The sequence below is a fragment of the Lontra canadensis genome, unplaced genomic scaffold (genome assembly GCF_010015895.1).
Source record: "Lontra canadensis isolate GAN:19392208 unplaced genomic scaffold, GSC_riverotter_1.0 scaffold14, whole genome shotgun sequence".
NCBI classification, from domain to species: domain Eukaryota; kingdom Metazoa; phylum Chordata; class Mammalia; order Carnivora; family Mustelidae; genus Lontra; species Lontra canadensis.
This window is the reverse complement of record NW_022631008.1, coordinates 21284796-21428974: the sequence shown is the minus strand read 5'-3', so window position 1 is coordinate 21428974 and position 144179 is coordinate 21284796.

Here is a 144179-nt window from a genome sequence, read left to right as displayed (position 1 = left end):
GACAAGATTGCTAGCATCGCAAATGCCAATATGGTTTAGAAGGAAAGGCACCACAAAATAAGTGCTCCAAAGTGTCCTAAAATGTATTTGGTGCTTTTCAGCTTTATTAAAATGAGTATAATATACTTTCTATTTTATTATTCATTCTCACAGATAAGTAGATAGTAGCGTGTGACTCGGAGCCGTTTTGTTGAGGAGAATTCCAGATGAATCACAATATCCACTTGTGATGGGACTCTTCATTCCTTGGACAAGCTGAGTCACTAATGCATGGCTGTTTCTTTTCATTGTCCTTAGGCCATCTGCAGTGCCATGCATGGCTTCTGCCATCTCTGTCAAATGCCATTGCAAGTGTTTGTTCTTGTTGCTGTTTGGCTTTTTTTTTTCCCCTCCCACAAGAAACAAGCAGAAATGAAGCTGATGGAGCTAGTAGAGGTTTGGGATTAGTGATTTTTTTAAAAGAAAGTCATGGGTTAGTCTCACTGAAGTTAATAATGTCTGTTGAAGTAAATGTTCTGAGACCTCAGCAGGGGCATTCAAGCTGTCTTTGATTTTAGCATTATTTGACTTTTTTTAGTTTAAATTGATAGTGAAGAAGGTCCCTGGATCATCACAGGTGTTTTGACATCTTTGTTAACAAAGATGTTTATTATCACCTGAAGTGATCTTCCATCATATCTGTATGCAACAAATTGTGAAAGAGATGGATGTGCTGTGTTGACTATATAGGTGGATGTTGGAAGGCAGAGGAACACAGAGGCTCTTCAAGGGAGGACAGAAAGTGACTTTGGACAGGTGAGTGAAAAATTATGCAATAGAGACCAAAGAAGTTAGGGTTAGGTTAGGGTCCTTCCCCCTTAACCATATGAAACTAGGACCTTGCCTATTCATTGGTGAGTCATTTGTCTCAGGAGGAGAGGAGACTCACTTATCAATATCATCAGCTGTGGGGATGGGGCACTGTTTTCTTAGAAAGCAGAAATGAACCAATCCAAAGCAATCAGAAGTTTTGGGGAGCAGGGGTGCCTGGGTGGTCCCATCTGTTGAGCGGCCAACTCTTGTTTCTTCTTGGATCATGATCTTGGGGTTATTGGATCAAACCCCATGTTGTGCTCAGTGCTCAGCGGGGAGTCTTTTATGGATTCTCTCTCTCTCCCCCTCTCTTTGCCCCCTCTTGCCGCCAATGCTCTCTCCCTCTCTCTCTCTAAAATAAATAAATAAATAAATAAATAAATAAATAATTTTTTTTTTTTAAAGGAGTTTTGGGAAGCAGGTAGCTGGAAAGGGGGATTGTGCCCTATGAACCTTAGTTGAAAGAAGGAATAAAAGCATGAGCATTTGAGTTGAATGAATTTTCTGGCTAAATTCTTTCATTATTTGCAGATATGATCTGTTCTCTTACTGTTGGGTGTAAGTGCTGTGTAACATTTTCTATTGATTGGATGACTCACTTAATAATGTACAAGAGACCTTGTCCATCATCTCTGACATGATATGGATATGATATGGATATGATCACCTGGCAATATTCTAGGAGTTTCTTGGAGGAGATTCAGGACATGAAACTTCTTATATAGATTATGTATGTATAGGTTCATTTTATTTCTAAATTAGAATTTATTTTCTTTGAGTACTTCTATCCCAGACATGCCAAGTGACAACGTTATCATTTGATTTTCTTTCTTTTGGGGAAGAGAATTAAATGTGTAACTTAAACACCAGAAACTTATCTAAAAAAGCTTTGCAAATATATTCCTGTCTATGCTGACAACTATGGAAAAGTGTTGTAAATTGCTACACTGTATTAATATGAGGAGACAAAGTGAGGTCAAAACATGCAAGGGTGACTCCATTGAAGAAAAAAGCTTGATCAAAATTCAACTGTACTAGGAATAGCCTGCTTGTTCCTTGAGAACTATTTGAATCATTTCTCCACTACCAGATTTGGAAATTGAAATTTTAGACAGCCAGGGCATGGAATAACACAACATCTAACTCCCCCTGTCCCTTAACCCTGTTCCCGACTGAGGTCTCTTCCCTTCCATTACTATGGATTGTCTTTCGATCCCTTCACATATTATTTATACTTCTCTGGTAATGAAATAAAGAGAAAAGTAATGAAAGTGAAAATGTATATTGGTCTGTTTGAATACAAAGGGGCTTTAAACAACATAGATTGTAATGTATCCATTTTTTTTTTTTTTTTTTTGTCTCAAGTAGTAATGAAGTTCTAATAGTGCACAGTTGGGCTCAAGTTATAAGATTATTCCCCCAGTTAATACAAAATCATCATGTTATATTCTGCTTCCATTTTTCTAAGGGGAAACAGTTAGGAAACACTGGATATATCAGAAATTCCAAAATCTAAATATTTTGCAGTTGTTATGAATCATTTGCTCATGTTGTGTTTTTTCTTCATCTATTATTATATTCTGTAGGATGAAGTTTCATGTTTAAATGTGCTCCAATGGCCGGCCTTCATCTACAAGATGAAGTAGACCCTGATCTTGGGCTGATAAAGCCCATCTCTCCCTGCTCCTGCTGCCTCTGCAGGCCTAGGGCTCACCATTGCCTATCTTGCATCTTGTTGATATGAAAGTCTTGTCTTTCTGCACATTTCATGCTCTTTAATGACTGGCTTTGCTTATGTTGTTCCCTCTTTCTGGAATTCTCTGTTTCTCTTCTTCAAGTGACTCACTCTTATCTGTTGTTTAGGACTCTGCTAAGACCTCATGTCCTACAGGCTGCTTTCTCCCAGGCTTGTCTCACACCAGTTAGCACACCATATTAAAATGAGCTGTTCATCCTCCGGGTGGGAACATCCTAAAAAGCAGAAAGCACACATTATTATCTTGGATTTCTCAGTTTCCCAGCATTGTTCCTGGCCAAAGGAAGACAAACAAATGATGTTTGTTGAACTGAGATGAACTGAGTGGTCCCAGGGTCTTTGGGGGGAGCAATAATAGTAAAGTGGATCAGCATATTCATCAGGGTGCTAGGGAAATACAACTGTTGAGGCAGTGTGGGTCACGTACTGGCCACACATACACTCATATACTCACATATTCTCACTCATGGAGGGGTAATGTATAAGGACCAGCCAGTTGGATGGTGGGTGAGAAAATGTTAACTTTGGTTAAAAAAAAAAAAAAAAATCCCTCCCTAGCTGATCTGTGCCTATCCCCGTAAGAGTTTAGGAAAGGTGAATATAGGACCAGAAAACTCCCTGGTTAAGTATTTTCTTGAGTGCTGCTGCCATGTGACTTTCAGTGGCATCCAGAGGGAGCATTTTTAATTTTTAACCCCTTCCTTGGGGCAACTGGCCAAGGACCCCTCAGGGCATTACTATGGGACTTTCCAGGTTGCTGGTATCTGTTAATTCTCTTGTCCTCTCTCACCATCTGCTTTTTGGATAAAGCCCTGAGAATGCCCAGAAGATGCCCTTGGGAAATGCTCAGATGTGGGGTTGGTAAGTAGGCTTCACCCCACATGCCAGTCCCCACTGAATGGTAGTAACACTAGTGAAACACAGTGAACCCAAATCCCTGTCCACAAGGAGACATACAAACAAGCAGTTATGTTGTAGAGCACAAGTGCCAAGACAAGACAGGGAAGAAGGAAGACTCACAGTTCAATCCAAATTCTAGAGCAGCTACTCAGTGGTTTCTGACAATAAGGAATTTGCTATAACATAAATCAGTGTAATGAAGTTCTAGAACCTAGGTGAGGTTTGGTGGGCTGAGGTCCGGAGCTGGTAACCAAGAAAGAATTCTTGAGACATTTTTGGTGCAAAATGGTGGTTTATTAAAGCATGGGGACAGGACCTGTGGGCAGGAAGAGCTGCTGCCCGGGGTTGTGAGAGATGGCAGGTTATGTACCTTGCGGTTGGGGGAAGGTGAGGGGAAGGGAGGTTTCAACGGAACTTTCATATGCTAAATAGGGCCTACAAGGTGCCGGGATACCACAGGCCTTGCGGCTTGATCAATGTTGTCTTTTGGCAAGCCATTCACATTTCTGCTATCAAGTGTCTTTGTTAGTGAGATTTGGGTTTAGAAGAAATTTAACTTTATTCAGGGCTTGAGGAACTGAGTTATTGGCCTCTGGAAATTGTGCTATTGACAAGGTAACTTCTTTGTTTGTATATCTCTAGGACATTTGTAAACCAAGGGAGACTCTGTATTGCAGGATGTGATCTCTGCAAGTTAACTATTTGCTTCTCATTTATGGCAGTCAGGGGTGCCTGAGGAATGTCACACACATTACCGAGGGGAGCCGATGGATAGGGGGTGCAAGATGCCGCTTTTGCTTTGTCTTCAGCCAGCCTCCTGGTCCCTCATCAAGTGCACTGTTTCCTCTGTCTACGAAGTCTTGCCACAGAAAGTGTCAGTGGACTTCAGCAGTGTGTATAGTGATGTAGCCATTTACGTTCAGGTGCAAGCTCCATTACTCCGAGTACGTGGGTAATAAGCAGTTTACTGACAGGAAATACAGTGATAGTGTTCTAGAAAACCCTTTAAGATAAACAAGGGGGGAAATTGAGATTTTGTTAGAAATACAGCCTTTGCCAGCAGAGAGACCCAGGTTTGTAGCCTTGAGAAAGTTACTTATTCTCCAAGTCTCATAAGTGGGATCATAGTGTTTACTTTATAAATTTATGTGAGGATTATGTGAGAAAATATTTGTAGACCTCTTGTAAGGACCTATTTTATATTTTTATATTTTAGTAAGAGGCTTTCATTGAGGTTAAACAAAAACCTTGTTGTTTAACCCTTAAACTGTCCCTGCTCCCCTTCCCCCAGGGGATTCACTTAAAAACAAGTCCAGGAAACCAGCTCCAGGTAACAAAGCCCCCAGGTAACAAAGCCCAGATACAAGGGTGGGTCAGGCTAGGTGGAGACATCCAATCAGTGGGGGGTTGCATACTGTCTCCCTAGCTACCCCGCCCTTTGGTAGCCTTTTTAGTGCCAATCCTAATCAAGGTGTAATAGGCTGGGTCAAATGTCTACTGGGGTAAATTGTAACTCAGTTGGTCACCTAGCATCACTGTGGAGTTTCCTGTGTGTGTTACAATCTCATTGGTGACCTGTGTGTGGCCAGGCCCAGCCGCATGGCCTTTGCCCTTAAAAGCTAGTCTGTGAAACAGAGAAGGGTCACCCTCTCTTGTAAGAGGTGCGTCCCCGAATGTTCGGTTAGATTCTTGATGCTTGGCGCGAAATAAAGCTTTGCTTGACCTTCGCTTTCTATCAGTCTTGCTCCTTTAATCACGGACCCATTATTGGGACATAACACTCTAAGCCCAGTACTGGCCAAGAGCGCTCATCTAGGGTGTGTGTGTTTTATTCCCCCCCTGTGGAGTCAAGGTATGATTGTGCCTGCCTCTCCCTTAAGTTTGGAGTTAGCTTCATATGTATCGCATGCCAACACTTGAGTCCAAACACTGCCAACCGAAATAGACCCCAAAGGGTACAACTTGCCAGATGTGGGTGCACACTCATTTCTCTTAGACCCTCAGCCTGAATCTGTTTTCTATGGCTGGTATATAATGGTTTCAAACTCAAAATTCAGACATGTCTGTTCCCTAAAAAGAGTTTCTCTAATAATATTCATTCTTAGATTCACAACCCTGGGAAAATTAGCTTAAGCCCAATAAAATATTTTATTTTCTTAGCAGAATTTTAGTCCTATTTGCATGTACAATAAGTTCCTTCAACAAAATAGTCTGCCTTATTTCTAAGGTAAATTGTAATCCATAACTTAATAAAGTAAATGTAAGATGCAAAATAGTTCTACCTACATGTAATACGTACGTTTGAAGTGAAATAACCAAAGCTGGCTCAAAAGTAGTTAGTTATTATTAATTGTCTTTTGTATATATTAACTGAAGAAAATGTTGTCGTGTTTGTTTCTATAGAACAGGGAAGGGAAAGGAGTACAATAAAGAAAAAGGCAATAACATTTATTGGATGCCTACTATTTTCCAGAAAAATTCATATATGCCATCTTGTTTTTTCTTTACAACCACCCTAGGAGGTTGGTGGAGTCTTCTTGCTTTAAAAATGAGGAAATCCAGAGTCAATTAATTTACATAACAAGGTTGTTAACTAGCCAGATACAAGAAGGCAGAGCCATTGTTTATTGGCTAGATAAAGAAACAGGAACTTTTTAGAATGCTATGCTGAATTCATTGAAGCGCTATTGAGTGCCTCTTGCAAGGGAGGCACCAAACCAGACACTTTCTTTGACTGACTTATTTTGCTTAGCATAATACCCTCTAGTTCCACCCACGTCATTGCAAATGACAAGATTTCATTCCTTTTGATGGCTGAGAAACAGTCCATTGTATATATTTATATACCACATCTTTATCTATTCATCTGTTTATGGACATCTGGTCTCTTTCCATATTTTGGCTATTGAGGACACTGCTGCTATAAACATTCAGGTGCTTGTGCTACTTCAAATCACTATTTTTGCATCCTTTAAATAAAAACCTAGTAGTGCAATTGCTGGGTTATAGGATAGTTCTATTTTTAACTTTTTATGGAACCTTCATACTGTTTTCTAGAGCGGCTTCTCCAGTTTGCATTCTGCCCAACAGTGTAAGAGGATTACCCTTTCTCTGCATCCTTGCCAACATCTGTTGTTTCCTAAGTTGTTAATTTTAGCCATTCTGACAGGTGTGCGGTGGTATCTCAATGTGGTTTTGATTTGTATTTCCTTGATGATGAGTGATGTTGAGCATCACTCATGTGTCTATTAGCCATTCATATGTCTTCTTTGGAGAAACGTCCCATTTCTTCACTGGATTTTTTGTTTTTTGGGTGTTGAGTTTGATAAATTCTTTATAGATTTTGGATACTAGCCCTTCATCTGATATATCATTTGCAAATATCTTCTCCTATTCCATAGTTTGCTTTTTAATCTTGTTGATTGTTTACTTTTCTGTGCAAAAGCTTTTTATCTTTATGAGGTCCCAATTGTCCATTTTTGCTTTCGTTTCCCTAGCCTCTGGAGATATGTCTAGTAAGAAGTTACTATAGCCAAGGTCAAAGAGGTTGCTGCCTCTGTTCCACCCCAGGATTTTGATAGTTTCCTGTCTCACATTTAGTGCTTTGATCCATTTCGAATTTATTTTTGTGTGTGGTATAAGAAAGTGGTCCACTTTTATTCTTCTGTATGCGGCTGTCCAGTTTTCCCAACATCATTTGTTGAAGAGACTGTCTTTTTTGATTGGCTATTCTTTCCTGCTTTGTCAAAGATTTGTTGACTATATAGTTGAGGGTCCATTTCTGGGTTCCCTATTCTGTTCTATTGATCTATGTGTCTGTTTTTGTGCCAATACTGTAGTGTCTTGGTGATTACAGCTTTGTAATAGAGCTTGAAGTCTAGAGTTGTGATGCTTCCAACTTTGGTTTTCTTTTTCAACAATCCTTTGGCTATTTGGGGTCTTTTCTGGTTGCATACAAATTTAGTATTATTTGTTCCAACTCTGTGAAAGATGCTGGTATTATTTTGATAGGGGTTGCATTGAATGTGTAGATTGCTTTGGGTAGCATAGACATTTTAACAATATTTGTTCTTCCAATCCATGGGCATGGAATGTTTTTCCATTTCTTTGGGTCTCAATTTCTTTTGTAAGTGTTCTATAGTTTTCAGAGTACAGATCTTTTACCTCTCTGGTAGGTTTATTCCTAGGTATCTTATGGTTTTTGGTGCCACTGTAAATGGTATTGATTCCTTGATTTCTCTTTCTGATGCTTCATTATTGGTGTATAGAAATACAACAGACTTCAGTGTGTTGATTTTATATCTTGTGACTTTTCTGAATTCCTGTATCACTTCTAGAATTTTTTGGTGGAGTCTTTTGGATTTTCTACATAGAATATCATGTCATCTCTGAAGAGTGAAAGTTTGACTTCTTCCTTGCCTATCTTGATGAATTTTATTTCTTTTTGTTGCCTGATTTCTGAGTCTAGGACTTCCAGTATTGTGTTGAACAACAGTGGTAAGAGTGGACATTCCTGTCATGCTACTAACATTTAGGGAAAAGCTCTCAGTTCTTCCCCATTGAGGATGATATTAGCTGTGGATATATATATATATATATATATATATATATATATATTGCCTTTATGATGTTGAGGTATGTTTCCTCTATCCCTACTTTGCAGAAAGGTTTTTATTAAGAAAGGGAGCTGTATTTTGTCAAAGGCTTTTTCTGCATCTATTGAGTGGATCTTATAGTTTTTATCCTTTTATTAATGTGGTGTATCACGTTGATTGATTTATAAATGTTGAATCACCTTTGCAGCCTAGGAATAAATCCTACGTGGTAGTGATGAATAATCCTTTTAATGTATGTTGGATCCTATTGGCTCATATTTTGGCAAGAATTTTCCATGTTCATCAGGGATATTCATCTGTAATTTTCCTTTTTAATGGAGTCTTTGGTTTTAGGATCAAGGTAATGCTGGCTTCATAGAATGAATTTGGAAGTTTTCCTTCCATTTCTAAACTTTGGAACAGTTTCAGCAGTTTCAGAAGAATAGGTATTAATTCTTCTTTAAATGTTTGGTAGAATTTCCATGGGAAGCCATCCAGTCCTGGACTCATGGGAGATTTTTCATTACTGATTTAATTTCTTTGCTGGTTATGGCTCTGTTCAGATTTTCTATTTCTTCCTTTTTCAGTTTTGGTAGTTTATATGTTTCTAGGAATTCATCCATTTCTTCCAGATTGCCTAAATTGTTGGCATACAATTCTCATAATATCTTCTTATAATTATTTGTATTTCTGTGGTGTTGATTGGATTGCTCCTCTTTCATTCATGATTTTGTTTACTTGGATCCTTTCTCTTTTCTATTTTGATAAGTCTGGCTCGGGCTTTATCAATCTTCTTAATTCTTCCAAAGAATCAGCTCCTAGTTTTGTTGATTTGTTCTACTGTTCCTTTGGTTGCTGTTTCATTGATTTCTGCTCCGCTCTTTATCATTTCCTTTCTCCTGCTGGATTTAGGCTTTATTTGGTGTTCTTTTTCCAACTCCTTTAGGTGTAAGGTTAAGTTGTGTATTTGAGACTTTTCTTGTTTCTTGAGGAGGGCCTGTATTGCTATATACTTACCTTTAGGACCACCTTTATTGCATCCCAAAGGTTTTGTACTGTTGTGTTTTCATTTTCATTTGCTTCCATGTACATTTTTATTTCTTCTTTAATTTCTTGGTAGGTCCATTCTTTTTTTTTTTTTTTCATTTTTGTTTATTTACTTGATAGAGAGAGAAAGAGCGTAGTAGCAGGGAGAGTGCCAGGCGGTGGGGGGGAAGCAGGCTCCCCACTGAGCAGGGAGCCTGACGTAGGGCTTGATCTCAGGACACTGGAATCATGACCTGAGCTGAAGCAGACACAACTGACTGAGCCACCCAGGCACCCCAACCATTTCATTCTTTAGTAGGATGTTCTTTAACCTCCATGTATTTGTGGTTCTTCCAATTTTTTGCTTGTGGTTGACTTCAAGTTTCATAGCATTGTGGTCTGAAAGTATGCATGGTATGATCTCAGTGTTTTTGTATCAGGTAAGACCTGATTTGTGACCCAGTATGTGATTTGTTCTGGAGAATGTTCCATGTGCACTTTAAAAGAATGTGTATTCTGCTGCTTTCAGATGAAATGCTCTGAATATATCTGTTAAGTCCATCTGGTCCAGCAAGTCATTTAAAGCCCGTGTTTCCTTGTTGATCTTCTGCTTGGAAGGTTTGTCCATTGTTGTGAGTGGGGTGTTAAATTCCCCTACTTCTCTTATATTATTATCACTGAGTTTCTTTAGTTTGTTCTTGATTTATGTATTTGGCTGCTCCCAAGTTAGGGGCATAAATATTTATAATTGTTATATCTTATAGAATAGACTCCTTTATTATGATATAGTGGCCTTCTTCATCTCTTATTACAGTCTTTGGTTTTAAATCTAGTTTATCTGATGTAAGGATGGCTACTCTAGCTTTCTTTTGATGTCCGTTAGCATGATAACTGCTTCTTTGCCCCCTCACTTTCAATCTGGAGGTGTTTTGGGGTCTAAAATTAGTCTCTTGTAAGCAGCATTGCTTGGAGCATAGAGTCCACTTACATTCAGAGTAATTATTGAAAGATATGGATTTAGTGCTATTTTATTACCTATGAAGTCATTATTCCTGTAGATTGTCTCTGTTTTTATTTATTTATTTATTTATTCATTCTAGTTTTTATTACTTTTAGTCTCTCTTTCCCACTTGAAGGGTCCCCTTTAATATTTTGTCCAGAGTTTGCTTAGTGGTCATGAACTCCTTTAGTTTTAGTTTGTCCTGGAAACTCTTTATCTCTCCTTCTATTATGAATGACCACCTTGCTGGATAGAGTATACTTGGCTGCATATTTTTCCCGTTTAGCTTGTTGAATTATCATGCCACTCCTTTCAGGCCTGCAGGGTCTCTGTGAACAGGTCTGCTGCCAGCCTTATGTGTCTATCCTTGTATGTTAAGGACCTTTTTTTCCCTAGTTGCTTTCAGAATTCTCTCTTTATCTTTGTTTTTAGGAAGTTTCATTATGATATGTTGTTGTTTTGACCTTTTTTTTTTGTTGATTTTGAAGGGAGTTCTGTGTCTCTTGCACTTGAATGCCTGTTTACTTCCCCAGGTCAGGGATGTTCTCAGCTGTAATTTGTTCAAATAAACCTTCTGCCCCTCTCTCCCTCTCTCCTTTTTTTGGGATTCCTGTGATATGGATAATATTGTGCTTTATGGAATCTCTTGAGTTTCTATGTCTGGCTTCATGATCTAGTAGTTTTCTTTCTCTCTTCTTTTCAGCTTCTTTAATGTTCATAATTTTATTTCTTATATCACCTAGGCTCTTCTCTGCTTCTTCAGTCCTCATTGTGATTATATCCAGTTTGTTTTACATCTCAGTTATAGCATTTTTTTTTCAGCCTGACTAGTCTTTAGGTCTTTTAGATCTGTACCAGGGTTTCTTTCCTATACTTTTTTCAAATCCAACCAGTATTCTTATGACTATTCCAAATTGTTGTTCAGATATATTGCTTATATCTGTTTTGAGCAAATCCCTGGCTATGGTACCTGCCTTACCTTTCTTTAGGGGAGATTCCTCCATCTTGTCATTTGGGCTAAGTTTCTATCTTTTGCATGTTATGATAGCTTGTTATGTTTCCTGCACCTCAGAGTAATGTTATATTAAAAAGAGGCCATACACTCTTGAGGGCCTGACACTTTATGAAGTGTTTCTGGTGTATGCTTTGTACTCTCTGCTATTGCATTTTGGCTGCTCTTTCCCACTGCTCAATCCTCTGCAGAGTTCCTCCTTGCTTGCAGTGGGGAGTACTTGGATCTTTATCTTGGTGTGCTTTGATTTGTTTGTTGAAAGCAGCCTGGTAGAAAAGGAGAGAAAGAAAAAGAAAAAGGATAGGGGGAGGGAAAGCATGCTTAAAAATAGAGAGAGAGAGAGAGAGAGAGAAAGGGAATGAAAAATCCCAAACAATCAAAAAAACTATAAGCCTGATTCCAATGAAAAAGAAAGGAAAAACAAATAAAGATAAAGAAAAGACAAAAAGAAGGCTGAAACCTCCCTTGCCAGAGAAAGAGAGAGAGAGAGAGAGAGAGAGAGAAAAGGAAATGAAAATACAAACTAACAAACAAAAAAACTATAAACCTGATTCTGAAAGAAAAGTAACCAAAAATAAAGAATAAGAAAAAAAATACAGCCTGGTCCTATTTCCACCAGAACTGAAGGGGATTTTGAAGTTCTATATTATTAGTAGACATGGTGTTTGCGGTGTACTGCCTGCTTTGCTCTTCTGTGGGAGAGGCCTGCTGTGCTGTCTCAGAGTGAATTTTACCCTTGTCATAAAAACACTTGCCAAGACTTCTAACACTGTGTTGAACAAGAGTGGGGAGAGTGGGCATCCTTGTCGTGTTCCTGATCTCAAAGGGAAGGCTGTCAGCTTTTCCCTATTGAGGATGATATTCGTTGTGGGTTTTTCATAGATAGATTTTATGAAGCTGAGGAATGTTCACTCTATCCCTATACTTTGAAGTGTTTTAATGAGGAATGGATGCTGTATCTTGTCAAATACTCTTTCTGCATCAATTGAGAGGACCATGTGGTTCTTCTCTCTTCTCTTATTGATTTGTTCTATCATATTGATTGATTTGTGAATGTTGAAGCACCATTGCAATCCAGGGATAAATCCCACCTGGTTATGGTGGGTAATCTTTTTAATGTACTGTTGGATCCTATTAGCTAGGATCTTGTTGATAATGCCCTTCAATGGACGAATGGATAAAGAAGATATGGTCTATATGTACTATGGAGTATTATGCCTCCATCAGAAAGGATGAATACCCAACTTTTGTATCAACATGGACGGGTCTGAAAGAGATTATGCCGAGTGAAATAAGTCAAGTGAAGAGAGTCAGTTATCATATGGTTTCACTTATTTGTGGAGCATAAGGAATAACATGGAGGACATGGGGAGATGGAGAGGAGAAGGGAGTTGGGGGAAGTTGGAGGGGGAGACAAACCATGAGAGACTGTGGACTCTGAGGAACTAACTGAGGGTTTTGGAGGGAAGAGGGGTAGGATATTGGGTGAGTCTGGTGGTGGGTATTGTGGAGGGCACATATTGCATGGAGCACTGGGTGTGGTGTATATACAATGAACTCTGGAACACTGAAAAGAAATAAAAAAATAATAAAAATTAAAACTTAAAAAAAAAAAAAAGCACTTGCCAAGTATAAGGGGGCCAGATTTGTTGTAAGTGGCCCTTATATTCACTGGGGACTGCTGTGTTGCTTTTTGATGTCCAGCTGTGGTGTTGGTGGTGTGGTGGCAGTGGTAGGGTGTGGGAGTGGTGGGTGGTGGTAAAATGGTGTCACCCCACTCTCTCTCTGGGGACAGGGGATCTCACATCCCCACTGTTTAGGAAGTCCTCACAGAAACGCAAAGGCCCTCAGCACACCTGGTACTCAACTCTCCTACATTTTATTTTTGGCACAGCTACGATTCAAAACTCCAAATCTTAAAGGAGCCAAACTGCTCGCATATGTTACTCAGTCTCCCTCCAACCATGGAAATCCTTCTTCCAGTTCTCAGGTCTATTTTCTGAGTGTTCCTAGTTATCTGACCTCAATAGAGCTGAGTTCAAGGGACAAGAAAAGCCCAGGGTCCCCCTACCTTTCTGCTATCTTAACTCCTTGATGATGCATATATTTAAATAGAGCTGCAGCGTCTGCCTTTTTTTGCATGTACTGAATTATTTTACACAACAGATTTTAGATATAATAATATTTTGTGTGTGATAGAGCATATTACCTACAAATAAAGCTAGCATACTGTTATCTGAATAATCCTCATTTAACCAAGTCTGATCTTGTTCTTTGGAAAGGAAAACTGAGACTTAGATTTCTTTCACAGTCCTCCTGGAGTTTCTTTGACTTTTCTTACTTCAGAATAGCATTAGCTGTATAAAATTATATAGCTGTGCTTTGTAGGTTGATATTTTTAATATGCTAAAGACCTAAATCCTTATTCTTTATAATATTGGTGTTTGCATACTTATTATTTTTTCTTTATAGCCAACATTTGTTGAATCATTATTATATGCTAAGTGCTAAAGCAGGTACATAAATTAGCTCATCATGCCAACATTAATGCAGAGAAACATGTACTTTCATTATTTCTACTCTACTGATGAAAGAACTGAAGATTAGGGAGGTTATGTTGTTAGGGAGGGGGAGAGCTAAGACCAGATCCCCATGTATACGAATCTAGAGCATGGGGTCTTAATTTCTAGATTGTACTGTATACTGTGAATGAATTCTGGTAGTTATAATGTAAACACAAGAGAGGATTCTAATATCTTGACATAAAATTACATGGATAATTAAAATGATTAAACTTAATAAAAAAGTCAGGGTGCAAGATCATTCTAGTTGTCCAATTCAGTTTATACTTTGGCTTAATTATTTATTTATTTTACATTTGTATGGGTCCTTTTCTTCTGGAAATACAGTGTTTTTGGGAGCTACTGAGCAAAGAACCTTGGCTGCTATATCAGATGAGATGCATTCAACTGCAGATAACATATTTGTTGTAACAAAATGGCTTAAAGAATAAAGATATGTATTATTTTCCATAAGTGGAAGCCCTGAGGTAAAGTGATTCTAATGTTGGATGACTATATGGTTCATTCAATAATGTCATCAACAATTCAGATTTTTCCATCTTTCTGCTCTGTCATTCTCAGTGTGTTGGCGCTTGTCCTCAGATGACCCTCATTGTTTCAAGATGGTGGCAGCAGCTCCGGGTGTCACTACAAACTCCAAGGCAGAAAGAATAATTGTTTTCTCTGATACAACTTGTTTTTAATGAAAAAAATTTCCCCTAAGTCCCCCAGCATATCCTCTTCATGTGACTTTTGCTAGACTTTTAATGGACTTAAAACTGACCATTGAAAGTTGGTCACTAGCAGGGAGAAAGGCATGATCATGACTGCTTTATAGTAATTAAGATTTATTTTCCTATCCCCCCACCCCGCCACCAAGCCCCCAGGGCTGGAAGTGGGTCTTTGCTCTCCTAAGGCATATGACTACCAGAAAGTGAAAAAAAAAAAAAAAAATCAGGGTTCTTGATAAAGAAGAATTTTGTGTATCTGTGTGTGTGTATGTATGTGTATGTGTGTATTGGAGGTTGGGTGTGTATAGCTCTTGGATAGCAACAAATAATGCGTAAAATAATTTTCTCTGAGCAGGAGAAATCAAATGAAAATTTTATTCTAAGAGAAAATTGTCATATACACTGAAGCCTAATACCCAGTCTGGGGCAATCATATTAATATCGCTGTAAGGTTCTAAATAGCTAATAGTGGAAATTTGGTTACAATGAGAACCAGAATAAGGATGATCAAAGATTCTATTTTCAGCACTTGACAGTGCCTGATGCATTTTAAACAAAGCCCTTTGCTTTCACTTTTCATTTCTGGCAAGTAGCTTGTCATTGGAGTCTCTATGCATAATCTTCTTCACACTACCTGCAGATCATGGGGAAAAATGATGAGAGGGGGTCTTTGTCATTGTCATTCATCTCTCCATTTATGAAATCAGTGAATAAGGAGGGTACTAATAGTTCCATCTAGTTCAACTTAATATTTTGTAAGTTTTGGAATCTTTGCAAGTTTTGTCCTCTGTTACCACCAATATTGTGAGGTTGGTGTGATAGATTGAAAACCTCAAGAAAAATCTGGCAAGCAGTGTGGATGTGGATTTAGTATGTTATTTTTCATCCCACGGATACCTGTCATTAAACTTTGCAGATAATAATACCTGTCATTAAACTTTGCAGATAATATTATCAGTTGCATGCAGAAAGGAATATTGAATAGGAGAAAAAGTAGTTTTTGCTTCAGAAACTTATTATTGTCAGCAATAATTAATTACTTTTACAAACAAACTTATAGAATTAAGGCAGGATGATGTACTCCAGTCACTACAGGGTAGTCTGATAGAATTTTAAACATGCTTCTGGTTTAAATTATGTATTAATTGGTTCAGGCACCAAGTTGAAAGGCCTGGCACTAATGATAAACCCAGGTAAGCAGACTGATTAATGAAAGGAGCTGGGAAGAATTTGCTACGGGAGCTGAAGCACTTTGTCTAGTAGCACTAATCATTGTAATTTATTATGGAAAGCTTCTTCCATGGCCCTGAGTCATAGCTGTTGTTTCTTCTGTAAGAATGTATTGACTCACAAGTTTAAAAAGATTGCCCAGAGAGGGGGAAGACTGTTTATTTTAAAATGAAGAAAAGAAAATATTATTCTCCTTTTATTATGAAAACCAAGGATAGGAAAAATAAAATGGGTTACATAGTGGTATGTGTATCCATATTTGATAACTTGGTACCAATTAGAACAATTGATGCTGCATTGGGTTACCATTGCGTATAATATTAAAACGTTGGAAAACATTTCACGCTTCTTACAACAATAGTAAGTCATTATTATTCTTATATTGTGAATGAGATCATGATGAGAATGAAGAAACTAAAGGGTGTTTAAAAGGATCTTGTAGAAGACAGAACTGGAAGGAAAAGATGGACATCGAGGTTGTTATTGTGAAGATAAATAGAGTTTGCAATGTAAACATTTTAAATATATCTTTCTGGCCCCAGAAATTATTTGTTATTTTTTCTATGTCATCTGATATAGAGATATACTTCAGCCGTATCTATAAAATAAAAATTTACAGTTGTGTTGATAACATTTTCCAATGTATTTCATGTTTGGGCTCAAGTGGAAGAGTTGGTTGAGAAAGTAGAAGATGGTTTGTCTGATGGTACCTTTGTAGTTATCCTAACAACAGAGTTAGATGCTTTTACACCCCTCTTGCGCTGCATGCTGTTTTTCATGCATGCAGAAAATGTTGCCAGAGTTCTGAAAGTTTCTATCCTGTTTTCTTGACATCCAGTGGGAATCAATTCCCTGGGCTTTGCCTTCACTGGGGACAGAGTTGCTTTAGGGGGCACTGCTAAGTTGCATTTAGTTGTCAGCCTACATCATTCATTTACAGTGAGGTCTTTTAGGGAAAATGTATAAGAATTCATAATAGTGAGGGAACTGTATTTGGGAAAATTCCATTTGAATGGAATGTGAGTCTTAAAGGCATGGATTAGAAGTCATGTAAAAAAGACATAGCTAAGATGCTTTGAGTTAGCAAGAATACACATTTTGGTGATGGTACAGCTATTGGTGGTGAGGATGGGCAAATAAAAAAGAGGGAGACAGATGAAAAGGAAGCAGTAGTCAAGCAATTTTAAAAAATGACCACATGACCTCAATAATAGGTGCATCTAATATTCCATTTGAATTTTTTTCCACTGCTGTGATGTCAACCTATCAGCAGAAGATCAAAAATATCCTAGATGACATCTGAGTGACATGCTTATTAAATATGTATTTGAGGAACATCTACAGTATGCCTAGTGGTGCTGGTAGTCATTATAGGGCAACCAAGCAACACAAGAGGGCACCCAAGCAACACAGAGGAGGAGCCCTTAAGAGGGCAGTGGGAACTCAGGTAGTGTGGCTGGAATAGGGAATGCCTGAAGTAAGGTGTTGTTGAAGAATGAGTATGAATTAGCCAGTGAAAAAGGAGAAGGATGTTCTCACTGAGGCATGGAAGTAAGAGAAAGTAGATTGTTCCATACAGCAGGAGGGTGGGGTGTACTGAATCAGTCATGGTCCTGATTGCATTAGCCCAGGCTGGTGGATATGTCCTTGAGTGGCCTTTCCTCTGTGTGTACCTCATTTAACCTTAACTACCTTCTAGAAGGCCTATCTCCAGATGTAACCACATTGGGGTTAAGGGCCTCATTGGCCTCTTGGGGGGATAGAACTCAGTTCATAGCAATGATCACATTGGATTTGACATACTTTGCCAAGGATTTTGAACTTGAAGCAAGAGCGACCTATTTTTAAGGGAGTTAAATAACGATAATAATGATAACAGCAACATCATAATTATAATTATAATAAATAATAATAGCTATGCTTTTTTGAATTCTTCCACATGTGGACTCTGTTTTAAATGGTTTACATGTATTAGTTCTGTTTTGTGAATCCTCCTAATAACTTTTGGGGTAAATAGTATCGCAATCTTTTTATAGATAATGAAACTAAGCCACGGAACTTTGCCTGAGAACCTTGCCCAAGAACCGGCTTTGAATCCAAAAAAGGCCTATTGATACTGACATTCATTTATACATTGAGTCCACATTATTTCCAGCTTTGTGACATTGCTGAGTTACGGATAGGCCCTCATGGAATTTAAGACCAGATACCAGAGGTAGAGGTAAGTAGAGAAGTAAGGAAAAATACATGTTTATAATTTGTGATGACAAATGCAAAATGTGTAGAATTCACTGGAAAGAGGAGAGACCAGAGCCAGGGAGACCAGTTACAAGACTATAGCAGAAGTATAGGTGACACAGTCAGATGACCAGCATTTAGGTCAGAGTACAAGCTAGTAGAGGGGATCTGGGGAGCAGGGAAGGTTTGATACAGATTTGAGAAATAAAATTTGCTAATGTCATTAGGTTCTCTCTGTGTGGTCCTCTGGAATCCTGGGGGTGAGAATGGGGAGAAAGATAAGACAGAGCCTTGTCTGATTCATAATTTTATGCAACTATCATGTCAGCTGTCATGGGAGAAAGGTTTTATCTCTTGTCTAGCTCAAATGGATTATATTTTGATCAAGGCTTAACCATATCTCCTATTTTAATATTAAAAATATCATCCAGGTTTTATTACTTTGTATATGGCTTCTCTTACTCCGTTTGTTTCACATACTCTTCCCATCATTAGAATAACCTGTATCGGTGGTAGGTGGTCTTTATCATAAAGCAGGGAGGGCACCTCTGTGTTCTAATTTCATTTTTGGATGTCTCATTTTCCTTTCAGCTCTCAGCATATAATGTTACAGATTTCTCCACATATAGCCAGACTTTATTCAATATCTTGACTCTAACAGTATTATTTGGGTCCTCACACATGTCTGCCATCAAGAGACCAAGCATGTAAATCCTACATTTTACTAGTAAAAATGAGGAAACAAAATATTCTGAAACAATAGGGAGCTCTGCTTATTTCTATGTTTAATGCATATGGGAGGCCAAGAAGACACAAAGCTATAACAGGATATCCTCCTGGAGAACAAAAGAGAAGAAATACAGTATGTCCTTAGTTCTAAGTAGTCATGTCCTCTCTGCAGCTGGGTATTTCTGAGTGGACATTGGGCATGGATATGACATTTGCTTGCATCATAGAACTGAAAAAGGCAGCCCCAGCAGTTTGGCTCCGATTCTTACCACTTCAATGATGAATCCAGAGTAACAGCTCCTCTATTTACAATTAAATCCTTCTCATCAGAAGTAATGACATGGTAACTGACTAAGTATGTTGTGTGTGTGTATGAGAGAGGGGGAGAGAGAGAGAGAGATGGAGGGTGACATATTTCTGGCTACACTGTGCTGCTGGTATTGCCACTCACCAAGATGAGCTCTTCTGGAGAGGTCTTAGATGTGTGGGGCAACTGGGAAGTCCAGTTTTAGGTCACTCTGGAGGGTTAGCTTCCTATAGAGCAGAGGAAACAACTGGATGTGTAGGTCCATAGCCCAGGAGAGGAGCTGGGGACAGAGACAGATTTGGGCATTTTCAGCATGTTAGGGAATAGAGCTACACTTTGGTCTCAGGGTATGGGGACTTTTGGAGCAGTGTGAGGAGTGCTGGGACACATATTATGAAGGGGTGATTGCTGATTTTCCCTTGTGATCATCCTCCTCGGTGCATGAAAATGTAGAGAATTGTGGGAAGTGAAGGCATAGGAGGTGCATGACACGAAGTCACACTGATTTAGGGTTTATTTTTATGGTTGATTAACTTTAACCCCAGGCACTGATTATGTTCGCCAGAGTTTGAAGACCCCTACTTTGCAAAGCCCTGGAGTATCTAGTACCTGGAGTATTAGCCAGTATGTGGTGCTTCGTAACTAATTGTTGGATAAATGTTAAAGGAGAAACAGCACCAGAAAGTTAAATTGCACAACTTTTATGTTGATGTTAAAAAATCATTACAAAGAAGAACATTGTAAATAATTAATATAAATACGATTCCCATGAGCCTTAGTTAATTAGTCAGTGCTAAGTGTGGGTTCTTTTCTTTAATGCAATTCATGTTGTATATAAACAAATATGTAATCAGCATGTCAAAACATTTTAAACATGAAATAGTCCTTAAAAATTCGGTTTGAATGTAATTTGGAAAAACATTTTTTATAACTCACTTGTGATATTAAAAAAACATCAAACAAGGTATAGTATATTTGGTACCGCTTATTAATTTTGTGTGCTGATGCCTTTTTAGATTCAGTGTTGTCTGATGTATCACAAGGTTTTAGAAGTGAATGAAAACTTGCCAAAGGACTAACACGCTATCTCTGTGTCCTGACCACCACCTTTGCCTCGAAGTGAATTCTAAACCAGTAGAACCATGGCCCTTCTATGAGGATACTGGCAATCAGGAGGAACCCCCTTGGACCTTTGCTTTTGGTTGGTAATACTTCCTCTGGCAAAGAGAAATAACTCATAGTATAATCTACTAAGTCCCACAATTTCTTGAGTATTTCAGGCTGTCCTTTCCAAAGTATAAGGTCAGGGAATAAATCTCCACCATAGAATGTCATGAGCGACATCAGCCAGAGCCTTTGTGAAAAAGAATTTGGCATCACACAGATATACAAAGGCAGACATAAACCCTAGATATAGCCATATATAACAATCATGTCAGTCAGGAAAACTCAAAGTACTCATGAAATAAAAGCATTTGCTTTGTAGTGACCTTAATATTAACCTCTTCTTTGTGGGTGAATGTTGTGAGCATAAATTGAAATCTCTTTGCAAAAGTAGCATATTTAAATTTTTTAAGGAATGCGATGATATGGAAACTTTGGGTCTTTATGGCTCTTATCCTCTTAATTCCTTGCTCAGAGAGCTTTGGGGTTTATCCATTTTCAGTTTTAGTGAAAATTTCCCATTCTACAAGTTCTGGCCCTGTTCCTTGGTTGGGAATTTGCACTTTTTTTTTTTTTTTTTTTTTGTAAGAAACATTCCTGTTAACCAGTGAATTCTGACCTTGACTTAGTATTGCCTGAAGAACTGTAGTGTCACATAGTTCTTCTAACTTTTTGATAAGTGAAAACAAATGAGAAAAGCTTGCAATACAACTTGCTTTGAATGGCCATATATTTTGAAACTTGCTAAGGCTGGTATAAAGAAGACAGAGAGCTAAATCAGCCCAGCTCAGTGTGACACTTATGAAGAAAGACTACTTGTACCAGAAATAAAGCTAAATTTACTTATGCCAGAAAAGCCTACCTTGGGAGCAGAGTCATAAGGGCAAAACTATTTCAGAACAGGGATGGACTATTTCCAGTATCAAAGGAACTCTCTGATGTTCTTCTTCCTTTACAACTTAGTTCCTCTTACAATCTTACTCAGAATAAGGTTTGCAGTTTAAGGCAAGAAAAATGGTTGTTTGAAATGCATTATTTTTTTTAAGCTAAACTCTTCCATGAATTTAACTGGTGTGTGTGTATATATATATATGTGTGTATGTCTGTCTTTAATCAAGAGAGAATGATTTGTTAAACCATTAATTAGGTTGGGTTTTGTTTTGGTTAATAACAGTTAATTTCAAATATAATGGATTTATCAGACCAACAATTTTTATGTCATTTTGATTTTTGTTAATGCATACATCAGCTAGAGTACTGGAATGGCAAGCACTGGTTCATTCACAAAGAAAAGTGCAGCTTTTATATAAGATGGCTTCATAATGGATGAAAGTAGAACCTGTTGAAATTCTGCTCTCTCTATATAGTATTAGAAAAAACAAGCTTTTCTTTTAATTATGTAGCTTCTCGGATAGCTCTGGGATATAAAATACTTGGAGCTTAAGAGAACACACAGCAGCTCGAGTCAGTATTGTCAAATGAATGTACAAATGAATAACAATAAAACCCCATAATGAAAAGTTTTTCTCTTCATTTAATTCTAATATGCTATAACACAAGTGTGTTACTGGGATCTTTCCACATGTAATTAAACTATTGAGAGACAAAAATTTTGAGTAAACTGAAGGCCAAGGAAGGACAGATAAAAGAATGCTAAATCCCACAGAGCATTTTATCAGCTTATTACCATTCGCTCTGTAGTCTGATAATAAGATGAAAAAAATCTAGTACTTAAAGGTCTGGTGAAAGACTGCATATAACTGTATAAACATCTTATTAATTATGGAAATAGCATTTTTATTTTCAAAATGTAGTTCGTGCTCTTAAAGATGCACCAATAATTTCTAACACTTGGAAGACAGCCACTTGCAGCCTTTCTAGGGGTTTTCAACCTGACCTACATTGTTAAGTGATGCCACTCTTTCTAACAGGGTGGATATCACATCAGTTTCCTTTTTCTCTTTGCTGAATCTTTTCACGAAGTTATTTAAAGATATGTCTGTGCCACCTCCAAAGTGCCAAACTGTTCCATGAATGACAGTCCTCTGCCATTAGGAGAATTGTCTTATATAATGTAATTACATGTAGCAAGATATCTTGCAAGGTTAATCTGTGTGCTTTCTTGTATATGACCCTTTCCTTACTCTGTTGTAGGTATTCCCATTACTCTAAGGAGAGAGGGTTTTATTGCAGAGACACAAAGAGGATATTTTTAACAGGAATAATATTTTTAATAGCCAAATCTTTGTTGGGAAAAGAAAAGGATCTTGAAAATTAAAAATTCTGAAACACAATTGATCGTTTCCAGTGCCCTGAGATTCACTGAGCTCTGTATGAGATGCTCTTGTAAGTTACCTCTTTATTAATGTCCCTAGAGCCTCAGAAGAACCCTGACACAGAGAGTGAGTTCCTTGGCCCCCACCAGCACAGCAATGGTCATGGCACAGAAAATCTTTAGCACTCATTCTTGGGAAGGAATTGAATACAGAGAAAACTTACTCCCTTTATTTAAGTATTAACACCAGCCTTTTCCTTAACTTTGTGAGTGTATGGCAAACCAAACCAAACCAAAACAAAACAAAAACAGTCAATCAATCAATCAATTCCAAGAATATCTCTCACTTTCACTGATAAAGCAGATACCATAATGATAAAAACAACCCATTTAGGAGAACAGCCGTCCACTGTAAATGAACTGCCCACCTTAGATTATGATGAACATCACTAAGGGCCAAAGAGAAGTCATATTAGAATCATAGACCTACAAAAGACGTCCAACTTCACTTACTTCCACATTCTACCCCACATTAGAATCTTGGCTGTCCCCCAGCTGACATATGTCACTTATTCTTTCTTGGAATAGCTTCCCCCCTGGAGAACTCCTCATTCATATGCCAGTCTTTATCCTTGTTGACACCTCTGGTGGCTAAGGAGATTGTCATTCTATTAAAGTTTCACTACCAGTTTTACATCCTGTGTATCTTCTGTATGGAATAAAATATAATGCATTATTGAATTGAAAACCCTGTTTGTTAACCATCCAGAGAAGAGAAGTATTTTGGGGGGGGGGTGGTTTGGGCATCTTGTTAGAATTCATTGCATTTTCAATATGCTGCCTTATTAACACTAAAGATTGACCTGAAAAAGAAGCAAAAATTATTAGTGCCTTTTCAATTAATATAGAAACTGAAGCAGGAAGAAGTTAAGTAACTTTCTCAGTATTACACAATCAATGGCACAGTTGGGAGAAGGTGGCAGAGAACATTTTCAGTAGAGTGGGAGTTAAGAAGGGAGATTAAGGAAGTATGTCTTTGAGAATCTGGTTAAGCAAGTCACAGTGTGGCTGCGTTTTGGTAATGTGGAATGTGTTTACTTGAAACATCAGGAAAAGTACCTCATTAAGAAAGGCTCTTTGAATAATTAATCTTGCATCATGGGCTCCTAAAAAAGAAGAGGGTACGAGGTAGTTGGAACTCCTTTGAGGACAGGGGCCTTGTCCCTGTGGTGCAGAGAGGTTTCTGAGGGTGTGGTTGGCAAAGTGAACCCACCAATAGGAAAACTACAGATGAAGGCTGGACAGAGGCCCGCAGAGCAGAGGACAAAACAGGTTGAGTGTTTGGATGTTTGGGAGAAGAGAGAAGCAGGACTCTCTCTGAAGGTCCTGCTTTAGGTCCTTGCACAGGCAAGAGGGGAAGTGTTGTCTCATTGCCGCATCTTCCTAGCAGATGGTATAGGAAAAGGAAGAACAATATTGTCAGCCTCTGGGGTTTTCAGGAACAAAGATAGAATAGCTTTATTTCTTCAGTTGGCTCTTGGTGATTCCCAGTTTTGGGAAGGGGTCTGAGTACTGGGTTTCTGGGGTTTCAGGTTTGGGGCTCAGGAGACAGTGCTGTACAGTAGGAGAAATGGATGGATCTTGGGTGTAGAGCTTTGGGGGGAGGAAAGATAGAGTCTGAGGCCCAGAGGAGGTGTTGATCCAGAGCTTGCCCACAGTGCAGTAGATCTTAGATAAAGGTAAAACTAGGGGCAAAGAATGGCTTGAAATGCTAAGGCCAAAGCATTAGGCAGAGAGCAAACTGAGATCAGAGTGAAGACAAATTGAGGTCGAGGTTAAAAGAAAAGAGAGATGCCCATGCGGTCAAGTTCCAGAGGCATAAGAAAGGTGTCAGGAAAATTAGGGTGTTGTTTCAGCTGATCAGGTGGTCATGAAAAGTGTTCCTAAAGCAAGGGCTCTCAACTGGGGCCGTTTGCCTCCAGGGACGTTTGGCAGTGCTGGGAGACACTTCCGTTGTCACAGCTGAGGTGGGGAGTGCAACCGGGATCTAGCGGGTGAAGGCCAGGAATGCTGCTGAATACCCTACAGCCCCACCGTTGGGTCACTTTCTGACCCAAAGTATCAGTCCCAAGCTGAGAATCCCTGTCTTTAAAGACTCAGTGTGCAGTCCTGCTTTTCTTTTGAGGTGGGTAGAATGTACTTTTTGACACTTCATTACTTTGAAGCCATTTGCTGATCATTCCTTTCTGAGCTGAACTGCTAGGACCAGCTCAACATTGTTGCAAGACATTGGTGCGAGTGTCGTGCTGAGCAGAGACAGTCTTCACTATCATCCCTACTTGAGGTGATTTGGGGACTACCTCAGTTTACCTTCTGGTTTACCTGTTATGTCTGACTGGTCCAGCCCTCATCTGTGGGCCACCCACTCTCCTCCTGGCCACATTTATAACCTTCTAGCCTTTGCTTTACCTGTTTCTGAGATGACCATCTACTGGAGAACTTTGGTGCTGATGCTGTTCTGGTCTAGCCCCCTCAAAAGATGTAGAAATTGAGGCCCCTCTGCAGTGTACTTGCCCAAAGTTGAATCATTTTTCCTGTCATGTGATTCAGTTATTTCAGAATTGGGCTCTGAATTTCATGTTTCCTCCGTATCTTCTCTCTCTCCTCCACATGGATAACTGCTAAGTAAGTTTTACTGCTGATTTCTTCTTGCTGTAAACTCTCAAAACTTTATTTGCCCAACCTCAGATGAAATGCTTGTATTTGGACTGTGCTGTGAAAATAGATGCATATTTTAAAAGCCTTATTGAGAAATCACTGTGGAAGATCAAACTTTCCTGTGGAGAGACGACAGTTCTATTTCCATGAGCAAGGAAGGAAGCATCATGCAGAGTGGGTAGCAAGGCATCTGGGGTTATTGATGTGCTGTCACGTGTGGTTTATGAAGTGTGGGAATAGCGCTCCTCACCACTCAGGGAAGGGCCCCTCAATCCATAGCAATCTCCTGTGCATTTGGTCAAAATATCACTGAGTTTTCTGATCTAGTTCTTTTCTTGGAAAGAAGGAGGGGTACAAAGCTGCTCAGTGCTCTTAGATGAAGAAGGGGGTTTTAGGGAAGGTTAAGGTAGAAACAAAAGGTATCAGGTTTGTCATCCATGCGCAAACCCATGGGCAGATTTAGAGTAAAATCTGTTTTTGTGTTTTGGACATTTTTCCCCACAGAGAGAGAGAGAGAGAGAGAGACAGAGAGAGAGGAGAATGAGACGGAGAAAAAAGGGAGAGAAAGTGTTACCTATGGAAAAATAGTACACAAGGCTAAGTTCCCTGTGCTAAGTACACAGGGAAGGATTTTCTTTTTACACCAAGGTCAAAATGCTAGGATGCCAGAGGGCACCAAAGGGCGGGGCTGGGCATGGTGGCAGGCCCTCTTTGGGATCCCGGCAAAGAAGGGGACTTGATTCTGTGTGGACACTTAAATGACCATTTCCACATTTTATCTATTCCCCAAATTTGAGGAATTTCAGCTGGGCCTCCTACTAATCTCTATAAGCACAAATGGATTTTTTTTTTGATGGGGGCGGGTAGATTTGACAATGTAGGGGAAGTCAGTTTTTCCAAGCTTTACTCCGTATCTCTGCATGGGCCTATTCTGTGTATACAGAATGCTCTGGCTTAAAAATAGATTGTGTTCCAGAAGTTCCTTTAGGTCAGAATTTCTTAACTGGACCAGCATGTGAATGGGCTTCAAGGGGCCGAAGTCCCTTGAGTATGAGCAAAATTTTGCATGCATGTGCAGATCACATATTTCCTGGCTGGGAAGTCTACTGTGCATGGGGTTCTGAAAGGATGTTTTGACTCTCTGATATTAGAAACACTGTTTGGTAATCAGCTGTTTGGAGCTTTTAATGCATAAGTCAGAAATGGATTCTGCCTCAAGAAGCTTAAAGCCTAGCAAGGGAGATGAGACATGCATATATAAATATCTGTAAAGGTTTGACAGAATGTTCTTGTCAGTCTCAGGAAAGGAGATGAGTTTGGGCCATGGGCATCAAACGGCTTAATGTTTTTTTCAGATCATATCAGAGCTATATAGAAGAGCCAATGAAGAGAGCGACTTTAAGAGAGTTAAGGAAAGGGACTCATTTATATGTGAGCAGTTTCCAAGCTAGGTATTTGTAAATCTTTTCCGTAATGATACTAAGATAGCCAAATTGTATTTATGGCTGCAAATACCATTCCTTCATCAAATATGAAAAACTATATGAAAAATGAAACAAGATAGAGAGCTCTACTATTATTGTTCTCTCCATGGACCACATCCGTATAGAATACATTAAAAATCAGACGATGGGGGTGCCTGGGTGGCTCAGTGGGTTAGGCCTCTGCCTTCAGCTCAGGTCATGATCTCAGGGTCCTCAGATCGAGCCCCGCATCGGGCTCTCTGCTCAGCGGGGAGCCTGTTTCCCCTCCCATCTCTGCCTGCCTCTCTGCCTACTTGTGATCCCTCTCTCTCTATCAAATAAATAAATTTTAAAGAAAAAAAAAAAAAAGCAGACGTTGTACCTCATAGTGCTATGACTGGATATGCTCTCACCGTCATGTTTAGACGATAAGAGGTACTGGTTTTTGTCACAGTGCACCCGGAAATTGAACCGGAAAGCAGAACGTCCTGCCCCTTTTTCAGCCCTTCCCACACTTTATTGCTTGCCCAGTCTAGCCCGAGGTGACATTCTCTGACCACTAGATGGCACTCCTGCATAGAAGAGCCGAACCCAGATTTTCCCCGGGATTTTCCTCGGGGCGGGCTGGGCTAAACTGATCTTCCACAACCCCAGCAAGTGAGGGCTGTATCTGATAAATGAGCTGATGAAGGAGGCAGAAAGTCAAATACTGTTGTGTAAAAGAGACTCTCAAGAAATCAAATCGATGATAGTTGACGTGACAAAAAGCAGGAACTGCCTGTCTGCTTTTCACATTTACATTTTTTAAAAATGTGAGGTGCCTCAGGCATGACTGTCACTGAGCCATAGGTATGGTAGATAAATTAATATGCATAAAACTGAATTTTTAGCTTCCCTTCAAACTGGCTCTTCTTCCACATTTTTGTTTCTCTTCCAGCGAACCCGTTTTTCCCAGGCTCCCAGGCTAAGTGATCTCTGACTTATATCTTCCTTCCTTACCCCTATTCTATGATTAAGTCCTAGATGTTTCTTCAGAGGGTCCTCTGGATTCCCTATGTCTCATTTCCTTTTCTCTGCTGTCACCTCTGCATCGTTTAAATGGTAATTACATAAATTCCTCAGATATTATTCTAGCCGCTATTTTAGATTAGAAAGGATTCCTCAAACACCTGTGAATGTGGGTTCCTACCCTTAAGGATGGCAGACAAGAGCTGATAAGCCTGTAGATCTCTGAGGACGGAACTGGGAAGAGGACTCACTTCCTATGTGGAGAACTGAGTTGAACTGACTGAAATTTTGATAATAGTTGTTGAGTTGGTCTTTCTATATTTGTGATTAGCAAATTGATTTCCTGTAACACAATTTGCTTCCCCAATAGTGTACTCATAATAGGTACACAGTAAATATTTGTCAAATGAATGAATTAATAAAAATATATGACTTCAAACTCTTCCATAATATTCACCACCATAATCCCAAATAGTCCAATAATATAGAAATCCTGCAAATCAATAGTCTTTAAGTATTTGTTGAAATTTCCTTGGATGGTTCTGAGTGTTCCCAAGCAAAAAAATGATTAATGTAACAAACACCTAAGTACCCTGCTTTTTCAAATTATACCATTTTGGCTTATTTGCTTCAGACCTATTTTTTTGTGTGTTTCTACTGTTTTATTTTTTCCATTTTATTTTATTTTATTTCTTTTCAGATATATTTAAACAATTCATGGTATTTTAATCAAATTCTTTGTGTAAAGAAAGAGTAAAATTGTTAAAAGAAATAGTTGGCATAAAAAACGGTACCACTCCACCTTCTTTTTCATAATTTCTTGTTCTCCAGAGGCAACCACTTTTAAATATTTTAGTACTTACTTATTTGGATTATCATGCTGTGCACTCATTTTTCAGTTTTGACTTTCAGTTGTAGAAGATGAGGATATAGAGGTTTTTCACTTCTTCAACCCCTATCCATACAATTTTGGGGACATATTCACACAAAAAATTATTACCTGAAATAATTTATCTGAAATAAATCTGAAATTTATCTGAAACTAGGTATCTTGTACCTGCATTTTTATTTGCTAAATATTGCAACCTTAACTTCCTAACACACATGAACCCTTCTTGCCCCAAGTTCTAAATGTGGTTACATCTTAATTTTAGTTTGTTGATTTTTTAATGTTTACATTCTGAGAGGTATGCAAATACTAATCAAAGCTGAGCTAGAGAGCATATAAAATATCATTCATTTTCCTTATTTTTTATTTCCTTGTATTTGAAAATTGGTTTTATGTTTGCTTAATTTTTTTTCATATCTCCCACAATTTACCCTCAAACTTCCCCAAGTTGTATATTTTTTCATCTGAATATGTTCAATTAATTTTACTTCTTAAGGAAATTTCTCCTGGTGACTTCTTTTCTAGTTTCAGCCGATTATTCTCCAGACTTGCTGAAGAGGGGCATGCTGGGGAACCTTTGTCATGGGGACCCTTGCCACTACCTTCCTGGGAGGGATCTTCTGTTTTTGGGCCCCTAATCTATCTTCGTTTATTCCTCCATTTGGGTGGGAACTCCATGAGAAAGTTTGCCTGGGAGATAAATAGAGTGAGAATTTGCACATGTGCAAATCCGTTTATTCTATACTCTTACTTTTTTTTTTCTTTTTAAAGATTTTATTCATTTATATGAGAGAGACATAGGGAGAGAGGGAACACAAGCAGGGGCAGCAGGAGAGGGAGAAAGCAGACCTCCCGCCAGGCAGGGAACCTGATACCGGGCTTGATTCCAGGATCCTGAAATCATGATGGGAGCTGAAGGCAGACACTTAAAGACTGAGCTACCCAGGCACCATATACTCATACCTTTTGGCCAACTATAGGATCCTGTGCTGGGAATTATTTTGTTAGTATTGTTATATTACTTTCTGGTGATGTTGCTGTTGAGACCTAACTTTTATCTTGAAACCCGCTTCTTTCTGCCTGCCCCAGTTATTCCAAAGTTTTACATGATGTGTGTGCCCTTGTATGAGTCTGTGTTCAGTGGTCCTGGATTCTTGGTGGGTATCTCAGCCTCCAGACAAAGTTAGGAAAAGAAGTTCAAACTTTGTTAACCGGGAAATAACATTCAGAACCACTTTACTCTAGGAATGCTAATTTTTCTTCTGTTACCTTTAAATTACCAAATTACATATTTTTCTTACTATTTGACATTATGTGGAAAACTTCACTTAAAGAATATAGTGCTGAAATCATCCTTAATAAAAATCCAGAATAGTTTTGGGACATATGCTACATTGTTGCCTAACCATGCACACACTATCCCCCCTTTGAAATTTCAACACAATTTAAATTTAAAATCAAAAGTTCTAAAAATTGAACTAATTTTTAGGTGCTTGGGTGACTTAGTAGGTTAAGCATATGACTCTTGATTTTGGCTCAGGCCATGATCTCAGGGTCCTGGGTTGGAGCTCCAAGTAATGCTTTAGGCTCTGCAGGGAATCTGCTTGAGATTCTCCCTCTCCCTCTTTCCCTGCCCCTGCTCAGGATCTCTCTCTTTCAAATAAATAAAATCTTTAAAAAATATATAAAAAAATAAAAATTAAACTAAAGTTGTGTTGCCTGGTGTTAACTTTTGTTAAAAGCCGAAAAAAACAATACAGCCAAGTATTAGTTATGACCACCTATATTTAAAATACCCAAATCAACACAATTTTCCTGTTTTAAAAGTTCTGAAATTGGTCAGATTTAATTTTGTAGAGAGGAAGTGCCGAAAGCCACATAGACTTCGGGGCCTGGCATGATTTAATTTTTGGTTCACCCACTAATCATTGCAAGCTTAGAAAACAGACTTAACCTCATTGAGTGTCACCCCTTAAATGGTTTCTCTTGGGAATAGCAAATAAAAAAATCACAATTTCCAAAGTGCCTTGTGCCTGCCACCTAGGACACACTTGTGAAGGACAACCGGGGCCAGGTCTTCTAGGCACGTGCTTTGAGTGAGGTTGTGGTGGGACGATGAGGACCAGGAAATGACAGCAGGGAAGACACTCCAACAGCTTGTCCTTTCTCTTCTGTGAGAAAAATCTGAAGAGCTTCAGAGAAATCGTGTACATCTTATAGCTGTCAAATATCTCATTACAACTTTTGGGCATGATGAATATTTAAATATTAAAAAGAACAATTTGGGAAAATCAATCATACATTATTATTATTTTTTAAAAATATTTTATTTATTTATTTGACAGAGAGAGAGAGATCACAGGCAGGCAGGCAAAGAGAGGGGGAAGCAGGCTCCCTGATGAGCAGAGAACCTGATGTGGGGCTCCATCCCAGGACCATGAGACCATGACCTGAGCCTAAGGCAGAGGCTTAACCCCTGAGCCACCCAGGCGCCCCAATCATACATTATTTTTGAGAAAATGGTTTTAGTGGCACCAAGTTGATCAAAAGAAACATTTTTTTCTAAAGATTCATAGATTTTTAAATTATTGGTGAATACCATCTCCCAAAGAAAGTGAATAAACATCTATGTTCTTAGCTATAGTGCTTTTCATAGTGTTATAAATTAGAGATTAGTAATAGTTAATACTCGCATGAATAATCTCTGTTGCTGAAAGTACCGTAGTATTTCACATATAATACATGTCCTCTTAAAAGTATATCTTACGGTTTGCAAAGAAAGAGTTAAAAAATTTCTCACTGCTGTACATCTGAGCTTAATCAAGAAATATCTGGCAACACAATATCTTGACTCACGATATGGAAAAATTTTATTTAACAAACATCTATCAAAAGATAGGTCTATTATCAAATGAGATTTTATTTTGATATGAAATGATTCTTCTTTCTTTTTCTCCATCTATCATAATTCTTTGAAATATCCACTGGCATTTAACATTTGTTTAGGGATTTTAGAGAGCCTGTTTTTAATTGGATTATCAAAGGAAAATATTAAAAATATGAATGATATGGGGGCACCTGGGCAGCTCAGGTCACAATATCAGGGTCCTGGGTTCGAGCCCCACATTGGGCTCTTTGCTCTGTGGGGCGCCTATCTTTCCCTCTGCCTCTCCCCCTGTTGGTGCTCTCTCTCTCTCTCTTTCTCAAATAAATAAATTCTAAACAAAAATGAACGATATGAAAAATTATAAGTATCATATTTTTCATTTGTGTGATAAAAATGAAGAGGATCTACTAGGTTTTCCATAGTAAGAAGCCACTGTTTGTTCTTGAGGAGATTTTAGCCGATGCCTTTTTTTTTTTAAACTTAGGTTTTAGTTGGGGGTTTAGCTTTGCTTTTTATTTTTTAAAGGCAACTGAAATTCCAAGTAGAATTGCTGTAGTGGGCCTGTGTTTCTTTCACATCATGGCACAGAATATTTTCCATGCCACTAATCCCCAGTGGGTGCATTTCACCCACCTTAAATGGGATATTTCTAAACATTACCATTTCAACCAAAGTTATTTGATAGATCACTATTATTTATTGATACTGTTATAAGTCTTGCTGCCAACATAATCTTAATAAGTCATTTACAAGTCCACTGGGTAAGCTCTTTTTCCATTTCTTAAGCTTTAGTGCCTGTGCTGTATGGATTTGGCATTTAATAAATCACTGGAGGGCCAGCAAACACATTATATTCCTGTAGTTGAGACTGTCTAGACAAAAGTGCATGGAGAGATCTTTCCACTCTAAGTAGCGGGAGAGCATTTGTTTGCCACAAATTGGTTCTGAATCAATTGCTCAGAAACTTGGCATATCCAGGCTTACTTGGATACAGGAGGAGGGCTAGACTAAGTGCTGCATGGGGTGCTTTTCTGCCTTCTAGTTTAATTGAATAACCGAGAAGCAATGCCTAAGAAACAACACTCCTGTGGGAAAATAGCCTAGAATTTTACCCTTTTCAGATTTAAGAGTTATTATACCAGTCTTTCTGCTATATGACCTTCGTTTACAAAATGTATGAAAGGTATCTTAAAGCAATTATGCAAGTGATACTATTAAGAGTGTATAGCAAGGGCAAAAAAAAAAAAAAGAAAATGTGATTTCTTTTCTGGTGAACATATTATGTATGTATGTGTATTGGTATTTGTTTTCCCCATATGTTTTTAGTGTGTGTGTGTGTGTGTGTGTGTGTGTGAGAAAGAGAGAGAGAGAGAGATCTTCAGTGAACCTTAATGATCTGGGATTATGTGATTATGTTAGGGCTCAGTTTTGCCCTTTGAACTAGACCACTAGTGATCTCGTAACTATTGCTATTCTTGGAAGTCCAATCAGAACATGGGGAATTTCAGAATAATAGGAGTTTCAGTGTAGCTCTTGGACTGACCAAGACATTTCCATTGCTGTTACTTCTTCTATCTTAGTTATCTTTACTTCACTATTCTTTTCTGCTGGTTGTGTAGCACCTAAAATTTCCATTTAGAGTTTCCTCCTTGATTGATTTTCTTATAGATAAGGTGTTTTCAGTAGAGAAAAAGAATTATGAAAATAACTGTAGGATCATTCAGGCCTCAGTGACTATGGTGACATTCAGGCCTCAGGCCTATGTGACACCAATAACATAGAATTTGTATTCAGAAACATTTGGATTACATATCCTAACCATACATTGCCGTAATAGATGGCCCCTTACATGGATTTAAAACTATCTGTTTTTATCTTTTTCAGCAGTGATTGTAGAATCTCTCCTGACTTCTGTAAATAGGCTTAAATTCCAGTGTTTCTTAATGTGATTCTGTATAGCTCTTGTGGTTGTGTCCTTTAGGTCTTTGACTTTAGAATGCTACCCAATCCAAATTCACAAATCCTCACATCATCTTCTAAAATTGTGATTATGCTTGTAATTGGGTACCTTTATGATGTGATCCAATGGAACTGGGACTGCCTGTCAGAGTATTTGTGTTCATGGAGTTATTAGCATCATCTGAAGACAGATTGTATGGTTACAGATATGGAGAGGTAGGACAGATATCCAGAGAGCTCTTCTTATATCCTACTGACTACTTGACACATCTTTTTCCAAAAATATTTCTCTTGCATAAGGGTTCTAGACCTCCTCCTTGAGAGAAGTTTGGCAGACTTCATTGCTATAATATATTCAGAGATGGGCCAGGAGGAAATATCTGAGCCTTTGGTAAGCAGAATGGGGAAAGGAGAAAAAAGTATTTCTGAAAGTGTTAGTTGGATAGAGAAAGAGAAATTGAGGAAGTTAAAGGTCTTAGGGGAAATTTTCTCTTACCCTGTAGCATTACCTATGGCCAGTTATTCTTATTTAAAACAACATTTCTTGACTTGTCCTGTTTTTCTATTTAGAATCCATGTTCTCCAAGGACAGAGACTTAATATTTAAGTACATACGTCAAAGAAAGAAATATTGAGTTTTTATTCTTCGTAGTCAATAGTAAAAATCAACCTCTTTTACCAATGTCAACAGGGCAAAAATTCCATAAATTAATTTTTTTATTTCAGTCAAGAGGAGAAAATATTGAGTAACATCCTATAACAAGAAAATATTTCTTTTAGAAATAAAATTTAAGAATCTTTTGGAACAATGTTCCTTTTTTCCTCCCTTCCATATGTTTTGAGCATGTGGATGCCTGGAATAAATTCAGTTTAGAGGCCATTCTGAAAAGGCAGAAAAACTAACTAATTCTTATGTATGATTGGCAAATCTTAAGAGTGCTAATTTAGAAGAATGTTAATAAATCAGGATGCTTGTGAGTTTGGAATGCCTATCTAAAGCTTTCAGCTGCCATCTGAAGAACAGTGGAACCCTGTGAGGAACACTTTGGCCAAGTGTTGTTGGTGTATATCATCCCTCCTTCTTTGTCCCACTGTATTAGTGCTGAGAACATGGGGGGTGATTAGGTATTTGATGAATCTGGATCATGTGTAGAGACTCAGTTTGGAGAAATGGAAGTACCTCATAATCTAATAATTTGAAGATCCCACAGAACTTTATCAACATTAACTGTCCTGAAAGAGATACTGCGTGAGGTAGGTGTTGAGAATTATGAAACTACATCTCAGAAACAGTATTCTGAACTTTTTGGCTGTAATAATAATATGGTAATAATGGCTGACTTTTTATATATATTGCATCATTGATATGTATTGACTCATTAAATCCTCATAACACTCAATGAGATTATTATCCCTATTTTATACTGGAAGCCCAGAAAAGTGGTTTGCCCAAAGTTGCATATAACTATGTGGTCATGCTTATTACCAGTTAGTTTGGCTCTAAAATCTATGCATAACCACCATCTGTATTACTGTAATCTACTCAAAGAGAAAGCAGCCCAAATGAAGAGAGCCATAGAAAGTATATGTTATGGGGTATCTCTCAGTATTGCTAAAAGGCATCTTTCAGTAATGAATACTGGCTTTGGGGCTAGAGCTAGAGCTGGAGCTGGTAAGGGAACATCTTCAAGGACCAAGGTGGCCACACCTCATTCATCCCTCTGACTCTCTCATGGTCTTATGTCTGTTATCTCTCACTATGTCTGCTTTACATGCCAAGCTTTTTCTCTGTGGCACATATAGATAAAGATGGTTGCCTCCACCCAATCTCCACACTAGAATTCAAGAATTCTCCACTATCTAAGTGCTGCTTCTGGGCTCATCCCTGGTCCAGTCATCTGAAAATAAGATGCAAGATGAAAATAAGATGGAAGGTCAGAGAGGATGCAGTTCTTAAAGAATGTGCTATAATAGGGAGGCAACAGAAACCCTAAAGCAGAGGGGTATGTTTAAGTTTTCAGGGTAGCAGTCTTTCCTTAAGACCCTTCTTGAATGTGTGGACAGTGATATTACTCTTTCTCAAGTAAGCTCATTTCTATACCTCAGAACTCATTCCACAGGAGGATGATAAATGCCTGCCCTATTGAACTCAGGGTCATGTGACTTGCTTTGGTCAATGAACTGTCAGGAATGCCATGTGTCACTTCTGAACAGAAAATTTAAGAGCCAGCCTGTGTTATCCTTGCCTTTCCTTCCTCTGCCATGATACTTGATTGGTAAAGTTCCAGACAGAAGTAGTAAATATGCAGTGAAGAAGAGCTGCATGTATCCATGGTACATGGTATCACGGCCAGGTAGGCTTAAGGAAAAAATGAACTTTTGCTATTTTAAGCCACTGAGATTTTAGAGTAGTTTGCTTTTATAATTCATCTGAAATGAATATATTACAGCTTAAATCATTAATATCATTTAAACACCAGGCAGAAATGGGGAAAAATATACTCTTACTTGATAACCCCACTGAAGTAGAACTTTTAGTGACCATGTAGTCTAATTACACCACATTGGAATATCTAGTTGGTACCTACTCCCAAATCCTGGTTTAGGCAAAATGATGAAAATTTTTTTACTTCCTATTTGTCTTCCTTCCCCAAATTCTGTGCTTCCCCACTCCCCCACCATGGGGACCTCTACCATTTGAGAGGACATATCCAGACTGCCCTTGGCCTCTGGGCCTCACCTTTCCTTGCTCCCAGAATGCTATCTCATGTTCACCTCTCCACCTTTCCTCTTATGTACTTTCTTCTGTCAGGCTCAGGTTCAAGATACTATAAATGTATTAGGGTTCTCCAGAGAAACAGAACCAAAAAGATAGATATAGAAGAAATTTATTATAAGAGCTGAGTTATGTGGTTGTGGATGCCTAAGAGTCACAATCCGCTATCTGCAAACTGGAGAGCTGGGAAGGCCAGTGGCAGGATTCAGTTCAAAGTCAAAGTCTTTGAGAACCAGGAATTCTGATGTCCAAGGGCAGGAAAACATGGATGTCCCAGTTCAAGAAGAGATAGAGAATTCACCTTTCCTTCACCTTTTTTTTTCCATTTGAGTCCTCAGTGGATTAGATGGTGACTAAGGTGCATGTGGATCTACTTTATGCAGTCTACTGAATCAAACATGAATATCTTCTAGAAATATCCTTACATATGCATCCAGAAATAATATTTTACCAGCTATCTGGGTCTTCATTGGCCTGGTCAAGTTGACACATAAATTGACCATCACAAAAGGCAGTAGTTCACTCATATTCTATTATAGCATTGTCCCATAGAAATATAATGCTTGCCACATTATGTTGTTCAGATTTTTATATTTAAAAAAGCCACAGTGAAAGAGTAACAGGATACAGGTGAAATGAACTTTAATAATATATTTTGTTGAACAAAACATATCTAAAATATCATTTTGGTATGTAATCAATATATATGTCATTGAGATTTTTTTCCACTTTTTTTCCATAGTAAGTCTTCGAAATCTGGTGTGTTTTTACACTTACACTGTGTCTCAATTCAGACCAGCCACATTTTAACTACTTAATAACCATATGTGCCCAGTGGCCACAGTATTGGAAAGCACAGCTCTTTAACATCCAGTCCACTCATAGGTGGTTAACAGGATGCCATTCTTACCCTTCCAAGTAATATAAGATTATTTTGTAGCATTCTCCTGGAGGCAAGGGGTGTGCTTCTGTTTTTTAACCAAAAGAAGTGGCTACTGGTGAAAGGCTTCCTGACAGACAGGATTCCAGAGGAGAAGAATCTCTGCTGTAGCTATGTATCTATTGAACATCTGGTCATGTGGGTTTTAGACCTTCCTGAGGGTGGATCTCACCCTCCACTCCTTGTGGTCTAATACTAAGACCCAGGCTTCTCTTGGTAAATTAAAAGCAGATTGTCAGGCTTTCCTCTGGTGCATAATATATAGATTTCTAAACTTCGGATGTTGTTGAGGCTACAATTTTATAAACATTCCAATTGATTCTTGATCCTGCTTGAACAGCCAGAACTTAGAAGGTGGAATGGTCCAGGTCCAGGAGGGAAGTGGTTTCACAGGGGTGAAGATATTATAGCTCAAGTTTTCAGGGGAAGTAGATGGAAGAGTGCTATTTCTACCCTCTTTCGTTTCCCTAACTTCCATCGTTTTAGCTTGGAAGGTGTGTTTCGTTGCATTCTAGTAAAGTAAAATGGGAAGTACAATTAAGAGTAATAACCTTGAGAGGGGAAAAAAAATCCAATGCAAAAAGTGAGACAATATCATGAAAAACAAAACAAAACAGTGCTAAAGTAATTCTCTAATGGTTTCTCCAAAGCCCATTTAAAACTTTATGCAAAGGAGTAATTTAAATGATTCATAGTAAAAGTCGAGCAAATTTATCCAATCATCAGTCAGTATGCCAAATGATGGTGTTAGAAGAATTGCACATCAACAGGGAAAATCAAGTTATTTCACATAGCAACTGGGTTGTTATCCAAATCAAATAAGCAAAATGAGAAAAAGTTATGTCCTCCATGGCTATAAATCAACGATAGTGGGCTCTACTGCATTTTTAATTGGCAGCATCTTTCCCTTTATACATCCAAATATGGATTCAGGAAGTATCTCTTTAGCTGCTTGGGCATTTTTATAATGCTCATCACTATAAAACTGTAGAATCAAGGGAGGTAAAAATGGGACCACATGAGACAAGAGCTTTTGTGAGGATTGTAAATTACAAGCTTTAATGTCATTAAGCCATTAAAAAAATTCAATTTCTATGTGGTTTTAAAGACAATTTTTAAAGTCAACTACCTACCAATTAATGCAAAAATAAATGGGGCTGTTATGAGAATTAGTCTTTAGCTTTGAAGAAGGTTTGTTTCAAATGTCAAGGATTTGTCCTAATGAATACTGGAATCAGTGAATGTTTCCCAGCAGAAAAGAAAATTTCCAAAGACGAGAAAAATCATGTTGTGTTATTTTTTAAAGGCAGTTGTGTGTGATAGAGTTAGAATCACTTAATATTTTCAATATTTGCTTTGAAAATTGGATGCGTTCCATACCACTGATAAAACAATCTTTTTCTAGAAGCATTGGGTAATGCCCCACAGAGACCCAGGTGCTTCCTTACAGTAGAAAGCTAAGACCCTGCCAATCCAGAGCACGCATCTTGGTAGTATAGAGTAGAGCTTCTCACTGCTGCCTGAGGCATGGTGCTAGGACAGTGGTCCCCTACACACATGTCTAGGTGGCTGGAGAGGACCTTCTGTTTGGGGAAAGAAGTAAAACTGGAAAATTCCTTTATTTACCTGAGCTTATGTATACCAACCAGCAAGTCTCTGAACCAAGGATTCCATCTTAGGAACTGCCTTAGTGTAAAGGAAAAAAGGAGGTTATCCTGATTTGAAAATATAACACATTTTAAATGAGTAGCACATGAAATGGGATATTTTCCTGCAATGTGCTCAAATGCAGACCCATATCGAGGTGGAGAGAATTAGAGAAGGTGGGTATATATAAGTCCCCAGAAGAAGTGATGGGGCTGCCCAGAGAGCCTCTGTCTGTGGGGCATTCATTGCCCAGGTGAAGTCGAGTGTGGCACTGCAGGAACTTTTTAGAGATATCAGAATTCCAGATGTTTATGTGAAATTGCCCAATTCTTAAGTGTTGGCAACAAATTCATATAAGAAAAAAAAAACCCAAAATGAAATAAAAAATCCTTTGCCTGTATTAAACAAATCCAGCCTGTGAGGCAGGTGCAACTAGCAAGGCTTCAAATTGCAATCTCTGTTTTAGTGCATTGAAAAATTCCTATATTTAAATAGAAGGAAAAGCTCCATGATCATAATTTTCTTTTCGAAAAGAGTTTATTGTCTTAAAGTAGGCCTTAATTACTCATCTGTTCTTATTTTACACAAGACCTGTTCTGGGTCCATTTTACTTTGGATTGAATATTTTCTGAGCTGTGAAATACTCTCAGAATCCTCAGTCACTTAAGTTCTGCCCTGAATGTAGATTTTATCATAAAGCTATCTTAAATCCCTTTTCCCTTAAGCCATCTCCCACGTAGTTTTTAAAGCTCATCAATATAAATGTTTGTGTCTGTCTTATTTGTTTCTCATGTTTGGAAGGGGAAAAGGAGATTGATTACAAGGGTCATAAAAGTAATGGTGCATTTAATGAAAGCATGTATTTTATAGATAAAATAAACTTTAAAAAATAACTTAAAGCTGATATCCAAATTAATGGAATGAAATGACCTTCAGAAGGCAATTTCTTTATACTCAGGTCATTTGAGCCCTTTTCCTGTTTTTATTTATTTTTAATTTGATTTTACATTTTGACTTTGACAACTTTATCCTACTTCCTTTGGATCCTCTATAAAACTCAAAAAGTTTCTGATGAGCCTTCCAAATTTCTAAGTTTTATCATAGTTACAATGTTTTTTAACTGTATAGAGTCCAAATGGCTTGTTGCTAAGAATAAAGACATCAACATTTCCTTCATAAAATATACATTTATTGAGTCCCCAGTATAGTTGGGTCAGTGTTCTGGGCACCAAATTCTCTGCTTTCATGTAGATTACATTTCAGTGATGGAAAACCAGTAATAAGTAAATAGAATTGGTTTCAGTTGCAGTCCAGCCTGGAAAATGGAAACAAGTCTGGGATTTTTGAATGTGGGGAATTTAACATTGGAAGATTGTTGTATTGCTGCTAGAATAACTGAGAAGCCAAGCAGGATGTTGAGAAATCCCAAAGATTGCAACGGTAAGAAGCTCTTACCATCCCAAAGCCTGGATGTGGAGGATGTGGAGCTTCCATTGCTGGAAGAGATGTCCTCCAGGGGCGGCTGCCTTTTCATCTTCTAGTGCTTCTATTGTTAAATCCTACTCTGGAGCCAAAGCATAAGAGAGCCCAAGACATATCGGAAACTGTAGGAGTATCTGGATGAGAGATGGTAGCTTCACTAGCAATTTAGCATGTAATTCGGAAACAGAAAAATCAGGATTTACTAATTTACTAGATGTGGAGTACAAGGGAAAAAGTGGAATCAAAACGGACTCCTGGGTTTGGGGCCTGACTCCTAGGTTTTGGGTGGATGGCGTTGCCATTCACTGAGATGATGAAGCCTGGTAAAAAGGGGTGTGGATGAGGCAGAAATCAAGAGTTCTGTTTTAGACACATTAAATTTGAGATCCTCTTTCAACTTTCAAATGAAGGTGTTGAGGAGGCAGTTGAAGATGGGAGCTTGGAGGCCATGTGAGAAGTCAGAGCCATCAACATATGAGGGATGTTTATCAGCTGTGGAACTGAGATTGATCACCTAAGGAGGAAGGCCAGAGAGTAGAAGGCCAAGGAGCAAACTCTAGAGTAATTCAGTAATTAAAAATCAGAGACAGAGGGGCTGGCAAAGGAGATTAAGAAGGGTGGTGAGGTGGGAGGTAAACATAGGGATAGTTTAGTTGTAAGAAGCTGAAGTGGAGCCTATGGAGGCTGGAGCATTTACCAGTATCACATGTCACTGAGAGCTCAGTTAAGATGTCAGAGAATTGATGATTGCAAAAGGGCAGGGAACGACTTTTCTAATCATTATGAAATCTGATTCAGTAGAGTGGCAACCAAGGAAGCTCAAGCAAAAGGAGGAGAGAAGGTGAAGAAACAGAAGCAGTGGTTTTGAACAACTGTTGCATGGAATTTTACTGTGAAAACTGTGTTCTATATGAGAGGGGCACTGGCATCTTAACTGACTGGAAGCCAGAAGACAATGGGGGAAAGCTTCCAAAACTAGAAGGAAAAGTTATTTCCAACTTTAAATTCTACATGGAAGCAAACTATCAATTATGTGTGAGGGTAGAATGAAGATCTCATACATGCCAGGACTCCAAAACTGTGCCTTTGAGGCACCTGATCTCAGAAAGCTACTGGAGAATATTCTTCATCAAAATGAGGGCATAGATCCCAAAAAGAACACATGAGATCCAGGAAACAGTGGAAAGAGCATAGGTATATACAGAAGAACATCCTAAGACAGATGCAGCAGGAAGATAGAGGAGTCCAAGAAGCAAAAAGCTAGTATTTGGGTAGGGAATGGGAGAGAAGAATAGAAAGGATATGTAATATCATATGAAAGACCAAAAGAACTATGCAACAAACCATACAGAAAATAAAATTAAGGGACACCTTTGCAGATAAATATTTGGGAAGGATAAGAGAGAGAGAGAAAGAGACAGTGAAAACTAAGTACATAAAAAAAAGGCAAGTTTGTGGTTAAGAAAAAAATAGAGTTGTATGAGAAAGGAAATCTGATCATAAGACATCTAATATTGCTCAACAATGAACACTGATGATTGACTTAACAAAATGTTATGAAGTAATTACACTGGCATAATTTGGAAAGGCAAATGTGGTAGTGGGGTAAAGAGCTCAATCCTCATTTACCACAAAGGGAATTAATACATGTTGTCTAAACCAGGGTTTAGAAAGAGGGAGGTCAGTATGGTAATGTACCCAAAGAATTGGAAGTTGCTGCTGGGTGGTGGGGGAGGTCACAGAGTAGGGCAGCCAGGCCTTTGTTTTAAGCCTTTACCATTTGTACGTGTATTTTCTTTCTTTCTTTTTTTTGTTCATTTTTTATTTTATTTTTTTTTAAATATTTTATTTATTTATTTGAAGAGAGTTAGAGAGCACAAGTAGGCAGAGCGGCAGACAGAGGGAGAAGCAGGCTCTCCGCTGAGCAGGAAGCCTCATGCGGGGCTCAATCCCAGGACCCTGGGATCATGATCTGAACCTAAGGCAGATGCTTAACCAACTGTGCCACCTAGGCACCCCTGCATGTGTATTTTCTTTTGAAGACAATAATAATTCTTACTCCTTTCCTTAAATGTCTTTTAAAAATGTCAGGACGTAGCCTAAAGAGATATAGTTGATACAGTATTTGGTTGATAATTCTTTCATGGCACTTTTTTTTTAACCTCACTTAACTGTTTCTTGTGATTTGTCTTATTTTTCTCTATGATACCTGTGGCTCTCAAACTTCTGCTTTCCTGAATTGCCACTCACAACAGTAAATAATGACTCTTTGTAGGTCATTTATAAAGGAGAGTCTTGTTTTATTTCTATCTTTGTGACACGTAGGTGTTCACATTTTTTTGTTGTTAAATTTAATTGAATAATGAATTATCTTTAATTGTTCATAGGATCTAGAGTAAAAAAAAAATCCCTTTTAACTAGACACTATAATTTTCACTAAACAAGGAGATTGATGATATGTTTTAGACTCTTTAGCTCTTTTTTTCTTTGTCTTATCTAAGACAAAGGCCATCTGAACATACTATTTTATTTCACAGGTGAATTGATTTCGTGGTCAGGGGTGCATTTGGTAGCTAAACTTCCTGGGGCCCATGAAAGTTCACAGTGAGTTGTATGGTGATTGTTTTATAGTGGAAGAAGATGATTGATAATACCTGCCCTCAACTTCTCCAGGAAAAAAGGTAATATTTTTCATGCTTTGTATTGTCAGACTCTAGGGCTTTAATGACGAATTTGTTTGAGTGCCTGAACAGATCTAATGCTCCTTCCTGAACGCAGTTTGATGCTGCTGGCAGGTATGTTCTTAGCTGTTCGTTAGGACAACGATGTGTCAGTCTAGATAATATTCATATTGTCTGGGCAATCCTTTACCAAATGGGCAGATACTTGCCATTTGGTAAAGAGGTGCACCCTTGGGAATTGCGTATTTCTTCACTGGCTATATCAACACTTGTGTGCTTTTTCTATGCTTGACATTGTGCTAAGTGCGAGGGTAATAGAGTGGTAGCAAAATATGCTTGTATCGATTAAAAGTAAACTGTGTATGAGAATGTCTATAATAGAAACATCACAAAGGATGCTTGAGGAACATAATTTCTATCCCAATGCACTACTAAATCTCTTATAATAGAATTTCAGGTTTCAGGTACCTCCTAACAAGATGGGAAAGATGTTTCAGGTAAGGAGGACTTCAAATTGCGCCTCCATTTCTGTTGCCTATTTTTTTGTTGTTTTGTGTGTTTTTTTTTTCTGTTTTTAATTCTTTATTTAAATTCAGTATAGTTAACATATACTGTATTATTAGTTTCAAGGTTAGAATTTAATTGTTCATCAGCTGTATATAACACCCAGTGCTCATCACATCACGTGCCCTCCTTACTGTCCATCATCCAGTTACCCCATCCCCCCACCTCCCACCCCTCCAGCAACTCTCAGTTTGTTTCCTAGAGTTCAGCATGTCTTATGATTTGGCTCCCTCTCTATTTTCATCTTATTTTATTTTTTCTTTTCTTTCCCTTATTTGTTCTGTTTCTTAAATTCCACGTATGAGTGAAATCATACGGTATTTGTCTTTCTCTGACAAATACCATATGATGGTATTTCGCTTAATATTTTGCTTAACATAATACCATCCAATTCCATCCATGTCGTTGCAAATGGCAAGATTTCATTCTTTTTGATGACTGAGTAATATTCCACTATGTGTGTGTGTGTGTGTGTGTGTGTGTGTGTGTGTACACCACATCTTCTTTATTAATTCATCTGACATCTGGGACATCTGGGCTCTTTGCATATTTTGGCTATTGTGAACATTGCTGCTATAAACACTGGGATGCAGCTGCCCCATTTGAATCACTTTGTTCAAATCCTTTGGATTAATACCTATTACTTATTGCTGGTTTGTAGGGTAGCTCTATTTTTAACTTTTTGAAGAAACTCCATACTGTTTTTCATCTTTTGCCTATTATCTAAAGCAAATTGATATTTTAACCAACAATCCAAAATACCTGAACTTCAGAAAAAGGCCAAGAATATCAATCTTGATAAGCCTTTTCATTGGCTTCACACTGAACTCCCATTCTTCCCAGCTCTAGTACTCTCAGCTCTAGTACTGTGTCAACTTCAAAGGCGGAAATCTCCATGCCTGTGCTGTAGTACTTTAGCTCTGCATAGAAATGCCTTCACAGAATCAAAAGTTAACATTAGGTCTTTGGCTTTTATCAAAGACAAGCAAGAAAAACATACATAAGCCTCTGGGTGTTTCATAAATTTGTATTTGAGGTCTAACCATTAACATTTTCTTTGGTTTTCCCCTAAAAATTCCTTTGACAAGTTAATTCAGATTTCAGATTCCTAATTAGCAGGACAGTATCTGGTCCATAGTAGGTGCCAAGTAAGTTTCTGTTGAAGGAGTAAGTGATTGAACTAATTAATATTGAGTGTACTATGTGCCAGCATCTGCACTGGATGCATCACTCCTTTGATAACAAACTTGTATGTTGTAAAAGCTGTTAATAAAATAAAGCTCTAAAAATCTTGCTGCTTCTCTTTTTCACCTTTCTGCAGAAAATATAATTATTTCTTTATAGTTAGTTCACAGGCAAAACTACATACCCAACTTTCATCATTTCCCTTCTTTCCTCCCCCACCACACATGTGTGCACACATGTGTACACACACACACACACACACACACACACACACATAGCTCTTCTTACTTGACCTTGTTTCCTTTTGGAAATATATGGAGTATAAGTAATAAAGGACTGGAGGGATTCAGGTTGTACATTGCTGCTATGTGCCTTTAATTCTGCTCTGTTTATTGTGATAAGGGTCTAAGAAAAAGTTTTCAGCTTTTTAGAGCACACAGCTTCAATAAGTTACACTGAAACACATAAGTAGCTCTGAAACCAATACTAATTTGCTCTTTTTCTAATATGAAAGAAATGCTATTATTGGCTGTGAGTATTGCTATTATTGCTCTTATTTCAACAATAAAAATGGCATCACACATGCCATTAGGTTGTAATTCTCAACCAATACTTAATTGTTTTACCCTGCCTATCTCATAAATAGAAACAGTTAGTGTGATCATGAAATATGTAGATTCATTAAGTATAGCAATATCCAATAGTACTCCAAATTAACTTCAAGCAATTAAAACTTTTTTTTCCCCTTCATATTCAAGTCTACTGAGCATAGGAGCTGGGTTTTCATGTACACAGAGGCTTTATAGTATTCTTCCTTCCTGTCTGAACTTCTCTCCCTTGAATCATTTTCTTTCAGTTCTGTTTATTCAAATTTAGTTGCTTCAGTTCTGGAATATTCTTCTAGTGCCTTAAGTTGAGCAGATGGCTTCCTAAATACAAGACTAGTAAATTTCACTGTACCTGTGAAACAATAAATCTGCCATAAGTCAGGCATGGTGGCACATTTGAGATTGGAAATATTTTGGATCCTGAGGTGCTTTTCAGAAACAAGTTGGTTTTCACACTAGGCAGACACTTTTCATCTTTTGAAAAGTACGTGATGGTCCTAGCATACCTTAATAAGCCTCCAGGGAATTCACAGGGGGTGTTTTACAATGCAAAGCTGAAAAATAAAAACAGGGAACATTTTAAAGCATCTTTCTTCACAATCTGTAAGACAGATAGTTTTAGAGATAGACGAATAATCTTTTCAGAATTTTAAGATTTGGGATTTGGAGGCAGCTTCAGCTACTTTGGTCTTTATCTTCAATTGCATTATGTGACAAGTTTAAAAATACAAGCAATATTATTTGTCTTCAAAAATACTGCCCTATATACTGGGAGTGCAGAAGGGGAGGAGGGGATTCCGGACAAAGGGGTAGCCCTTTGTTACTGGGAATTGATTTTGAAATTTAAAGTTCACAAATGAAAGCTTGTACCACAAAAGCTACTTACGGTTTCAAAATATTAGCAATTTTCAGGGTTAAATAAGCCAATAAGGAAGACCTTCAAGAAAATTTATCTTTGTCCAATCTGTCTCCCGGGAAAATCAAGATAACTGCTTTTCCTTTATTTTATTGGGTTCAAGCAACCATGTGAAAAGCTATGTAATCACCAAGTAAATATTGACCATGTAATTATAGAGTAAATATTATTTTGTGACACTGTAAGTAGCAGATAGTTATTTCTGCCTCCTGAACTACTATCTACTGATCATGTCCTAACATTGAATATTAAATGATAATTATGTTTCTAATGTCTTTCAATACTCTTCCCGAGTATTCTACCTCTTGGTGGAATTATAAAGGTGGTAATATTTTCTAAATTACTGTTATTTTATGTGTCAACCTAGTGTGGTTCTCTATGTAGCTTTTTATAAGGATGTTCAAAATAATACTCTTTATAATTTCTTATAATTTTGAAAGGACTTTCACACATACCTCCTATAAGTAGGAATAAACAGATTATTCTTCCAGATTAAAAAGCCCCGAAGTCCAGAAATATTACCAGAGTTGTTTAAATTCATGCAGAGCAACCTGCTAAATGGGGGCTGATGCATTTTTCTGATTCTTTGGCCAATGCTGTTTTTGCTTATTTATGTTCCTTTTGCAATGAACATTAACTAATGTGTGTCAGGGGCTGAGGATTTGCTTCTGCTACAGACACAGTGTCATTTCTGAGGCTGAAGGAGAAGGCAGGTGAATTGATAGGTTAGTGTCAAGCCCGTTTCAGAGATCCAGAGTCCAGGCAAAGTGCCTGAAATAGAATGGAATATTGGGGGCGCCTGGGTGGCTCAGTCGGTTAAAGCCTCTGCCTTCGGTTCAGGTCATGATCCCAGGGTTCCTACTAGGCGGGGAGCCTGCTTCCCCCCCCGCCCCCCGCCTGCCTCTCTGTCTACGTGTGATCTCTCGCTCTGTCAAATAAATAAATAAATAAATCTTAAAAAAAAAAAAGAATGGAATATTGTATGTGAGGGAGAGTTCATAGGATGGTTTCCATTTGTCGTTCTTATTGGCTATGTCATTCGGATTATCATCTCTAAAAGAGCATCTTCAGCCAAATAGAGGCTTACTTACCTCCTGCAGTATGAAGCCTGGAGGTCCAGAGGGCAAGGCAGTATATTACTTAACAGTTCAGTCAAGAGAGCAAGGTCCTTCTCACCTCCAGTTACACCATCTTTTGTAATGTTCAAGAAAGCTTTGGTGCCACAGATTTTACTACTGAGACCCGTCCCTTCCAGCTGTTGCTTAGAATAATTACAGTTCAGGGTGTAGGTTTGGCTTTTTTCAAATACGCAGGACTTGACATTGTGGGACTCTTAATGGAGCTAGCCTGCAGGCTTCAGGCAGAAAGCTCCTCCTTCAGCCAAGTGGTACTTCCTTCCATTTCTTTTTACAGACTGGTGGCCTTACTTTGGTTCATCCTCTCTTACAGGACATTGCTGAAAATAGCAGAGTCAGCCAATGCCAAACTGATAGAGAATTTCCCCCATTTTTTCTAACACTATCTTGGGTGCTGCCTGCTCTGTGTTCTGAATCCTTCAGGTGACTAGTGTGACCAAATGTCTCTCCAGCGCATTTTAAAGGCCAGCAGCTTCCCAGTTCTCAGTGAGCCAATTTCATAATTCTCACTTTCAGTTACCAGATTCTGTGTTATTCAGAACTGAGATGCCTGTGAATGACATACACGTGACCAATGCTCTGCAAGCAACCAGCCTCGCGTGCAGGTAAAAAGAACAATAAGGCAGGAGAGAGTACTTCTTCCATTTCATCAGTCAGAACTGAGTTGCTCTAAGGGCTTCTAAGAAAGTGAGGTTTAGAAGAGGAAAGGGGGCAAGAACAGGTGCTGAATACCTACCGCCTGCCTCAGACATCTGGCATTGGAATCTTTTTCTTGTATTTCCAGTGTTTCTTATGGTTCAGATACAGGACCAGAGCTCCACCAATCAGATCCACCCACATAAGACATTAAGCAGAATATTGGTGATATGAAGAGATTAGGATAGTGCAGAATCCGTTCTGGTAAGAGTGACGGTGGCAGGAGTAGAAATAATAGAGTGATTTGTGCCCATTTCCCAGAGACATCAGACAGAAGCCACAGTTCCTGCAAGTGGGATCCCAGCCCAGCACTCTTGGTGTTTGTGAGGTGAGCTGTGTGACCTGCTTCAGGATGGTGGCAGTTGTGTCCTTGTAGGGTGGGTACCACAGCACAGTTTGGGGCATTGTTCCTGGCTCTCTGGTCTCCTTCTCTGGCCTTCTGAGCACTTTATGAGTGAGCCAACATCACTGAATGAACTTTGATATCACCTAAATGAATCAAAGTTGATTCAGCTATTTGCAATTTAACACTTTAGGGAAAGGATTATTTTAGCTTGGTAGCTGCTAGAATTTCAGGGGACCAAGGATAAGGAGGAATAAAATATGACTCTTGTTCTAAGACTGGGTAACAAACAAATAATCATCTGATTAAATTAAGTTCTAGTAGCGAGTAACACGGGGTAGAAGTTGTCAAGCTGATCATGACATGTTGTGGGAATCCCAGTGGGGAAAAAAAAAATCTAGCAGATGGGTGGTGATAAGTGTCAAGAGCTTATGAGAGAAGACAGAGCTTAGTATGTGAGAGATCTGAGCTAGACCAGATCCTGAAAATTGGGGCAGCTGTGTTAGAAGATTGGTGAGAATGACAAAGTAGATTTAGGTTTAAATGGCCCCCACTTTGAGTTTTTATTGAAATACCAAATAAACAAATGATATATGAGGTAAGGATAGAGGTAAATGGATGCGTCCATTTACCTCCATTTATCTCCAAGTCAGATGCCTCCTTATTTCCTTTTGGATGTGAGTCCATAATTCAGTGGTCAGTGGAGTCCTCATGGAAAGAGAAATCTTCCAGGTCAGACAAGGCCATCCCAGTGTACTTAGTTTTTATGCCATTAGACTGGTGGAAGTCTCATGCCAGTGTGCTAGGGTCTACCCACCACCATACAAAGCAATCCTGTCCACACCACAGTGATGTATTTTCATGTCCTGTTCCTTACTGCATCTTTGGGCTTACTGCAGGCCTGGCCCTGGTCCCTCAGAGCAGTCTAAGCATTTTGTTAGCTGAAGTAAACAGATATCCTGACACAAGAAGATAAGGCTGTGGTAATCAGCTTAGGACCTTGTTGAGGCATTAAACATCGATTAATTATGAGGAGCACAAGAGCCAGAGCAAAGAGCATCTCTATTAAGTTGGCAGGGTCTGTAAGTCTTGGGCAGCAAAAAAGAGATAGTTGTAGTGACCCTAGGGCTTAATTGTTGGAGATCATAGTTTTTCACTTTGATTCACTAGTAGCATATTTAACAGCATTGCTAGAATTTGCCAAGATAAATACTGCATTTAAATATAATGCCAGGTATAAAATATGAAAGAGGGCAGCTAAGAGCACATTCTGAGTTGTCCAATTGGGAGATGGGGTCAACATACACATGGCAACATTTTTGGGTGAAACATCTAGAGTCAGTAGCATAAAGCTTCCTGCCTGCATGTAATATTTGTGTGATTTTCCAGAGATGTTTCTTGATTTAAACCCTGGAAAATTGCTTGCATCTTTCAGGTCAGGAGAGTAAGTTTGAATTAGGTTTTACATTTTGATAATGGGTGTAGAAGAGCTTGGCTAACTGACTACAGTTTGTGTTCAGAGCTATATTGTATTTTCCAGGCTCCCTTGCAGTGGGTGTGGCCATGTATATAAGTCTATGGGTCATTTCCAGTCCTGGCCCAGGGAACCTCTCATGCATGTCCCTCTGCACTCGTGGAGGGAGCCTAGTCCCTAATCACTAAAGGGAGGAATGCTGCTTGCTGACCAGGAACATCTGTATTGGGCAGTGGGTAGAAATAAACTCTTGAGTTGAACTGCATAGATGTTTGGGTTTATGTGTTACCCTACCCAATGCAGACTATTAGAAAAATATCCACAATTTCAGGCTTTGTTTGTGTTTACCTTGGCTCTGTGAAGTTCAATCCATGTTTAGTAAGTCACAGAGTTCTAGTGACACATCTAATTAATCACCACAAGTTCTTCTTGTCAGAACTGTTTACAGTCTACTCTGACTGTTGGACTTCATTTCTCCATGAAGTCTTACATTCTCCATCTTCAGGTCCATTGGTTACTTGGGTTCAGTTCTGGAGCAGAAGAGAAAATATGGACTAGACATTTAATTGAGAACATTAACCACCCATGTGAGGCTTTTTAACTACAAGTTTTTTCAGGGGTTATACATAGAGCAAAAGGATAAACATCCAGTGGTTGGGCTGAGGCAGAGGTTTTCAGTACTACCTTTCCATATACCTGTCATCAAATCATACAGATCTGCCCTTAAATATTCCTGGCAATATATCTGTTTTGCAAATACTTCTTGAAAATATGACTTTGAACTCTGGGCTTCCCAAACTCAGTTGTAGAGAACTAATGATAGCAGTCAATCTATTCCACTAGACCAAGGACTGGCAAACTTTTTCTGTAAACAGCTAGATAGTAAATATTTTAGGACCCATCTCTGTTGTAGCTACCCAACTCTCCTCAACTCTTGAAAACAGCCACAGACGATATGTAAACAAGTGGGCGTGGCTGTGTTGCAGGAATTCTTCTTTCTAAAAATAGGTGGTGGGTCTTCATCTGTGAACACTTTCAGTGGATGTCCAGATTTTATATCTGGATTAAACCAAACCATTAAGGAGATTTGTACCACAGGGCATTTTTTTGGTACCTTTGGAATCAGGTTCACTGAATTTTGTTTTGATATTATATACTCAGCTTGCCCTGAGAGACATTGTAAGAAGCAATTATCCAGACTGGATATCATGTTTCTTGTCCTTGATTATGGGGAGTCTAGCACAGGATGCAGCACCTCCTTCAGGGTGTTCAGGAGGAGAAAATCAGTGGTTCCCCTGAGGCCCTGGAAGTTCCTACCTATGGACAAAGTAAATCATAGTCAAACACAGTTATCTTTCTGCTTTGGCAGCAGAGAAGCTCAAGAAGGTTCAGTCTTCCATCAATCATATATGCCATCTGCATACTGATGCCACTCTTACCTTTATCTTAAGTATGCAACACCTGCAATGAGATAGGTGCTGGTGTGCAGTGGAGGACACAGTAGCTGTGGCCTCTACCCTCATAGAGCACATGTTCTTTCTAACTTTATTTTCCATTCTCTTTGATTTAAACAACATACTTATTTTCTTTTAAGATTTTATTTATTTATTTGACAGAGAGAAAAATCACAAGTAGGCAGAGAGAGGGGGGGAAGCAGGCCCCCTACTGAGCAGAAAGCCCAATATGGGGCTTGATCCCAGGACCCTGAGATCATGACCTGAGCCAAAGGCAGAGGCTTAACCCACTGAGCCACCCAGGTGCCCCAATAACATACTTATTTTTTAAAACCATGCTGGATTCTACATGTTTTTATGAGCTGCCCGACATCCTTATTTGGAGTGAAGTCAGGTATATAAAGACAGACAGATGTCAGAGAATGAGATTTGCAGAGGTTGATTTCCCAGTCCCCTAGCATCTACCGTATCTCTGTGCTAGCCCTTCTGTAAACTATGGGTCTGAGTCTTAAAACTTTATAATCCACATAAAGAATAGTTAGATTATGGCACAACTCTTCTGTCATTGAGGAATTCACTGTTGCATTTGTTCTGAAGAAACTATTAAAAATCGCATGAGATCTTACAGCACTAGGTTCAATAGGCCCAGTCTTTGGTTCTGAGCTCGGTAATTATATGTGTGCTGAATTCTTGCTATGAGAGCCAGGATATTAATGCTCATGTGTAATGTTTATCGCAATAAATAAACAGAGGAGGCTATTGACAAGGCATTTCCAGACTTTGTCAATTTGGATTAAGGGTTCTGAATTTGAAACCCCTGGAAATCTGAAGGGGCTATAAATGGGTTTGAGAGAACCATGAACCATCTGTATTATATGCGTAATTTTACACTGTAATGTATATGGAAATTATTTTCTGGAGAGCGTGCCCATTGTTTCCATCGGCATTCTCAAGGACATCAGGTTATCATGGCCTAAATGGTTTACATCAGCTTCTCAAATGATCTATGCCAAAGTGCCAGCTTCTTTCTTTTCTAAAAAAATTTGTAACCTAAGTAGATCACCATAAAAAAAATATGAGAAAAATAAATTATTAGAAAAATTAAATGCTGGACGCTGCAGCAATGTCAGAGTGCTATATAAGTTTCTAAATGTCTGCTCTCAGTTTCTGTAACGGGCAAGTGTTTGGTATATAAATTGAAGGAGAAGGGATTCAAGGATTAAAAGGAGAGTTCCAGCTTTGGCAACTGGAGAGATGACGATGAGAAGATACGGTACATAAAAGAAGCAAGTTTTGGTAGCAGAATAATGAGTCTAGTTGGGATCTACTAAGTTCAAAGTATCTGCATGACACGTGAGTGGCTATTACCACAGTTCCAGTAGTTTTTGCACATGGGCTAGAAACTCAGGCTATTTCTAGAGGCACTGACTGACCTGAAAGTCATCAATAATGACTGAAGCCATGGAAGCAGATGATATTACATTAGGAAATGATGTAAGGTGAGGAGAAAAGAAGAGTAAGGGTGATAACTATGGAATACCAATATTTAAGGAATTGGTAGAGAAAGAGAAGAAAGAAGAAAAGAGAAGTTCAGAGAAGTAGGAGGACAACGTTCGGAATATTACAGAAATTAAAGAATAGAGTTGCCAGAAAAGAAATATAAGATTCTACATAGAGTTCTGGTAAGATATCCAAAAAGAGGCCAATGTATCAGGATAGCAGTTTTTGAGAAGTGTTAAGGGCCAGAAGAAACCGAATACAGAAATTTGAGGAGTCAGAGGGGAGCAAATGGCATTGGGGTTAAAAAAAAAAAAAACAACTAAAACACTTCCAGAAAGTTGAGCACTTTTGTACAATGTAGGTGGAAAAAGGAAGAAAGAAGGTATGAAAATTTCCTTGAGGAATGCAAAGTTATGCAAAGAAGAAGCAGCAGAAGAGAAGCCAAGAAAAAGGGAGCAAGGGCATTGGACACCTCACGTGGCAAACAGTAGAAGAGAGGGTGAGAATCACAGGTGTCTAGGTCAGCCTTGGAAAGTTAATGTTGGTACTAGTCCTCCAAGTTGGCTTATAGATGGCCACCTTTTAACTGGTTGAATTATTGGCTCTTCTTGATATGACTGTTACCTTATCAGCTTGTGTCATATCATCTTCATATTTTCACTGAGAGCTAGATCTTACATAGTATGTGAAGGCATTGTGGAAAGAGGCATTTGAATCTTCTTAGCTCTTAGTTCTGCTTCAGTTTCATCTGTCTTATTCATGACATGAGTTTCTAACTTATTATGAGCACTTAGGAAAAATGGTTATTTTCAAAACTGAACTGATTCACCACTGTTGTAGTTTAATATAGAAACAGGTATAGTTTGTTATGGGGGAGATTTGGCAAGTTGGTCTTTGTGAGAATTCATAGACTTTTAGTTTCAGAAAACATTGCATAATTATTTTCTACATGACTGATTTTCTGGGCACTTTTTATTCTTGATAATTTATTTTCATCCCCTAGAATTCCAGTAGAAATAATTCTTCCCATTTCAGATACCTTAACAGCAACTGGTACCCAGTTCAGTCTAATGCGTTCTCCATAAGACATTAAAAATAATCAATGTGAGTGCTGGGTAGAGACTAATAGAAGGATAGAGTAGCCCACTGTTTCAAATCATTTGCATCATTTTTGGCATGTCTATCGACAGCATTCACAAATGAGGCCAAAGATGGAATGGCTTGGAGCCTATGCTGCTTTTAGGCTCTGGCTAAAGCAGTCTTTAAATCACGCTCCAAAGTACAATTACCAACAGTGAATTTATACATCATAAAGATGGGGGAGAGCAGAAGATGGCTTTCACAAGACAGCTCCAACTTTAGAGACTTTGTCTGTGTGACTCCAGGAAACCCTGATTCGTATCATCTTGAGCAAGCTAAGCTCCCTGCTACAGGGAGCAGCTACCTTTGATTTCACCTCTCTGCCTCCAGTTTCAGCTTAGCTCAAGGAAACAGATCTCCTTTTACTGTGACTATTCCTCAGAGAACCAAAATATTGCTTTATTTTTATTTTTATTTTTGTTGGGAGGGGGTGTATAGGGGATGTTGGGTAGACCTAATAATTCTATTCTCCAAAGACCATTTCTCTGTACTTCTGTTTTCTCTGTACCTCTAAACTCTGCATCCTAAACCACAGAGGAAAAGGCAGTGGTACACTGTGTTGGCGCTGAAGAAAAACATTGACCAGACAGAACATTTTCCCCACAGTCAAACTGAGCTCTAATGACCGGGCTTTTTATTTCTCCCAGGAAAGAGTAATATAATTGGTCCCTGTAATACAGTAATCGGTTTGTTCGTTCTTTGTTTAGCAGATGTTTATTTGGGATATAGGTCTCACAGAACAACCTGGCTTTGGGATAAAGTCTGAGAATACATTAATTTCTAAATACACCTCAATAATCAAATCAATAAAAAAAAACCCACAGCAGGAGTAAACAATACAATTAGGAGTACCTGAAATCAGTACATTTATGTATGGCAATTTACAAGTAATAATTATGTTAGGACACATCTTGGGTTGGTTTTCTCAAGGGCATCTGTGAGAAAGGAACATTTCTGAATGAGAATTTCTGTCATGGAGTAGAAATAAGAAGTAAGAACGTGTTTTCGAATATGCAGTAAAAAGATCACCAGCTCTTCTAAAGACTTGACACTGACATTCATCTTAGTACATAAAAGAGAAAATACGCTGAGGATGGGAAATGCAGGAGCTATAACAACAGCTGGAGAGGTGACTGATTCTAACGGTTTGCTTGTGTGTGACATCAGTGCGCCACTGAATTTGGCGGGAAAGTAATTCACAGAATTAAGGCAGCTGCGTTAGTGTTGTGTTCTCTTACTAAAAAATGTCAACAGCTCATTGAATACAGGAAAATTTCAAGGATTTTATTTTGCAGGAAGCCATTGTAGTATCTGCAAAAGTAATATCACGAAAATGATGTGCATTAGGGGATATGCAGAACCTCGGCTGGTACATTAGTTTGAGTTATTCCGCCAGTCCTTTGAAAGGGTAATATCCCATTTGAATGACAAGCAAAGGAATTCAAAAGGATAACAGGCATTGTTTTTGTTGTTCCGGTTGTAGTTACTTGTTTGTCATTTTGTTTTATTAGCCGTATTAATCTAAGGCCGCTTTTTAAAACTTCTTTTGGATATCATTTCGTGCAATTGCAAATCTAGATTCTTTTATTCGTTCACGGATTTTAAATGATGTATTCTGTATGTCAGACAACCTGCTCAAAGAGAAAAATGTAACCTGTACTTTAACTAGTAAGCCTATCGTAAGACACCCTTACACATGAAGATGGAACGCTATGTAAATAGCAGTTGATAAAATTGTAAGAACTTGTATTTAAATTTAATTTTTTCTGCAAGTGCAGTTAGTATTATTTTTTTCTCACTGGTCTCTGATATACTATTTTAGAGGGAGAAAAAAATGTTGTTGCTACCATAGCAACAGTATCCTTTTGCTTTCCATCACAAACCATAGTTTCTGAGTATAACTAGGAAATTGAAATGTGGGTAGCTCAGAACGATAAGACCAAGCGTGGTAAGCATTCATCTAAATGAATATTTGTGTCATTGTTCTTGCACTCACGGTAAGATTGGAACTTTCAAGGTCAACATATTTGTTCATAGTTTTCACAGCAGCACTCATAAAAGATTATTGCCACTTACTCGGCAACTACTCCTTTCACTAAATGTCTTATTAGCATGATTTTCCGAAGACGATAGGAAATTAAAACACTCCATAGTACAGTTTATTTTATAGTGTTGAGGAAATGTAATACAAAGAAAGGGCACACACTTTAGTGAGTGTGAGGAAAGAAATGATCTGCAACTTGACCTGGAGTATGTGTGGGGGGAGGGAGCGCAGCAAAGGCTTGGAGAGAAGCTGATTGAGCTCATTCTGTTATTTGTTTCAGGGGTGATTCTGAAATGGTGCTTTTCTCTGTGATGCCCTTGCAATAACAATATTTTTTTTTTATTTTCTTGATCTTTCACAGCCCATGGATATTTCAGCTTGCAAGGTAAAATATGTTTTTGCTCCATGGCCAGTGTTTAAAATCCTCTTTGGCTCTGCTATGACACTAGATAAAAACAACACAACCTTAGCTGCCCCTTGGCTCTGCTTCATACCTCCTCTCCCTTCAGCTTTTCCTTAATCTCTGTCTACATTGACTTTAAATCTGGAGCCTCTTTGCCTAACCCCATTTGGATGGGCAATTATATTCCGAACTGGCCCCGCACTCCTGACTTGGCTCTTTCCTCAAGTAATTGCATTGGGAGGACACATACTATACCTACTGGAGGCAATCTTGGAAATACTGCAGTGTCCTGTTCAGGCAGGGACACCAGCCTGCTGGGGTCTGCTGTGCTCTCTGGGTTCAGCTTGTCCACGGAGGAGCAGAGAGAAATGTGTTTACTGGTCACAAACTGACCGGGACCTCACAGCAGATTTGCTTCCTAAGTAGATGACTGTGTATTTTTCTGCCTTGTCAAGGACACATCTAACTACATTTGGCAAATTCCAGGCTGCTTCACCCACAAGACTGATGAACCAGGAGTAAATTGGAGTTTCCTTTCTTATCCTTCACTATGGTCAGGGTTCAAAATAATCATTCAGTTCCACCTTAGCATGAATACATGTCCAGGGAGATGTTTTGCTGTTCTTACCCAATGAATTGATTCTCTATGTCAGATTTAAAGGAGTGCAGGATGCTGGTTTGAGTATTTTGGTTATATGGCAACAAGAATGAGCTCTTCACCTGGCTGCTTTAATGGGCCTAATTAGAGCCACGGGAAAGGCTTTGTAGAGTCAGAATGCACTCAGCTTTGGGTCATACCAAAGCTTTAATTGCCACCTCTGTCACTAACTAAGTATATCACTTTGGGCAAATTATTAACCTCCTTTAAAATGGAGATACAATACTTAATGTTGGGCTAATCTGAAATGCGAAGTGTGTTAACTACATTTGAGCAGTACCTAGTGCAGAGGACATACTCATTACATCGCTTTCTTCTCTCTAATAGGATTGAAAGGGGTGTGTATGGGGCTGCAAATTAATTTTGTATTTGTGTGTGTCTTTTCTCTAACTATCTGCATATCTTCACTTAAGAAACTTTCTTTATTCAAGACAGAGTTTTGCATGTACAGGATGGTCATATGTAATTGCTTTGACTTAAAAAAATGGAAAGAAATTGATTCTTAATTTTTGCATCAGAATTACTTAGGCAGCTGTGAAATCTAAAAAAAAAAATAAATAAATAAATGTGACATCAGATCTTGAAAAAAAGAGAACAGAATGGAGACCTTGAATTCCTCCTCCATTGGCCTAATAACTCTTAAGGCAGAATAGGGCATGTCTGAGGATGTAAAATGGCTGGCCTATGGCACAGCCAATCCATTCCTTTCAGTCTTCTAAGAATTGATGTGAGTTGCAGCCAGATCAATTTGGCTGTGGCGATTGGTATCGATTGTGTAGACGGGCAAAAAGAATGGATTTGCCATGTCACAGAATAGTTCATTTGCCTCTTGTAGATACTATTGTAGCCTAGAAAAAATTGCATAGTGGTGAGAGTCAGGGAAGAGGCCTCTTCTCCTGATCCTTCCTTATCTTCATCTTGCCCTGTGTGACCTCAAGCTAGACAGCTCCATGTAGATGCCCCCGTGGAGTTTTTGAACATGTTCTTGGACTCATCTTCTTCTCTCTGAAATTACTTCCTACTTGTTGTTAGGGGTACTACCATATAAGGTTGAATTCTCAGTACTTTCTTTCACTTCCCTCTCTCCTTTTCTTCCTTTCCATCCTCCATCCTCCATTCTAATCATGCATCAACTTCCTTTCTTAGGAATATACCTCAAATTCTGATCAAGGTTTTCTATGCCCTTTGCCAGCTATGTTGTCTGTTCTGGAAAATATTCTATTTGCAGTCCTGCTGGATACTGCTGCCTGTTTTCTTTTTTTGAATGCTGCTTTGATTATTTCATTCTCTGACTTAGAATGTTCCCCAGCTCTGTGCATTCCAGTCTGTTGTAGTACCTTTAAGGAACTCTCACGTTTGCGTGACTGCAAAAAATGAACATTTCACCTTCTGTACTTTCTTCGCAGGCTTGGTGTGACAGAGATAGAGAGCAGTCCATCAAAATGCATTTTCCTCCTTTAAAGCCTAGAGTTGTCACTGAGAGTGACAATCCAGGCAGGAGCTACATTTTCTAGTGTCTGCTTAAATCCTGGTATGGTCATTGTACTGTATTTACCAGCGCAGCATGAGCCAAAGTGGTGTATGTCTGTTCCACGCCAATGTGCTTGAGAAGTGGATGTATGTTCTCCAGACTCTTTCTTTCCTTCTGTTGGCTGGAAAAGACTCTGAGGCCTTGGTGAAAACCTAGTACTTGGGGGACATTGAGACTCCAAGATGGAATGACCTTAGATACCTAAATTGTGTGTGGAGGAAACATCAACTGGGGATATCTTCGTTGAACTCTTACACAAGCAGGAAATAAGAGCAGTGGTTTTATACCACTGAAATTTTGGGGTTCCCTATTACCATGTCTTTCCATCTTCCTAGAACACCCTGTTCATCCCTCTCTACTAACCTCGGTCTACCATATTCATAAACTCAGGTTTTACTGCTATTAAGCCTCTCCTAATTATCATAACCCAATTTGTTTTCTCTAGTCTTTGAATTTCTTCATTGCTTATTTTCCACAGTGCTATTTGGTTTTTCTATGGTAATTATCTTTTCCTTTGTTCTTACACCAATTATGGAAGCAAAGTCTACTATGTTTCCAGTTGCTAGTAGAGCCAAAGTTGAAAAATGCTTATGTCCTATTTCCTTAAATTGACTATGAAGGCAATGCGTATGTCTTCTATGTTACTACTTTCTTCAAAGTGCCTGGCATGCTGGATATTATTATTTGATATCACTTAGGGTTTTATTTTTCAGAGTTCAGAAGGTTTTTTTTTTTTTTTTTTTTTTAGAATAATCATGCTAATTTAACCAAGTACATTAATAAGCACCTTAATGAGTGGACTTTAAGGCCATGGTGTTCAAAATCAGTGAAGGTGCTGACTCTTAAATTGAAGAGGAGAAAGGTTGATTTAGATCACTTTGGTGGTACAGACTTGGTAAATTCCATTTTTTGATTGGAATTCTAGGTGAATTTTACCTAAAGCTTACATGGCTAGGGAATAGTGAAAACACAGTACTCACCATCCTTATGAAAAGGATTCTATTTCTTAGTAAAAGAAGATCCATATATTTTCTCCTTAAGAGGAGATAGGCATTAAAGCATGAAGAGAAAAGTTGAGTTCTTCTCACTTAGATTTTAAAAATAACAGATTGTTTCCCAACTATCATTAAAAATAAAATAGGAGCTAAGAAACTAGAGAAGGTGGAGGATTAATGCGTACTGTGTTCCCTAGTGGTTTAATGATGTTTGATACCAGTGCCCTCCCATCAAAATGACTAAATAATGACTCACAGTTCTTCTTTATCTTTAATATCACTACTTCTTCCTTTTTCCTTTTAATATATTTTTGTATTTTTTTTTTAAGATTTTTATTTATTTAACACAGAGAGAGAGATCACAAGTAGACAGGCAGGCAGAGGGAGAGGGGGAAGCAGGCTCCCTGCTGAGCAGAGAGCCCAATGCAGGGCTTGATCCCAGGACCCTGAGACCATGACCTGAGATAAAGGCAGAGACTTTAACCCTCTGAGCCACCCAGGCACCTCAGATTTTTGTAGTTTTACTTTGCTGTTGGCTGACATTGAAGAATAATTTCTTTTTCTTAAAAGGAACAGTCTGAACTTTTGCAGCATAAATGCTGAATATGTTAGGAAAAGATGCCTCAATTTAATAATGCAGGGGCTGTGGCAAACAATGCAAAACGGTCTAGTTTGAGTTTGGATAAACTGCATCTCTTGGTAGAGCATTCTTTATTATGGAAATGTCAGAAAGATAAATTTACAATAAAATTGACTAGTGGAAAAAGTAGAATATAAAATAAACACAGCTTCAGCGTAGTCATATTGGTTTAGAATTCTATTAAAATTGGTCAAAAATGAGACAAGCTTAATTGTTAGTGCATTAGAGTCACAAGTAAACTTTAATTTCTCATATTGTCTTTTTAATCAGGATAACAGCAGCATTGTGGATTGTAGGAAAATCATTTTGTAGTGGTATGACCAAGAGTTTGTGATAGTTTAATAATCTAATAAGGAATAAGATGGAAAGATGTTTGAAAGGACAGCTAGCTGCAGGCCCACGAATTAGATGCATTCTAAAATGAGATTTATCTATGATGCAATAAGATGTGTTCCAAACAAAAAAAGGAAAATTAAATTTGGGGAGGAGGACATTTTTTTCGTCTGAAATATGCCTGGCTCAATTTAGTTTATGGAATAGTTTAATCAGAACAGTAAAATTCTCAAAATACTGTTTACACAAATTTTTTTTTGGACTGGAGCCATATTGAATAAAATTTCTTTCTGTTTAACTTGTGTAAAACTAAAATTCAGCAAATTTAATTTTTGAAAATAAGTGACAAAACAGTTGAAGAACAATTGCTACTGAGTTTAAGGAACGGAATGCCAGAAGTATCATTGCCAAATTATAAACTCCTAGAAAAATGGCAGGTATAGAAAAGACTATGGTTGCTGCTGGTAGGATCTGAAACATCATTATGATTTAGTGGAAAATTACTGCCTTTGGGTAGGAATCAAGCCAATGTCCCTAACTGATACTTATAAAAATGAACCAATCTGCTATGCTCTGAAGGAAGAATAGCAATTATTCATACCCAAAGCAGAGCGTTGAAAATGTAGATTTATCTTCTCATATGTTTTCTGTAACTTTTTACTAGATGGTGGCATTTGCTTCATCTTCTAATATTTAAAGCCTAATTACTATATAAGGCGTTGAAAGAACGCAGAATAAGAGACTCAGTCAATTGCAATTTTTCTTGCTTAAACTGATCACCAGGACCAACTACCACAAGGGTGGGCCTACCATCCACTGCTGGCCAATTTCTGTCCTTGTCGGGATAATTTCCATTCTGTGCCTGGGCATTCTCCAAAGCCTCCTTTTCCTTTAAAAATCACATATGTTCAAACATTAGTGCGCCAGTCCTTGGATCATGACTGTAACATGACTCCTGGGGTCTCAGTTAATGTGAAAAGAGCCAATCTTGAAAACCTCAGGAATCCTATTCAGTGTGAACATGAAATTATTCCAAGATTTAAATGTCACTAAAATATTCAACAACAAATACTTATTATCTGGACGAGGTTTTTCAAACATTTGTTTCTTAAAACCAAATTCTGTATTACTCAGGGTTTAACCACAGAAGCAGACTGTGTAAATCTGTATGTGTATATATAACATATATCCATATATTATATATAAATACTGTGTGTGTATTTAAAATTTTGTATGTTTGTTTGTTATACGGAACTTGATGACAAAATTGTAGGACTGGTAAAACAGTCTCTGTAAGGCCGTTGTCTCCAAATCTGATGCCAGGGCTCCAAGGGCACATAGTGGGCAGTTTGGAAGGGAAGATCCCAGACAGGCTGGAACCCACAAACATGAGCTGGAATCTCTGGTTTGCTCTTGTTGCCTCTGACCTTAGTGGTGAGAGGGTCCTATAGAAGCTGGGCTTTTGTCATGGAGTTAAACCCAAGCACCTGGGCCAGGAGTCAGAGAAGCTGAAGTAGGATCCAGGCAAGGCGATCAGGTGCAAGCCCAGATGTTGTTGCACACCCACCATGTGAGCCAGCAGGTCTGCGGTGATGGGTGTGTCAGCTACACAGTGGCTGCCTGCCCCCTTCTCTCCCTCCCTTCACCCAAAGAGCTCAGCTGGAGGACAACTAAGTCCCTTTATAAGGAGCTGTAAGAACAGAGAGAGGAAACTGGTCCTTGACCAGATAAAGAGGAATGTGAATTGTTACTATAAAATAATGTAACAGTGTGTTGTTTATGTTCTTAACGTAACATTTATTGACATATCATGATGGTACATTTTAGTATTCAGCTCACATATTTTGTATAGCTCATATGGAATATGCTTCATTTAGAGAATGCATTTTTGTATTATCATTATCATTATATGATAGAATGCATATATATATATACACATATATATATATATATATTTTATATTTTGTTCTCCTTTGACTCTCACCTGGCTAAGGCATGTGAATTCTAGCATATTCCTTTATCTTTTTTGATAAGCAGACTGTGAAATATCTGACAAAAATTGCAAGTTGGTAGCAGAAATAGATTAATCACAAATAAAAAGAATTCACAGTTGCCTTTTGTAATATGGCTTAAATTTAGTGGCTGGTATTCAGAAGAAAAAAAAAGGAAGCAAATGGAATTATGGAAAGTGGATGGAATTGATTTTTTTTTTAAGCAGGAGGAATTGTGAGGAAAGACACAGCCATACTGATGTAAACGCAGCTTCCAGTAAATCTCATTTCTCTTAGCTGTAATTATGAAAATCCTCTTGAGCATTTCAGTATGTTGTGAGCTGCTTTGCTGTTTTTCACAACAGAGACAATTTCAGTTATCTTAGAAATCTGGAGCTGCCTTCAGCCTGAAGCCCAGAAGACTCGGCTGGTTCCGTGCTCAGGGTCAATTGTTGCTTAAACTACTTTTAGAGTCTATTCAACATGACAAGCAGATCAATCTTTTCAATTCAGAACTGATGAAATTCTACATTTTAGAAAGCATTGCCTGGAGAGTATGAATTCAATAGATGTTTTTTAGGACCATTTGGTGTTTCTTTCAGCTATTTTACTAGGGCTTCTCTAAATGCAGAATACTAAACTCATTTGGATCTTTTAAGCAGGCTTAGTTCTCTCAATATATACATATTGTTCCAGAATATAGGGAATTAATCTTAGAACATCATCTTTAGTATAACCCTGCACTGACACTGATTCTAAGTAGTTTGCGTAGAATAAGGATATGAACATTCTATTTGTACTGACACCTTATTTTTTAAACTCACAAATCAAATCGTGAGGAATGCATGGATGAAATGCGAGGAAAAAATGTACAATCTCTAGGCTGAAGCAAGTGAGAATGAAACATTATTTACCATTTAGACTTACATTATAATCAAAATGCTTTCATATTTGAGTCACAACCAATTATATTCAAAAATATATCGGTATAAAGGCAAATGTATCTTGTACATAAAGTAGAAGGCAGATAGGAAGCAGCAGCCAAATGACACCTACAGTGTAAATCAACTGTGAAAACAAAATCTTGATTTCTGTCTTTATGTAGTTAAACTAATAACTCATCCTACTTAACAAAAGAATTTGTGGAAAGTTTTAAATGTTTTTTGTTATACTTCCTGAAGTTGTTTTTAATTGACTCTTTTGGTAGACTAATAGAATATACTCACCTGTTTTTAGCCTGAAATTGGGGTTCCGACAGTGTTAAAAGGATGCCCCCCCGAGTCAATGTGATGAGATAGATTTAGCAGGCGGCAGAGGGCATTGACCTGCGGTCCTGGATGGAAATAACCTTGGAATAAAAACTTCCCTTTTCTGTATTGAAAGATAATAGGATGATATTGAAAGGTATTAAATATTCCAATGGGGATTCCTTGATGGTGTTGGTAGTGCCTTCCAGCAGAACGTGCTAAAGTAAAGTTGAGCCTCTCTGCTTACTGTGTTGATCCCAATGCTAAATCCATGATTCTGGCATTCATATTCTAGGAAAACAGCTGAGGTACAGGAAGAGAAACAGGAAACACTTCCGGCCGGGCTACACGTTTTACGGTACTGTAGTGAATTTTAGTGATACACACTTGTAACAGTACTTGTTTTTGTACTCAGTTTTAACATCAGTTATCTTGATTGTGAAGCTCACTGAACATGTTAGAAGTCCTAGTGTTGCTTGCCATCCATTTATTTAAAGTGCCATTAGGGGAGGTTGAAATTACATGCCTAACCTGACCCCCCTTCCTATGGAGAGATCAGAGATGGTGCTGCGAGCCTGGTTTCTAGCAGGAGAGAAGGCTCTGAACCATTTTTATACTCTGCATTTCAACTGGTTGATGATTTGGCTTCTTAGGCTGCTGAGACGGCAAAAGGAGTGAGAACTAACCAGCCACTAAATTTTGAAACACCGAGGAGGTCAGAGAAAGCTGGGGTTATTATCATCTCTCAGCGAGCACATAAAGCATTAAACTTTTTCAGTCTCATTTCTGCGACAGAGATTTTGACAAGAACATAAAATAAAAACCTCACAAATTCATGCTGCTGACAATGATTATAACATGACCAGGGAATGGTATAAATGTCAACATTTCTTGAATCAATTTGGAGATTGTGATCTTGCAGACCTCCACAGACACTGTAAATGATTACGGTAGAATTTCCCCTTTCGTGATTATATTATCGGAAGAGGTGAAGGGATTTCAGTATCACACCTGACAAAAAAGGATTATAAACTCCCCACCACATCCGTCAGGGTAAAAGATTTTCACAGAATTATAAGACTTGTTCCCGAATCCTCTTACAAAATCATAAAACGAGCATGATAATTTCCAAAGATCCATGTTTAAAAATATGTTGGCTCAAATTAACCTCATGGTTTTCAATGATTTAAAAAAAAAAAAAGCCTTACTAAATCTTTCTGTCGCAGTTACATATGTTATTTGAAATTTATAGTTAGCCTCTTTTTACTAACAGCTTTTCATGGAGTTATTTTTGGTCATAGAATAATGTCTTTGTGCAAGATATCTGTACTTCTTTGGTTTTTGCAATAAACTAGACTCTTTTTAACCATGTGATAGAATCACCAAATTGATAGAAGTCAGCATTTTGATTGAAAGTTGTACCAAATAGAAATTAAACGGAACTTTAAATAGATATGAAAAAGCAGAGAGTGTACATTATCCTAAACATTTCCATCTTACTTAAAATTTCTTAAGGGGAAGCATTTTTTTTTAACTGCTTCTTCCTAATTCCAGAGTGTTCATTTAAAGAGGCCAAGGAACCACTAGGTGTTGCTCTAAGACAGCTTCCTGTGACAAACCAGCAAACTGCTTTATGGGCTTGAGATTTCATGGGTCATTATAATTTCCTTAAAAATGCTGAGATTAAATCTGAGGCTTAGAAAATTAGCTTTAAATAGTACCATGATCATCTATTAAAATATGCAGCACATACACACATGTGCACATCCCCCACCCCTCTGAAATGTCTTGTAAATGAAAATCAAATATAAAATCCTATGTAATACCAATGGTACCGTTCGTTTAATACCAAAATAATCAGTTTCTGTGTAACGTACCCAACTATCTTTTTCATATACCTAAGATGTCTCTGACAGTTGATTTGGTTGTTAATTACTGACATTTCTGAGCTGTAGAATCATTCTGGCATCAGGAAAATGAAATAATTGTTTTAGCCAAGCCTTTTACCTTATCAAACAGCTTTCTCAAAAGGACTTTTGGATCTGGGTAATAGGACACCCACCCCCTCCTCTTCCTCAGTCTAATAATCCAGTAATCTATCCCATATTCTGTGACATTTGACCCACATGTGAAATGAGTTTTCTTGGTTCATTGATGTTTCTTCATAGTTGAAAGCTACTCCATGCTCTAGCTTGAGAAATTTATACTGATCATTACAAAAGCCAGGACTAGAATATTAGAAATGTTGCAATACAAAAATGGGATGTACTAGGAGAATTTGGGGGAAGATACTGAATAATATCAGGTTTCTGCACAGGAGTTTCTGTGGCTCTGCATTTTATAGGGCTCTATAGTTTTGGGAAGGAGAAAAGGACAGAAATACTATTCTGGTGATCAGAACATGGATATAGCATAAAAAATGACAGTAGTTGTCTCTTTGAGCCCGAATCACCCATGATTTCTCATCTTTTAATTAATATGAAAGAATATAAAAAACTATACCATTGTGAATTAGAATTTTGCTTCCATTACATTTTTTAAAAAAATAAGACCTTAGTAGGCTATTTTCCAAAAGAGGTAACAAAGGTCTTCTCTACACCATTTTTGATTCTGCATCTTTGGCTAAGATCAACCATCGAATCAATGCACAAAGGCTTAATCTTGTTCATGCCAAGGAAATAGGTTTGATCTAATACCTTTTATATTATCAATGATTATGACATATCATCTACTCGTACAGTTTTCCTAAAGAATTATAAAATAGTTTGCAACTGCAAAAATATCACAGCTGTAAACATCATATTTTTTCAGCCATCTTGTATATACAGTTACCTCTGAGTAAAATATTTAGACTGAATTTGGATATACAAACCTTATTAAAATATTTGGGGTGAAAAACATTAACAAAAATACACAAGTTCGTGTTTATCTTGGATTTTGCCTGTGATGGATACTTTGGATACTTTTTTTTTTTTTTTTTTTTTAAAAAGGAAGTTTGTGCCGTAATGGAGTCATTAAGGGAACAATTTCTAGGGCCAGAGAGCTTGGGATTGGTCTTTGCCATTTTCAAACAGATTAACTGATTAACCTTTTTAAAGCTTCGGTTTCTCAGCTGTTAACTTGGGCACACTATAGCACTCATGGTGATGTTGTAAGAATTACAACAAATGAAACATTAAGAACCTGGCTTAGTATTTGTATGATGGAAAATGTCCAAAAAATATTACGCTGAACTCTGTCTTTCTGTCTACTTTTGTATTTGGTCTCAAGGACAGTCACAGTGTTCTCAGAGGTGACTATTACAAATAATTAAAATTTATCTCCTTTAAGGCACCAAATATTTTTTCTATTTTACTCTTTAATATAGAAACTTTAAAAAAATATAGTACATATTTTCAAGCATACTGACAGAATATGCCCAGCATGGTTTAACCATTTCTAGATAGCTCAGGACCAACAGTGGGGACAAATGATCATATTCTTGCTTTAGTAAGATTATCTTTCAGGTGTCAATGTACAGTGAGGAATCTTTGTCTCTTCATTGCGTCAAACCATGTTGGTATAATTTTCAGATTCCTATATTTGCTTTGCAATACCTTTTAAAAATCTTTTCTCCTATGTGGATTATAGTCGAAGATCAGAGACTAAGAAGATAAATGAAATAATATGTATAGCATATAATATAGCCTTGGGAGAACCTGTTTGGGAGGCAGAAACTGAGATCTGGTTAAGGGGGCTCATGGAGCCAGGACTCAGTCTCCCCTGCTGGATTCTGCTTTGTTCTGGCAAGATCTCATCATAGGAAGGGCCATAGTTTCATGCTCTTGTGGACTGGAAGAGGGAAAGATAGCTTCGGGCTCCCATGGAGTTACTACCTATAGCTCAGTACTTTTTTTTTTTTTTTAATTTTTAAGATTATTTATTTATTTATTTACTTGTCAGAGACAGAGAAAATGTGCACAATCTGGAGAGCAGCAGGCAGAGGGAGAAGCAGGCTCCCTGCCGAGCCAGGAGCCCTATACAGGACTTGATCCCAGGACTCTGGGATCATCACCTGAGCCAAGGGCAGATGCTTAATACACTGAGCCACCCAGGCGTCCCTACAGCTCAGTATGTTGATGCCTAGTCTTGACAGCCTCTCACCATGAAAGCACCTACATGATGCATGTCTCTAGAGTCACCATGGGTGACGTGGAGATAGGTGTCAACACTCTCAGGTGTCATTTCATTTTTGCTATCGGGATGGTAAAATGTAACAGTCTGTAGCACTTTCCTCCCTCAGCTTACCTCTCTAGATCCTTCTAGTTTGCCACCATGCCAGAAACCCCACTTTGTTAGACTATTCTCCAAGCAAACCTCATATTTCAAGACCACTCAGGGAAACAGAATGAGTTTTGGGCACAAATTCTCATCTAGTTTTACTGTTGCTCAGAGGCATTTTTTCTCACCTTATGATTGTTGGCTGAGTTCTAGAAGACACGGGTGTTATAGGTGCTATCTCTGTGTCAGTGAAATGTTACATCTTCTTGGTGGACTAACTGTGAGGCTTGACATGTCATGTACTAGATGAGAAGACATTGCCATTGCCTAGAAATGCTACCCCTCTATTATAACTCCAGTATCCCATTTTTTGAGCCTAACCTCCATCATTCACAATCTCAATTTCATGTATCCTCTCTGTCTCTTCTCAAACTTCATTGAACTCCCAGAACTTTGACCCTCCAATTTTTCTTCATCACCAGTTCCTTTTGTTTTTATTACCTTTTCTAGCCAGAGCAGATTACACAATCTCATTGCTATAATTGTGTTAGCAAAAAAGATTTTACTCTCTCACCTTCCCCTTCGTTCTTCTATTTCACTCACCTAACATATTTTAGCTGTGTAGAATGAAAGTGGTTTTACAACTTGCCTTTGAGCAGTACGGTGATGGGAGGCAGAGGTGTAAAAAACAGTACTAACATATCTAGACAACTCTATAGATTGGGGACAGTGAAGACAATAAGACCTCTGCAAGGACCACGGGTTCCCTTATGTGTTGCTTGTCATCTGCCTTTCCATTCCCCATATTGCTGTCACACAGCTGTCAGTTTCATTAAGCTCCCATTAGGCTCTATGTCTTTCCCTATCCTCTTCACTTCTAGTGAGTGTTTCACTGCCTGGTTCCCAGAAGATGCGGAGGTTATCATGAACTTCTTGAGTACTGCCATAGATTTTTGTTTCTGTCTTTTCTATGAGTTTAGTGGATGAGCAATCTCTTCTCCAATCTGTATCTGTCCTTTTACCTGGGCTCTGCATATACCTACCTTTTGGTCTCAGGTATCTCAGTTCATCAGTGATGATGGACTGTACCAGCTCTCTTAGCAATCCTTCATTCCTCCTGGGTCCCTTAGGAAACATTTCTTTCTCTTGGCTCCTACTGTTCAAATGTGGTAAATTTGAGCATCAACATAAATAATGAGAGTAATGTTTAGAATAAAGTAAGAAAACCATAAGTTCAGACTGATTTAAATAAATATCTGAAAAATGGAAAAAATAGTAGAAGAAAAGGTCTTTCTTGCATGCTGTCAAATAAAAGAAAAATTGAATTAGAAAATCATAATTTGGCAGCTGCTATATCATTTCAGGTAACGATCATCTATGGATGCAAAAAATACTGGGTAAATGATTTTAGAAGAAACAGGGTATTTACCTAGTCTCAAAGGATTTCCCCAGAAGATGTTTATTAATTACAAAAAGATAATGTAACTTTACAGAGGAAGAAACTGGCAGACACCACCTTAATTAAATGATCAAAGTTAACATCTCCAGCAACGGGACAAACACACATTTTCTAATGGGATGCTATAAGAAGGACACAACCTCATTTTTATGGTCTTTCTATAAAAAACACATCACCTGAATCTAATTGTGAGGAAACCTTAGACAAACCTAAATAAGTGATGATCTACAAAAATAAATGTTCTCTAGTCCTCAAAATTACCAAGGTCATGAAAGAGATAGAATGTGGAGCTTCCAGGATAAAGAAGAATAAAGAGACATGACAACTAATGAAAAATAGCATGTGATTTTAGATTGGAGCCTGGACTCAACTTTCTTTTGTTAAAAGGTCATTAAGTGGGATAACTGAGAAAAATTTACAAGACTGCCTGTTGATTAGATAATAACATTGTATTAGGGTTTCTTTCCCCCCAACTTTATTGGGATGTTATTGACATACAACTTATATAAGTTCAGGGTATACAATGTGATGATTTGATACATGTATGTATTGCAAAATGATTATTACAATAAGATTAGTTAGTAGTTCTGTTCTCTCACATTACTAACTTTTTTGTGGGGATAATATTTAAGATTTAAATTTTCACAACTTTCAAGTATAATATTGTTAGTTACAGTCACCATGTTGTATATTAGATCCCCAGAATTTATTGACCTTATAAATGGATGTTTATAACCTTTGACCGATATCTCCCTCTTTCTTCCACCCTGAGCCCCTGGCAACCACTCTACCCTCTGTTTGTGTACAATTTGTTTAGATTGCACAAATAAGTAAAAACATACACTATTTGTCTTTCTCTGTCTGCTTCACTTAGCATAATATCTCTAAATTCATCCATATTATTACGAATGGCAAGATTTCTTTTTTTAAATTGAGGTATAATTGACATATAAATATTATTTCAGATGTACAATGATGATTATATCATATTATTATCTCTTATATATACTTTATATATTATATAATGATGAAATAATGATTCAATATTTGTATACTGTGTGAAATGATTGCCACAGTAAGTCTAGTTAATATTGAAACATTCAAGATCTACTTTCTTAGCAGCTTCTAAATAAACAATACAGAATTACTAACTATAGTCACTATGCTATACATCACACCCCAAAGACTTGTTTGTTTTATAACTGGCAGTTTGTACCTTTTGACCACCTTCACCCATTTCACCTACCCCCTGCCTTGGGCAGCCACCAATCTGTTCTCTGTATCTGTGAGCTCTGTTTTTTTTTTTTTTTTAAACATTCCACATATATGTGAGAATATACAGTATTTGTCTACGTCTGTCTGAAGTATTTCACTTAGCAGAGTGCTCTCCAAGATTATTGTTGTCGCAAATGGCAACATTTTCTTCTCTTTTAAGGCTTAATAGTATTCCTTTGTGTTATGTATGTGTGTGAATATATATATATACATATACATACATACATATGTATGTATATGTATATATATATATTTTTCACTTTTGAATGGATATATTAAAAAGTGATAATGAAAAAAAGTGATATATTCTTTATATTGTGCTGATGGATTCTGAAGCTGTTTCCATACTTTGGCTATTGTGAATAATGCTGCAGTGAACATATGGGTTCAGATATCTCTTTGAGCTAGTGATTTCATTTTATTTGGATATGTACCCAGAAGTGAAATTGCTGTAGGATGGCGTAGTTCTAGTAAAAATTTTAGAAGAAACTCCATGCTCTTTTCCACAGTGGTTGAACCAACTGACATTCCCACCAGCAGTGCACAAGGGTTTCTTTTCTCCACATCCTTGCTAGCTATTGTCATCTCTTGTTTTTTTGATAATGGCTATTCCAGCAGGTGTGAGGTAATATCCTATCGTGGTTTTGATTTGCATTTCCCTGATGATTAGTGATAATGCGCACATTTTCATGTACCTGCTGGCAATTTCTAGGTCTTCTTTGGAGAATGTCTATTCAGGTCCTTTGCCCATTTTTAAATTGGATGGTGAAGATGAGGATGACGACGAGGATGATGACAGTGATGACAATTGCTACTGAGTTGTGTGAGTTCGTTATATATTTAGGATATTACCCCCACATTATATATGGTTTACAAATAATTTCTCCCATTTCATTGGTTGCCTTTTATTTTGTGGGTTATTTCCTTTGCTGTGCAAAACGTTTTTGGTTTGATGTAGTCTCACTTGCTTATTTTTGCTTTTGTTTCTTGTGCTTTAGATGTCATATCCAAAAAATCATTGCCAAGACCATTTAAAGGAGCTTTTCCTGTATGTTTTCTTCTAAGGTTTTATAGTTTTGAGTTTCTATTTAAGTTCTCAATTTTGAGTTAGTTTTTATGAGTGGTGTAAGGTAGAGGCCCAATTTTATTAATTTGCATGTGAATATACAGTTTTCTTTGCCCCATTTGTTGAAGAGACTATTCTTCCCTCATTTGGTATTCTTTGCTCCCTTGTCATGTATTAGCTGATCATATACACATGACTTTATTTCTGACTCTCAGTTCTGTTTTGTTGGTTTATGTGTCTGTTTGTATGCCAGTACCATACTGTTTTGATGACTGTAGCTTTATAGTATAGTTTGAATCAGGAAGTATGGTGCTTCTTGCTTTTTCTTTCACAGGATTTCTTTGGCTATTCAGTATCTCTATGCCTTTAGATTGGAGAATTGAAACCATTTACATTTAAAGTCCTTGTTGATAGGAAAAAACCTACTAATGCTGTTGTGTTTTTTTGTCTTGTATTTTCCTTATTCCTTTCTTCCTTTTTTGCTGTCTTTCTTTTTGAATTGATTATTTTCCAAAGTAGTATGCTTTGATTTCCTTCATTTAATCTTTTGTGTACCTACTATAGGTTTTTGCTTTTTGGTTACCATGAGGCTTACATAAACATCTTATAGATGTAATGACATACATATTATTTTAATTTATTTATTTAACAGACAGAGACCACAAGTAGGCAGAGAGGCAGGCAGAGAGAGAGGAAGGGAAACAGGCTCCCCACTAAGCAGAGAGCCCGACACGGGGCTCGATCCCAGGACCCTAGGACCATGACCCGAGCCGAAGGCAGAGGCTTTAACCCACTGAGCCACCCAGGCGCCCCTGTAGTGACATATTTTAAGCTAATAATAACTTTGATTGCATACAAAACCACCTTTTTACTCCCTTTTCCTCATATTTCATGTTCTTGCTGTCACAGTTTATCACTTTTTATATTGTTTATCCATTATTGAATTATTCTAGCTATAGTTATTTTTAATACTTTTGTCCTTTAAACTTTTATTCTATAGTTAAGTGATTAACAAGCCACTATTTTATAAGTATTAGAGTATTCTGAATTTGACTATATACTTACTTTTACCATTATGTTTTATATACATATATTTATTTGGCAGAGATCACAAGTAGGCAGAGAGGCAGATGGGGTGGGGGGTGGGGAAGCAGGCTCCCTGCTGAGCAGAGAGCCCAATTTGGGCCTGATCCCAGGGCCCTGGGATCATGACTTGAACCAAAGGCAGAGGCTTTAACCCACTGAGCCACCCAGGCACCCCTGTTTTATATTTTTATTGTTTTCATGTTAATAATTAGTATGCTTTCATTTCAGCTTTGAGAACTCCTTTTAACATTTCTTGTAAGGCATGTTTAGAAATTATGAGTTCCCTCAATTTCATTTGTTTAGGAAAGTCTTTATCTGTCTTTCAAACCTGAGTGATAGCTTTGCCAGGTAAGGTGTTCTTGGTTGGCAGTTTTGTTTTGTTTTGTTTTTTTCTTTTCCTGTCAGCACTTTGACTATATTGTCTGATTCTTTCCTGGCATTCAAGGTTTCTACTGAGAAATCTGCTGATAGCCTTATATAGGTTCTTTTATGAGATAATTTTTTTTCTTTTGCTATTTTTGAGTATTTTGATTTTAGATAGTATTAATATAATGTATTTTGGAGAAGATCACTTTGGGTTGAAATTTTGGGGTAACTTATTAGCTTCATTAATTTGAATGTGTCTCAGAGAGGTTCTCTTTAAGTTGATTTTGTTTGATGAACTATGAGCTTTATGGACTTGGGTATCCAGATCTCTCCTCATATTTTAGAATTTCTCAGCCATTATAGCTTCAAATAAGTTTTCTGCTCCTTTCTCCCTCTGTTCTCTTTCTGGAACTCCGATAACGTGTAGCTTGTTTCTTTTAGTGGTATCCCATACTTTATGCAAGCTTTTATAAACTCTCTTAAAATTCTTTTTTCTTTTTGCTTCCTTTTCTTTTTTCTTTTTGCTCATTCGATGATTTCAAATGACTAGTCTCATAGTTCACTATTGCTTTCTTCTGTTTGGCTGAGTTTGTTAGTGAAGCTCTTTTTTTCATTCTTTCGTGCAGTCTTTGTATTGTTCAACTCTAGGATTTCTGGTATTTCATTTTGTTCTATTTTTAATGGTTTCTCTTTCTTTGTTGAAGTTATCCTTTTGTTCATGAATCATTTTCCTAATTTCATTTATTCATTTACTTGTGTTTTTGTGTAGTTCACTGAATTTCTTTAAGGGGATTACTCTAAAACCATTGTTGGACACATAGATTGTACATGTTTATGACCACTTATTAGAGTTTTATTAGTTTCCTTTGATGATGTCATCATCAAAGTTTCCTTGGCTGTTCATGATCCTTGTGGTTTTGCATTGGTGTGTGTGTAGTTGAGAAAGTAGGCACCTGTTCCTGTCTTTGCAGACTGGCTTTGAGAGACAAAATCCTTCATCAGTAAGCTAGTCCAGAGATTCTGGGATGGGCTTGTTATTGTGGGAGCCTGCCTAGAAACTGGGGCCATGGGAACTGGCCTGAGCTAGGGTGACACTGGAGCCTGGGTCTTTGGAAGATGGCCTGCAACCTGAGGCCTCAGAAGCTGGCCTATAGAGGGAGTCTGTGGGAGCCATTCTTACATTGGGGTGGGTCAGTTTTCTAGATCTATGGCAGCCACTGTTCAGGCTAGGGCTGCAGGACTGGTATAGTGCTGAGGTGGGTTGAAGACCTGGGGCCACAGGACCCAGCTTGGTGCTGGAGAGGGTCAAAAGCCTTGGTCTTCAGGAGTCAGCCTAATTCTGGGCCTGGATCCATGGGTGTTTACCTTGAGCTCGGGTTCCCAGGGGCTGATTGTATGCTTGGGGCCATGGAGCCACCTGTGACCATGGGAATCACGGTGGTGCTAGGGTGGGCTGGCTCTGAGGTCCATGGTAAAGTCAGACACTCATCCCATTCTCCTCTCACAAGGAGGGTGTCTTTCTCTCTACTGGGTGTCTGTGCTTGGAGAAGGGTGTTGAGGTAATGTGAAGCTATGTTTCCTTACCTTCATTAATGCATCTTTTCTTATTTCTGTTCTTCAGCCAGGTGTTGTAATCCCTCACTTGGAGTCCTTGGCTCTCGTGAAGGTACTTTTGCATGCAGATAGTTGCTCAAACTGATGTCTCCAGGGGCTACAAATGCTAGAATTCCTATGCCATTGTTTTGCTGATGTCACTCTCATCAGAGCTGTATTAGTATTAATGTCCTGATTTTGATAGTTATATGGTGGTTATGTAATAGAATTTTTTTTTTTTTTTTTTTTTTTTTTTTTTTTTTTTTAAAATTTTTAGGATATTGGGATTAAAGGGGAATCATATCTGCAATATACTCTTGTATGGTGCTGAAATCTTAAACACACACATACACGTTGATATAGCAGATATAAGAAGGTAACACTGGGAGAATCTGGGTGAAGAGTATGTGGGAATATTTTGTCCTATTTTTATAGCTTCTGTGGAACTCTCAATTTATTTTGGAATCAAAAATTAAAAAAGCAAACCATCATTCTTTTAGCCTTACATTTCTTTCTAGATGTTACACATTCAGTATATTTTCTCTTTATAGCCAAAAATGCTGGAAATTAGTCTGCCTTCCCAGTACTAACCTCTTTGTTTTACCATAACTGGGTTGCATCTCTAAATTATTAGGTGAAATCCCTTTCTTCCAGGTGATCAGTAGTCTCCTAGTTGCAAATTCCAACGAAAACTCAATTAAATCTGACTTCATTCCCTGACAGCGGCAGTATACATTGTTGATCTCTTTACTGATACCTTTCTTGTTAGCTAGACTCCTGCTCGCAACCCTGCTTCCACATACCACATAGCAGAAGAATCCCCCTGTTCAAATCTTCCAATGAGTTTCTTTATCTTTTACCTTCTTCTCTACTGCCCACCTGCCTAAATATGTTCTTCCTTCCTCTCTATTTTGGGCAATGACATTGCTGTCTATCTATTTACCTGAGTCAGAAACCACTTTTCCTTCACTCTACCTTAACTTAAATCAGTCACAATTCCTACAGTTCTGTGAATTTCTCTCAAGTCTCTCCCTTTATCTCTATTTCCATTTCTATGTCTATTGCTTTAGCTTAGGCCTGTTTATTTTTCCCCTGGGTTACTTAACTATATTACAGATTTTGGACTCAGAGAGTGTTGACTTGGGCTTCCTAGCTGTGTAAAAACAAGTGGGTCACTCTACTTGAGACTCAAGTTCCTCATCTGCAAAATAGGCTTAATAATTTGTACATGGGAAATGTTTTGGTGACCATTAGATGAGGTAAGGTATCAGGCAGAGTACATTAGTGGTGGAGGGTTATGACTATGCTAGCAGCTATATTTCCTAGACTGACCTACCTTTTTAAAAGTGTATGTACTATACTGGGTCTTTGCTTTTATAAAGTGCATGCTGCCAGTGAGGTCAGGACAGAGTAAGGAGTGAGAATAGTCAGCTGGTTCAGATAAAATGCCATTCTCTTAACACACAGACCTAGGGATGTGCTCATGTGTCCCTTGGCATTATGCAGTCAATAACCATGTCAACTATACTTTTATTTACAATGATATACAGCATAAAACAGGACCTTGACAATCCCTTTCTTGTTTTTCACAAAAGTAGTTCCCTTGCTTTTTTCGTTAGCTTACCAAGGAACAAATGTGCATTGGTAGAGATTTAATAAATCAATTAATTAGGTAGCCCTTTTAAGCAACAATGGAAATAGGAGTCAGGAGCTGTGTTAATGCCTTGTCTTGGGGAGGACAATGCTCAGCACTTGCTCATACTAAAAGCACAGTCACACAGGTCAGTATTGTGTTTGCTGAAAGGCTGATTGGTTATTTTACTGAATGGTTGCTGCAGGTCTTGTGTCAGGTTTTATACACCTAATTTAATTGTTGCCAATGGCAACAGTGGGATCCATGTCAACTGATGCTATTTATGCTACTGAAGCAAAGTCTGTGCCAGCGTTTCCATTAATAATCTCTGTGTTTAAAAGAATACTGATTGAATAAAGAAACAAATGGAAAGAGAGAAGCTTCAAGAATTCTTAAGACATGTGGACAGGGCAACGTCTGGCCAAAAAGATAAAGATGGTACATTAATTTGTTCATTCATTCAACAAGTTTTTACTGAACATCTACTGTGTCCTAGCCAGTGTGCAGTGTATACATGGCTAACAAATCATAGTCCTAAACTTCCAATGAAGTTCATAGTCTAGAGTGGAACACACATGATAAGTACATAACAAACAAGCACATATATAATTTACTAATTGTGATTAAGTATGACAAGGAGCATAAACAAAGCTGTAAACGATTTTAACGAAATTGTGTGTACATAGAGTCAGGAAAGCCCTTTCTCAGATAGTGATGTTCAAACTAAAATTTGACTGGGTGGCTCAGTCAGTTAAGCATCTGCCTTTGGCTCAGATTGTGATCCCAGGGTCCTGGGATCAAGCCCTGCGTTGGACTCCTTGCTCAGCGGGGAATCTGCTTCTACCTCTCCCTCTGCTCCTACCCCTGCTTGTTGTGCTCTCTCTCTCTCTGTCAATAAGTAAATCTTAAAAATAAAATAAGATAATAAAATTTACAGGGTGAAAGTTGTGGCCAGTGTTGGGAAAGTTCTAGGCAGAGAGACCTGCATATTCAGAGTTTTTAAGACTAGAAGGGGGTTTGGAGTATCCAGAGGCACAGCAAGTTGGCTGGTTTGGCAGGATTGATTGTTCATTATGGTCGCCTGAATTTATAGTGAAGCTAAAATGTCCAGGTTTATTTCTGTTGTTGTTGTTGCTGTTTTTGTCTAGTGTCAATCAACTCTACAGGTGTAGATGTGTATAAGTTAGACAGTTGGGCTCATTTGGAATTGGTTGTTGTTTTGTTTTGTTTTGTTTTGTTTTGGTGAGTCTGATGATGTAGAGAGAGATGGAGAGTTGAAAGAAGTGCAAAGACGTGCAAGGGAGTACTTTGTGAGTCAATCTTAGGATTTAAAATGAAGAAGAATGGAAGTAAGACAGGAGGCATTGTATGCTTCAAGAATAAGGAGTGGGGAAAATGAGTTGAGGGGCGATAGACAGAAGGGTTAAACAACATCCACGGGGTGACAGTGAGAATGGATATCTGAGGCCTAGAGGAAAAAGCATTTTGATAATGGGAAGTTGTGAATATGGGGGTGGTTTTAAGATACAGACCTTCCACTTAGAGGGATGGAAGTGTTGTGCTGTCCTCAGAACTCTGCCTATATTGGTAGTTTATTTACCTCTACATTTGTCTTCATCATTTTATGTGCCCGTATATTTATTGTTGTTATTCACTACTCCTCACTCCCTAATACACAGCTTCCTCTAAGTCTGTCTTTCCAAAGCTTAAAACACTTTTGGAAAAAAAAATCCATTTTCATTAAAACTTACTTGCTTCTCTACTCCATTCTCTGGATCCTTGCCAACTAATATGTTAGTTAACAAGAAAAACAAATTCAGTTAAAATTAATTTGGGATGATAGTTTAATTTGTTGTTCCAGATAACACATTTGCATTTTAGCAGAAGCTTTTAATAAAAATTGAAGAGTATCTAATATAGAAACTCAAGCTAGAGAGAAAAAATACTGTGGTGCAGAACTTTTTTTTTTTTCTTTTCTTCATGTAAAGTACTGGGGATGGTCATTTGATTTACTTATATGTGGGGTTAGTCCTGAAAGTGACCAGTATGAGAATCTTTTTTTTCAAAGCTGTAGCAGAATTGGAGTCACATTACTTGCTGTGGTATGAAGCGAACCTAGAAATTTAGTCCCATTTCTAAATTTTGGAGGTAAAGAAAGTAGGCCTAGAAAACAAAATGAGTTACCTCACCTAGTTAATTACTCAGCTGGATAGCTACTCCAACCCCAGTCTATACCATACTATATACACTGTACTTCTTATCCTCCCTAGACATTAAAATTGAACCTTCTCAAATAGGTGGAAGAATTCCTGTTATAAAAGTTATTTCAGAAATGGAGATCCTACAGTCTTCTAAAATGCCCTGCACAATATTTAGGAATCTTTAATAACAGGAAGTTATCTATTACATTTCAGCATAGGGTAGTGGAAAGAGCTCTGGTTTTGAAATAACACTTGGCTTGTGGTCATAGCCATGGTAGGCAGTCTCTAACATGTCCCCCAACTGCCTCTACTTTTCCATATTCATGCCTTTGTGTAATTCCTTCCCTTGAGCGTGGGCTGAACATACTAACTTGCTTCTAATGAAGAGTATATAGTGAAAATGGAGGAATAGCACTTCAAATCTTAGGATATGAAAAACTGTGGCTTCTATATTGGGTACTCCCTTTGCTCTGTCTTAGTTCACTTTGGGGAAAGCCACCTGCCATTTTGTGAGAGCAGCTTATGTGACAGTGAATCCTGGTCTGCCAACAACCACATGAGTGGATTTGGAGGAGGATCACTCTTCTCTCCTCCACTTCAGCAGCCCCTTGTTCAATTGAGTCTCCAAATGAAACTGATGTTGGCTGGTAGTTTGGCTAAACTGCAAACTCACCTTGATCCAGAGGTACCCAGACAAATTGTGATCCTATTCCTGACCCACAGAAACTGTGGGATAATACATGTTTGTTTTAGCGGCATACTTTTGTGTTAGTCCTTGCCTTTCTGGGGTTCAGTTTTTTCACCTGTACATGTTCAGTAATTGAATCAAGCAGTCTTCGAGGTCATTTATATGCAGATTGTTATTAGTCATCTAATTCTTCATGTGTTAGCATAAGCCAATTCTATCTAATTATACTTTCAAAAGTGATGAAGAAAAGCCAGCCATAATTTTCTGGAAGTAACCCTTCAAATATTAAGACTATAGGAAATTCTGTAGCCTCCCTTCCAATCTAACATGTGAAAATAATATGAAATCTTTGATGTATAAGGATTGGTTTTATCTTATTAATCCCTAATGCTTTATTTATTTCTTTAAACAATAACACTACACTGTTAAATGTTGTATCATCTAAGTCTTACTCTTTATAAAATCTTAGAAGAAAGGGCACATAGATGCATTTTTTTTGCCTATATAACTCGGCAGAGGCTTTATAAGGCTTTAATTTCCAGGAAGTAAATGTCATGATTGGTTCTTATTTGACAACACAGTCACAAAGACTCAGACTATGTACCCTGGGTAAATTGACAACCCTAAAGATTGTATCAGAAATGTGTTTTCAGTATCTGTTTGGACACGGCATTTCGGATGTGGGGATGACTATGTAGTCAAAAATATTTTCTCTAAACATGCAATAAAAGTCTTTCTGCTGGGCACCTATTATTAGATGGCCAATATGTTATTGATTAATCGATCTGGATTTTAGCATATGTTTTCCCAATGGAACAGAACGTTGGCACACTAGAGGAATGAGGCCAATTAGCCCTCAGAGATTCCTGGACTCCATTCATTTATGGTAATTCTATATGGCAACTCATTAAAAATAATACAAGTGCAATGCAAAACCTCCCCTGGGTATTGATTTCTGTTTCTCAATATGTCGTCTTTGAATCAGAGCCCTTATTTTGTCCACATTGTGTACTACTGCCTCTCCTGTGAAGCCAAAGAAATGCGTTTGTTTGGTTTGGTTTGAGATGTGTGATATATTTGCGTGTGTATTGTGTGGCATGGCAGATAAATTTACAAAGGAATGATTGTGGTGTCTCATATTAACTTTGTCACTTTCTGTTATTAAGCTATGGAAGTTAGCCAGGGATAGAACCCACATTGTAATCAAATGCTTATAATCATTAATGCCAAAATGGTCTAAAAACAGGTATTTAAAAAAGCCAAAAGTATGAAAGCAAACCGTTTGTAAGCAGCACATACACTCTTCTTTATTTTCTGTCTTGTGAGTTGCACTCATTTCCTCTTTATTCTGAAATTTGTTAAAGATGCTAGAACTTGGCCACTCAGGTTCCGAATCTCTTTGGTTATCCAAGGATGTGATTTAGCCTAATGAGTGAGGGGGTGCACTGGCAGTGCCCACCGGCTGCTCTGGCTTCCCACGCCTCTCTCGTCCTTGAGGGAGGCCATGTAAGGAGGCCACTAAGTGCGTGCTGTGATAGCTCGGCCACTGATGAGGTGACCTGTGGCTCAAGGCTCAGGGAAGACCACCAACTGCTTTCAGCTAGGTCAGTGACCAGCTGTCAGCTGGGGAGAGTCTCCTGTCAGTGCCAGCCTGGGGGAGATTCAAAGTGCTGACCTGGAGGGGAAAGGGCAGAACTTCTCAAGAACTCACTCTATTTGCATTGTAAAGACAGAGAAGGAGGTGACTTTGGGAGGCAGCCCTCATCCCTTAGACCTCCCACAAAGAAGCAGTTGCATTTAAAGTGGTGGAAGCAAGGGGCGAGGCAGAATTCTCTCTCTTTGTTGATTCACTGCCTGATGTTTATGCTGCTTTAAATGCAGAGGCTTTCCTTTATTGGGAAATGTGCTTTAGACTAGGCTTAATGCAGCATCTTGATGATTTTTAAAAAAACTTGTTCTCAAGAATCCTTCATCCTGATGTTAGCTAATTTGCAAATAAGAAAATAAATAACTTCGGTTTCTTTGCAAGGCTAGAAAGTGGCTTTTAATCCTATAATGTTTTCCTCAGTCATCACCAAGCTTAGTGAAGAGAACAGCCTGAAAAACAGAAAGCTTTGCAGTGATTCCACGCGGTGTGTGCTGGAGAGAGAGAGAGTCTGAGAGCATCATAAAAACCAGGGGAGAGGCGCTCCATAAGTATGCGGGTAGTTATTTATTACAAAATAAATTATGTATTGACATGAGGAATTACACCATAATTTTCTGTTTGAGATGGTACCAAAGTAAACTGGTTTCTATCTAAAAGGTCACATGGAATGTTGGCTTTGTGTTCCTGTCATGACATTTGCCTTATTGGCATTCAGGAGCATTCCCTCTGCTTCATGCAATCACTGTCTCCTTTCACTGTGTTTACAGATAATCCAGCAACTTTGCAGGCCAAATGGTTTTCTGAATATGAGCCCACAAAGCATTGAATCAGACAGCCTCCTGCTTAGAGAATTTTCAGCACAGTTCAGCCATAAGGCAACATCAATAATTGCTTTAGAAGGGAAAGTGACAGGAAATTGTTCATAATTTGCCATCACAATAATTAAGAGTGGCTAGCACTATTGCAACCACTATTTAATTTCCCCTTCTTTAAAATTAACTCTGTTATTGTCACCAACTGCTCGGTGGTGAGACCGATTAACACTGTTTGTCTGAGGGCTTCTATTCCTGGGAACACATCATTCACTCACCTCCATGTGGAACCAACTACGCATCTTGATCCAAGCTGTTTTACATTTACAGTGAGGACATGCCTGAGTCTTAAAAGAATAGCCCAATTACTAAACTGCTGTTTAACAGGCCTCTCATGAAGTATTCTGAACTGCATATGGCTTAGAACAAATAATCAAATGCCTTACAGCCAGGGGAAAAAAAAGAAAGTAGAAAGTGTCTTAACCATTGTTCAGTGGTTTTCATGCCTGATTTGGTAGGTAAAGGTTATCAGAAAAGTCGGTTCAAGTGTGCTTAGAAACCTTAATGACATCTCTCAACTCCCTTGGCAGACATCTCATGAAGGGGAGCAGGTTATTAGAGGCCGAAATTAGAAACCCCATCTTTGGTAAATGAACTGATTAGTGTCGTCCTATGTCTGAGCTGCCCATGGCTAGAATGGCTAGAGTTTCTATCCTGGGTGTCATGCACCTCAGGCACCTTCCCAGGACTCCAAAGTCACGATGTTCTCTGTACTCTTTCCCTGGCTCAGCACATCTTGCTTTTACTGCACTAATTTGTGTGTTGATTTCCTCTTTTTTATCAGGCATTGAGCCCTTTGAAGTTAGAGTTTTAAAAGCTCACAGTTCCCAGCATATAGCATAAAATAGTTGTTGAATAAATATTTGTTGACCGATAGACTACAAGATGAGTGATTGGCAGTAGTCACAAAGAAGGTGGGGAGAGATCATCCCTGCACCATAGGTCCATCAATAGGGCTTTCATTAACTGTTCCAACCCTGAAGGGCCCTGGCTACAGAACAGCAAACTAGATTCTGTTAAAAGAAGAAAGAAGCCAATTACACTTAGGTGAAAATGTTGCTAAAATCCTTATTTATCAATTCAACATAATGTGTTAGGTGCCTAGCCTATGCCAGGCACTGTTTTAGGCACTTGAGACTTTTTGATGGGTCAAACAATTCATGCAATTTTGGAATTTATATTCTGGTGCAGGAAGTCGGGCAATTAATAATAATCACAATAAGTCAGTCATGTATTATGCTGGAATGTGACCTATGCAGTGAAAATAGTGAAGTAGGGGAAATGAGGTTGACGTACTAGAGGTAGGTGTTAGGCATGGTTGGGTCTCAGTTTTAAATAGGGTCATCAGGGTAAGCTTCACTGGGATTGACAGCATTTGGAAAAGACTGGAAGTTAGTGTAGGAGTTACTATATGGCTGTTAGAAGAGGAGCATTCAAAGTATAGGAACTGCCTGAGCAAAGGCCGTAAGTTGGGGGCATGCTGGAGTGTTCTGTGTGGAGAACAGGGAGGTGGATTAGAACAATCCACAGGGGTATACTAGGAGATGAGGTCAGAGAGGTAACAGAACACCCGATCAAGGGCTTGCTTGGTAGACCATTGTACAGCCTTTGGCCTTTACTCTGAGTGACAGGGTTAATCTAATTCACTCTCTTCCTTTGTACTTGGAACTCCCATTTCCCATTTGTACTTATATCTATTTCAGCAAATAACACATCATGTTAAAAACTCTTTGTGTCTTTTTCCCTTGCTAGACTCTCGGGTTCTAAACACAATTTTTAAATCTCATTCTTCTCTGTATCTGGACCAGAAGAATGAATGCACATTATAAACGCTCCATTATTGTTTGTTGAATTGAATTATGACAACAAACAAATCACAGGAGTACGGGTCACACAATACTGTGAAGGAACACACATTATAGGTAGTTTCTGGGGCACAAGAGTTGGTGTAAGAATGCATCATACACTTCTCAACTATAGGCTAGTGTTTTTCTGCTCAAGTGCTCTGATTTTTTTTTCCTCATGTGCAGTTTTTTCACTAATGTCTACTGGCTGTTTGCAAAAAATCAGCTGCGGTGCTGAAGTTTATAGTATCTTTCTTTCTAGGGAAACTCTGGCAGTTAAGCTACTGATCTCATGAGTTAGGGTTCTGGGTCTCAACCTCAGACACACATTAGAATCCTTGAGGAGCCTTTATAAACTATTATGCCTTATCACAGAGCACTTGTACCAGACATTCTGAGGGTGGGACTCAGGCATGGGTGTGTGTATATATATATATATATATATTTTTTTTTTAAAGATTTTATTTATTTATTTGAGAGATAAGGATAATAAGTCTGTCTTACTTCTGCATGTTTCTATAGGTGCAGATGTGGTGGTGAGAGGGCAGAGATTTGCAGGTTGACTGTTCCCTCCTAGGATGATCAACCTATTTATAAATCAGCCCATGTGAGATACTTACAGAAGCTAAATTGGTAGCCAGTTGCTGGGTTTTCTCTCAGAAGAATACATATCAAGGTGAACTTGGATTCTGGGAAGCAGTGGTGCTGGCTACATATCCTCATAGACACATGAAACAACTTTGTACCCCAACTTGCTTCTTAACCCAGGTTGAGTACTATTTTACCATGGCTTAGCACGTTCCAGTCTAAAGATTGTGAAAGCATGCCCGTGGCCCCCGATTTAGGCAATCTGTGCGTTTATTCAGTCACCTTGGGCTTGGGTGTCAAATGCCAGCTACTCAGGGGGAGCTGATCCTTTAGCTGCCCATGTGAGCATTGATGGTGCCTATCGCATACGGTGATCATGTACACATTTCCTCTTTACAAAATGTTAAAGCTGGTGTTTTGACATACTTGGGAAAAGATCTTGCCTTCTTAATGTACTCATCTTTCAGACTCTTCTCAGTGCCAGAACAGGGCCATGCATCATCAGGCTCTGTGAAGGTGTGATGAATTTAATTCTTTTATGTCTTCATTTTTGACTTTTTTTGTGTCATTAAATACTCTTGGAGTGTCTATTAGGTACTATGCCACACTCTGGGAGCTCAGGATAGGTATGGTACTCTTCCTTCAGCTCACAATCTAGACAAGGAAATGGACATAGAAACAGCAGATCAGAACTTAATACAGGAACTCATCAGACATGGAAAAAGATAAAAGGTAAAGACGGTCTTGTGAGCTATGGGTGCCACAAAAGTGAGGAGTTAGGATAATGCATTAGGGTTTAGAGAGCAGATGTATTTCTGAAGTAGAGGGAGTGGAGGGGATGGTGGTAGAGGTGAGGCTGGAGGCATAGATGGGGATCCAATTGTAAAGCATTTTCATGCCCAGGGAATTTAGACTTGATTCTGGAAAGGCAAGGTGGTACAAGTGAAAAAAAAGATAAAAATATACTTAACCTTTGTCATCAGAAAAATCTGATTAAATTCTGACTCTGCCACTTATTAGTTATATAATATTGCGGTAATGATTATAAACAGTTCATTCTCTATTTCTTCATCCATAGACATAACAATAAAATAAATATGATTAATACCTACCTTGCATGGTTAGTTTGAGAGCTAAATCAGACAATGTTCATGAAAGTTAAGGACAGCCATATGGATTCTGGGGCTATGCCACCCAACTACTTAATTAAAATTTAAAAAATAAAAAGATTTATTTTTGAGATACACTAGCTACCTGTCAAGTGTATAATGCCACACGTGGCTAGTGGCTATCATATTGGAAAGCACTGATACAGGACATTTCCATCATTACTGAGCAATATATGGGGCAGTGCTACTCTATGGAGGTTTCCCTTGCCTTGCAGGAAGCATCAGAATTCTAACTGATGTAGTTAATATGTTGATAGTATGTGGTGTTGTATTCTAAAAAAGTTTTTCTTCAAAATAAAGCTAGGAAAGGTGCTCAGATCAAGATTCATTTCTCTCTGAGATATCAGTCAGAAGCTCACACACAGGCCTGTGCTGATGTACAGCTGCTGCCCTGGGATCTCTCTTGTGGTCATTCTGCTCGCCCTGCCTCTAGACTTGGATTTATACCTAGTTCTTTCAGAAATGGCCACAATGACACAAAAACTGCTCTGGAGCTAAGGCACAAGTGTCCCTGGGGACTTACTTCAGGCTCTAAACAGCATTCTCTATGGGATTGCCTATAGGAGCGACTCATGCCATTTCAAATAACAGCTTAATTCATCCTGTTCCCTTTACCAAGGTTTCGTAGCCCAGAACATCAGGGATGATGGCCATTTCCGGTGACAGGTGGACACCTGCACTGAACTCTCAATTCACTTCAACTTAAACCACTTGCCCAGGAAGACTGTATTAACTTCCAGTTTCTACTTAACTTTGGTTTTGCTCTGGGAGTTAGCTAAAGTTGTAAGTACAGGTCCTTTTCCCACATGGAACAGGTATTTTCAGGATTAAAAAAATTTAGAGGAACCATTGAGAGAATGGAATGTATAAAACTTAGTAAATGAAAAAAAGATTAGTTAAAGCTTTCCTTAATCACCTTGGGAAAAACAGGTTCTTGCTGACAATTGTATCATGGTGCTATATTATCACATAATTTATTTTGTACACATAATTGACTTTTACTTGAGAAGCAAGGAAGCCCATGTGGAAATGTTAAAAAGAAGTCAAGTGAGAGACCAGCTAGGAGAAATTAAATCCATCAGTGTGTAAATATAATAAGGTGAAAGGAATCTGGCATTTATTGAGGGGTATATGCAAATGCAGTGAGTTGCTAGAAGGGATATTCTCTGGGGCCTGCAGTGACTCAGGGAATTTTGAAGAATTGGCAGAGATTCGGCTGGTTGTGAAAGGTGGTTGGGATTATGGTGAGAGGTGGGGAGGGATTTCAGCCAGGAAATATGTGTGAAGTTATAGAGATGGAAATGCAAAGACTGTCTTCTGTAGTGGTAACTGAACAGACCATTTTGACCAAACACACATGTATTATATCAATGAAAAATAAATGAGAAGTAAGGGTAGCAGGGGACAGACCTTGAATAATATAGCAATAATTAGGTAAGTTTTTTTTTTACTGCACACTTTTGAGTCAGACAATGAGCTGAAACATTTTTAACGTACATTATTTAATTTAGGCTTTGGAACAGTCCAATGAGGTGGGTATTCTATTTTACAGATGAGGCCACTTATATTTAGAGAGTGTAAGTAGTCTTCCCACGGTGTTAGGAGACAATCCTGCCTGGGTCTTTTGCATCTCTCTACATCTTTGGAGCAGGGCCATTGGCTGCTTCTGTTCTAGACTAACTTTTCATGGATGTTTGCATAGCTAACAGCTTTGAAAGTTAGAGCCAGTATCTCCTTCTTGAGCAGGAAGCAGGTTTATTTATTGTCTGGTGCAATAAAAATAATGTCTCCCTTTGGGGCTAGGATTGAGCAAGTTTACTGCCCATTATAAAGGATTTGAGTACCCTGAACTCAGGGTTCCTTTCCTGTAATGCCATGTGTATGAGTCACCTGATCCTTTCGCATTGCCCTGTGGGAACTGAGGCTTAAGAAGGTGGAGTGAGAAAAAAAAAAAAAAAAAAAAAAAAAGAAGGTGGAGTGAGTGGAACACTTTTGGCTACTTAGTGCTATTTTTCGATTTAGTTTGTTTTAAATTAAATTTATTTATTTTTGCTTATATTACTATTTATTTGATATTCTTGTCTCTGACCAAGGAATTTTGTGTCTTCTTCCAGTATCTATGAAACTGTGGCAAGCTGACTTGTTAGTTTACAAATAGGGTCAATTTCAGAGCATTCACAAGTGTTGACCTAAACATCTGGTAAATAGTGAAATGACCTTAGAAGTCAACCAACTCAGGGGCGTATGGGTAGCTCAGTTGGTTAAGCATCCAGCTCTTGATTTTGGCTCAGGTCATGATCTTAGAGTGGTGAGATCCAGTTGGCATTGGGCTCTGTGATCAGCAGAGAGTCTGCCTGAGATTCTCTTTTTCCCTCTCCCTCTGCCCCCTCCCTCCGTGCATGTGCTCTCTCTTTCTCTTTCTCTCTCCCTAAAATCAATCAATCAATCAATCAATCAATCTTTAAAAAAAAAAATCAACCAACTCTTAGGTTGTAAGGGCTTGTGCTAGAGTGGTTTGAAAGGAATAAATAAATATCAAACAGAAAGGAAGAAACAAGGTTGGTGAGAATATTTTGGGATGGAGTATAGAGCCAGAGGTGGTCAGAAAGTATAAATAGTCAAAAGAGATATTAAAATTCTAAGCTTGAGCAGATGAATGCAAAAATTAATAAAGTGAGGAAGAACTTTATTATTGGAGTAGAAGGGGCAGGTGGTTTTCTGCTTTTAGAGTTTTACTTCTCTGAAGTTAAAAACTAGATATTTAAAAATTCTCTGCCTAGGATCTAGCAGAGGAAGCATGCAAAAACCGTAATAGCTAGATTTCCCCTCTTCTCACCGTATTTCAATTTGGGTGGATAGAGCTACTGAGAAGACCTGGGGGGAGGGGTGGGTAGCTGATTCCTGCTGTCATCTCTGTGGGTGTGGGTGTAGGGGAAAGAAGAGCAAGTGGCTGGAACAATGGCCCCATTACTTCTTTTTTTTTTTTTTAAATTTTTTAAATTTATTTTCAGCGTAACAGTATTCATTGTTTTTGCACCACACCCAGTGCTCCATGCAATCCGTGCCCTCTCCAATACCCACCACCTGGTTCCCCAACCTCCCACCCCCTGCCCCTTCAAACCCCTCAGATTGTTTTTCAGAGTCCATAGTCTCTCATGGTTCACCTCCCCTTCCAATTTCCCTCAACTCCCTTCTCCTCTCTAACTCCCCTTGTCCTCCATGGTATTTGTTATGCTCCACAAATAAGTGAAACCATATGATAATTGACTCTCTCAGCTTGACTCAGTGTAATCTCACTTCATAATCTTCACTCAGCATAATCTCTTCCAGTCCCGTCCATGTTGCCACAAAAGTTGGGTATTCATCCTTTCTGATGGAGGCATAATACTCCATAGTATATATGGACCATATCTTCTTTATCCATTCATCGGTTGAAGGGCATCTTGGTTCTTTCCACAGTTCGGCAACTGTGGCCATTGCTGCTATAAACATTGGGGTACAGATGGCCCTTCTTTTCACTACATCTGTATCTTTGGGGTAAATACCCAGTAGTGCAATTGCAGGGTCATAGGGAAGCTCTATTTTTAATTTCTTGAGGAATCTCCACACTTTTCCAAAGTGGCTGCACCAACTTGCATTCCCACCAACAGTGTAAGAGGGTGCCCCTTTCTCCACATCCCCTCCAACACATGTTGTTTCCTGTTTTGCTAATTTTGGTCATTCTAACTGGTGTAAGGTGGTATATCAATCTGGTTATCTGGTTTTAATTTGAATCTCCCTGATGGCTAGTGATGATGAACATTTTTTCATGTGTCTGATAGCCATTTGTATGTCTTCATTGGAGAAGTGTCTGTTCATATCTTCTGCCCATTTTTTTTATATGATTGTCTGTTTTGTGTGTGTTGAGTTTGAGCAGTTCTTTATAGATCCTGGATATCAACCTTTTGTCTGTACTGTCATTTGCAAATATCTTCTCCCATTCCGTGGGTTTCCTCTTTGTTTTGTTGACTGTTTCCTTTGCTGTGCAGAAGCTTTTGATTTTGATGAAGTCCCAAAAGTTCATTTTTGCTTTTGTTTCCTTTGCCTTTGGAGACATATCTTGAAAGAAGTTGCTGTGGCTGATATCGAAGAGGTTATTGCCTATATTCTCCTCTACAATTCTGATGGATTTCTGTCTCATGTTGAGGTCTTTTATCCATGTCTATACTGCCTAGAGCAATCTATACTTTTAATGCCATTCCGATCAAAATTCCACCGGTATTTCTCAAAGAGCTGGAGCAATTAATCCAAAAATTTGTGTGGAATCAGAAGAGACCCCGAATAGCTAAGGAAATGTTGAAAAACAAAAATAAAACTGGGGGCATCACGTTACCTGATTTCAAGCTTTACTACAAAGCTGTGATCACCAGGACAGCATGGTACTGGTATAAAAACAGACACATAGATCAGTGGAACAGAGTAGAGAGCCCAGATATGGACCCTCAACTCTATGGTCAAATAATCTTTGACAAAACAAGAAAAAATAGTGGAAAAAAGACAGTCTCTTCAATAAATGGTGCTGGGAAAACTGGACAGCTATATGTAGAAGAATGAAACTCGACCATTCTCTTACACTGTACACAAAGATAAACTCAAAATGGCCCCGTTACTTCTGAGACCATGTCAGGCATTCTCAGGCTGGCAGCAGGCTGTGTCTCTCAGAGGAAAGCTTGGCTTCTAAGCACTATTGTTTTGCAAAAAATACCATTGCACTTTTGCTAGGTGATCACTTTGTCCTCTTACTCTTTTCTTAGATGGATTTTTTAATAATAAAAGCTCAAAATATTATCTGCTGCTCCTGCAGTGTCACATATGGTGGCAAAAATGTAAATATTTTCTTCCTTTGTTACCTATATAATTTTTTTCTTAAGCAATAACAGTAAAGGAAAGGCAAATAAACTCCATCTGTTTATATATTATTATCTCCTGACCCCTCTGTCCTCACTAATAGTTTGGAAAATCATATTTTCTTTTTTAAAGTAGGAAGGAATCCTCCAAGAAGAATCCAAGTTAGTAGAACATGAGTAGCATGGTTATAATGCTTAGTGTATTGTATTCTTTTTGGGAAGATAAAATTGCTCATTGTTTCCTGTTTCTGAATCAGTTGCCAGTGTTTGGTGAACTTTATCTACTGCCCCATATTCCCTTAGTGAGTGGCAAATTTTGCAGTGACATGATTATGTTGTTATCCTTCCCAGAAAGTCTAACACTTCATGTCTCTCTGTTTGGAGCCTAGGTGTCTTGGGAACAGAGTAGCACCATTCAGTGGTAAAAAAGATTTTAATCTTTAAAAAAGGTGGCATGATCTTTAGATGATTATAGGAGTTGTAGATTAGTCAGCCACAAATGTCCTGTGTAGGCATGAACCATTTTCTTTCTTTCTTTCTTTCTTTTTTTTTTTTTGTGTATGTATCATTTTTAACATCTTCTGTATCTATGGATAACAGGTTCTCAGGTGAAGTGCTGAGTATGTCACTGAAAGCCCAGTAGAGTTAAGTGCACAAAGTCAGTCTGAACATATGCTGTAATGGATTTGACCTCGTAGAGCCCTACAAAGAGAAATTGCAGATAACCATCTGAACTGACTTCTGAAACTTGTAGTTCTGACTCCCAAGATACAGAGAGAAAAGTGAGACCAAACGGACTGTAATGAACAATTCAGAGATAGCAGAATGTAATTGAGCCTGATTTAAAAAGTAAAACTACAGAGAAAGGATTTATTCTATAACACATTTCTAATATTCTTTCTTTGGTTCCCAAAGATGTACTTGAAGTATAATAAATCATTTTCTATTCATAATCTACTTTTCCTGATCACACTGATGCCTGTTAAAGTCAATATTTGATCAATATATAAACATATATACAAAATAAGAAATCACTGGAACCTTAGACCATAAGCAGGCCACGGAGGTAACCTAATCCTATCCATTACCCAGGGCAAAAATAGCCCTAACAACAGTGATTTAGGCTAGGACCTGAATGCTTCCTGTCATCAACATCTCAGTAATTTATGGTTGGTTTTTAGTGCTACAAAGTTCAGGTGTTTGGGGCATAAAATTGCAGATATTATGGAATATTATAGCATGCATAATTTTTGCCATTTTTGCCATGAACACACCATTGATAGCATATATACTTCTTATACTACTGAGATCGTTTTTTTGGCCGTCTGTGTTTTATGTAATCTAATCAGTAACTAGTATTTGTTATGCAGCTACCTGGGCTTAAGGTTAAAACATGTGGCCCTGCAATAGCTCTAAGCTGTGTGGCTTACCTGGAGTTCAGATCTGTGATCTTGATATTCTGTTACCTAGACCCATAGAGAACATGCTGTAATCAGCTAGGCCATGGGAATTTTGCATAGGTCCTCAAGTGTTTAAGCACAAACATATACCCAGAAACTTCCATATTTGGACTGTTACTTAAATCGTGCAAGAAAATGGACTCTAGAAACATATGGGCTATACAATTTCAGATTTTGCTATTGCTACATATTGTTTATAAGCATAAATCACTCTCTATAATAAGATACAATGGAAATACCAGGGCAAAAATTCCAGGGACCACAGAAAACAAAGTCGTGCTAAACAAGGCAGAGATATATTAATTATATTGATTGAACTTCAGGTTGCAGTAGCCTTTGACTTTTTCTTTCATTTAGAATTGCTTTCTTTTTTTAGTAGTGGAATGGCTAGGTTTCCGTGTGGAACAATTTGAGAACATTTGCTACCTACAGCAGTGTTGCAGCCGTACATTTGTCTAAGTCAGATGATATGTTGGTGATTATGGCTCCTATGCTGAACAGTTATTTCTAAACAATGCTTGCAAAATACTCTACTGTGTAATTTGTTTGTGTAGTTACAAACCTACTGATGGCACCCCTTAGAAAAATATTTCTTTGCAATTAACTCCCATGGTGACGATAGAGCAAGATGACTTCCAAGTTGTCTTTCTTGTATCGTGCTCCTCTTTTCTTGCCTCTTGGGTTTTTCTCTCCTGTTTCGAATCTTAGACCAGTATAAATATAAGATCGTGTCAGAAGAATGATAGCTATCATGTGACAAAGTTACATATATGTAGAACGCCGAGCCTTAAGCCACCAGGTTTGCATTTTGGTTCATAAATAATGTAGAGCCAGAGTGCCGGGCCTGCTGTTGTGTAGACCTGAACTCGCTCTTGGTAAAATAAACAGATAAATAAATGGTAACTTGGAATAAAGGGAATGTTTAATATAACTGCCAACAGAAATATTCAGTGCTATGAAACAACCCATGTGAAGGCAAACATATTTACAAACACATTCCCATTATGTGGATAGTTTTTTTGTGTGTGTGTGTTTCTCTCTCTACTTTTGGAGATTCAGAGCAAAGAACAGACAGTATGTAGAGAAGCATCTCAAAATGATGGTTTGTGTTTGTGCTTTTTTGCATATCTGAGAATGAAGCAACTCAGCTCCGATCGTTATCGCTGTGCTGGGTTTTAAAAGTACTTGTCGTTGTTTTATGGAACGCACCAAGCCGAGCACAGCAGCCTGCGTGACACTGTGCTTGTGGGGTGTGAAGCTGAAGCCATTGAACACTGAATTTCCCCAGTGTGTCTCAGTAGCAGAACTCCTTGTGCTAAATGTGTGTGTGCTGTTCCACTGAGAAAATTCAATGTTCAACAGCTCTCCGAGTTTCTCATTTCATACCTATGGGGAAGAGGCTCGGTGGCTGCCTGTTGAGTTTCATTGTGAAGTACGTACAGATGGTCTGGTTCAAGGTTCTTTAAAAGGCACAAGGGAGAAGAAATTTCTGTTTATTTTTTCCATTTTACATGTATTTCTTCCCTTTTAAAATGTATATTCTGTATCATTAGTCAAATATGACATTGTTCTGATTTTCATGCAGGTAGAATGCATGAAAACTAACAATTCTTCTGAGGAAATAGACATTAGGGCTGCCCTATGCCAAACACTCAAACAGTGTATATACAGTAACTTAGTATATGGTTTCTAGTCTCTTCTAAGTAAATGCTGAATTTGGTTTACATCTAAGCCTATAATGAGAACATTAGGCAGCCAGAAATTTGCCAGTTGCATTGTAGCTAAGTTTCTCTAGACTGATTGAATTTACCCCCTTGAAGACCTTGTCAGTGAGTGCCTTTGGGAAATTGAAATAGAGGAATTATCAGGAGGAGAACTATATTTAAGTAATATGTAATTAAGTAATATGCTATTTTAAAATTCTTCAATACATTAAGAAAAGTCTTTAGAATAATTAGTTTATATTTCGTAGCACATCTGTTAAATGAATAACTATTGAATGGAAAATATCCCTACAACTTCATAAACAGTTTTTGGCAAATGATTTATTTTGCCATAATTATACTTGTGTCCAGCCTTATAGTTGTTGGGACATTGCTTTCAAAGAATTTTTAGCTAGTAGATTAAAATGAATTCCTTTTGTTATTAGGTAGAATAATGTTCTCTTGTGGAAGCAGAAAAATTTTATGTACATGACATTAGCTTTCTTAGAAGAAAAGAGTAAATGGGTATGCATTATAGGACATGCAAGTGGAATTTGAAGACCACGTTGTGAATGTAAACTATGAATAATACCTGAATCATTTTCATTTGCTTGAAAAGAAAATCATGACAGCTACTACAGAATAGAAGAAGAAAATGGATGTATAAACAATGTAAAACAGATACAATCTTAAATAGAGAACCCTCATTGTAGTAATACAAAATAACTTCACTGAGTCCATTCCCTGTTTGAAAGTCAGGTTCAATTTCATATGTAATTACTGAAAATTAAAAAAAAAAATAAAACAAGAAATGGAAAAAGACAGTTTAGGCTTTGACCAAAGACGTCAATTCAAACACAAAACAAACAAACACACTTCTTTGTCTAGATTGTGATAAATGAATTACTAGTTTGATGAGTAGTAGTGAGTTCAGTTAAGTGATACTTTTGTTCAGACATATGTCCTATTTAAGTAGGAAATATAGACAAGTTGTTATGCAAGTATTATATGATAAATGATATCACATATATAAGACATTAAACTTTTCCCTCTTTTTGGAGAAGAATGTTCCAAATACAAAATTAATGAGAATCAGATTCTGACATGGAGAAGTAATTTAACTTGAAAGGAATTTTTCCTCCACTGGAGGTGAGATTTGGGTATATTCATATAGAAATTTCCTTGAAATCAGTTGCAGAATGTCTAACCACTGTATTAGTCATCAATTAAGAAGTGAATGATAACATGCTAGTAAGTTGTTTGTAAGGTAAGATTTGTTAAGAAAGAAAGAAAAAAATAGCACTTCAAATGACATTGATACTGGAAAAATATCTCTACAAAGACTGAATGGTATTTGCTTTAAAAAAAAAAGGCTAAGGGACTTAAGAAAAAAAGAAGTGTCATAAAAAATGTAGAATGTCTGGCTAAGAATGAGCATCACAGAAAAATAATTGGGTGTTGACCAAAAATATGTTGCGATGTATAAATGTGTTTGACTCCTTGTGTATTGACCTGATTATTAAGTCAAATAATTAAATAGATTTATGAACACAAGTACAAATTAGAGTCATTATTGTGGTGCTGTCATCAGAAAAAAAAATGCCAGCATATTCCTAGGTTATGTGAAGAATAGTTGTAAAAAGGGTGAGCTAGAAAAAAATCTTTTTTCAACATTAGTCAGACAGATACTAAGGTATTATGCTACATCTTTTTTCTTGTGCTTTTAAAGTTATGCAGACAAAGAAAAGGTAAGTTTTTAAAGGAATTTCATTGTTTAAGATTGGGAGAGGGTCAAGTGAATTTGGAGTGTTAAGTGATGTAAAGTTTTTATGAGGTAAATGTATGGTAATTGTTTCTAACATTCATGAGCTGAACTCATTAGTCAATAGCACACTTATGGACCTAATAAACTGGTACTTTGCCAGCTATTGTGTGAGATCCAGAAAAGTCTAGCAGTCCTTGTTGTGAGGAGCTTGCAATATTGTCATGGAAGATCAATGCAAAAGGAATTAAATAGTTAAGAAAAAAATAGCTAACCATAGCTGTTACTGATTATAAGAACAATTGAATTTAAGAGAAAGGATATCAGTGTGGTTTGTTGGAGGGAGCTTCATGGGGACTACCAAGAATTGCTCAAGTTTGAAAAATAAGCAAGATTTGGAGAGAACAGGGTGACAGGAGAATGTTTTGGCAAGAGATGCAAGGTGGTGAGAGAAATGAGTAAAGGCTAAGGACAGAAGAGAGATGATAGGAGTGCAAAATGTTTGGGTTGTATCCAACCCGATATAGACATAGTTCTTAAATCTGAAAATTTCTTATTTGTTTTTTTGGAGATCTGCATATCATATAGTCAACAAATATAAGTGTTTAGTGGTGTTGAAATTTACAGGAAACAACTCCTGGGCTCACTATTTCAGAATTAGAAATGACTTTAAATACCATCAGTCAACTCCTCATTTGACATACTGGTCTTGGAGAGATTAAGTTAGTTGATGATGGTCACCCCCCTTGTTAGTTGTAGGGTATGGACTAAAAGCCAGATCTAATCTAGGCTGGTATTCTTTCTGCTAAATCCTACCTTGTATAAAGTGAAAGGACAACTTTCATCTTGTTTTTTGGACTTGTTTGATAATGTTTGAAAAAAAAAGTGAGGTGTCATGGTGACAAACCTTGGAAAAAGTTTCTGATGAAATTGGGAGCAATTGCTCCTCATGGCTGTTCATGCATTTGATCCATTGAGACAGCTCAGGGGTGAAAATTTCTGTGTTGTTAGTGATGATCTTAGTCAAACAGTCTGAAGGCTGTCATCAGAACAAAGAAGAATGAGTGTTAGATTTTCTTGATTGATACACATTGACCTTCTAACCTTACCGATGGACAAAGTCCCTGAAGGTATGTTCTTTCCTCTATGGCCCCCAGCCCTGGCTCCTGGCTGCATTCCATAGTTGTGTCAAGGGTGTTCTGCAGGCTGCTGCAGCTGTCATTTTTTCCAGCTGGCAAAGTGCTTGTCTGTCCATTGATGTTTTAGAAAATGATCAATAAGCTTCTTCAACCCACACTGACAAAAGAGGAGGTCCAAATCATTCATAAATGTAGAGAGATGAAATGCTGAGTGACCTCCTTTAGTCCAGGAGCCTCATGGGCACCCACCCGCAGCTAGAATGTAGAATGAATTTTTCTCATGACAGTGTAGAAATCTTAAAAGTATAAAAGAAAATGCAAAATTAAATATCACATCAATGTGTGCACTTCTAATTTTAATTTTTTTTTTTTTACAATTCAAATCAAGTCTAAGGGGTACAGTGGAGGACCTTCTAAGGTTTTTGAGCAGGTTTAATTTCTATTTATGTTAATAAGGTCAAGCATTATTCTAAGATGCATTCCCTCTTCAACCTGTCCATCTGTTATATGACCAGAATGACCTTCCTTGTTTCTTCTTCATTTGTGCGTACCCCCTCCCTCCACCTTTGTTTGAGTTAAAAAAATAGAGAGAATAAAATAGCCTTCTGCTTTCTCTCATTTAAAGTGACTAATGAACAACTTTAATTTTTTATACGTAGGGGAGAGAACTCTTTTTCCCCTAACACACGCCATATCCTTAATTGATACTACAGACCACCTAAGGCATTAAGTATGTAGTATGAAAAGAGATGAGAAGGAAGGGTCATCATTATGAAAAAATAATCATGAAGTGAATGGATTCAGGAATAATTTTAAAAATATTTTAAAACTTTAAGAGAACGGAGTAGTCATATTTTTTAAATGTCCACAAAATACTGTTTTCTTTTTAATGAGATTAAGTAGTTTGAAATCTTTTACTCCTGAACAATTTAAAAGGTTGCTATTTTTAATTTTATTCACTTCAGTTGACTAAATCAGTTGACTGCTTTTTATTGTCCGTAGGTGCAATGACAGCTATCATTTGATTCAGTGGAAAACAAAAGCCATTAAATAGATGGAGTCATGTACAAATTACTGGTTAAGTGGTTGAGCATTTTATTTTTTGAATTGATTGATTTTGTATCATTTTTATTCAGTTTTTGGGTTTAGAAAGGGAATGGTCTTGATTGGAAGAAATGCCAGGCTGAATATTTGGGTTCTGTTTCTGATACCTTCTCTAGTTTTCTGAGAGAGCTTGGCTACATTTCTAATACCTCAAGTTTTCTCTCTATAAAGTAAAAGAGAGAGTTGGCTATAAGTACATATGGGGAAGGTTTTGAAATTTAAAATATTGAATACATTTAATTCATTGGCATTACATATATCTGAATTACATTCATTTTCAGAATGTTTTGTTTTTTTTAGTTATTACTTTTCCTTCAGTTCACACCATAATAATGCCCATGTATTCTTCCTCTTATTTTTTTCATCCACTTTGCTTCCTGTATTTTACATTATTTTTTTCTGTTGAAGCTATGAGGATTCATTATGAATGTTCTACTGCTTATGTGATCTTTGTTCTCTTCATCAACTAAGGATAATCACCAGCATCCTCAAGGATAATTTCTTGACTAATGTTGGTATATTTTAACTTAAAATTGTGACTTTAAGATATCATTATATACTGTGCATTTGGATTTTTTATGGATATCCATCAAATCCAACTAAAGTGTTTGGGGGCAGTTGGGGAAACAGAGTATGTTTTTATGAATTTGAATATCTCAAAACTATATTAGACATTATGAGTTTAAGAAAATGCATTTTATAGAGTTCAAAGAGGAGAACTGATTTTTAATACAGTTCTGAAATTAGGATGCTCTGGAAGATCTAGAGGTCAGAGGCAAATCTAGAGGCTCTGGTTCTTTGTTAACCCACGAACAGTAGTTAAGTGGGTCTGCTTATGGTGCCAACACAGTATTTACTGGCTCTCCCCCTCCTTTAGGCTTGGTCTTTGATCAGTTCTGCAATGGAATTAAAGCTGAGTGTGTTGCCATACCCATGTAGGAGGAGAGGCAGTAAGGAGCAATAGGGAGATTAAAATAGAGATTTGTTCTCATGTCAGCTGTTGGCTAAAATTGTGGCTGTCTTACTAGACTTGGCATTTTTATTTGTGAAGAGCTCTTATAGAGACACTTTCATGTGTTCTTCTATTTGTTTATTAAGTAAACATATTGATTGTGGACTTACTACAAATAAATCAGTGTTCAAGCTGCTAGGAAAACAGTCATGAAAAAGGGGGCATGGTTACAACCTGATAGAACTATCCTTATTCTTGTTCCTTTGGGTGTAGGTCATGGGGGTTAGGGAGATGATGGGAATATTGGTTTCAGGGGGTAATTTTTATCCCAAACTGTGACAGGGTCCTTTGGAAATACCCAGTTAGTATATATTATTCATTCCCACAATTTTGGAGATTAATATATTAAATTAAAATTTTTTATTTTACATTTTATTTATTTATTTGACAGAGACAGAGACAGGCAGAGGGAGAGGGAGAAGCAGGCTCCCTGCTGAGCAAGGAGCTCACTGTGGGGCTCAATCCAGGACTGTGGGATCATGACCTGAGCCGAAGACAGACTTTTAACCAACTAAGCCACCCAGGCACCCCTAAATTTAATTTTTTTATTTGATCACATTACCAGTCGCAGAATTCTGGAACATCAAACATACTAACATTTGAAATTTTAGTTTGTTATATAGAATAACATAGATTATTTCCGTTCTGTTCATTTTAGGAAGAATAAACTATTTTCCATTGCTGTGGGAAAGTTGCAAACAATAATGACAACAGTTTCCTCACAATGGATAAAAAGAAACTGTTTTCTTGAATTTTTTTGATGCATTTAGAATCTACCACAAGGTTGCCTTTTAATGATTTGTAAAGTTTTTGTGAATTACTAATTCATTTACCTAGTTATAATAATTTTTCTGGCTCTGTTGAGATATAATTGACACATAAAATTATATACATTTAAAGTGTACACCATGTTGATTTGATACACATATATATTACAGTATGATTACCACCATAGTGTTAGCTAACTCTGTCATGTCTCATAATTACCATTTCTTTTTTGTGTTGAGAACACTTAAGACCTACTCTTTTAGTGTATAATGTAGTATTGTTAGCTATAATTACAAAGCTATGCATTATGTCGTCAGAACTCATTCATTTTTCAACTGGAAGTTTGTACTCTGACCAATATCTTCCCATATCCTTCTTCCCCTCCCTAGAGCCTGGTAACTTCCATTTGATTCATTTGATTATGTTTTTACAATTCAGTTTTTAGACTCCACATGTAAGTGATGTCATATGGTATTTGTCTTTCACTCTGACTTATTTCACTTAACATAATGCTCTCAAAGTTATCTATGTTGCCTCAAATGGTAGGATTTCCTTCTTTCTCATGACTGGTAATATTCCAATGTATATGTGTGTGTGTGTGTGTGTGTGTGTGTGTGTATGTATATATATATATCTCAGTCTCATATTTTCTTTGTTCATTCATTCACTGACAGACACTTAGGTTATTTCCATATCTTGCTTATTGTGAATAATATTGCGGTGAACATGGGTTTGTAGATATCTCTTTGATATCCTATTTTCATTTCCTTGGGATGTATACCTAAAAGTGGAATTGCTGGATCATCTGGTAATTCTACTTTTAATTTTTTGAGGAACCTCCATACTGTTTTCCATAGTGACTGTACCAGTTTACCTTCTCACCAACAGTATATAGGTTTCTCTTTTCTCCATATCCTCACCAACACTTGTTCACTTGTCTCTTGAGGATAGCCATTCTCGCAGGTGTAAGGTGATATCTCATTGTGGTTTTGATTTGCTTTTCCCTGATGATTAGTTATTTTGAGCACCTTTTCATGTACCTGGTGACCACTATAACTTTTATTATATACTACTTACGATCCATGACAATTGTATATGATAAAAGTTACTTCTTGAAGCACACAGTTCTATGACTTTGTCAAATGCATAAAGTCATCAATTTACCACCACAATCAAAATAATGGAAGTCACCCCCCACCCTTCCTACCCACATGCCATGGACCTTGTACTCCTTTCCTTCCCTTTCCCACAAACCCTGGAAAGCACTGATCTGTTCTTTATTCCTAAGTTTTGTCTTTTCTAGAATGTTACACAAATAGTCTTACTGCATGTGAGTACAAGTTACATTTCTCTTAGGAAAATACCTATGAGTATATGTTTAATTCTCTAAGAAGCAGCCAAGCTATCCTCCAAAGTGTCTGCACTGTTTTCATTTTCATCAGGGTTCCAGTTATGTTCCATCTTCATTAGCACTTGGTATTCTCAGCTCGCTTTACGTATGTATGTATGTATGTATGTATTTAAAGTAGGCTCCATGCCCAGCATGGACCCCAGTGCAGGGCTTGAATTCAGAGCCCTTAGATCAAGACCTGAGCTGAGATCAAGAGTCAGTGACAACAGTCTGAGCCACCCAGGTGCCCCAACATCTTTTAAATTTATTCCCTTGGGGTGTCTGGGCGGCTCAGTGGGTTAAAGCCTCTGCCTTCGGCTTAGGTCATGATCCCAGGGTCCTGGATTCGAGTCCCACATTGGGCTCTCTGCTCAGTGGGGAGCCGGCTTCCCTTCCTCTCTCTCTGCCTGCCTCTCTGCCTACTTGTCATCTCTGTCAAATAAATAAATAAAATCTTAAAATTTTATTCCCTTATTCTTGTGTTCTGAGAGTTAAACATTTTCTTGATACAAGTGTTTTGTCAGATATGTAATTTGCAATTATTTTCTTCCAGTTCAAAACGGCTTTTATTTTTCAATAGTGTCTTTTGCAGTGTACAACACTTTAAATTCTTTTAAAGTCCAAGTTATTAATATTTTCTGCTTTTGGGGTCAAATCTAACTTTGCCTAACTCAGTGTCCCACAGACTTTCTCTTATGTTTTTTTAAATGCTAATGTTTTTTATATAGAACTGCTATATTTTGAATTAATATTTCATATAAGGTGTGAAGTATGGACTGAGAGGGTTTTTTTACATAAATATATGATTTTCTAAGGACCATTTGTGTATGTGTGTGTGTATGTGTATTTGAGACAAGAAGAAAAACATGTATATTTCTACCACCCCAAATGGAAGTTGACTCTTTTGGATCAGGATTAAAAAAAGAAAATCTACATATTTTAGCCACCTCACATTGGAAATTTAACAGCTCAAACACACTGGCTGTCAGTGTTCCAGTTATAATAGTACAACTGCGTATCATCTCTGACACTTTATCTGGCTACTGCTGGGGAAACCAATAGAGGGAAATCATTACTTTATATCATAGAAGCTGAATTTTCTGTTTTGTGTTACCTCCCAATAAGATTGTGTATTTTTAAGATAACTAATGATTGCAGCAAAAATTCTAGGAAAAGACAACATTTTGTGTAATTTGATCAGATCAGACTATCAGGCAAAGTGATCAGAGGTGTAGAACTACTTTTTTTTACCCAAGAGGGTGTTAGAATAAGGAAGCTCTGCTGACAGACTGCCAAACTCCACCTCTAGCTTATAACCACAGTGTACATAAATCAGATGTTATCAATTCCCTGAAGCTTCCATCTATAAGCAAACCCTTTTCCTCCAACATGTTTAGTGATAATCAAATCTTTGTACCGAGACATGTAGTAAAAGGAACTAATAGTTGTTAAACTTGTGATAAATGGTAGCAGAGGATTTGGTATTTTACATTTATCTTAATTCAGTTTAGCTTCCCATTTATCCGATGGGTAGGAATTAGGATCCCACTTCCATAGTGGAAGAAAGTGAAGTTCAGAGAGGGAAGAGCTGGCTCAGAGTCCCACACCGAGACAACTAGGAGGAGCCAGGTGTCAAACACAGTAATAACACTTCCAAAGCCCGGGAGTGAAATCTGGCAATGACTCTATCCTGTAAATCTTTAAATCCCCTTTTGATAATAACATTCTCATTGTTGCTGAGAAATGACCTTTTTGCTTTAGAAAGCTTGTTGCTTAGTTCGGAGTCCTCGGAATTGAAGTCCTTTTGGCTGAAGTGTGGTGGTTGGCTGTGTTAACTCTTCTTTGTACTGTTCCCATGCATTCTAACCAGAAGAGCTCTGCTAGCTATGGAGCCATATAGCCTTGGCACTGAGGGAACTAAAAAATATAATGAAGTCCCTGTCTCCATCCATTACAAAGGAATCTTAGGGAGAGTTGCAAAGGGACCTACTATATCAAACAACTGAAAAATAGCATGTGTTTACTCTCAGCAAGGAGGATTGATTTTTACTTGTTCTGTTTTCAATTAATTTACCTAATTTAACCTTTAAAAATGTCACCTTCCCTTCCAACCTCAGTAATAAATATAATTTTTTTTTTGCTGATTTAATTTTAGAAGCCTCTACATGTACTCTCAGCAGATGCTGCCCTTTTGAGTTGAGTTGGGATAGGGAAGGAGAAGAGAGACTTATGAGAAGAAAGCTTTTAGATCATTCATGTCTTTTCTTTTTAAACTCTTACCAGCACAAGATTCCAGAATGTGTATAATGTATTCTCCTGGGTTGAGAGTGGAAAGGTAGGGTTGAGGGAGAATAATAAATCAATGATAAGTTAATAAAACCAAACACTATAGAGAGTATCCAGCTACGGAGGACTTCCCATGTTGGAAACGAATGATTTCAGAGGCTGCTGCTGAATGAAATGCATGTCTTTTGCTTTGAAGTTAGTAGATATTAGTGCCTGCGTACAACGCCTTCACTCAGCTCTCCAGCACCATGTGGTAGACCAGTGCTTCTCAGATTTTTAAGTGCATTCAGATCATTCAGATCACTTGGGAGTCTTGTTAAATGCAGATATGATTCATCATCAAGCCTGGGGTGGGGCTTGAGATTATGCATTTCTAATAAGCTCCTTGGCGATACTGATGGTGCTCTCCCTAGGTTCTCATTTCGAGTAGCAAGGCTGTATAAATTTTGATCCCTGAAAATATAATCTTTTAAAAGGGCTCTTCATGGAAAACATGGCCTATGTTTGCATGTACTATCCCCATATTAAGAGAAGCATTTAGTTTAATTTTTTTTGATGGAAGGCTTATACTTTATGTATTTGTACTAATAAGTATTTATATATAAGGAAACCAAATTGAATGACAGCTACATCTCATGACTTAGTGCATGCTAGGCACTGTCCTGAGGACTTTATACATATGACATTATTGGGTTTTCACATCCTCCATGAGAGAACTAAATGAACACTAACACTTAAAATAAGTAAACCAAGACATACAGCAATGGTTACATAACTCCATGAGGCCCCATAGCTAATTAAGTGGTAGAAGCTGAATTCAGATTTTGGTTGCTTGCCTATAAAAGCTATGCTATTAATCACTATTCTATTATAGTTTTGGGATGCCTGGGTGGCGCAGTTGGTTGAGTGTCTAACTCTTGGTTTCAGCTCAGGTCATGATCTCAGAGTTGTGAGATGGAGCCCTCCATCGGGCTCCATGCTTAGCACAGAGCCTGCTTGAGATGCTCCCTCTTTCCCTCCTCCTGTGCTCTCTCGCCTTCTCTCTCTCTCTAAATTAAATAAATAAATCTTAAAAAAATAAACTATAGAATAGTAATTTTTAAAAAAATTTAAATGAAATTAAAAGATGAAGACCATGGACTTTTCAGCTAGATATGGATTTTAAAGCCTGAGTCTCCCATTTACCACATGTTTGACCCTGAGAAAGTCTTGCAGATCCAGTTAACTTATTGGAAAGTGGTGATAATACTGGCTCTGCTCTTTTCACCATTTTGAAGGTGTGACGATCCAATGAGATCATGATATAATGTTTTCGTAAACTGTAAGACAGCAAACAGAGTTCATTTCCTCCTCTCCCCAAACACATACTGTCTATTGCATGTCAATAATAGGCATTGTGGCTTAAAAAAATTATTCTTGCCTGGTCTTGTTTGATACTTGCTGGTAGGAAGAACTTCATGCAAATAGGGGTTTGCTGCATTGTGGGTCCTAGCACAGAGTTAAGACATGTCTAATGCAGGACACTCAGTAGGATTCTACCCCATTTGGGGCCTGTCTCCTTATCTACCATTTGAAGAGGATAGAGCTGATGATCTTTAAATTCCTCCCCAGATCTAACAGCTGAGTTTTAATTTTTGCTCTCAAGTGAAATATTAACTTACAACTGATTAGGTTTCATTGCAGGTTTGGATGATGATGATGACGATAATGATGATGATTTTGCAACTTTGCCTCTGTTTCTTTGTGAGTAACTACTTCTTTCAAATTCTAGTAAAGGGAATTTTCTTCTTAGAAGCTCCAACTGGATTTCTTTCTGAGTAAATTTAAAAGTAGGAAAGAACTTATGGAGATGATAAAAGAATACGGTATAATTTGTAGGCTGAAGAGTAAAGGAGATCACCAGTCAGTATGCAGTATTTTAGACAGAGGGCTGTTTTAGGGAAATGGGACCTGCAACCTAACTCTAGTAGGTATTACAAATCTCAGAGTTGAGGAGAAACAGCAGGAGCAAAGTTATATGCTCTGTTTGTATGGAGTCAGGGGAAAACCCCAAACAATAAATTCCTGAGCTCCGTGGGTAGAGTTGGGAAAGAAAAGTTGGCCATGACTAAGAGGAGATCCGGAAGCCACACAAGTGCTACCTTAGAGAAGAGAATAGGTCAGATGACTATGACACAGCTGAAAAACCAGAAGAAGGGGGTGTGTTTTTTAGAAATAATTATAAGAGCTACCATTTAATGCTTTTATATATATATATATATATATATATATATATCTCACTACTAGATATAATGCTGCATTTTATTCTGACAGCATACCTTTGTAATAGAAATATGAATCTTCCTTCTACAAATGAAGAAATTAAGCCTCAGAGAGGTTAATTTATATATTTCCAAAATGGAGAAACTGGAAATTCTAAATTCCAAACATTTTTCACTGTACTCTGTAGCCTCTTTTAAGACAAACTTATTGGAATGTATTTATTCCACAAAGCAATATAACTGTCCATTAAAAGTTATGATATGTATATGTATTCTCCTTGTTCCAAAAATGAATTCTCATGACTTAGATGGCGTTAGGTTCAGTTCTGAAGTCTGCTCTAGGAGAACTCAAAATCCTTCCCTCCCTGCATCTTTGTTGATATTCTCTGGACACCCACTTCTGGAATGCCCTTTGCAGGGTTGGAAAGAATCTGTCTCCTTGCTAGGGTCGAGGAAAGATCATGGCTTCCAGAGTCCTTGAAGATCTTCACAGAATATTTTCCACAATATCTAGAGTTTCTAGAGGGTGGCATTGGTAAATGTGAAGGTTCTGTGGATTGGCTAAAATTGTAAAATATGTAAAAATAGTATTGACAAAGATAATAAAAAAGGCAGAGACCCCATAGCTATCATATATGAAATCATTATTTTGTTGAGGATATTGTTTTTTTATGCCCAAGGCAGGTCTTTTTTTCTTGGATTCTCTGCCCAGCTTTAACTTTTACAAGTTATTCAGATCTGTAGATTATTTTTATTGTGTTTACTCCGCTTACTTGACACTCTAGCTTAAATCTGGTGAAAACCAGTATATAGATTTTTTTTTTTTTTTTTTTAAAGGAGAGCTTTGAGAGTGTTAGTGTGTGTCTCACCATGATTGTCTTTCTGCTCAGGGTGGTGCATTGGATTGCTGACATTCACCGGCTGGGGCTGTCCACCCAGAGGCCTGGACCACCCCCAGGCTGGCCTGGACTAGGAAGCAGGTCCACAGCAACAACTTTGATTGCTGACCTTTTAATCAAAACTCTCTTGATGCAAGGGTTTTCTGTTTTAATGTTTTTCAAAAGACAATGTTATTTATATTCCATACATTTTGAAGAGTTTAGGGAAATAACAATTTTCAGAAATAACTAGAAAGATAAAAGAGCAATAGATACTGTTTACCACTAAATTCCTTGTGATCAGGTGTCTTTTTTATGCTTGACTACCTTTTATTCTACATTTTGTGTTTTCCTGAGATCAGGCAAATGTGCACCCTTCCAGAACCCTCATTTTCTGCCAGATTTTGGCCTCTAGTGAAAGTATTGGCTCATTTGTTTGTTTTGTGTGTGTACTCTCTTCCTGCATTGAACTTGGCCTTCTGGGCCACTTGCTTGCTAGCATATTCTAAATGAAAAAAAAAAAAAAAAAAAAAAAAAGGCAAGTAATATAGTCTTCTTTTTATTTTTTTTTCAATGTTCCAAAATTCATTGTTTATGCACCACACCCAGTGCTCTATGCAATATGTGCCCTCCATAATACCCACCACCAGGTTCAGCCAACTCCCCATGTCCCTCCCCTCCAAAACCCTCAGTTTGTTTCTCAGAGTCCACAGTCTCTCATGGTTTGTCTCCCCCTCCAATTTCCCCCATCTCACTTCTCTCCATCTCCCAATGTCCTCCTTATTCCTTATGCTCCACAAGTAAGTGAAACCATAGGATACTTGTCTCTCTCTGCTTGACTTATTTCACTTAGCATAATCTCTTCCAGTCCTGTCCATGTTGATATAAAAGTTGGGTATTCATCCTTTCTGATGGAGGCATAATACTCCATTGTATATACGGACCACATCTTTATCAATTCGTCTATTGAAGGGGATCTTGGTTCTTTCCACAGTTCGGCAACTGTGGCCATTGCTGCTATAAACATTGGGGGTACAGATGGCCCTCCTTTTCACTACATCTGTATCTTTGGGGTAGATACCAAGTAGTGTAATTGTAGGGTCATAGGGTAGCTCTATTTTTAATTTCTTAAGGAATTGCCACACTGTTTTCCAAAGTGGTTGCACCAGCTTGCACTCCCACCAACAATGTGAGAGGGTTCCTGTTTCTCCACATTCTCTCCAACACTTGTTGGTTACATCTTGTTGATTTTGGCCATTCTAACTGGTGTAAGGTGGTATCTCAATGTGGTTGTGATTTGAATCTCCTTGATGGCTAATGATGATGAACATTTTTTCATGTGTCTGTTAGCCATTTGTATGTCTTCTTTGGAGAAGTGTCTGTTCATGTCTTCTGCCCCTTTTTTGATGTGATTATCTGTTTTGTGTGTGTTGAGTTTGAGAGTTCTTTATAGATCTTGGATATCAGCCCTTTGTCTATAGTGTTGTTTGCGAGTATCTTCTCCCATTGCTTGGGTTGCGTCTTTGTTTTCTTGACTGTTTCCTTTGCTGTGCAGAAGCTTTTGATCTTGATGAAGTCCCAAAAGTTCATTTTCACTTTTGTTTCCTTTGCCTTTGGAGACATGTCTTGAAAGAAGTTGCTGTGGCCAATGTTGAAGAGGTTACTGCCTATGTTCTCCTCTAGGATTTTGATAGATTCCTGCCTCATGTTGAGGTCTTTTATCCATTTCGAGTTTTTCTTTGTGTGTGGTGTAAGAGAATGGTTGAGTTTCATTATTATACACATTAAAGTCTTCTTTTTAAATACTGAGAACTTCAAACCGAAATATTAGAATCTAGTGCTCCCTCTCAACATGTTGTTTATCTTCTATTTCCCCAAAAACATCATCAAAGGAAATTGGTCCCATAGGGGTAAGAAACAAACAACACACTTATCTTAAAGGGAAATTTAGCTATGTTTGCAGAATTCATAGTAATTGGTAGGAAAATCTTAGTTCTTACCTATTTATGTACTCCTGGTGGTAATGTATCGGTGTTTGAAAACCAGTGTCTTCTTGAACATGTTATAGTACCTTTATTTGGGGGGAAAATTGGTTTTAGGTTTGGGTTAGTCCATTGTTTGCTTTATAATTTTCTCTGTTTGTAAAAAGAAAAATCATATCTCATCCATAACAGAAGAATGTAATGTAGAGAGGGATATTTAAATTCAATTAGAAAAAGAGACGTAGGAATGACAGACAGCAATTATTAAGGTTGGATTTATGTATAAAACATGATCCTGCTATTGCATATTGTTCATAGGTAAGTGCTTTATAAGATTTGGATATAGAAACATTCATCTCAATATATCATATAAAAACTTTGGCATTTCATAATTTCCACCTGTTAGCAGGGTATATATTTTTAGGTCTTCTGAAAGACTTTGTTATGATACCTATTAACATACTCTAATTAATTTCAGAGTGATAAAAGAGCTACTTGCATTAAAATTTTTTATTAATCTTTGAAATGAGATATTAATAAAGTATTTCATATAATGGCAAAAGTAAGCTATGGTGGTGACATCAGAATGGTGACTTCCTTTGGGAGAAGTTATGAACTGAGAGGAGGCACAAGTGAACCTTCTGATTGCTGGAGATGTTCTATGTCTTGATTTAGGTGATGGCTACATGATGTGCCACATCTAAAAATTCTCTTAATAGTTATATACTTTATGTATGTTATACCTCAATTAAAAAAGAAGCTAGAGGGGGAAGATGCTTTTAAAGACATAATGTTTAAAATACTGTAAAAAGAATTAATTGGTCTGGGTAGGCAGACATCAACTTTTCCTTTTCTTGATTAGTTTCTCCCTGTCATCCAAATCTTCTAACCCTACAAAAAGGTTTAATAGCAAAATGAATAGACATAGCACAAAATTTTTCCCAATTATAGGAGAAATACTTTATATAACTCAATACAAATAGGGACTGAAAACTAACAAGAAGTGTATTAATGCCCCCAAATTGAAATTAGAAAAGTGCAAGTGGTGAAATACCATGAAGGAGGATCAGTAAACCAATGCAGAAGTTAGAAGTTAAAGCACTTCACATTAGAGCAAGATAATGTTATTTTAAAAATTAGCAGAGACAATTGTGAGAGTTTTATTACCTAATATTATTAAAATGCAATATTTTAATGTTTCCCATATATTTTTAAATTATTTTTTAAAGATTTTATTTGCTTATTTGACAGACAGATCACAAGTAGGCAGAGAGGCAGGCAGAGAGAGGAGGAAGCAGGCTCCCCGCTGAGGAGAGAGCCCGATGCGGGGCTCGATCCCAGGACCCTGAGATCATGACCTGAGCCGAAGGCAGAGGCTTTAACCCACTGAACCACCCAGGCACCCCTGTTTTCCCATATTTTAAAGAATTTAGAGAAATGAATTTTTCAGAAACAGAGCACTGTAAGATCAGGTACTATTTTTTAAAATTGTGTGTCCAATTGTATTTCTTGGTTTGACACACCTAAGAGTTTTAAATTCTTCTGTTATAAAATAGAAATATCATTTCATATTTCATTACAGTTGTGAGTTTCCTATAATTTTTCAGAAATTCAAAAGTTGAGGGTTAGATGGCCAATTTCTCTTGAGTTACTAGGCTCAGATGCTGTTTAACAAGATGCCATTATTTGCCATTCACCAAGAAACTTTGTGAAATAAGAGCTCTCAGCACTGAATCCTTCTGTGAATTCTCAAAATAAAGCATTGGAATGTATACATTGGCTTGTAAAATAGTCCAGAAGAGGAACAACTTCATGGTGAGCATATCCAGGGAAATAGATGTACCTGGGACACTTCGGGCACAGGATAGTAGATACTGGCAATAAACTCATTCTCATCATATGTATATTGTCTTCTGGCCTTCTTTCCTGAGCTGTCTCAACTGTATGTACCTCTCAGAATATGGGCCCAGTATGTTCCTTCTGCTTATCAGTCCTTTTCTCCTATTGCCCACGAGGTGAACTAATCTTTTATCAGTCTGCTTACATACTTGATACTTGTCTCCAGGCTTCCAGAAGCCTTCTGCCTGGAGCTGGGCACGCCTCCTATAGTACTCCCCACCTGCCCTCTTCACACATTGCTGTCTTTATTTGCATATAAGACCTTGGGCACGAACCATGTGTTGTTAGTGGACTATGTGTTATTCAAAGACAGACACTTATTTCCAGTGCCTGGAGTCTGTATAAATTAATGCATATTTATAGAATGGGAGAGAATAATTACAATCATATGGGGGGGCAATGTGGCAGAGCGGAAAGAACCTTGAAAATGATGAGATAGACTGGCTGCATCTGTGGGTAGTTATGACCTGGCAAGTCATTTAACTTCTCTGAGCATCAGTTTCCATGTGTTCAAAATGGGGCTAATAATTTGTTCCAATTTAAATCAGATGTGAAATACTGGAGTTCCTGGCATGGAGTGGACATTGGCTTCTTGAACTTCCTTCATTTTCCATCTCAACTTCAGAAGGGCTTGAAGTCCCATTTTTCTCATTTGTATGAGTGTGTCTGTGCAATGATAAGGAATGAGTAAACATCTGATGTGCTTGCTTGTGCATATATGCACACACAGAGATATATGGAAGCACTTTCCCATATTCTTTTTTATGGTGATTATTTCTACCTTGGTTCCTTTGAATAACATTTAGAAGAGGATGTCAACATTAACTTTTTGGAAAGATCAATAATTTTTACTCAGTTTGGGATACAAAATCATTTCTTTTGGTGATCAATAATTATTTTGAAAATCCAGATTCTTGAGTATTTGCCTCACATATGACTTTCTTCCAGAACACATTGTCATAATGGTCCTGCCAATAAGGCATTCTTCTTTTGAGCATTTTCATTATTTTTAACCTTGAACCTAATTATTTTATTTTCATGATTTTTAACCTTGAATATTTTTAATGGAGCTATATAAATTTGCCTCAAGATGCCATAAAATATTACTGGATCTTTTTCTATCTATCCTTATCACCTAAGCAGGTAAACTATTTTTGGTGAAACCTAGGAATATATTACCCAACTTAGGTCAACTCAATGCATATAAGTGGTACTAGGTTTTTCTGTTCTATTTTTGGCACTGCAATTATGCTGAATGGGAATGGTTATTATTCATTGCTGAGAGTTTAGTTACTAAAGATGTTGGCTGCTGTGCTGAACCTTCATGTACTTTTTGACATGGTTGTTTAAGTAAATCTGTTAAATATTTCTGCAGTCTCATCAGTTCATGATAAGCTTTCAGCCAGACCATAGTACTGCTTTCAGTTGAAATGTCTTTGTTGTCAAGGTTTTATTCATAGAAATGTAGCTCTTTCAGATTATAAATTCTGTTCTTCTAAATATTTCTCTCTTTCATTTCCCTCCTCAGTCTGCACTTTACTTATTACTTTGCGATCTCTCATCTCTCTTGGAGAAGAGGCTCCCAGTCAATTCCCTGTATTGCCATCACTTACTTCTTTTCCTTTCTACCTGGACTCCATGAATACCAATTTTCCATGAATTCATTCTCCCACCCCTCCCATCCTCTTTTTCTGCCCTGTCTGCCTTTGATTCTCCAAAATGTGTTAATTGCCACTGCCCTCTTTCCCTGAGAGAGAACTACTCATCCTTTCATTCATCCAGCGCATATTTATATAATTCCTCCTACATGCCAGTCACAGTGTCAGATGTCAGAATGTAGCAACAAATAATTTCTGCATCCTTGATGTTTTGCATTTAGTTGGGAGATTACTATATGTTTGTATGAGTTCTCCAACTCTGGACTCCTACTCCCATTTTGCAACCCTTTTGCCGATTGTCAACAGGTTCCCTCTGGTCTTGTTACCCAAAATAAGGTTGGTCATCAGGCTTCCAGGGAGTTGATAGAAATGTGGAGTTTCAGGCCAGTACTGAATCAGAGTCTGCATTTTAACAAGAACCCATGGTGGTTTGTGTGCACACTGAAGCTGGTGAAGTGTTTTCTGATGGAAATCCCCATGTCAACTGTCCTTATTCCTCTCCACCTCTTTCAGGCCCCTGCTCAGACACTCTTCCTTACTTTTAATGAATGACCTTTCTTGTTCAACTGACTAGATGGTTGAGACCATTTGACATTTCCTCCTGTCTAGCTGAAGAGCTCTATCTCTATCTTCATGTTGGTCTTCCCTTAACACATTCTTCCTTTTGCATGGGCAAATATTTCCCTTTGAACTCCATCTTACTTCTTCTTTCCTTTGTTACAAACTTACCCATGAATTACCTTTTCCTTTAGTTACATTTCCCATTTCCTGAGAAAAATTCATATTTCTCCATTTCTTCAAGACTGTTCTTCTGTCTTCTACTATGGGACACCTTTCTTCTATATACTGAAAAATCTTCCCTTTTACTTTTAAGGTATAATTCCATGTCTGCCTTGCTTTTCAGTGTGGGAAAAGCCTGGACTCATTTCCCTAATTTTTTTTTTTTTTTTTTTTACCACTTAATAACTTTTAACCCATTAGAATCTAGTTTCTACTTCTATCTTCTCTATTGAAATAAATTTGGATGTTTGAAGTGACCATATGATTGCCCTGTTTGAGTCTTTGTTCTCATACTCCTCCTTCCTATGTGTGCTAACATTCAGTGATGCTGACTATACTTTTCTTATTGGAAGTCTTCTTCTTGGGTATCTGTGAGCCTCCAACTTCTCTCTTTGATTGATTTTCCCCTTGCTTCTCTGCACACTTCTTTTCTGACTCCTCTCTGTCTTGTCTTCCTTCCAACCACTAAATATAAACTTTAAAAATTAATTCTACTGAGATGTAAGTTACATATAATAAAAGGCACCTGTTTTAACTATATAGTGCTGTAAATCTTGGCAGTGTATATATCCAGGTAACCACACTACCATTGCAATCAGGTTATAGAACATTTCTATTACCTGAAAAAGTTCTTTTGGCCTTTCTTCCCCACCCCAAGCAACCACTGATCTGCCTTCTGTCAGTATACATTAGCTTCCTTTTCTGGAATTTTATATAAATGGAATTATACATATTTATTCTTCGTTGGTTTGGATTGTTTCAGTTGGCATACTTATTTAGCAATCCATCCAACTTACTATGTGTATCAGTACTTCATTCCTTTTTATGCCTGAATGAAATTTTTCTTTGCATATAGCACAATGTTTCTTCTTCAAATCCAAGTGTAAGTATTTTTCAGGGACTTCTTTCAATTCCCTGTCTTTCAGAACTTGTACTCACTTTTATGGTAGCAAATGTCAAATCCTTTTGTATGGCTTCTGAATCTCCACTGATAGCCTTTGCCTACATCATGGATTTTAGAATTTCATTTGTAGCTCTGTGCTTGGTACCTGTTTCTGGGTTGCTTACTAATAATTTAACCTTATAATTTCCAAAACAGACTTCTGTCTGGTGTCTCTGTTTCTGTTAATGTTACCTTCCTTATCCTTATTGTTACCCAGGCAGAATACTTTCCTTCTTCCTATTATAATGACTTGATTTTTAAGCTCTACATGTTCTGTTTTTCAGCCTTTCACATCCATCCTTTCTTTATCCAGTCCTCCCACCATCATGTGATTTCAGGTCTTTTAAAAACTTCTCTGTCTGTGCTTTTAACCATTCTCTTCCTAGCTGTCTTATTTTCCTAAGACACAGATATCATGATTTTCTTCCCTGCACAAGAACATCCTACTCTTTTCCTTTTTGCCATTGGAGTAAGTCTTATTATCAAGTACATTGACTGAGTAACTTCTGCATGTCAGACACATTACATTTATAATGTGTGGCTATAACTCTTGTTGAGCTATGGCAACATATTGGGTAAATGAAAATACTATAGCAGACATGCTAGATGATCCTTACTTCCTTTTCTGCTTCTCTTGTTAAGTTGTTGTCTTCCCTACCTCCTGAACCTCAACTAACCAAAAACCTGCAAGGCTTGAAAAGGCAGAAAAGTACTATTCTGACAGTTATTGGGAAGGGACTGCACTGATGATCCTAAGCAAGAGGCATGAAAACCAGAACAGCTTCCGACCACAAGTTTTGTAGCTCTGAGAAACAAACACTTCTATGTGAACCGTACCACAAAGACCTGTAGCCTGTTTTCACTTGTGAAACTCCAGCTGTGCTTGGACAGGGAAGTTACCAGGTCTTCAGGTGCTCCCTGATGCACATTAGCCAAATAGTGTCTTTAACTTCTATTTGAACCAATTAATTATTTTGTTTTGAAAGGCAAAATTCTCACCAGTGGTAACTTGGGGGGTAGATTACCTGACTTCAGAACCCATGACTCTAGAGGAAGTGATTAGAAAAAGCAAAATGTTGGTGACTTTTGGCTGCTTCTCGGGGCTTTTAGAACAAACTACTGCATGAGAAAAGCTAAGACCAGGCAGGAACTGGCTAGTTTGGAAATAGAGATGGCAGGTAATAGAAGTTTGTTAAAGGAAGCACTCTTTGCCTGTGGCCCATAATCTAAAATGAGGGAGACCTCAGAAATTCCAGGCTTCGTGAGATGGACCAAGCCAACTGCTTTTGCCCACCAAACAGAATGCAGGTTATTGCTCAGGGATTTCTAGCTGTGAAGATCAGGTTGAGAGAACTGCCTAGCATATTGTCTCAGATGACTGCAAGGCAGCTGTCATGAAATTGAGGAAGATAAATACAGAAGCCAATGACTAATGGAGGAGAGTGCCAAGCTTAAAATTTATGATCAAAAAAGAGCTCTGGTTGTGGTTACTTTTACATGGTACTGACTAGAAGCAAATAGATTAAGAAACTAATGTGTTTAGAAGAAAATTGTATTGCCAAAGCAAAAAATGATGGGCCTGGACATTCTGTGATACTTCAATCCTAACACAACTCACAGCTTTCCTAGGCTCCACCAGCTGCAAATGCACTAAGAGCTGAGTAGCTACTAAGCAAGAGTGTAGGCTCCAGAACCCAATTCAGATTGGGCTATGGGTAAAAATGGACCAAAAAATCTCTAGAGCAGAGATTGGCCAACTGCAGCTCTCAGGCTAAATTCAGTCTGTAACCTTTTTCTGGGGCTATGAGCTAAATATTGTTTTACATTTTAATTTTTTATTAATTTTTTTTTTTAGATTTTATTTATTTATTTGACAGACAGAGATCACAAGTAGGCAGAGAAACAGGCAGAGAGAGAGGAAGGGAAGCAGGCCCCCTGCTGAGCAGAGAGCCCGATGTGGGACTCGATCCCAGGACCCTGAGATCATGACCTGAGCCGAAGGCAGCGGCTTAACCCACTGAGCCACCCAGGCGCCCTAATTTTTTAATTTTTAAAGTAAAAAATTAAACTTTATTTTGTCGGGTATTAGTCTTTTTTACATTTCTTTTGTTGTGTTATCTTAGTCATCATAAAATACATCATTAGTTTTTGATGGCAGTGTCCTAAGATTCATTGTTTATGTACAACACCCAGGTCTACTAAGGTATAATTGATAAATATATCTGTAAAAAATTTGAAATGTGCAACATGATGATTTGGTGAACATATACATTTTGAAATAATAACTACAATCAACTTAACTAATATATCTATCACTTCACATAGTTACCTCTTTTTTGAGAATGCTTAAGATCTCTTCTGTTAGATTGCAAGTATACAATATAAGATTGTTAACTATAATCAACATGTTGTATATTAGATTCTCAGAATGTATGAATGTATTCACCTTATAACTGAAAGTTTGTAGCCTTTGACCAACATCTCCTCATTCTCCCCAACCCCCAGCCCCTAGCAACCACCAATCTTCTCTGTTTTCACGAGTGTAATTTTTTTTTTTTAAGATTCTACATGTAAGTGATATCATAAATTATTTTTCTTTGTCTGGCTTATTTCATTTGGCATAGTGCTCCAGTTTCATCTGTGTTGTCACAAATGGCAGGATATCCTTCTTTTTTAAGGCTGAATAGTACTCCTGTGTGTGTGTGCACGCGTGTGTGTGTGCATGCGTGTATGATATTTTCTTTATCCATTTGTCCATTGATGAACACTTACATTCTTTCCATGTCTAGGCTATTGTGAATAATGCTGCAGTGAACAAGAGAGTGCATCATCTTCTCTGGATAAATACCCAGAAATGGGATTGATGGATCATAGGATAGCTGTGCTTTTAATTTTTTGAGGAACCTCAACACTGTTTTCCACAGTGGCTATACCCATTTATATTCCCACTATTTTATATTTTTAAAGAATTTTAAAATAAAAAAAATCAGCAGTAATAACAGAAAAGAAAAATATGTGACACCATATATAGACCACAAAGTCTAAAATCTTTATTTTATGGCCTCATAAGAAAAAAGTTGGATAACCAGTATCCTAGAACGTAAACAAGAATCTTGGACAATGGCCAAATGAGTTACTCCTAAAGAACAAAAGCAAGGACAGTCTGATGGACTAATTGAAGAAATTACTTTACTGCTATTTCAGAGTATTCATAATTCCTTTTCAAGAAGATCTGATAGTTACTGTGCTTAGTGATTACTCACATTCTTCCCCTTTCCATATGGGAGTGACTACAACAGTTATCACATTACTACTTTTTGTTTGCTTGTTACGTGTTGAGGAGCAGGTAACATGTTAATTGTTTCATAGGTCACTAGACTTTGAGTTACATATAGGCATTACAAGGAGAACAGCACATCATCCCAAGATCCTGGACTTTGAATTGGCTGCCATGTCAGAATGGGTTTTGAGTTGTGTCCCTTGGGCAGGGCTGAGTATATTCTATACGTGGGAAGAAGGGTGAACATAGATATTTGACCACAGGGTTATTGAGTGCACTCAGTGTCATTTCTCCACTTTTTCCTTTTGCAGACAACTCTGTGCTTTTGCTGGGTACATGTTTGTATAGGTAGAGATACTACCTTTTTCAGCTTCCCTTGAAGGTAGAGACAGCTGAATGACTAAGTTATAACTATGAGATGGGAGTGGAAGTGATAGTACAAATTTAATGTTACTACTTTATGTTACTACTTAAAGGGAATAATGGGAATTGTTTGATGGAATATTACTCAGCCATCAGAAAAGATGAATACCTACTATTTGCATCAACATGGATGGAGCTGGAGGGGATTATGCTAGGTGAAATAAGTCAAGCAGAGAAAGACAATTATCATACAGTTTCACTCATATGTAGAACATAAGGAATTGTGCAGAAGAGCACAGGGGAAGGGAGGGAAACCTGAATGGGAAGAAATAAGAGATGGGGGGCAAACCATGAGAGACTCTGGACTCTGGAAAACAAACTGAGGGTTGCAGAAGGGAGGTGGGTGGGAGGATGGGTTAACCAGGTGAGAGGTATTAAGGAGGGCATATGTGCTGATGAACACTGGGTGTTATCCACAACTAATGAATTGTTGAACATTACCACAAAAACTAATGATGTAGTATAGGTTGGTTAACTGAACATAATAATAATAAAAAAAAAAAAGGGAATTATTTGCTGGGCCTCTTTCCTCCTTCTCACAGGCTGAAAATTGGCAAAGACTGGAGCATCCATGGAACCCATGGGTTAAGATGATGGAGATTCCCTGTTAGCCCTGGACCCTCACTTATAGACCCCTAGATGGGGGAGATAGAAGCTATTTTATTTAAGCCCCTCTACTTTGAGGTCTTTATGCTACAGAAGCTTAGTCTATACCCTCAGTAATACAATGCTGAGGTCTTATTAACCTCAAATATTATTTCATCCATGGAGTTTTGTCATTTTTCCAACTCAAAGTAATCTCTGTCTTTTGAACTCTAAGGAACTTTGCTCTTTTCTCACAGCACTTATTACACTTTGTTTTAAGGTCATTTTTATAGCCTTTCTCAGTAACTAGATTCTGAGATCTTTGGGAGGTATGGGGATAGAGAAAGGCACTATCTAACTTGTTTCTAGATGTTTACATTCACGCACAGGTCTTGAAACATAAAAGCTATTAAATAAATATTTGCTTAAATTGAATCGACTTTTCAGTTATTAATTTTCTAAGCAGTATATGTTCATTAGTTGAATGGATATGGAAAACAGGAGATGATGAACCCAGGTCATAAATCTTTCAAATAAGATGATATGAACTTAATGTAGAATATATATATGCATATATATGTAATTTTTTCTTCTTGTCAGTATCTTATCAGTTATAGATGATTTATAGATTTGCTGAATATTTTGTCTTCTTCAATAAATTATATTTCCTTGAATATTTTTTAATGGAAGGACCATCAAATCAAATCATAATTATGGACTGCTTAATAAATATTTCCTTTTGCAACAAAAGAATATCTTACTTTTGGGTCATGTTAAAATAGGTAGTATGTCTTTTTGGTTGTGAATGTGGAATTTAGTATTAAATAGTTCTCAGTTTGAATTCCGAATTTGTCAGTTATTAGCTGTGTGATCCTAGAAAGGAAACTTAACCTTTCTAAACCTATTTCCTGGTCAGTAAAGTGAGCAGAACAGCATCTATTTTGTAAGGTGTTAGAGTAATTAAGGTAATGTATTTAAGCACTTTTTTATTATCTTGAAGCAAATCTGAGATATATTATTTCATTCATAAGTATTTCTGTATGTATCCTTAAAATATAAGAGCTTTGCTCAAATACAAGCACAATATCATTATCACAGTCTTCCAAATTAACAGAACACCTTAAAACCATCAAATATCTTCAAGAGTTCAAATTTTGTATTGTTTCATAAGGTGTCATTTTCATTGTTTGCTTTGAGAAAAAGTTACAAACTATATATAGTGAAAATTTGCCAAACAGATAAACACCTTAGTTCTTTTAAAATATCAGTCTACAAAGTGAACACATTATTTCTTTATACTTGTGGAATGAAATATTCTGCATCTTATTCTCTTAGTAACTTGGGTTATGACAGTTCATCAAAATGTGTAGTGAGTTACCTGTCATAGATCACAACAAGAGATTCAGTGCTAAAATCCCTCCACGTAGTTTCTTCCTGTTTAAATAATTTAGCTGTTGCCTGCTGCATATGTAGCTTCATCATTTCTCAACATCTTTAAAGATGACATTGTAAGATATTGTTAGTTCCTGGTGGCACACTTCTACTGTTGGTAAGATTAAGGTTTGAAATTATTTTTAAGGGAATGGATTACATTTTGCTCTTGCTGCCTTCACCCTGAGTGTATCCTTTCCTCTAGGGAACTGTCCTGGACACCTACTTCACAGGTAGGTTGGGGGGGTGGTATATATAGAAAACAGAAGATATGGTCCCTTCTTTCTAAGAGCTATCCCCTAGCTGGGAAGAAAACATTCACATCGAAAATGGCATAAAACCAATAAAAACATCCCATTCACACCTGCAAAAGCAAAGGACAGACAGAGTTCGTAAGTTCTGATAGGGTACAGCACCCTAGAGAGATCAAAATCAGGTGGGTTTAATCGAAGAAGGCTTTTGGAATAGGTAATCTTGAGTTCAGTTTGGAAGGAGCCGATAGACATAAATTTGAGTTGAATGAAAAAGGCATTCTAGGTGAGAGGAAAGAAACAGAAGCAGAAATAAGGAGTCATCAGTGGAGATTGAGTTTAGAATGAGCGGGGACTGGATTAATGAGTTTTTATTGCATTGGTTTGATGCTAATATAGAATGTATATTAAGGAAAACATGAGCCGTGAATGTATATGACTTATGCAAATTTTAAAAAGCATCATTTCACTATTATAGAACTTTTCAAATGTCTCTGACTGCAAGAATTATTACTGTGTAGATATTCTGGAAGCAAAGAGGAGGCAGGCATAATAGCCTCTAAAATGAAACAGGCACAACATCTGGGGTAGCATATGGGTGTAGCATGGAGGAAGCCGACTTGGGCGTCAGTTTAAAAAACAAATTCCGATCTATGTGTGCCAGTTGGTAGCTAATAGAATTTTCTCTACTCATCTTGGAAGTATACAACAGTAACAGAGCTACAGACATGTTGGGCTCTGGGTGTGACTGTAATTCAAAGGGAGGCACAGGAAAAATGAATTATTCTAGGTGTCCAGCGTTAACGACTATGATTCTAATTTATGCTTCCTGTTATTTATATTTTTCTTTTTTTCATTCAGCTGGTATGCGCTGAGTACTTACTGGGCTCTGCTAATCAGTTGTACTGATGTGAGATTTCAGTTCTGTAGTGGGCAACTTGGAAAAAGAAGTTTGTGTGCAAGCCATTTTTCTGTCAAGGGAGGAAACAAAAGGCATTAGGGTTTTGCAGGCCGTGGTGACTGCAAGACTTCCTCTCTGGTCAAAAGTGGCATTGGTATTGGTGGTGGTGTTTGTGGGAGAGCCAAGTTCTTGGCAGGAATCCCGATGCTAGCTGCTCAGAGGGAGCAGTGGTGGGACAGCAGTTGTTTAAGCTGTTCTCAAAGGCAGGTTTAGGAATCTGATTCTGAAAAGTTTGCCCTCTAGCCTGGGTTTTTGGCCCTTCCAAAGATTCTGTCAGCCACTCAATAATCTTTTAATAAGTGCCTTCTCTATGTTATTAACCAGCTTGCAGCTAGGAATCCTGATGTAGAAGAAAATGGGGAGAGATTTCAGGAGGAGGGTATGGTCTTTTGGGCCAGACAGCCAAGTTTGGAAGTGCAGAATGTTTTGAAGAAAGGAGGCTTCAAGTAGGATCGAAGTGTGTGGCAGAGGGATGTTGAAGAATGATTGACCGTTGAAGGAGGCTGGGCTGCTAGACCCAACGAGGTCTGTCTGGGCATCCAAGGAGGGAACACATGGAAAAAGTAACATTAAAGGAAATGGGAAAGTTTTCTTTCCTTTTTTTTCTTCCTCTTTCCCTCTCCCTCCCCACATCCTCTCTTCCTCCTTTCCTTTCTTTTCCTCAATGGAAGGCTGGGTAAGAGAAGAAATCCAGTGAAGGTGCAGAGTTGGTGATTTTGAGGGATTGGGAGGAGGGAAAGATTAGGAACTTTTACTGTGGGAAAGGTAATAGAAAACTAAATAGAAATGAATAAAAAAAAGTACAGAGTGGCAATAACTGAGGTTCTGGAGTCTGAGTGTGAAGGCCTAAAATTATGTAACACCCTGAGAAGGCTTGGGGGCTGGGAGCCTGGAGGAGTCTGTCACTCTGCTGGGGCTCACTTGGGTTTGAGGTTGGCAGTGCTGGTTCTGGGGAAGGACAAGGCAGGAAAAGCAATGTTACATATATTCTGCTTCTCAGAAGTTGTCCACTTTTCGTCTTCCCCCATCCTCCCCTCTCAAATACACTTACTTAGAATAACCTTTCTCTCCTTTTACCTCCTACTGTCTCTCCTTGTCACTTCAGGATGTATTTGTCTTAGGTTACTACCGTTTTTCCTTCTCTTACTATTTCAATGCCTATTCCATGACCTCTTCCCTAAGTTTATCTTACTTTTCTCTTATACTTTCTCTAAGTTTCATTTTTTTAAAAAAACTGGTTATATACTTCATACCGTATTTCTCAGCTTTCTAATATTTCTAGTCTTCATTCTGTGATTTTTTTCTTTAATTTTTCTTATTTTTTCCAAAAGAATAAAATCAATGTGTTCTTTCCTTTCCTCTCTTCTACAACTCAGTCTCTGTCCTGATCTAATCCCTCCCCTTTTCCCAAGGGTCTTTGTGTCTGTACTTTCCAGTTCTAGTTGGCTGTTTCCTACTCGTTCTCTTCTGACCTACTTTTTGGCATCCAGACTCATTTTATTTCTAAGCCAACTCCACCTGACACAAAAGTACATTTAGCCCATGCAGATCACAGATGTATGCCCCTTTCCTGGTTAATAGGGCTGTTCAGTGTTGGTTACAGGTTTGGGGGAAGAAAAAACAATAAACTACAGCCCATCACTACTCAATATTCAGTGCCTCTGGTAGGTTTTTAAGTTCTTCCATGCTTTGGCAATGTTCAGATCTTCATTTTCTTCTATTAATCAAAACCCTTTTTGTCAAATGAACCCCATAACTTCTATGAATTTGCAACCCTAATTCTTCAGTACTTGCTGTTGTTCATACTGTTTCTTTGCTTGGAATATTCATTTTTCTTTTCTCTTTCAGATCTTCAAGACCTTGCTTTCTATGACTATTCTAGTTTTTTTTTTTTTTTAAACTGATCTTTCTTTTCTTTGAATTTCTATAGCATTGGATGCACCAAACAGTTTAACACTAATTAGGTAATTTCTTAAATATTTTCCCGTGTGCTAGTTTACTTTGACCAATCATAGAAGAAATTATGACAGCAGAGGTTATATCTTTTAATTCTGTGTCATCTGCAGCATCTAGAATGGTTCTGAGTACATAGTAGGCATTTAATATGGTTGCTTTTTTGAATTATTATCCTCACATAGCATAATTCACATTACATTTTTAAAGCCTACTTAAAATATAAATTTTACTCTGATATTAAATGACCAACGGGCCTGCTATCATTTATTCCATGCACCAGTGATCTGTGCAACATTTCCTCCGGTGTCTTCCTGAGCTGGCAGGAGCCAGCCATTCATTTAAATTGGCAACAGACATGGAAATGAATTTGTGTGCTGTCTCACTTGGTAATAAAACTTAAAGTGCAGTGTAATTTGCGATGGTTTGAAGCAGTAATGCAATTTTGGCAAGTCTGCTATATCTCTACAAGACTTACTGTTCAAAGATTTTCAAGCCAATAGGTTATAGACTCTCCTCCTAAAAACAATTGATTAAAACTACCTCCTTTTGGACCTGATCCAGCCCTTACTGGTAATAACTAAAGCATAGGTTACATTTTTGGTTGAAGTTTTCAGGATCAGACCAAGCTGGTCTTTTTTATAGTGCTTTTTCTGGTCTATTTTTATCACCAGATATAATACTTCTCCTCTCCTAATTTAAGAGATACAAGATAATAAAAAGTGTGTCCAATTCAAGTTGAGTTTGGAATTGAAGCAGCAGAAGAAATAACCTATGACCCAGGGAAAAAAATGGGAATAAGAGCATAAAAACATCTCAGCTTTCTAACTTCTCTGTAGAGATAATCTTCACATTCTTGAATATGTAAATGTAAAGCAGTTGGATGTCAGCATGCTAGATCTGATAGGTTTTCAATTTCTACCTCTCTCAGGAAATTTTCAACCAGAAAATAAATATTCCTAAATGTAATAGCCCCCAATCCAGAATTTATTTTAAAAATACAGATTGTAAAAAAAAATAAATTATGAATTTATATTTGTTCCCTGGTTCTAATAAAGGTATTTTGTTAAATGATTTCCAGACTTTCTATTATGTTGGTGTCTTTAGTCCTAATGATTGTTCTTAAAGTGATTTATGTCTTCAGAATTGCAAACAAAGTTTACTAGAATCCATCTTTTCTTGCTGGATAAAATATACTAGGCTCCCATGACACATTCATGTGTTCATCAAAAGGGGTAGATTTATTAGCTACCTGCATAGTCGTAACTCCCAGTGACAGAGTAGTTCTGCTAGGAGTCTCTTCTGGGAGGTTTACCAAAGAGAGAATGCAAATCTTACTTGATTTAATTGGACTCCTGTAAACAGCTGTCATTATATTTCCATGGGATTTGCTTTATCAGGGAGTCTAAAAAGTCATAATTTCCATTAGGAAAAAGGACTTAGTCAACATTATTTTCCCTCCCAGTTGTTGAGCTACTTCCCTGGTTTATCCCCTCAGCCTCTTTCCTTCCAATGCCCCAACAATTTCATCTTCTCAACTCTCTATTGCACCTAACCTGCAAAGCTCTGAGCATTGAACAATCCAACCATCTCAGGTCACCTTTCCTTCCCTCTCACTACTGGAGAAAATGAGACAACCACCCAAATTGGGGCAATTTTAAACATTTTTACTGAAAACACCTGGAATCATGCTGTGAACCAGAATTAGTTACACAGTCCTTAAACAGCTTCATCTTCCATTTGCTAGAATAATAACTCCCAATTTTCAACAAATTTATCAGTGCCCTTAGTCTAACCTTGACGGTCTCACACCCAGTCATTGATTTTGCCTCTATTTCATAGATAAAATGCTGTCAAATGTGACCTGCACATACCCATCTCCATTCATGGCCATTTTCACTTTCTTCCTGCCTGTCATTGTCCTCCCACAAAAGCTCTCTCATCATCTCATGTTCTATATTCTCCTCTCTTTCTTTTAAGACCAGGTTCTCTCAATTAATTCCTGTCTCTAGTCAGTCTTTAACTTCTCCTTCTCCCTCTTTCATGATTCAGTATTTGTTTTTTTCTCTCTCTGAACTCTGCCCATCTCTTTTTTTTTTATAAGTTCCACTGATAACTGGTTATTCACTCATGACTCCAAATCTACATGCAATAGAGATACTATTGTGCAATATTAAACTAAGACATTTTAAAAAATATTTATTTATTTGAGAGAGAGAGAGAGAGAGAGAGAGAGAGCCAGAGTAGGGGGAGGGGCAGAAGGAGAAGCAGCCTCCCTGCTGAGCAGGGAGTGCCTCTGGGCCATCCCAGGAATCTGGGATCAAGAACTGAGCTAAAAGCAGATTCTTAATGGAATGAGTAATGCAGGCATCGATAAACAAAAGCATTTTGATTTTGACCATTAAGTCATGAAGTTTGCTCTGCCATTTTGATTATTTTGAAGCCATTTCTTTGATAATGAGAGAGAACATTCTTACATACCAGTCTTCACCAAATAGTTCCAGTTGTGAATGGAGTGACAGCTTACTTTCCTGTAGTCTATTAGGAAAAAAAAAAAAAAAAAGGTTGGTACTTGGTGTGTTTGCATGAAAATGGGTTTGAAAGTCAAGTTATATGTAGAAAGAGTGGATTTGTTTAATTTCTTTTGCCTCCTCCCAGCACCCCCCACCCCACTGCCTCCCATTTAACTCAAAATATTAAACCTAAAGGACTCAAATCATTGAGTTCTCACTCTGTGATAGCAAATACACCCCATCTATTCTTAAGGTTTAAGTAAGAGGGTGAGCCAGGAAGGAAATTAGAGGTAGCTATCGTGTTTGTTTTTTAAAGTACCCCTTAGGCTCCTGGGGGCTTATTAAGCAAGAAGGGACAAAAGGGCTGAAGGAAGCAAGATTGTCAGAAGTGTGTTCTGATCTTACCACCCCAGGCTTCAAATAAAAGAGAAGATCTACCAAGGTAGACAAGCTAAATTCATCCCCATTGGAACTTTAGGAGAAGACTGCTATGTAAAGTTAACCTCCAATAACAGGGTAAGAGCCTCAACATAGGCAGGCAGAGACCTGTGAGCAAGCAAGGAGAAGAGTCTTTTTTTGCCCTGCTAAATCTTCCTTGGTGCAAACAAGTTGAGAGCTTGGGCCTGCCCTGGGGCCCACTATTGTGGGTCCATAGCAGAGGCTTGGAGTGGACCTTTCTGTCATAAAGGGCCAGATGGAGAACAGAGGCATGATTTAAAGGCATCTATAGCCGTGAAGTGACAATGAGACACTACATTGGCAGAGAGGGGCCACTAGGCTGTGACTAACCAAGAGAAGGGCCAGACAAGAAATGGATTACATACATTACAAATGTCAACAGAAGGTATAAATGTACAGAACTTGGCCAACCATACTTCAGAGGATAGCTGTCTCACCTTTTGTTGTCCACACCATGAAGATTCAGAGAATGCTGTATGGATCTGGGGATGCCCTTCAGTCTCCTACCATGAAGTCACATGAACACTCTACTCCTACACCCATGATGTCTTCTTAAAGAGGTTATGGGGGAGAACTAAAATAAGAGTCTGGACAATTCAGGAGTTAATGAAATTAGTGATTGGAAAACACTTAAAATCAGATGGGCTCTTTAGTTATACCCACCTCTCTCCTTAGTAAATAGGATTTGTAAAAAAGCCAGTTGAACTATAGACCAAATAAAGAAATGGTATTTTATATGTTCATTCAAGTTATAATGTGAGTTAAATTTGTTATCCTTACACACATACACATACTCACACTTAACATAGGCACACACATGCATGGACGTCTTTTCTGTAATATGCTCAATAATTCAGTTGTTTCTACCTAGAAGTCTCACTTCACATTTAAGGTATCCCAAACCCTTCCTCTTCCCCCTCAAAACCTACCCTATGTTAGCAATTCTCCTGTCTCAGTTAATAGCATCACAAATACAGAAGCCAAACCAGGGACCTGTTAGTCTTCTATAATCTCTTCTACTCACTCTCCCTATGTCTGGTCACTGTTTCTATAAATTCAATCTCATATTCACCTCTAATTTCATAGTGCTCACTGCAGAGAGACAACAGTGCTTATAGAACTAGGCAAAAAGATGTTCAGTATTCCTTCATAGAAATGAAACTGGTGACCAGTGTTTTGCAGAAAGTGTTACAGGGTTAAAAAGAGTAGATCTCGGGTGCCTGGATGGCTCAGTGGGTTAAGCCTCTGCCTTGGGCTCAGGTCATGATCTCAGGGTCCTGGGATCGAGGCCCGCATTGGGCTCTCTGCTCAGCGGGGAGCCTGCTTTCTCCTCTCTCTCTCTATGCCTGCCTCTCTGCATACTTGTGATTTCTCTCTCTGTTTCAAATAAATAAATACAATCTTTAAAAAAAAAAAAAAAGAGTAGATCTCCCTAAGGTCCATTCCATGAAGAACAGAAAAAAAACAAAACTAAAAAACTGGACCTTTAGAGATAAATATGTAATAAAAGTATAAAAGCAGCACATGCAAATCATACATACTAACCTCTAAGTAGTGGCTAACTCTGAGGATGGAGGTTGGGATCTCCAAGATTCTAGTTCTTAATAAATAAGAGAAAATTGAATGTGTCACAATATTTGCTTATGTTATATCTGCATGATGGTAAGGTTATTTTATTAATGAATGTATAATTCATTACACCAGAATATTTCACAAATAAAAATATTAAAATATTAATTTTGAATAATGGCAAACATAAAGATAATTACCTACAATTATTGTTAAACAGTGGTTTTAGTATTTTTCACAACTGTTGGTTGGCAGGTGCTAAATAAAAATTTGGGATATGAATAAAGAAATAAGACCTTCATAAGATGGGAATGGTGTGAGATTAAGGAAAGGGAGTTGTCTTTCCTGAGGCAATTTAATAGGTTAAAAAGGTAAGGTTATCAGTGTCATCAGTGTCATATAGACCAGATTTTGAAATTCAGTTGTATCCATTACCACCTGTGTGACTTCAGAAAAATTCTTTATAAGCCTTGTAAGTGTTACAGTAACTATCCCTACTATATAGGATTCCTCACCAAATATTAATATATTTTTCATCATTTTTTTATTTTATTTTTTAATTTTTTTTAAGATTTTATTTATTTATTTGACAGATAGAGATCACAAGTAGGCAGAGAGGCAGGTAGAGAGAGAGGGGGAAGCAGGCTCCCTGCTGAGCAGAGAGCCTGATGTGGGGCTCCATCCCAGGACCTTGGGATCATGACCTGAGCCAAAGGCAGAGGCTTAACCCACTGAGCCACCCAGGCGACCCTCTCATCATTTTTAAGAGGTTTGCCAATTTCCCAATAAAAAAATTAGAACATTTTGTTAGAATAACTATTCTGGCAAGGAGTTGTTCTTGGGTAAAGTGTGTGTGTGTGTGTGTGTGTGTGTGTGTGTGTGTGTATGTGTGTATTTCATTATATTTGGGAATAGAGCTGTGAGGCATGGACTCTTATATTGAGCTATGAATATAATAAATTGTTACCCAGTACTTTTCTCATCTGAAGCATCCAAGTGGTAAGAAAGGCCTTGACCCCCCTAGAGAAGAGATGCTGGATTTTACAGTATGCATTTTTTTTTACAGTATGCATTTTAATGCTGAAGTTAATTTTATAGTCGCTTAGGTAGAATATTTATTACAGATGGATCTCACTAATCTAAATCAATCCCTCTGTTTTCTTTGTAATGTTCTAAGTAGAAGAATTCTTCTAGGTACTGACATAATGTTTGGTCCGGGTGGACCCAAATTAGAATTTCATCGGCTTTGATTTCTAAGAAGGCTGACTAGGTAGTTAGCGTCTATCCCAGAACCAAGCCTGAGAAAGTCAATTAACTGCCTTTCTGGGGTCCACAGGTTGCAATAGTATTTCAGAATTCAAATTCCTCTTTCAGAGCCTTTCAGTACACAGTGATTTAAATGAATGGTTGTGGAGACAGAGCTGAAATAGGATGGATTGAAATATACCAACATCAGAACACAGGGCTAGAGCAAGAAAGGAATAGGAAGTTTTCCTTCTGTAGATATGTGCAGAAATGGGAATTCCTAGAGTGTTGCACTAATAAGCAAGCATGTGTGTTCAGGTTGGTGGGAAAAAGTAGACCCTGGTAAGATACCAGATAACAATTGAAAATATTTGCAGAATTCTGTTTCTTACAGTTAATGACCTCTAAATAATCATGTAGCATTCACTAATCTGATGATCATAATGGTTGACACATAATGGTTATGCATGTAGAAAATTCCCGAAACACCCCAAAAAGCTCTTTGGTCTTGTTGATTAAAACAAATCTGTTGTTATATCCTCCACACTTTCCACCAAAAATAGGCTACAGTAATATGTACCATTTCCTCAGTGTTCCTGGAAGAATGAACAATGGTGAGAGAATTCTAAGATAAGTGGGAAAAAAATACTTGAAAGCAAGCACCAACAGGCTACAGTGGTGGTATGTTAGAATTATAGGCATTTTCCCTCTCTTTTCACATTCCCGAATAATGTATTACTTTAAAGTAATATGTTATCTTAAAAATGAGAAAAAAATGCATTGAAAAATCCTCCAAGGTGGTCCTACCCAGGCTCCTGAATGAAATAGTCATGGTGTATTTTTTGCAGCTATACAATTTGACCCATGGAGAAGCCCACTGAGTGTCTTGCAGATGGTGAGAGAAATCTGTGTTTGAAAGAGGGAAAGACCCTCCTGAAGTGCTTCCTCCTACAGAGATTTTCTAGCTATTCCACTTCATTCTTCTGTGCCAGGTGCCAAGATGTTCATTATTGGAACTTGCTTTTTTAGGAAAGCATGGATTTACAGACCAGACCTAAGTAACTGTATTTTGACTATATAACCACAGGCCCTGTTCGGGTTTAACAATAAACTCTTCCCTGGACCTGGGCTCTTTCCACTCAGTTGGCCATCCACAATTGTTGACAATCAATAGTTAGGAAGATGTGGAAAAGTCGACCCAAGTATCCCAGTAGCCATAAAAATTTTCAAAGTTAAGATAATTTTATTAATATAATTTTATTTATGCTGATAATAAAATCAATAGATTTTATGGTTTTGCATTGCAAAACTTAATATTATTCATACCCACCCCTTCTGAGAGCTCTCAGATGTGGCCCTTCATGTAAAGTGTGTCCATTAACTTCATCAAAATGTCAGTGGTAATAATCATTCACATTGGAAAAGTTCCCACCTCCATTTCAGAAAAGGGGTCACAGGTTCACCCTGTGAAACAGCCTGTGCAATTGTACCTAAATCATAACTTTTAACTGGGGTGCTTTTTATAGACAGAGGAAAACTTTAATGTATCGACATGAACCTGAACTGTGCCCTTGAAGTGTTTTAGACAGGCAGGCATTTGAGATTCGGGATGCTGAGGAATCCAGGATTAACTACTTAATATGTAAATTATGTTCTCTCTTGTATCACCTGTAATGACTGCCTACGGTATTAATGAGCTCCTGATACAGTAAGAAACAACGGTGCCCTTTCAAAGCCATAGGTGGTGGCGGCAAGCTGATTTATGATCTAAAGCTTATCTTTCTCCATTATCTGCATCACTTGACAAGCCTCTCCTTCCCCTCCCCTCCACTGCCTCCTAGCTAACACCTAAGCTGCTGGGACTTCTTTTCCTCCACACTGACAGCACCATTTGCTTCTTTGCAGAAGTATTGTCCCAACCCAGTGATCCAGAAGTCGAACTCAGTCATTCTGCACAATAAAGATAACAGCTCCTGGCTTGGGTCCTATTTCAAAGCGTTCTAACCCAGTCGTTAAATGGGTGAGCTTCCGACTCCTCTTCATTCAGCCGCAGTCTGTGCACTTGCCCAGCAGCCACGATACACCTGGAGCAGGAGGTGCTCTGATGCCCAAACGGAACAGTTTGTGGTTTTTGACAAAACCTACATTGTTGTGGGGTTTTGTTCTTTAAAAATTACAAACATTGAATCTTCCTCACATATCCATCTGGTCCATCTTTTGCAAACTCGAGAGTGGTAGTTTAGCCATGGTGTCACTTAGAAAGGGACCCTAAGAGGAGGAGGGGTTTGGTGTGGCAAGTCCAGGCTCTTGCTGCAGGGCCAAACACCAGCCCCTTTTCATCTCCTTTGTTCTCTTTCAGGAGGGAATTTTCAAATGACTAACCTTGCACCTTATCTTGCCTGTACTTCATGCTCCCGTAACTCCACAGATTGAGCTTTGCTTTGGAATGACAGTGTTTGGATCAAATCAGAATATCTGGAGTGAGCTCGAACCACGCCTCTTGGCCCTTCCTTGATTAGTGTAGATTGTGCTCTTGTTCTGCCTCAGAGGTGAATCAGCGGTTCTACTGGCTAGTGGAGCGCTGCTCAGGCTGGCTGACCTTTCTCCCCGAGCTCTCATTTATATTCCAGAGCCCTTCTAAGTAAGGATGCTACAGACAGGTTCTGTCCATCCAGGAGTAAACAGATCTTAAATGAAATCTTTCAGTGCAGATGCAAAGCGCGTTATGATCAGCTTGCACTTTAGGCAAATGACAACAGTGCTTTGTTACAGATTCACTCTCGGATTTAGATAATGTTCTGCTGGAAAAATGTAGCACTTCCTGATAGTTCAGTATAGTGTGGTTTTATGATTACATTTAGATGGAGCGCTGAGGAAATGGAGGGGAAGGGAGCTTCTGCACGGTAAAACAGGAATGTTCTGTGAAGTGTTTCATCCTGTCCTAGGAGGCAGGGGTCCAGAGGTGCATCTCGATTCAGGCTGCTTTATTGCAGGACTCTCACCGATCTCATCTCGGGGACCTTTGGTGAGGGGGGAGGGGTGTCATACACAAAGTCTTTTTTGCTCACTTGTTTGATTACCTTCCTGTTCAGAATGAGTAAAAAATTAGCTAAAGGCTGGAAAGAAATTGGGGGGAAGGCAAAAATGGGTTAAAAGAAGTAGCATTACATCCTTAATTATTCCATTCATGCCTTTTTTTGTTTCAGTCACGTTTTTAGAGTGCTTATTCATGGTCAACAAGACCATCAGTGAAAGCAATTAATCATTCCCAAAGAAAACAGGGTCCCAAAGTGGTTTTCTTCCCCCATGATTTCAAAGCTACAACTTAATATTATTATTGAAATATAATTGATATGCGGTGTTTTATTACTTTCAGGTGTACAACATAGTGATTTGACAATTCTGTATATTACTTAATGCTCACAAGTATGGTCACTGATTGTCATCATACAATGTCATTATAATATTAATGACTATTTCCTATGTGGCACTTTTCATCTCTGTGACTTATATATTTTATAACTGGAAGCTTGTATCTCTTAATGCCTTTGCTCTATTTCATCCAACCCTATTCCCCTCCCTTCAAGTTTGTTCCCCCCAGTTTGTTCTCTGTACTTACAAGTGTTTCTGTTTTTGTGTATTTGTTGGTTTTATTTTTTATTTTTTTTAGATGCCACATGTAAGTGAAATTATATGGTATTTATCTTTCTCTGTCTGACTTTATTTCACTTAGCATAATACTCTCTAGGTCCATCTATACTCTTTTTTTTTTTAAGATTTTGTTTATTTGTTTGATAGAGAGTATAAGTGGAGGAGTGGCAGGCAGAGGGAGAGGGATAAGCAGGCTTTCCACTGAGCAGGGAGCCCAATGTGGGACTCGATCCCAGCAGCCTGGGATCATGACCTGAACCAAAGGCAGACTCTTAACTGACTGAGTCAGCCAGGTGCCCCAAGGTCCATCCATATTCTTGCGAATGGCAAGATCTCATTCTTTTTTATGGCTGAGTTATAGTCCTTTACCTGTCTTCTTTATTCATTCCTCTCTTGATGAATGCTCAGGTGGCTTCCTTATCTTGACTATTGTGAATAATGCTGCAGTAAGCATAGGGATGCATGTATCTTTTTGAATTCAAATTTTCATTTTCTGTGGGTCAATACACAGTAGTAGAGTTACTGGATGTTATGGTATTTCTTATTTTTGAGGAACTTTCATATTGTTTTCCACAATGGTTACACTAATTTGCATTCCCACCAACAGTACACGAGGATTCCCTTTTCTCTACATCCTCACCAATACTTGTTATTGCTTGTCTTTCTGATGCTAGCCATTCTGATAGGTGTGATGTGATATGTCACTATGGTTTTTATTTGCATTTCCCTGATGGTAATGTATTGAGTATCTTTTCATGTAACCAAGACAGTATGGTATTGGCACAAAGACACAGATCAATGGAACAGGAGAAAGTCCAGAACTAACCCCATGCCCCTGGCTATTATGCAGGCAGGCAACAGTTGGTTATTTCCTCCTCATCAAGGGTCAGTGAGAATAGTCATAGTGCCCTCAGTTTGGAGGAACCAGGAAAGTTTGCAGAAAGATTTGTGTGCTGGATGAACATGTGCTGATTTCTTTTCTGCGTGGTTCCATTTACCTGAAATATAATTATTGGGCCTTAGAACTTTCCAGGTTTCTTTGATTTCATTTACTTAATCCTGTAATTTTTGAATGCTGACATCTGTAAGACTGTGTTTTGTATGGCTATAAATAAAAGTGGTCAGTCCTCAAGGAAACTAAAAAAAATATGAGGAGGGAAACTAGAGTATACAGTGGGGAAAAGACAGTCTCTTCAGTAAATGGTGTTGATAAAACTGGACAGCTACATGCAAAAGAATGAAACTGGACCCCTTTATTACACAAAAAATAAACTCAAGATGGGATAAAGACCTAAATGTGTGATATGCAACCATTAAACTCCTTAAAGGAAACGTAGGCAGTAATCTCTTGGACAGTACCTATATTCATGGGTATATCTCTTCAGGCAAGAGACACAAAGGCAAAAACAAACTATTGGGATCACACCCAAGATAAAAAGCATTTGTATAGCAAAGGAAACCATCAACAAAATGAAAAGGCAACATACTGAATGGGAGAAGATTTTTGCAAATGATATATCCAATGAGGGGATAATATCTAAAATATTCGAAGGACTTCTACAACTCAATATTAAAAAAAAAATACAAGTAATCTGATAAAAAGTCAGGTAGAGGGCCTAAAGGACATTTTTTCCCCAAAGAAGACATATAGATGGTCTTTCTTTTTCTTTTCAGAAAATTTCAAGTTACTTATTTAGTATATTGAATTAAAGATTTGGATGTTCACTTGTGACTGAACTAATTTAAAGAAAAATTAAAGCCATATTACATATTAGTTTTTAATATTTTAATTTCTTTATTAACATTATGTTTTATTAGCCCCAGGGGTACAGGTCTGTGAATCGCCATGTTTACACGTCACAGCACTCACCATAGCACCTTCCCCAATGTCCATAACCCAACTACCCTCTCCGTACCCGCTCCCCGGGCAACCCTCAGTTTGTTTTGTAAGATTAAGAGTCTCTTATGGTTTGTCTCCCTCCCGATACCATCTTGTTTCATTTATTCCTTTCCTACCCCCCAAAACCCCCACATTACCTCTCAACTTCCTCATATCAGGGAGATCATATGATAATTGTCTTTCTCTGAGTGACTTATTTCTCCCAGCATAATGCCCTCTAGTTCCATCCATGTCGTCGCAAATGGCAAGATTTCATTTCTTTTGATGGCTGCATTATATATATATATATATGTGTATATATATATATATATATATATATATATATATATATATACCACATCTTCTTTATCCATTCATCTGTTGATGGACATCTAGATTCTTTCCATAGTTTGGCTATTGTGGACATTGCTGCTATAAACATTTGGGTGCACATGCCCCTTTGGATCACTACATTTGTCTCTCTAGGGTAAATACCCAGTAGTGCAATTGCTGGGTCGTAGGGCAGCTCTATTTTCAACTTTTTGAGGAACCTCCATGCAGTTTTCCAGAGTGGTTGCACCAGCTTATATTCCCACCAACAGTGTAGAAGTGTTCCCCTTTCTCCGCATCCTCGCCAGCATCTGTCATTCCCTGACTTGTTAATTTTAGCCATTCTGACTGGTGTATATGGTATCTCATTGTGGTTTTGATTTGTATTTCCCTGATGCCAAGTGATGTGGAGCACTTTTTCGTGTGCCTGGTGGCCATCTGGATGTTAAAGCCATGTTATTGAAGTATGATTGACCCATAAAAAGCTGTATATATTATACAATTTGATGAGTTTGAGGATAAGCATATACCCATGAAACCATCACCACCCTCAAGTCCGTAGACAAATCAATCAGCTCCTGAAGTTTCCTGCTTTAATATGAGACGATGATGATAATGTGTGTGATAAGAACACTTAACATATGACCTACCCTCCTGAAAAAAAATTTAAGAAAACAATATAGTTCTGTTAGCTATAGGCACTGTACTGTATAGTAGATCTCTAGAACTTATTCATTTTGCTTAACTGAAACTTTGTACCCTTTGGCTATCACCTCTCCATTTCCTCCTTCCCCTTGAATCCTCTGGCAACTATTACTCTACTCTGCTTCTATGACTTTGACTACTTTAGATTCCACATACAAGTTAAACCATATGGTGTTTGTCTTTCTGTGTCTGCTCTAATGTCCTTTAGGTCCATCCATGTTGTCTCAAATGACAGGATTTTCTTCTTTTTCTTAAGGCTGAACAGTATTCCATTTTATATATATATTATGTGTTCTTTATCCATTCATCTGTCAATGGACATTTAGGTTGTTTCCGTATCTTGGCTATTGTGAATAATGTTGCAGTGGATGTGGAAATGAAAATAGCTCTGGGAGATCCTGATTGCAGTTCCTTTGAGTAAATACCTAGAAATGAGATTGCTGGACCAATTGTATGGTAGTTCTATTTTTAATTTTTGAGGAACCTCTATTCTGTTTTCTGTAATGGCTACACCACTACACCAACTTATTTGCATCAGTGTGTGCCAGGGTTCCCTTTTCTCCACATCCTCACCAACACCTGTTATTTTTTGTTTGTTTTTGTTTGTTTATTTGGTATTGACTATCCTAATAGGTATAAGATGATAATTCATTGTGGATTTGCTTTTCATTTCCCTGATGATGAGTGATGTTGATAACCTTTGCATATACCTGTTGGCTATTTATATGTCTGCTTTGTAGAAAGTGAAGTAAATCTTGATCATTTCTTTTCCTTTGTTCATTCATTCCTTCCATTTTCTTTCTTTCTTTCTTTCTTTCTTTCTTTCTTTCTTTCTTTCTTTTGCTCTCTCTCCCTTCCTCCTTCCTTTCCTCTCTCTCTTTCTTTCTTTCTTTTTTTGAGAGTGGGCTGGAAGAGGCAGAGGGAGAGGGAGAGACAGAGAATCTTTTTTTTTTTAATCCTTCATTAAGAAATACTGCATTTTAAAATTATTTTTATTAACATATAATGTATTATTTGCCCCAGGGGTACAGGTCTGTGAATCATCAAGCTTACATATTTGAGACAGAGAATCTTAAGTAGACTCTCTGCCCATCATGGAGCCCAAAGCAGGGCTCAATCTTACAATCTTACAAAGATTATGAGCTGAATTGAAATCAAGAGTTGGATGCTTAACTGAGCCACTCAGGCACCCCAAATCTTAATCATTTCTAATTTCTATTATAACCTTGCAGGTGGGAAGATGGTTAAGGGAGCAGATGTTATTTATCTATACCGACACCTAAAGAGTTAATAACTTTGACTATCTCAGAACAACTGCAAGTGGCGATGATCTGTAGTATTAATTCAGCAATTTAATAAGCAATTTAACAATTATCAGCCAGCCACTGGTCTGGAAACTGGAAGTATAGGAATAAATAAAATAGAGGAGGTTCCTGTTGTTGTGAAGCTTAACATTTTAGTAATGACACATCATTCTGATGAAGCAGGAATTTGAATTAAGCTCTCTGCAAGGTTCTGCTGTGAGGTGATTCATTTAGCAGATTCAGAAGTGGAGCTCATTGCTTAGACTCTTATTATCCCCAACTTTGTCATTTTCTTTTAATTTTAATGAAATGAACAGCTCAGTTGAAGACCTGTGTAGTATTGTTGGATAATCTGAAGCTTCTTTAGCGTCCACATGTCTCCTTTGTGAATTTTCCAAATTTGGGTTCACACTTAACTTTTCAAGGATAAAAATTATTTGAGGAAAACACTCATCTGGCATTATATAGTAAATATTTTTCAAACCCTGAATATCTTCATTACTTCCTAGGCCCCCTTTCCCCCATCCCAACCTTTAAGATTCAGGGCATCAAACAGGCTGAGTTTTCCAGCACTAAAAAGAATCTGATTCAGAGTTATTTGACAGTCAAAACTCCACCCTATCTCCAGACTGATTATCTATATATTGTGGCAAATCTTACCTTCTATTTTATTATAGCTGAAACATATTTGAGATAAGTGTTGGTTTGATAGACTCTTTAAACTCAATATTCTTTGCATACATATAAATAATTTGCTACCCAAATATTTCTTTTGAATTTTTATTTGTCTCTCTCTTCCAACTTGTACCTCCACCTTTCATCTCAATCTCCCCATAAATTTTGTAGCAGAAATATGAGATAGAGTAAAAACATGTCAGTATAAGAATGAGGAGAATATACCAGCATATTGTGGTTTATAAGAAATAATTGGATGATAAGGCAGAGGGAAAAACATGTATTTCAGAGAGAATCAACATCAAGAAACCAGATCGTTTCCTTGTGTTTTCCAAATGAAGTTTTTCAAGATGTGGTACCAAGATGTCTTGGTTATTGTTTATTTTGACTGATAGAATATCAAAGTTATATCTAAATGCAAAATATCCAAAATGTAACTTTAATTATTTTAGTATTACCTATCCTTTACATCATTCATTTTTGGCCTTCCTTATGTGAAAAATGAATTCACTGAACAGTACTATAATCATAAACAGGCAGATGCCCATTAAATCCATATATATGGATCTGTGGAAACTGAGCCAAAAGAGGCTAAGTAACTTGTTCAAGTCAGAATTAGAGAGTGAGCAGAGTGGAGATTTGAACCCAGGTATCCTGGCTTTAGTGCCTAAGCTTTTGAACTTGAGGTCTACTATATACTGTCTCTTAAGTATAGTAAACTTTAAAATATATATTGCTGAGTGTTTTAGAAACATCTGGAAAGTTTGTAAAAATGCTGATTTCTGGGTCCCATTCCATGGATTCTGATTCACTTGGCCTGCAATGGATATTAGGAAGCTATTTTTAACAACAGTTCTAAGTAATTCTGATAAGCATGGTCTATGTATCATTCTTTGAAAACAATGGTTTGTGGTAGTAAGAAGAAGTATATAGTAAACCTGTGAAGGGTAAAGGTTCAGAAATTGAATAGCCTGGTATAGCATCCTAACTCTTCTAGCTATGGGCATATTGCTTTAATTCAGTTTTCTAATTTATACAAGGGAGGGTGGGGACAAGGGATTTTGTGAGGATTTAGTCTCTTAATCCATTTAAAATGCTAAGTATAGTGCTAGCAAATAGTAAACTTTCAATTTATGTTAGCTACATGCAGCATGGGTAGCTCAAAATTAATTCAGGTGTTCTGTGTGTAGATACCACAAAAAAATAACAAATGTTTTCTTCTTTGATCCAAACAAACAAACAAAAAATGATGTCCTGACCTTTATTTATTTCTAATATTCCTTTATTTTCCCCCTAAGTTCAAAATAATTTCTTCCAAATTTTCAACTTTAGTTTTAGATTACTGGCTTTCTCTTCCCATTTGAAGGACTAGTAATCTGTTTTTCTGCCTTTTGTATCTCCTGCTAAGTTTACCTGATTATGTAGCATTAAACTGGGTCAGTTGGGGGAAAAAAGTGGATGTGGGAATAGATAAAAGGGTCCTATGGAAATCTGAGATTAAATTCTCACAGCTAGTGAAAGTATCATCAGGGTCTTTGTTCTCTGTGTCTTCTTTTGTGCTAGTGTGGTTATATGACATAAAGGTGAATTATTTAAGTAATGCTATTTTACTCTTCTTGGCATAATCACCATTCTTTCACTTCTTTCCAATGATGACAGCCAAGCCTGAGGGAGAATATTCAGAAGCCTTTGTAGTAGAAAGGAACTGAAATGAACTAATATCTTGACTACGCTTCATGGGGAAAATATGGAATTTATCCTTAAATATTCTAATAAATCAACTAGGAAGATCAGATACATATAGCTGTAAACTCAGTCTTCATTAAGATGGAAGAATGCGGGGTGCCTGGGTGGCTCAGTGGGTTAAAGCCTCTGCCTTCGGCTCAGGTCATGATCCCAGGGTCCTGGGATTGAGCCCCACATAGGGCTCTCTGCTCAGCAGGGAACCTGCTTCCGCTTCTCTCTCTGCCTGCTGCTCTGCCTACTTGTGATCTCTGTCAAATAAATAAATAAAATCTTAAAAAAAAAAAAAAGATGGAAGAATGCAGAAATTCCAAACAGAACATGAAAATAGGGAACATTACCCCATAGCTCCATCACTAACATATAAGTATGATCCCTTTGAGTTGAGGCAGCAATATATGATGAGGGGTCCAGACCAGAACGAAGGGAATATTGTTTTATTTCCAGTACTATGTGGAGCTGCTATGAAGATATGTGATTTCCCAACCTACTTTAAACAACTTCCGTTCAGACAGCAGAGTTGCAAGTCTCTGTCTTTTTATTTTGGCTATGTTCTGGGGGGTCAAGATTTCCCTGCCCTTTAATAGGTCAGATTGTCTCTCAGAGCCTGGTGGGTGATGTAGTTATGTCGCATACTTTAAAATTCCTGTGAAGGAAGGAAGGGTTGAAAACTCTCTGAGTTATCCTCATGTCCTATTATCATCATGCCTAGATACTTTTACCTTTCAACTTTTAAAAAGAAACAAAAGAAATGCTGCAAACTGATTAGCCCTATCTCAACAGTTTGACTTAATCCCTGTTTTTGTTTACAGTCATAGATAAATTAAACAGTCCTGAATTGAGTTGAACAAATATATATCATATGCTATTTAAACATGAGAAATATGGCAAATAAAAGAAGGGAGAACCAAAGGACTAAAGCTAATTATGTAAGGTAATTAGTATGAATTTGCATAGTGTTTACATATGTATTTTCTGTATATTATGTACCATATGCTTTCTACTTTACATCAACAAAATTTCCCGAGATGACGGAAATATATCTGAGTTGTCCAACAGAATAGCCAGATAGTCATGTGTGGCTACTGAACTTTTGAAGTGCTGCTAGTGTGACTGAGATACTTGATCTTTAATTGTATTAAATTTTGATAAATTTAAATTTAAATAGTCACACGTGGCTAGTAGTTACAGTATTGGACAGTGTAAGTTTAGAATGGTATGACCTGAGTAGGGAGGAAGAGATGGTGATAGGAATAAGACACACTTTTGGATAGGTAGGTTTACCTGGGAATCTTCCCTATGCTTGGGTTTGTTTATTTAGAAAAGAACAAGGGATTAAAAATATAGAAAAGAAAAACTACTATTTTTTCTTTATCAGTAATTTTATTATATCTATATTTGGGTGAAATAGATTAAAAATGAAGCACACAGGGATATATCACCCAGTATGAGTATGAATACATACTCATTTTCATGTGAAACAAATACAAATTTTGTTAAGCAATGGCACATTTTAAAAATACTTCCTCATTTTTATTTTAAACTAGTTCTTGAGATAGAAGATAGAAGTACTCCATTTTAAATTTTTTGAATGTCTTCTTATTCAGAAGAAATAAATAAGTGGAGTCATATCATCAAAAGGGAGATTGTCTTCATGTTAGAATTCAGATAATATGGCTAATCTGATATTTCCATATACCTATGGTAAGCAAAACGCTGGTCCTCCAAAGATGTCCATGTCCTAATCCCCAGAAGCTGTGTATGTTTTTGGTTGTATAGCAAAGGGAAATTATGTGTGTCAGTGGAATTCAAGTTGCTAATTTGCTGACCTAAAAACAAGGAGATTGGGCGCCTGGGTGGCTCAGTGGGTTAAGCCTCTGCCTTCGGCTCAGGTCATGATCTCAGGGTCCTGGGATCGAGCCCCGCATCGGGCTCTCTGCTCAGCAGTGAGCCTGCTTCCCCCTCTCTCTGCCTACTTATGATCTCTCTCTCTTTCTGTCAAATAAATAAATAAAATCTTAAAAAAAAAAAAAAAACCAAAAAAAAAACCAAGGAGATTATCCTGGGTTATCTGGGTCAGACCCATGTAATCACAAGGGTCCTTGAAAGTAAAACAGAGAGCAGAAGAAAGTCAGAATGAGATGAGACTACAGAATAATCAGAGAGATAAAACGTAGCTTAAAAAAAATGGTGAAATGTACATAACATAAAATTTACCATCTTAACCATTTTTAAGTGTACAATATAGCAATGTTAATTATACAAAATGTTTTGTAACAGGTCTCTAGAACTTTTCATTTTGCAACACTAAAACTTTATACCCATTAAACTTCCTCCCATTACCCCCTTTCCTTGGTTACTACCATTCTATTTTCTGAGTTTCACTGCTTTAGATACTTCATATAAATGGAATTTTATTAGTTTATTATTATTATTAGTTTATTATTATTATTATTAGTTTATTTCATTTAGTGTAATATCCTCAAGATTCAATCATATTGCAGCATATGACAAGATTTCTTTATTTTCAAAGGCTAGATAATATTCCATTGTGTGTATATACATTTTCTTTGTTCATTCATTCATTGATGGACATTTAGATTGCTTACATCTCTTGACTATTGTGAATAATGCTGCAGTGAACACGGGAGTACTAATATCTCTTTAGATACTGTTTTCAGTTCTTTTATTACCCAAAGTAGGATTGCTGGATCGTATGGTAATTGTATTTTTAATTGTTTGAGGAACTTCCATACTGTTTTCTGTGGCTTTGGCACCATTTTACATACCCAGCAACAGTTTTTGAGGGTTCCAGTTTCTCTATATTCTTGTCAACATTTGTTATTTTATTCATTTTTTTTTATAGTGGCCATCCTAATGGGTGTGAGGGGATATCTTATTATGGTTTTAATTTGCATTTCCCTAATGATTAATGATATTTTCTTCTGTTTGCTGGCCATCTGTATATCTTCTTTGAAAAATTATCTATTTGCATCCTTTGTACATTTTTCATCTGGATGATTTGGAGTTTTTGTTTTTTTTTTTAAAGATTTTATTTATTTCTTTGACAGAGACAGATCAGAAGTAGGCAGAGAGGAAGGCAGAGAGAGGAGGAAGCAGGATCCCTGCTGAGCAGAGAGCCCGATGCGGGACTCGATCCCAGGACCCTGAGATCATGACCTGAGCTGAAGGCAGAGGCTTTAACCCACTGAGCCACCCAGGCGCCCCGATTTGGAGTTTTTGTTGTTGTTGAATTGTAGTTCTTAATACATTCTAAATATTAACTTATTTTCAGATATATGGTTTGCAAATATTTTCTCCCATTAAATAGTTGCCTTTCACTCTGTTGATTATTTCTTTTGCTCCACATAAGTTATTTAAGTTTTATAAAGTCGCATTTGTCAGTTTTTGCTTTTGTTACCTGTGCTTTTGAGGTCACATCCAAGAAAATATTGCCAATCCTATGTCATGAAGCTTTTTTCCTATGTTTTCTTCTAGGGATTTTATTGTTTCAGGTCTTACATTTATGTGTTTAATCCATTTTGAGTTAATTTTTGCATATGGTATAAGGTAAAGATACAACTTCATTATTTTGTAAGTGGATCTCCAGTTTTCCTGACAGTTATTAAAGAGCCTATCCTTTCCCAATTGTGCAGCCTTGGCACTCTTGTTGAAGATCATTTAACTATATGCACAAGGCTTTATTTTTGGGTTCTCTATTCTGTTCATTTGGTCTATGTGTCTGTCTTTATGTCAGCACCACACTGCTTTTATCAATTTAGATGTTATGGATTGAATGTTTGTATCTTACCCAAATCATACATTGAAGCCTTAACCTTCAGTGTGACTGCATTTATAGATAGGGCCTGTAAGGAGGTGATAAATGTCTGTGAGGAGGTGGTAGAGGTGAGAGTGGGACCCTAATCTGATAAGGCTGGTGTTGGAGATGGTCATGCTAGCCACTGATGCCCAACTGGAGGCTGAAGCTCAAGTTAGAAAGTTGGAAGAAGAGCTGAGGTTATAGAAGGATGTGTGATTGTCTACTACTCTGTCAGATTCTGGGCTGGCAGATAATGTGGGAGAGAAGGATAAAAACTTGAAGACTTTAGAATGCTATTTTGCCAAGTTAGAAGGCATAGACTGGCACAGATTCAGTTCTGAGTGATGTGACAGTACCTGATGGGGACACTAAAAGGTAGAATCTTGCGAAAATGAGGAGAATGAAGAGGAGGATGCTATGGTAATCAGTGAGGACACAGAAGAAATACCCTATGCCATCTGACCCCTAAAACAAAGGAAAGCAAAAACATAGCAACAACAACCCCAGCCAGCAGGGCAGCCCCAATTTAGAAAACATTCATGATGAGAGAATACACTTCCACTGAGCTTATTGATATAGCTTCCAAGTTCCAGCAAAAGACCAGGGAAAAGTACCCAAACATGGTTAGTGTGGTTATGGGATTCAGGATGGGTTTGGGGGCTGGGGAGGTCAAAAGTGGCATTTCTCTCACAGGATGGAAGGCAGAGAAAATGAGCAGCATCACCACCCATCCTGCCCTTTGGCAGTGCCTGCCTGGTATTCAGGGTGGGAAGGAGTAGTGATGGTTTAAGGTACTCACTTCTTTATAGATTAGATTATTCCAACCTGGAGGGAGGTTTCTGCTCAGTGATCAGGATATCCCTGGAAAAGTGGAAATCTACAAAAGAACTACAATACATTTTTAGGGAGTTTGAAATGAGGTAGGTCACTTATGTCCTTGTCTTTGAAGGCCCCGATGGGACCATATTCACTACAGTGATGTGACATATCTTATTATGGTTTTAATTTGCATTTCCCTAATGATTACTGCAGGAATCAAAACCAAGATACTCCAGTCTACCCCTGTCACCTGGTATAGGACTCTGATATCTGTGGTGAGCCCAGCTGTGCAAGAAGACATTATGATGTTAAGCAATTCTTTGCAGATCTGGGGAAAACTGAGAATCCCAGGAATGGGTATAAGCTGTGGAAAAGACCCAAGACAGAGAGGGATCTCAAAAAGCCAAAAGGCTATTCCAGTCAGCTGGAAAGGATCTGTTAAAAGTAACCTGGAAGCAAATGTAGTTTGAACTCATTACTGCCAGGATCCCACCTAAAAAGTTAGACCAGCAACCCAGCACTAGGTTGGTTGATGTATGGAAAGCCTTAAAACTTGAACAACTGCCCCATCTGCCTCTACCATCCTTGATGTCCCTTTGGCTTCAGCAGAATTCTCAGGGTTACAGTCCTATTTAGGGTATCCACTTATGCTTTTGTTGTAGGATGTAGGCCAAGACTGCTCCCAGGTGAGGACAATTGGAGGTGACTGGAGGCCTCATGTTGAGTTCACTATTCACTGATACCCCAGAAACAAACAGAAGATGATGGCTCTGGTTGATACTGGAGCTTGATATGTTATAATACATGGTAACATATAATACATATGTTATAATACATGTTATAATACATGATATGTTATAATACATGGTAACAAGTTTTCTCACCCTCTCAGTGCCATCAATGGTTACAAAGGGCAAATGATTAGGGTCAGGAAGTTCCCTTTGATGTTACAAATTAAGCACTCTCCCCCACAAGAGCTTGAGGTTTTTTATCTTTCCAATACTAGAAAGTATATTGAGCACTGATAACCTACAGGGTCAAAATCTACAAACCTCCATTGGTGATTTCCACTTTCAGGTTAGAGTAATCAAACTAGTCCTGAAGGGAAATGCCAACTGGGAGCCAGTAAGTCTATGAGTGGTAACTGTCAAACAGTGTAATTTTCTTGGGAGGGGGAGCATAGAGAAATAGAAGAAACTATCCAAGAACTGCACTGAGTGTGTATTGTGCATTCTGCCCA